At 33.5% G+C, this 135281-nt stretch overlaps 9 protein-coding genes, 2 long non-coding RNA genes and 1 pseudogene across 12 annotated transcripts; 6 read left to right on the forward strand and 6 right to left on the reverse strand.

The window, feature by feature from the left end:
* LOC107907834 (peter Pan-like protein) overlaps positions 1-64 on the reverse strand; it is a 3255-nt pseudogene extending 3191 nt beyond the window's left edge.
* A 4031-nt stretch (positions 65-4095) lies between these two features.
* LOC121214772 (uncharacterized) lies at positions 4096-5243 on the forward strand. Its single transcript, XR_005910516.1, has 2 exons — positions 4096-4419; positions 4590-5243. It is a non-coding gene; the product is annotated as an uncharacterized lncRNA (long non-coding RNA).
* Positions 5244-20777: 15534 nt separating this feature from the next.
* LOC107909549 (uncharacterized) lies at positions 20778-22453 on the forward strand. Its single transcript, XM_016837130.2, has 2 exons — positions 20778-21622; positions 22228-22453. Exons 1-2 carry the CDS (start codon positions 21286-21288, stop codon positions 22326-22328), a joined length of 438 nt encoding a protein of 145 aa, XP_016692619.1. The 5' UTR covers positions 20778-21285; the 3' UTR covers positions 22329-22453.
* A 13864-nt stretch (positions 22454-36317) lies between these two features.
* LOC107909548 (uncharacterized) lies at positions 36318-37860 on the reverse strand. Its single transcript, XM_016837128.2, has 3 exons — positions 37053-37860; positions 36912-36968; positions 36318-36827 (listed from the first exon to the last, which is right to left on the reverse strand). The coding sequence occupies exons 1-3, from the start codon at positions 37786-37788 to the stop codon at positions 36601-36603; spliced, it is 1020 nt and encodes a 339-aa protein (XP_016692617.2). The 5' UTR covers positions 37789-37860; the 3' UTR covers positions 36318-36600.
* A 14741-nt stretch (positions 37861-52601) lies between these two features.
* Positions 52602-54098, forward strand: LOC107907833 (uncharacterized). The gene is made up of 2 exons (XM_016835146.2): positions 52602-53242; positions 53963-54098. Exons 1-2 carry the CDS (start codon positions 52602-52604, stop codon positions 54096-54098), a joined length of 777 nt encoding a protein of 258 aa, XP_016690635.2.
* A 6924-nt stretch (positions 54099-61022) lies between these two features.
* LOC107909547 (glucose-6-phosphate 1-dehydrogenase, chloroplastic) lies at positions 61023-65051 on the forward strand. The gene is made up of 10 exons (XM_016837127.2): positions 61023-61448; positions 61701-61933; positions 62041-62135; positions 62257-62371; positions 63070-63275; positions 63349-63498; positions 63589-63709; positions 63803-64032; positions 64134-64334; positions 64508-65051. The coding sequence occupies exons 1-10, from the start codon at positions 61283-61285 to the stop codon at positions 64755-64757; spliced, it is 1767 nt and encodes a 588-aa protein (XP_016692616.2). The 5' UTR covers positions 61023-61282; the 3' UTR covers positions 64758-65051.
* Positions 65052-66154: 1103 nt separating this feature from the next.
* On the forward strand, positions 66155-69764 carry LOC107909546 (4-sulfomuconolactone hydrolase). The gene is made up of 10 exons (XM_016837125.2): positions 66155-66406; positions 66528-66599; positions 66693-66772; positions 67181-67280; positions 67371-67424; positions 68076-68153; positions 68396-68493; positions 68575-68632; positions 69030-69151; positions 69355-69764. Exons 1-10 carry the CDS (start codon positions 66200-66202, stop codon positions 69506-69508), a joined length of 1023 nt encoding a protein of 340 aa, XP_016692614.1. The 5' UTR covers positions 66155-66199; the 3' UTR covers positions 69509-69764.
* A 3-nt stretch (positions 69765-69767) lies between these two features.
* LOC107907832 (palmitoyl-acyl carrier protein thioesterase, chloroplastic-like) lies at positions 69768-75759 on the reverse strand. The gene is made up of 8 exons (XM_016835145.2): positions 75745-75759; positions 75582-75703; positions 71643-71931; positions 71408-71541; positions 71064-71177; positions 70816-70984; positions 70668-70736; positions 69768-70577 (listed from the first exon to the last, which is right to left on the reverse strand). Exons 1-8 carry the CDS (start codon positions 75757-75759, stop codon positions 70248-70250), a joined length of 1242 nt encoding a protein of 413 aa, XP_016690634.2. The 3' UTR covers positions 69768-70247.
* LOC107909545 (pentatricopeptide repeat-containing protein At1g22960, mitochondrial) lies at positions 75326-78812 on the reverse strand. The gene is made up of 2 exons (XM_016837124.2): positions 75849-78812; positions 75326-75703 (listed from the first exon to the last, which is right to left on the reverse strand). Exon 1 carries the CDS (start codon positions 78184-78186, stop codon positions 75976-75978), a length of 2211 nt encoding a protein of 736 aa, XP_016692613.2. The 5' UTR covers positions 78187-78812; the 3' UTR covers positions 75326-75703; positions 75849-75975.
* A 307-nt stretch (positions 78813-79119) lies between these two features.
* LOC121214773 (uncharacterized) lies at positions 79120-103500 on the forward strand. The gene is made up of 3 exons (XR_005910517.1): positions 79120-79328; positions 101895-101954; positions 102977-103500. It is a non-coding gene; the product is annotated as an uncharacterized lncRNA (long non-coding RNA).
* On the reverse strand, positions 90195-99279 carry LOC107909544 (protein DETOXIFICATION 12). Its single transcript, XM_041088988.1, has 8 exons — positions 98619-99279; positions 95952-96496; positions 95779-95865; positions 95582-95638; positions 95229-95467; positions 94931-95136; positions 94612-94666; positions 90195-91700 (listed from the first exon to the last, which is right to left on the reverse strand). The coding sequence occupies exons 1-7, from the start codon at positions 98847-98849 to the stop codon at positions 94625-94627; spliced, it is 1407 nt and encodes a 468-aa protein (XP_040944922.1). The 5' UTR covers positions 98850-99279; the 3' UTR covers positions 90195-91700; positions 94612-94624.
* A 900-nt stretch (positions 103501-104400) lies between the features above and the next one.
* On the reverse strand, positions 104401-108059 carry LOC107909543 (protein DETOXIFICATION 12). 2 transcript variants are annotated; one of them, XM_016837119.2, is made up of 7 exons: positions 107290-108059; positions 105752-106296; positions 105579-105668; positions 105385-105441; positions 105031-105269; positions 104729-104934; positions 104401-104571 (listed from the first exon to the last, which is right to left on the reverse strand). In XM_016837119.2, exons 1-7 carry the CDS (start codon positions 107560-107562, stop codon positions 104509-104511), a joined length of 1473 nt encoding a protein of 490 aa, XP_016692608.1. In that variant the 5' UTR covers positions 107563-108059; the 3' UTR covers positions 104401-104508. The 2 variants fall into 2 exon arrangements, with proteins under 2 accessions (XP_016692608.1, XP_016692609.1); XM_016837120.2 differs by having other exon boundaries at positions 105579-105665; positions 107290-107922.
* Positions 108060-135281: the final 27222 nt, after the last annotated feature.

A 135281-nucleotide genomic window follows, 5' to 3' on the forward strand; every position in this document is an offset into this window, starting at 1 on the left:
TGTAATCTTATTCCACAAAGTGAGATTATGTGTTGTGCTATATTTAGCCAACCAAATACACCATTAATTCAAAATCTAATTTAGTTTTATTTAAAAAAGAGTTTAAGTACTAAAAAGCCCTTCAAAAATAATTTTAAAAAATTTCAATTGAGCCCTTGGAATATGGTTTTCTGACGACGTCCCTGTCGAACTGTTAAGTATTGATGTGGCATGGTGGTTGATGTGGAAAAATGATAATGTGGTGACTAACGTGGCATTTGACGTGAAAGAATGTTGACATGAAAGGCTTAATTGATCTTTCATTATTTTGATTGGACTTAATTGATTTTTAATTATTTAATCCAATAAATTATTAAAATATCATGAAATTTGGAAAATATAAAAATAATAGAAAAACTATAAATATTATTAAATATTAAAAAATATAGAATATTATTAATATGTTATGAAAAATATAATAATATATAAATTTAGAAATTATAGAAAACAATTTAAAAATATAAAAAAGTTATAGAAATATATATAAATTTATAAAAATTATAAAAACTTATTAATAGTATTAAAAAGTTATATAAATTATAAATATATATAAGAAAAATATAGAAAAATTTTGTTATTTGAAAAGCTTGGATTTGGTTTTGACGGGTGATTGAAGAATACTGATGTGATCAGACTTGTACGGGGTGTCAAGTAAGGGGTTGATAGACAATAAATTTAGTGTTTGATGAGTAATGATTTTGATTAATGAGAGGTGGTACGGAAAAAGTTGATAATGATGGATCGAGATATAATATAAGGTAATGTGAGAGAGAAAGCAAAAATGAGTAGTATTTTTTATTAATTTTTTAAAAACTATTAGAAATTATTAAAATATTATAAAAATTATTAAATCTTATAAAAATTTTAAAATTACTGCTATTATAAATTTGATTCATTTTTAGCATTTTTTTTATCTTTTCTAGAATTCATTTTAGAATTTTTTATAATATCTCAAAACTAATTAAGCACTTTTAAAATAATTAAAAAAAATCAATCAAACCATTGTAAAATAATTTAAAATGAATTAAACCATTGTACTTTTTCTAAAGTTGTGGAGAGTTTCACTACAACCCGTCAATGGCTGATTCTTTCTAGTTTTTTTTTTTTTTGTTTTTTGGTGGCTAAAGATTAACACCTTTCCCAGGTTCGCTCTTTTGCATCTTCTAATTTGGCAGCATGGATACGCTATTTTTTATGGAAAATATATGTGGAATAAAAGTCTCTCCAATCTAGGTATAGAATGATGCTTGGAACGATTATATATTCAAAGTTTCTGGAAAACTGCAACACAATGGATACTTCAGGGAATTTGACTTGAAATGACCCCAAATGGAATCCTCCACTCCTTGGATCAATCAAGATGAATATGGATGCAGTTTGTGACAAACAAAGCCAAACAGCCAGATTTGTAGCTATGGCTCACGACTGCAATGAAAGTTGAGGGGAGTATGAGCAATGGCCACTACAATAATCATTGCAGGTTGGCAACTTTTTGGAACAAAATTGTTGAGCTGTAATGGCTGTTGCTATCTTGATAGTTCATTTTTCAACATCAATCCATTTAAAGCATTATATTTTGAAGATTAAGACATTTTGAACACTTATCTTTTATATCTCCACATTATCTTGGACTCTATTATTCTATTTTATATGTTATTTTAATTGCATTTTTATAGGGGAGATTAGTTATAATTTATATAGTATGTTAGCAAGATGAAATCATGTCGGGGAAATTTGTACCAGTTTCAACACTTATCTGTTCATTAAAGAACTAGTAATACGAGTGTATTCCTTGTTTTTTAGCCGAAGTTTTTAAGAGAAAAATATATAGAGCTTTAAGTATAAATGTAAAGTTGCTAAAACGAGGTGTATTAAAACTTAAATCACTTATCGTATGAATTTGGTAGATAGATTATCTCTCTAAAAAAGACCTCAACAGGCATAAAAAAAAATTAAATTGCGTAAGCTACTTCATTTTGTTGATTTTTATTTATCATAGTTACACTCTCGATCGACGCTCACTAGCTGTGCCACTGCTTATATCATTGCTCCCGTGTTCTTGCAATGGTAGTTTGATTGGCAACAAGGTTCTCTACCATTATCAATTGTTTCCTGGGAGGAGGGGAGTTTGCTATTGTTTCTAAAGAGTCCCTTTCGTCTTTTAATGAGAATTTTTGGGTGTCTTTTTCGTATGTTCTGCGAGCTTGTAAATGGACAGTCGACTGGGTTGCAAGAAAAACAAAGATGGGATTATGGCCATGTGATTGGTTTTACATTTTGCCTAGTCACCATGTTCCCTTCTTTCGATGAAATGATGAACTTCTAACCCCAAAACAAAAATAATTCATTAATGTTAATGTAAAAAAGTAATTCAAAAATCAGAATAATTATATAAATAGGAATAAATATCAAAATTATGACGAGTAATTTAATACATAAACTTTGATTAAACTATGGTTTTGATTCAATTATTTATGTATGTAATATGTAAATACAAAATGGTATTATCTCAATAAAAATGTTAGCAGTTTATGAAAATTAAATCAAATTAAAATATCATTTCAAAAGTTACACAAAATTAAATTTCGTATACAACAATGCACCCATAAATAATTTTGAGATTTACCCTAACAAATACTAAAAATTTTAAATTTTAAAACATCGTAACTTAAAAATATTTAAAGTGATTAGTAAGTCGTGATTGTAATTTTAGTCAAAATACTTAAAAGTGAAACTCAGCAAAATCATCACAAAATTAGTGAAAAATGCGGCTTTTTAAAAACAACCAAGTGATTTAAGTACTTTTTTTTTTACATTATTTTGGAAGTCAAAAGCTAACTTTGGCAAAAAGTGTGTCCCAACAAATATTTTATACTAGACATGTGTTTTTAACAATTTAACTTTTTTAGTTTGTTGGTTAAATGCTTGCATTTTTTACTCTTGAGTTTAAATTTGAATCTCCTCCAGGTTGGTTTGTTTTTTTTTAATTTTTAATTAATATTTTTAATTTATAAGTATATTATTTTGAAGTTTTTAATTAAAAAACATGTTTTTAAGTTTTTATTTTTAATCTTTTTAATTAAAAACTTCTTTATTTAGGTAGATGAAATAATAAATATGTAGTTATATAATGAAAATAAGTTATATATATCATTATATTAAATATATTTTATTATTTAAAAACATCAACTAATTTTTTAATATATTTTTATATATAATTTTATATGTTAAATATTTATTTTTTTCACGTACATTGTGGGCATGGTAAGCTCCAATGTTATAAATATAATTGTTTCAAATGTAATTATTTTTTCACCTATATTGTGGGTATAGTAAATTTAATATATAAAATTAATTAATTATTTTTAGTAAATATAATTTTTATATGTGAAATATTTATTTTTTTCATACATATCATGGGTGTGACAAATTTTAGCATCATATATTTTTGTATGTGTATTTTTAACAATTATTTGAAATATTTTACATATAAAAATAATGATATTTGAAATAATTACTTTTTTTAATATTAGAATTTACCATACCCACAATGTAGGTGAAAACATATTGATATTTGTAATAATTATTTAATTTTATAATATTAGAATCTATCATACCCACAATGAAGATGGAACAAAAATAAGTATTTCACATATAAAAAATTATATTATATTTGAAATGATTAATTAATTTTTATATTAGAATTTATCATGTCCACAATGTACATGAAAAAAAAATATTTGACATATAAAAATTATATATCAAAAAATTAATTTATGTTTTTTAAAAATAAAATATAATTAACAAAATGATACATATATTCATTATATTCATAATGTAAGTGAAAAATAATGATATTTGACATAAAAAATTATCAAAAAATTATTTGACACTTTTAATAAATAAAATATATTTAACATAATAATATATATACTTATTTTCATTATATAATTACGTATTTATTAATTAGAATAGAATAAAAAACTTAAAAACATGTTTCTATATACGCGTAGTTTTATTTTTGGAGGGTTCAGTCCACATACATGAGAACTAGGGCTTTCGTCAGCGTACAAAGGAAAAGCATAGGCGATTGGTATGAGCACCTATTTATAAGGTAGCTTAAAATGCCTAAGAGGCTCCCTGAAGAAAGGGCAAACAAAGGCTTAGGCCGGTGAAGATGGAAACGGAGAGAGAGTTACTGGAAATTTTTGGAAGTGGGGTGCGAGGAAAGATCATTTCTCTTCTCTCTTATATGTACACACACACACATACAAAGAGATCAAACCAGATCTTTCCTATGCCCCCCATTCCACTGATTTCTAGTTCTTCTTCTCCATTTTCTTTCTTCTTTCTTTCATTTCATGCCTGCACCTTCGCTTGGTAAGTTCAATCGGTAAATCTTATCTATTCTTCTCGTTCTTCGTTTCTATATTTAAACAGATCTGTTTGTTGATCTTTCAGCACACACTTCTTATATTTTGTTTTTTTGTTCTTTCTCTGATCTTTACTGTAAATATAAGTAATTTTCCATGGATTTCCTGTGAGTCCAGTTGAGAAATCGTTATTGTGACTCGGAGATGATATGCAGATGTATTTGACCCTTGATTTCAGATTCACTCTCCCCTTTTGAAGATCGGTTAATTTATAATTTTTGTTAGAAGACGAAATTTTGTCAAGATCCTTGAGTATGGTTTAAGAATCTTTTTTATATCTGAAATTTTAAGCTAACTATAGTAGCAATTTTTTTCTGGGAACGGTGGAAGCTTTGGATCTGTCGTTGCTTCAAAGTATTCCTTTGTTTCACTGTTTGACAGAGTGTGCTCTTATATAACTATACCACAAGCTATAATCAAAATAAACAGCTTTCCCTTGTCCCCAAACGAGAAATGGCAGGAGTTGAAACCATAGTTCTTGATAACGAAAGTTACTAGTAAGAGTTGAATCTATTGTAGTGGCTGAAGCCTTAGCCAAGGATTTTTTGTTCTGGGCGACCTCTGCTAAAAGGGATATCTTTTGTTTTGTGTTGATGCTTCTTTTGTCCACTGATAAAACGAGTGTTCCCGTTGATTGGGTCACTGGATGCACTAGGATAAGATGGATGATGGTTACTTCTAAATCAATGGATTTTTTTAAAAAAAAATTGATCGGGAAAAACAATGTTTCTAGTAATGTAAAGAAACTACTATGGTTTCACTACTTTTCAATTTAGGGCTACTTGAGATTGCCGATGGGGTTGAGAATGCTTATTACCGATGGGTTCAAAATACTTTTCGATTGATAAACTTATTTTAAAAAGTGCAATGAGAAAGCTGTCAAAAATTATAGTGTAAAGTTAAAATGTTAGATTTTAAATATGATATTAAAAATAAATTTAGATAATAATTAAGTATTCTAATATATATAAAATATATATTTTAAATGCTTTTTAATCATTAATAAATTACTTGTAAGTTTAATTGCACATGAAATATTTTAAAATTTAAATATAATAATAATTTAATATAATTATACATGAGATATAATTTAATCTAAAATCTTAAATATAATTTATATAGTTAATACAAATAAAGATATTTTGATAATTTGTACCTTCAAACTCAAAATCTAAGAATATTTATGGCACGTTTCGTTCACTGGAATTGCATAGAGTTGTAATTAAATAGAATTATAATAGAATAAAATTGTAATTAGTAATTTAATTGTTTGGTTGAATGGAATGAAATAGAACTGTAATAATATTCTTGTATTTGGTTGAATGAAATAGATGTTGTAATAGCATAAATAAAAAAATTAAAATGATTAGAGTACCTTTAATAGAATATTTTTTAAGTAGATGATTATTATTGTTATTAAATTTTAATAGGATTATTATTAAATATAATTTAATAACATTTTTAATATGATTATTTTAAATTATATTAAAATATTTTTTAGTTTTATATTAAATTATATTAAAATATTTCAAATATTTTTTTTATATTTTTATAATTTTATAATTTTTGAGTCCAAGTTTTAAAGGACTAATCTGGAAATTAATTTTGTTTTGTTATTCAATATTGTATGGAATAGTCATTCTTTGATTATTACGGGAATACAAGTAATAAGAAAGTAATTGTCATTCTATTAAACAAGTATTATGTTCAAGTAAACAAAAGAATAGTTTACTATTTAACGAATAAGGGAAATGTTATTACATTCCTCCAAACTAAACACAATGTTAAATCCTAACTTTTGCGTTTTTAAAATGTTTTTTTAAAGCACTTTTAGGGCATTTTACCAAAAAAAGCTTTTTTTTAAAAATTGCCGAAATAGGCCCATTATTTAATTATTTACAGGAATGATCCATTTTTCGCGAAATCGCGTTCACGTCAGCGCGATGTCAGAGTACGCGTCAGGAAATCGCGGCCACGAGGGCGCGATTTGTTGCCATGTCAGCAACTCACGCTGACGTGGCCGCGATTTCATGACGCCATGTAGCGCGTTCCGGGGGACGCGATTTTTCTATTTTTCCCACGTTAGGTTTTTTCGGCTTTTAGGGCTTAGGGTTTAGGCTTTTTAGGGTTTTTAGGTCCGGGAAGAAATAATTTTGAGTTGACGTTTCTGATCAAATAGTATAAAATCGCTTTTAACAAGATGCTATTTGAGAAGAATTTGTGAAATCGAGCCCTCGTGGACGCGCTTTTGCTACAATAGGTCATGGATGAAATAAAATTTTTTGACGTTTCTGAGCAAATAGTATAAAATCGCTTCTAGCAGGATGCTATTTGAGAAGAATTTTTTAAAACGCGCCCTCGTGGACGCGCTTTTGCTATAGTAGCATGTTTGGGCTGAGGCTATAAATTAGGCAGAAAATGTTCTCAGAATGCATAAGTCACAGCAGAAACAATTTAGAGAGGCTAAGAAGGTTAGAGTTTCAAATATGAGTGAACGTATTAGTGTTGTTATTTACTACGATGGTGAGGTTTGCCACATCGAGAATGGTGTTGTTTTTTTGTCGGAGAATACGTTGCGACTGGTTTTTAACCAGAACATAGATTTGATAGAACTTCGTAAAAGAATTAGGCGTAAAATTTTCGGAACGACGCCAATGAAAGTTCTATCTATCACATATCGATTTTGTTCTTCTGTTGATCCGGTGACATATGACTCGTTCGACATAAAAGGTGCTCGTAGCTTGGAGGCAATGGTGCAGACTCATCTTGCTAATGGAACACCTTATATTGAGTTATATATACAATTTACATCGCCAACTGATGTACTTGCGACCGGTGTTCGAGATATATACACGACCCCTGGCCGACACTCGGTTAGCGGGTTACAAAATATGGAATAACCTATGTTCGGTAGCGGTGTCGAATGCACATCCCCCGCAAGGCACTCTTTCGGTGGATGGGACATGTACGTTGGTGGCTCGACGTTTGATGCTGGAAATACGTACTGGGGAACGACATCAAGTTCTAGTGGGTGGCAATCTACATCCAATTGGGAACGTTATCAAATGCCCAGAAGAAGGGATGACATACTCCCTACGATGTCAATCGGTGAGGGGACCTCGTACGCTGCAGATGATTGTGGGTTAGAAGATGACTCCGATGTGGATCCACCTCGAGAGCCCAGGCCGGATGGTGCAGAAATTGGCTTATTTTCTGAACCGAAGCCTATTCCAACAGAACCTGAAGATGCTGGAAGGAGTTCAGATGAAGAAGAAAATCCACGATTTAGAGCATACTCACCTCCAGCCCACATACATAATGTCGATCTGTCTGCAGATGATGCGTTAGAGTTTCCAGATCTACCACACTGGTTGCGTGATCGTACAAGTTCAAGGGTAGATTCCGGTGAATTTGAAGTTGGTAATCAGTTTACCAACAAGGATAGTTTTATTGGTGCTTTGAAACAACATAGCATCAAAAACGGCGTTAACTACCACGTCGTTAAATCCAAATCTGATAAGTTTGAGGCGAAGTGTGCGGTCCAAGACGGCACATGTTCATGGAAAATCTACGCCTCGTTAAGGAAAAGGACAGGGTTATGGGAGATTAAAAAGTACAAAGGTCCACATACATGTGCTGTAGGTATAGTATTGACGGTTTCTGAACAATACTTTTATTATGCAATGTTGCATTATTTAATGTACTCGGTTTATAGGTGTTTCACAAGATCATCCCAAGATGGATTCAGCTATGTTAGCTAGCTTGATACTGCCCACGATAAAAGCAGATCCCAGGACTTCAGTGTCGGTGTTAATTGCCAATATCCGTAGCTAAATAGCGTACACGCCCTCTTACCGCAAGGCTTGGATAGCTAAGCAAAAGGCGTTGGAGAATATGCATAGTGGGTGGGACGCCTCATATAATGAAATATGTCAGTGGTGTCAAGTGCTAGAGAGATACATCTCAGGTTCCATCACAGACCTTGAAACAGAACATGCGTACTACAACGGCCGATTGCTACGTGGATGCCAAGTGTTCAAACGCCTGTTTTGGACATTTAAGCAATACCGAAACGCATTTCCATACAGCAAGCCGTTGGTACAAATTGACGGTACCTTTATGTTCGGGAGGTATACTCATCAGCTATTGCTTGCAGTGGCACAGGATGGCGGTGGGAGAATTCTTCCAATTGCATTTGCAATAACACCGGGGGAGTCGTCTGATGACTGAGATTTGTTTCTCTCTAGGTTAAGGAGGCATGTGTGCACCCAACCTGATATCTGTGTTATTTCAGATCGGGGCACCAGTATACTAGCTGCATTTGATCGATAGGGAAGCTTATGGCAGCGCACACACCATAGATATTGCCTAAGACACGTTGCTTCGAATTACTACAGGCAATATCCATCTAAGAGCGAACGACGACAAGTGACCAACATGGGTATTTAGTCTATATCTGTGTTATTTCGTTTGTCAATTTGAACTAGTTTTATTGGTAGAAATGGTATAAATTATTCGCTATGATCTTATATTGGCAGGGTATGAAATAAATAAAGATCGTTTTCACGAGATGTTGGCAATTTTACGTTCAATTAATGCAGAAGGGGCGAACTACCTTTGTAACATACGTTTCGAACAGTGGGCACAAGCATACGATGGCGGCCTACGATATGACCATATGACATCGAACCTGGCTGAATGCATAAATTATGTTCTTAAAGGAACGCGCCATCTACCGATAACATCGGTTGTGCGAGAGACATATTTTCGTTTGGCGGCGCTATTTCCAAAGCGAGCAGCAAGTTATGCAGGCCAGATGCAGGGAGGTCATGTATGGTGCAGTAAGGTAGTTCAAGAAATTAACAAGGTCAAGGCGAGGGCAAACACCATGGACACAGTGTGTCACGATCGAGACAATTTATGGTTTCGCGTGACAGAGTTTGACAGACCGCACCAAGGTGTTGTTGGCGGGCAATATCATGTACACTTGCGAAATAAGACTTGTGACTGTGGGATGTTTGATGCACTTCGTTATCCATGCGCTCATGTTATTGCAGCTTGTCAGAATCTCCGTCTGGATCCGATGAGTTATGTGGACGAAGTGTACAAATTAGAAAACATGTACAACGTCAGGAGACATGTTTTCCCACCAGTCCCAGATGAACGTAAGTGGCCGCCCGTATCTCTTGCTCCTTTTAAGCTGTTACCGGATAGAGAATTACGTCTCAAACCAAAGGGTCGACCTTGCTCGACTAGAATACGTAACAATATGGATATCCGAGAAACAACCAGTCAAACGAAGTTGTGCGGATGGTGTAAGAATCTAGGCCATATAAGTCGATCATGCCCTAATCGCAATAGTTGAATGTAATTGTAAAAAAATTAAGTTTGTGAAATTATTAATTGATAAATTGTATTAATGGTTAGTAAAAATTTCAATTTATATAAAATTATTATTTGTTAGTACCAGTGAAAACATTTTTCCAAATCTAACATTATGTGAATGTAAAATTATTATCCAATAAATTGTATTAATTGTTAGTAAAATTATCAAATTATATAAAATTATTAATTGATAGTACTAGGAAAAAACATTTTTCCAAATCTAACATTATGTGAATGTTAAGGGTTATGGTTTTTAAGGGTTTAGGGTTAGGGTTTTTAATTTAATTAGGTTAGGGTTTAAGGTTTAATTAGGTTAGGGTTTTCTTTTTAATTAGGTTAGGGTTTTTAATTTAATTAGGTTAAGGTTTTCAATTTAATTAGGTTATGGTTTTTAATTTAATTAGGTTAGGGTTTAGGGTTTAATTAGGTTAGTATTTTTAATTTAATTAGGTTAGGGTTTTTCAATTTAATTAGGTAAGGGTTTTCTTTTCAATTTAATCAGGTTAGGGTTTAGGGTTTAATTAGGTTAGAGTTTTTAATTTAATTAGGTTAGGGTTTAAGGTTTAATTAGGTTAGGGTTTTCAATTTAATTAGGTTAGGGTTTAAGGTTTAATTAGGTTAGGGTTTTTAATTTAATTAGGTTAGGGTTTTCAATTTAATTAGGTTAGGGTTTTCAATTTAATTAGGTTAGGGTTTAGGGTTTAATTAGGTTAGAATTTTTAGTTTAATTAGGTTAGGGTTTTTCAATTTAATTAGGTTAGGGTTTTCTTTTCAATTTAATTAGGTTAGGGTTTAGGGTTTAACTAGGTTAGGGTTTTTAATTTAATTAGGTTAGGGTTTAGGGTTTAATTAGGTTAGGGTTTTCAATTTAATTAGGTTAGGGTTTAATTAGGTTAGGGTTTTCAATTTAATTAGGAGTTTAGGGTTTAATTAGGTTAGGGTTTTTAATTTAATTAGGTTAGGGTTTTTCAATTCAATAAGGTTAGGGTTTTCTTTTCAATTTAATTAGGTTAGAGTTTAGGGTTTAATTAAGTTAGGGTTTTCATTTTAATTAGGTTAAGGTTTTTAATTTAATTAGGTTAGGGTTTTCAATTTAATTAGATTAGGGTTTTCTTTTCAATTTAATTAGGTTAGTAGAATTCTCAAATAATATCAAAATATTCAAAATATTCAAAAATTTCTATTTTATTACATCAAATAAACTTCTATTTTATTACATCAAATAAATTTCAAAATACTAAAAATATTTGTACAAATAATTTTAAATACGGCAATCAATGTCTATGCCCGGGGGATTCAGTGCTACATGGCGACCGTCGACGGTTACGTGCTGGATTCCTCCTTTCTCTAGCTTCTAGCGACGGTTGTTGTTCCTCTTGCGAGGATTTTGGTTCTTTCGGTACGGCATCTGGTTGTCGGACTTGGGACGATGATCCACCTTCAAAGAATAGTGTATGTGGAGGTATTTGCATCACGAAGGGCGACGGTGTTTGAAACCCATACGTTGTTGGGGATTGGTAAAAAGGAGAGCTCCCCGACGGCCCCTCTTGCGATCCCTCGTGTTCCACTTGGCATAACAGGAAATGGAGCTGAACCGGGCATTTGGCTCCAACCTGCCATAGGACTCAGAAAAGGATACATATAAGGGTTAGGATACATATAAGGGCTAGGAAACGCACCTGGCATCATCTGAAAAGGCGGTTGAGTGAGTATCATCGGTTGAACTGCTGTGTCAAGTGACTGTGTCGGTGCTCTCGTTGGGCCTGGTGATTGCATGGCTGCTGATGATGAGCCGGGTGAATGTCTAGGCCTCGTTGAGGGGCTACCTTCGTCGTCTTATCATCTTGGATTTAGAGGCCCGCGCATTTCCCTTTCGACACGTATTTGCCGCTGCCTCTCCTCTGGCGTCAGTAAATACGGCTTGCCATGGGTCCTAAACCATGGCATGTATTTTGGAACGCACGCTAACTCCGGAACGATGATTGGTTCCCGAGTAGGTATATATTCATGCCGATTTTCCCACATTTCCATATACTCAGACCAGTATCTAGTTCAATCCGTATTCAATAGTCGAAGGTCGATTTTGTGGTGATCGTCAAACACCTCAGGGTCTACGGAATCGATTGTCTACATCCAAACTGTCATAGCACTCTGTCTGTCTGGTGCGGCTCCACGGTTACGTAGTTGATCAACACGACTTTCACGTGCCAAGCGTTCGAATTTTGTAAAAACTCTTCCGGGATTACTGCCCGAATTGCCGGATCCTCGTATGGTGTCCATTAAAACTATATGAACATGATAGAAATATTAGTTATATACATAATACTAAACACTAAATACTAAATATCAATCGACTAACGAATATATGAAAATATTTATTTGCAATAATACTTACTTGTGCTTCCGACCGTTGGTCCAATAGAAGCCGTATATCTTCAAGAGAGGACGGTAATCCAGCATGACTTGTCGGATGGTTCCACCTAATTAAATAAATTTTTAGCATACTTTTATTTTTAAAAATCTACATAATAATTGTAAAATCTAATATAAAATTTACCTCGTTATGAGTGGAATGTATATGGGTGGTCCACTCGAGGACGTAGAAATGGAAAGCGAAACCGTGCCCATGATTGTAGTAGTGACAGGCAACCTCCGATTTTTGCTCTCCTCGGTCGCGTCGCCCCGCACATCTCCCAATATAACGTTTCCAAGACAACAGACCTCCAACTAAATTCACCGGCTGCTTTAAAATCAACAAGTTTTAGCAGCCATCTTAGATGTACACGGCTCCGTGACGTGTCGAGCATCAGATAACCTCCAATTAATTGAAGAATGTATGCCCGAGCATATCGGATTCTTTCAATTTCGGTTGAATCTTCATCCGGATCAGGGAATGTGTCACGTAACCAGCCCATCTCGACCTTACCTCCCTCCATTTTTTCCGGAATAACGCCCAAAAGTTTGTAGCACACCGCCTCTCAATCGCTAGATTGGGTAGACTCGGTGACTGGGTACCCGTCCACCGGTAATCCCAATTGCAGACTGACATCTTCTAGAATGATAGTGCACTCTCCACATGGAAGATGGAATGTGTGCGTCTTGGGTCTCCACCTCTCGATCAACGCACTGATTAGTTTCGGGTACAACTTGCATCCCCCGGCCTACCGTCGCCACGTGCCAAAAACCCGCTTCCCGCAGGTAGTTCTCTACCAACGGTGATGGAGGAGCATGCATATTCTGGATCTTGCATTCCAATACCCGATCTACAGACTTTTATAACAAATAATAAATTAATAATTATCTAAAAATGCATAAATAAAAAATTCTTAAATAATATTTAAAAATTAAATTTAACACTTACCATTTTCATTTGTTCCACCGATATGTGATGCTTATCAAGATGAGTCAATGATCCGGCCATTGCTGAAATCGTAGAAATTTTTACGATTTATAAAAATATAAAAAAAATAAAATTATTTTAACAAAGGAAATTGAGAGGAAATTGAAATTAAATATGAATTTGAGAGAATTTTAGAAGGAAATTGAGAGAATTTTGGAAAGAAATTGAGAGGAAATTGAGAGGAAATATGAGAGAGGATTAGTTTGTGAAAAAAATAAAAAAGGGGTGAGGGTATTTATAGTTTTTTTTTTACCGTTGGGGGGGCAACGGTCAAATTTTTGACCGTTGGAGCACTGTTCATGCGCGGGCTAAATCATCGCGCTTACGTGGACGTGATTTCCCGGAAAATAGACCATTCCGATAAATAATTAAATAATGGGCTCATTTTAGTAATTTTTTTAAAAAAAGGACTTTTCTATGTAAATTGCCCGCAATTTTAACCTCAAAAGCACAGTGCTAATCATTGCTCTTTGGTCACTTTTCTACTGCTAAACATATTGTCAAACTAGGCCTTAATAAATGAGTTCAACATGAATTCTACACATTTTATATTAATAAATGAAAAGGTAATAAAGTAAATCTCTATTCAAATTAAATATTAAAATATATTTAAAATCTTTATACTCCTAGTATATTTTAAATTTAATTTCATTATTTTTCTTTTAAGGAATGCTCTCAATAATTTTCTTTCGGAAATTTTGTCTTTTTAAGTTTTAAAAAATAAGTTTAATTATTAACAACGTTAAAATTCTTTTATTAAATTTGTTAATATGATATGGTGAAATTTTTAAGAAAAAATCAATTGGTAAATATTTAACAAAAAACGACAAGTCGATACTTGAATTTAACAATAATTTTATTAATATTGGTAATTTTTAAAATTTACGTTAATGTTTTATTAGAATAAAATATTAAATTAACTAATGACGTTAGTTTATGTCAAAATTCAAAGTATGGTTGAATGGAATGAAATAGAACTGTAATAATATTCTTGTATTTGGTTGAATGAAATAGATGTATATTTAAATACGTGTATCAATATTTTAACCAGAATGAAATATTTAAGGTCCTGTAAGGTAGTATGACATTATAAACTTTGAAATATTAAATCACGCTAAAAATTAAAATTTAGAGATTAAATTTTAAATTTAAGTATAAGATAGTAAACCAAACAATCGATTTAAAACCTTTAAAAAACTTGAAAAACCAAGAAAAAAAAATGGAAGAAACATATCTGAAAAGGAGCATAAGCAAGACAATGAGATGATCAAGTTTCCATCATGGAATTTTGATGATTGAGATGAGCCATGTCTAAAACTGTTGGAGCAAACAAAGTGAAAATCCTAAAAAAGAGAAATACGTGAATTTAAAGAAGTAAGTAGAAGTTGACAAACTATTAAACTACTTAGGTAATGACAATGTCGCTTCAACTATCAAATCTAGATGATGTCGAATATGGTCATAAATTAAAGGATATCTTTACCACTACCATTGTGAATTGTGATCGAGTCTTTTGTTCAATTGTTCTTTTAATTTATATTAATAGCTTAGTTAATTAGTAAGTTGAGGAAATAGCTGAAATCATTCGTAAATATTTTCCTATGGGTTTCATCCTAATGGATTTATTCTATTATAATGTACTTGTAGTTATCAAGGGGAATAGTGAACATAATTTTTAACTCGATTGGATATATCCTTTTAATGCGTGTACACTATTTCCGCATCGTCACTAATAATGTGGCCTAGCGAGTTAGGTCGATTCGAGGCATAAAGAAGTGGTTTTTTAAAGGCAAAACCTTGATGATGTTTTTCATCTCGAAAGTGTTGGAAATTTTTGGTTAAAAAAGGGTTTATTATAATAACGAAAGTTTAGAAACAGAGCTGGTTTGTCCGTTGTCCTCGTACCCTGAATTGGATCAGCTTTGGGTTCGCGCAACATGAACCAAACATAGAACAATGCGTGAGAAAACAATTTCTCTCTATATAAAACAAAAAAGTTTGTTATTCTGAAAAGTAAAATTTATGCTTAGGACTAAATTCTTCATATTTTTCATCACAATAACAATGTATGAATGAAGTATATTTTCCTCTACCAAATGTATCTATTTAGAGATAGAGATAAAGAGAATCTTGGTTGAATAAGAGTAGCACAAATAATATTCATTTAATAGAAAACACTGTCCTAGTCCAACTAAGGAGAAGGGGGGCACACCCTAGATAATAACATTAGGGTTGCTGCCATTCACATGTAATTGAAGGGGATTTGGGTCTCTCTTGTATTGGATCCAATTATATATGCTTCCTAAATTATATTTAATTTATATATTCAACGAATTCATAATGGCCAATTAATTTAATTTCATTTTTGAACTCCAATTATGTGATTATAATTAATTAAATAATAATTCAAACAACTTAAATTAATTCTCAAGTCATTTTCATACTCAGTAAGAAAACATAGTCTTTTGTGAATGCGACCCATTTCTCTAACTTCATTATTTTCATTCATTTTTGTTCATTTGATTCTTCAAGCAATTTATTTATGATTTTAACGAGTTAGTGGAGGGACCGACTGGACATATACAATTAGGACACAAATAATTTATAATCCATGTTCTAGATTCATGACTATCCTTTCTAATAGTATCATCTCCAAAATTAAAACTCACATATATATATTCTTTCTATCTATAGTACTAAATAATCACCATTAAAATTTCTCTTCCACTTAAAATGAGGCTATTTTACCAAATTAGTCCAAAAAATATTATATTTACAAAAATAACCCAGGTTTAAAACAATCACCAAAATAACTTAAAAGGAACAGTAAAATTGGGTTGTGGTCTGTCAATGGCCGGAACTCACTCGTATTTTGCACCCATGATTGCCTAATAATTATGTTAGACTTAAAAAAATTAATTTTTTGGGTTTTGGCCTGTCAATGGCCGGAACCCAGGTATTTTTTTAAAAAAATTGTATAATACTGATATACGAAAATAGGAAAAAAAAAACGAAAAAAAAAATTTGGGTGCTGGCCTGTCAATGGCCTGCACCCAGTACAATTTTTTTTAAAAAAATTTCTTTTTTTTGTGTCAGAATCAGATATAAATATACGAAAAAAATAAAAAAATTTGGGTGCTGGCCTGTTAATGGCCGGCACCCAGTACAATTTAAAAAATTTTTTTGTGTCAGAATCAGATATAAATATATGAAAAAAAAATTTTGGGTGCTGGCCTGTCAATGGCCGACACCTAGTACAATTTTTAAAAAAAAATTCTTTTTTTTCATGTCTGAATCAGATATAAATATACGAAAAAAATAAACATAATTATATATAAACAATAACACAACGGTAACATATAGAATTTATCAACGGTTATTAGCTCTCTATATAAACATTTTAATAGAACAATTTATGTAAGGTTAGATTAAATTAATGAAAATATGAAAAAGAAAATTTTGTTCTCAAGAAACATTACATGGAAATGTAACTTTTTTAATCTTTAAAATTGTATTGCTAAGTGGACATTAATCGAAGATGCAAGAATTAAAGAAATAAGATTTAAATTCTATCATAGAAATTCTGAAAAAAATTTAACCTTAATGTATCGAAAAATATGCGCTATTAATCGCGCTATTAATCACACAATTATCTAGAAATTGCAAACATTTAGATTTTGTTCACATATTAATTGCCTTTTTTTTTCTATTTCCTCCTATTTACTATTACAAAATTAAAATCCCCCAAGTCCTATATATTTTTTGTAAATTTAGAATTTAGTTTGTATATTTTTATTTTTAAGAATTTAGCCCTTATATTTTTAAATATTACGAAGTCATATATTCAAACAAATAATTATGTTAGATTCATTAAATAAATATTAAAAAAGAAAAAATGTAACAATAAAAGAAATATTTACATAATAAATTTTAAGAAAGTAAAAATTAACATAAAAATTTAAAATTGTCGCGATCCTGGGGACGTCCTCGGCGCTGGCGTGTAACGATCCGGATGCCCCCGTCGGTGATGCCGTGCACCTTGCTGAGGCGTTTGATAATTGCTCAGTCCAGAGTCTTGTGTCCCTTCCGGTGTAGTTAAAAAGGTGGAATAATTATATTCACCATAATCGAGACTTAATTGGTATTGCGTGACCGGAGGTGCCGATGGAAAAATATCCTCAGTGGTGGGTGTACGTGCTTCGGGGTGGAAGTCCGGGTGGTATGAGGATGACGATCCGGATCGTGTCAGATGTTGACGGTGGAGGTTGTCACCGAAAAAATCTTCAAATGATGGAGGAACTTCATGCACTGGATCCGGATCTATGAACTGTGATGATGAGTCGAATGCTTCATTTTCGGCCCCCAGTTCGGCCCCGAATGGCGGAACTCGGTTACTACGCAGTTGGGCGTTCCTTGCTTGCCATCGCGAAGAATCAGGTCACGCGTCTCTTTGGATCAGTATGTACTGATCCTGGAATATGAACGGTTTCCCATGTGCCATATACCATGCTGCGTACTCGAGCGTAGGAGAGAACCCTCCCTCTAAGACATACAAGGGAGGGCGCCTCAAATGTCGCTGATTCCACAGAAAGATATATGGTTCATGTTTCTGTGCCTAATTTAAAGAGTCCCGACCCGGTCCCTTTTTATCCATTCTGTGGACATCTAAGATGTCAACGGGAGGGTTCGGGATAGGCTGTGCGCAACCAAATTGCCTCAAAACCCGACCTCCATCGTGCCACTCCACCATATGAAAATTAATCAACGGCACATTAGACACGAACACGTGTTGCTGCTCGACCACCCATGACGATATGAGTGCCGCGAGATCTTCCTGAGTATATAGCATCCATATAAACAGCAAAATAAAGACAACACGTTACTCTGTATTTTTATTTATATTTAAAAAATTATATTTGGAATCGTAATTTACGCCATCGCCGGAATGAGTCTCTATCATCATACGGTACACAGGTAGCGACTGGGATTGTCCAATTCCCGGTACAGTTGCCCATCTAAAAAAAGGAAATTATCAAATTATTTTTCTCATGCAAAAAATAATGAATATTTATTATAGTATAAAAAAAATAAATGGCAAAATTTAACTACATATTTACCTATTAACAAATGGCCACACATAGGGTTGATGGCCCACTGATGCAAGAAATGGCATTCGGTATAATGCCCAAGACTGCAGTAGAAGGCAGCAACCGCCCATTGTTTTCGTAGTCAGCTTTGTCGCTCGACAAAGCTCACGGTATAAGCCTGCCAACACTGCCGAGCCCCAACTAAATCTTCCAGCATGCTCGAGATCCTCTAACAAGGGGAGATACATTATCGAGACTTTATTTTGATTGACCTCGGGCAAAAGTATCCCACCTATAAGTTGCAGAATGAACGCTCTTGCAGCGTACATAATGTCCATCTGCGTTGGATTGCTCGGAAGATGCTCGAAGTTTTCTTTCAACCAACTAAATTTAATATATGTTAAACGTTCATCCTCGTTGCTCGGGGGCACCCTTCCAAGTAACCGCTCGCAAGTGCCCCACAGATCACGTACTTTTCCAAGCCCGGTCACTGATGCTCCATTAATAGACAGCCCTAGTTGGACTGCTACGTCTTGCAGCGTAATGCTTATCTCCCCACATGGGAGGTGGAATGTATGTGTCTCTGGGCGCCATCTTTCAACTAATGCCGATATTAAATCGGCCCGTAACTCAGATGTTTGAATGTACACGGCAACCCCAAAACCCGCGACATTCAAATACGATATAACTCTTTGGTCGGGAAAATAACCGACCAAAAAAGAATTTTTTTTAATATTGTACTGGGTGCCGGCCATTGACAGGCCAGCACTCAAAATTTTTTTTATTTTTTTCGTATATTTATATATGATTCTGACACGAAAAAAAAAATTTAAAATTGTACTGGGTGCCGGCCATTGAAAGGCCAGCACCTAAATTTTTTTTTATTTTTTTGTATATTTATATCTTATTCTGACACAAAAAAAAAATTAAATTGTACTGGGTGCCGGCCATTGACAGACCAGCACCCAAATTTTTTTTATTTTTTTCGTATATTTATATCTGATTCTGACACAAAAAAAAGGAATTTTTTTTAAATTGTACTGGGTGCCGGCCATTGATAGGCCAGCACTCAAAAATTTTTTTATTTTTTTCGTATACTGATATCTGATTCTGACACGAAAAGAAAGAATTTTTTTTAATATTGTACTGGGTGCCAGCCATTGACAGGCCAACACTAAATTTATTTTTTATTTTTCGTATATTTATATCTGATTCTGACACGAAAAAAAAGATTTTTTTTTAAAATTGTATTGGGTGCCGGCCATTGACAAGCCAGCACCAAAATTTTTTTTTATTTTTTTCGTATATTTATATCTGATTATGACACAAAAAAAAAGAAAAAAAAATTTAAAAATTGTACTGGGTGCCAGCCATTGACAGGCCAGCACCCAAAAAATTTTTTTTTTGTTTTTCTTTTTTTCCTTTTTTCGTATATCAGTATTATACAATTTTTTAAAAAAAATACTTGGGTTCCGGCCATTGACAGGCCAAAACCCAAAAAATTTATTTTTTTAAGTCTGACACAATTATTAGACAATCATGGGTGCAAAATACGAGTGGATTCCAGCCATTGACAAGCCACAACCCAATTTTACTGTTCTTTTTAGGTTATTTTGGTAATTGTTTTTAAACCTGAGTTATTTTTGTAAATATAATATTTTTTTGGACTAGTTTGGTAAAATGGCCCTTAAAATGATTAATTAATTTAATAATTTGTGATTTAAACCAAATGATTATATAATTATATTTTATTTTTAAGATGACCTTTTATTTTGTTATTTGTTTGCCTTCAAACGATTTACAAATACGAGAAAAGGTACCACTTTATTTGCAAGGCGGACCACTTTGTCTGTTCTAAAACCTCGGGAATTGTGTAATTTACGTATCTTATTTATATCTTTATTCTAAAAACAATTACTTTTTAAAAATGCCATTAATTTGTTGGGTATACTACAGAATTGATCATCCAATTTTCATAAATTTTTATTTGGACTTAAAAATTTTAAAAATTGTAAAAAGAACATTTCCATTACAAATCGTTTTCATTTTGATCGCCTACCGTTAATTTGGGGTTAAACAGTGTTATTGTATACTCATTTTAATCACTCAATTTTAGTAAGTTTTCATAACTTACCCAAGTTTTTTCCTGTAATTTGATTAAATGTAAAAACATCGATTTCTCATATAAAAACACAAGTTTTTTTTCTGAAAAAACTAAATTATTTTGGAAAAATATGGGAAATTAAAAGACAATGTTTTTTTTAAAGATCAAAAGCTTTTCCTTATAAAAACTCAGACAATTTTTTTTAGAACCCCAAAATTTTCTCCCCTACGGGAAAGCATTAAAACTAATTCTTAAAAAGGAAAAAAGAAAGGAAAATAAACAGATAAAATGAATTTTTTATATAAAAACTCAAGTTTTTCTTTATAAAATCCAGGTTATTATTAAAGGAAATTAAAAAGATAAAATGAATAATAAAAATTTAAATTTACTAAAATCGAGTGAATAATAACATTATCTAACCCCAAATTAACTACGAATAACCAAAATGAAAATGATTTATAACGGAGGTGCCCTTTTTGCAATTTTTGTTACTTCCAATGTCAAAAATAAAATCCTGTGAAAATAAAATGATAATGGTAAATAAAGGCGAAAATGAAAAGCAAAGTGCGGTGGTGGGTGAGTTAATGGTCCATTACGTTGAAAAGTTTTCTCGCATTCAAAACTTCAGCTGCAAACAACCCTGCAGTGCCCCCCTTTTTCACTTTCATTTGCTTTTTCCACGTGACTTCAACCCAACGCGGTTTCTACGAAAAAGAAAGACAACCAATGTCTTTGCTTTTCTCCCCTTCTCGCTCCTTTTCTTCTCCCCCTTTATATATTCAGTGCCAAAGCCCTTGCTCACCAATCCGACGTGAGAGAGAGGGGTAGAGACGGGTGATGGAAGTTTTTGGAGATGGGTGGGTTGGCAAAACGCTCCCTTCCTCTTTCCCATCTATTGTATTTGTAATAATATATGCAATGAAGTTGATTTTGCCAGCTCCGCCCATTCCAAACATTTCCGCTGCTTCTCTCTGTCCCTTGTGTCTCTCAGCCAATAAATACTTGGGGTTGAGTGAAAATAAAAAGGAGGAAGAGGGAAAGGGAGAGAGTGGTGTTGGGAGTAATAGGTATGGGGGGTATGGGCAGGTTTGTGTTTTTTTAAGGCACAATTCTTCCCAACACCTCCCATACCCTTCATTTCCAACCGTTGCTCCCCTTCCCTACCCTTTTTCAGGTTTGCTTTTCCTTTTACTCTATCTTCTTATTCACATCTTATAATTATTATTTTGCATAATATCCAATTTAGCCTCAATATTTACATCTTTAATTATTTTGATATATATATTTTTATCTTTTAAGTTAAATTTGTCCAAAAATTTTAAAAAAAAAGAATTAAATCGTTTTTCTTATAAAAACTGTTGATTAAACAATTTTTTTTTTGTAACAATATTAATTTAACAACCTACATAATAATAATTCATGTATATTTTTATATTGACATAACACGTTAACAAATAATCTTAAAAAATATAATAAATTATAAATTATAAAAAAAAAGAGTTTATAAAAATTCAAAAAATTAGCATAAATAATTACATGTTAGATTGTCATTCGAGATGCATGCTTAAAAATTTAATATTTTTGTTAGTATTTTTGTTAAATAAAATAATAATTTAAATTTTTTTTATGGTCAATTTTTTTAAAAAATTAAGGATTAAATTTAATTTAAAAAAAGATAAAAACTAAATTGATAAAAATAATATAAAATTAAGAGCTAAATTTAAAAATTAAGGATTTTTTTATATGTAATTTATTGGAGTTGTATTAATTCTTGGACAGAGATGTCTCCATCAATTTCAAGATCTGTAATATTGGGTGTTTATTATTTTGTCGCTGTGTTCTCAAAGAAATCGACGGCTATAGATGCTTTCCATAAATAAGTAAAAAGAGCTACAGATGCCACATGTGATATGTTTGACGATAGGATAGATCAACGAAGTAGGATGCTTGTTAGTCAAATAAAATCAATGGGAATAAATTAGTATAAGGATGAGTATTCGGTCGAGTTGAATCGAGTTAAAAAATTTTGAGTTAGTTGAGTTGACAAATCTTATTTTAGTAATCGAACTCATTTTAAATTTTTTTCGAATCGAGTTAAAAAATTTTGAGTTGAGTCGAGTCGAATTAACGATTATTTTACTAGTAGATAAAGTACAAGTTTTTAAATTAAATTTGAGTAAAGGGAAAAAGGAGAGTGGGACAATTCGGGAAAGAAAGTAAGATTAATGGGTAAATATTTATCAAAACAACGTAGTTTTACCTTTTAACTTTAGAAAACGTAAATATTTATTAAAACGACTAGGTTTTGTATTTTCCTATTTGGATTTACGGATAACTTGAATTAGGAGTGAGCGTTGATGGAATTGAGTGAAATCGTTCGAGTTAAATTAGAAAAATTAATAATGTTAAATTAAAATATTGTACAATATAACTATTTTCATGTTAGAACACATAAATTTGAAACAATATATATTTGAAAAAAATTTAAAGCGAAAAAAGAAGAAGATATTTTAGTATGATAAACTTAAATCCTTAATCACTGATTTAGATTCCAAAATTATTATTTTATAAAATTTTTATATATTTTTTGATTTTTTATAAAAATTTATAATTTTTTTAAAATACAAATTTTATAATTTTTATAAATATTTTGAATTATAAAAATTATTTTCAAATTTTAAAAATTACTTTGATTTTTTTTAATTTTTGTTAAGAGAGAGACTAATTTGCTCATTTTCAAAATTGTCAATGACCAAAACGATATTTATACTAATCTGTTATTCGAATTATTCGAGTTATGCGAATTGTAAAAATTTAACTGACTCGAACTCGAAATCCAAAATTTCTTATTCGAGTTGACTCGAATAATTCGATTAACTCGAAATTTAAATTTTTTTCGATTTTTTCGAATCGAATCAAATTTTGCTCACCTATAAATTAGTACTTTTCTAAAATTAACTTTAACAAATTGCGGTAGAAAATGAAAGCGGATTTTTTTTTCCATGAATTTAAGATTAAGTTGGAGTTTTAGGGTATTTTTAGATGGACGAGCGTCTACTTAGAGTTAATGTAAAAACAACGATGAAGATGATATTAGGTATTGTAGTGATATTTTAATGTGAAACAAAAAGAAATCTAAACACACCGCATTGGAAGTAAACACCTATCTAAAGGGGCCTTTAGTTTCTATTTGGATGGGTGGTAAGATTAATTTTGGTAAGATTAAAAATAATGGTGATGATGATATTAAATATTGTAATAGTGAAATTAAAATCAATGATAGGATATATGTTTGAATCGTGGTAAGGTAAAAATAGAAAATGACATTTAAAGACATAATATTAAAATGAGTATATATATAATAGAAATATTAAATCATGTCTAATTTAAATAATAAAATTAAAATTAAAATTATATAATGTTAAATAATTGTTTAAAGTTACTAAAACTATATTCATATTAAAAGTAAAATATAAAAAAAATTCAATTATATTAATATTGATTAGTAAAATATATTAAAATTATTTTAATAATCGAGTTACTCGAGTTCGAACTCAATTAAGTTCATTTACCAATTTTTGTTCTCGAGCTCGGCTCGATAATTAAGCTTAGGGTTAATAATATATATTAAGGGTAACAGCGTAATTTAATAATATAAAAAATATGAAAAGCTTGATAAGGCTTGCAAGTTGTTCGAGTAAGTATAACTAAATTCAAATTCGACTCGATCGATAGCTAAAGTTCGACTCGATAATTATCAAATCGGGTTCAATTTTTCTGAGTTGAACTCGAGGAGCTTGCAAACACCAACATCTTACTTACACTCCTATTCTTGTTGAATTTGGGAGTGTGGTGAGTTCATATCGACTGGTGGCCTATCCAAACAGCTCTAGATGATACTATTGAGAGATAAAAAAAAAATTTAAAGGAAAATAATTCATTATTGTTTAGAGTGTTTTATTCAAAATGCAAAATGAATGAGAATATATGTGGTTATAAAAAAGATGGTTAGATTAGTATTTTATTTTGAAAAATTAGGTTTCGTTTGGTTTTAAGAAATAAAAGTCATTTTCATTTTTTTTACAAAATGAAAAGTATTTGGTTGAAAATTTTAAAAATGTGAAAATTTTGTTTTCACTAAAGATCATACTTTTATAAATACAATAATAAAATTTTCAACTGTTTTCAAATATTCAATTTGATATTTAGTTCATTAAAAACATTTTTTTATTTATATTTAACAAATGTGTTTTTCATTTTTTTTAAAGGATAAAGCCCAAGAATAGTCATCACTTATTTAGTTGGTTCTATTTTGAACCTCCAACTATAATTTCTTTTATGTAATCACTTAATTTTTTGAAATTTAATATTTTAGTCGCTCTTATCATTAACTTAGTTGTTCAATGCTTACACAATCTATCAATTTGATCCCAAATCTAAAAGAATTAAACAAATTTAACTTTCAATGCTTACAAAATTTTATAAAATATATTAAAATAATTTTATATTTACTTTTAAAAATTTTAAAATTTATATTTGCTTTCTTTTTGTATAACTTATATTTACTTTTTCTCATAAACAATGCTTATTTTCTCATCAACCAAACATACGAAAAACCTAAAAATTAAAGTTATTTTTTTATTTAATCTCTTTTGATTTAGTCCCCTTTTTATTTTGCTATATTATTTGTCTCAAATGTCTAATTAAAAACAAGAAAGATGCTTAAAATTAACAAATTTATAAACCCAAAAAAATGGTTGGGGTTGACGACATTAGCACTAATGGCCTTATTCTTTGCTACAGAGATAGTACCGGTTAGACTTTAGTGCTCTCGTGCCTTTATCATTTCTAGCTCAAACGTTGGAGAGAGATTGTAGGTCAAGGTTATAACATTTGATACTTCTAACTTCTTCAATTAAATGAAAGAAAGAACAAAGTGAAAGATAATCTGGAAAGTTGTTTTGGGTATAAATCTTAAAAATATTTTTAGATTTACTTTTTAAAAATTTTAAAAATTACATTTATTTTTAAAAAATTTTAAGATTTTTTTTATAACACTCCTAACCCTTATCCGTCACCGGAACAAGGTTATGGAGCATTATCGGGCTTTACGGATTAAATACGAATATTTCACAATATTTAATAAACATATCCGAAACCAATCATAAATTACTCACATTGTCCCTTTTATGAGCCTTTGAGGCCCAAAATATGCATTTGAAATAAATCAGGTGTAATACCCTGAAAATTACTACAGTAAGAAAGTAATGTATTATCCTTAATATAGTAAAGTAAGGAAATAAAGTGACAAAAAGGGAAATTTTGAGTTATGTCAACATTAGGAAGTATATTATGATATATTAATTCAAGAAATGACTAAATCGCAAAAGTAAGAAAAGTTTTGTGGCCCAAGAGTAAACACTCAAAATTTGAAGGGTTAAAGTGTAAATATGAAAAAGTTGAAGGACCAATAGTGCTAATATTTTAAGGGTGGAATGATCTAGAAACTAAGGAAAATGGATGAATTAAGACCAAATTGAATAGGTGAAAAATTATGAGGGACTAAATCATAATTTTACCAAATTAAGTGATGACTGAGGATAAAATTTTAAAAGATCATAAAGGACAAAATGGTCAATTAGAAAGAGAGAACTCTAAAAGGTAATGATGATGTTAGAGATATTTTGATGATATTTTATAATTATTTAATTAGATAAATATTATTTTATTAATATTTTAATAAAATATTTTATTAATATTTTATTTAGTATATAAGGAATGCACCCACGTTAGAAGAGAAGAGAAGAAAGAAAATTTCTTTTCTTTACAATTTGGTTCTTTTACCAAAAAAATCACCATTTTTACTTAGAAATCAAAAGAATTTCCATAGCTGCCAAGAGAGTAAAATAATAAGGAGACTATGGGGAGTTACAATATCAAGTTAGATTCAAGAAATAGAAGCTGGAGGAGAGAGAAAATCAAGTTAAAGATTGAAATCAATAGAATAAGGTAAGAACATCAAGATTTTAATATATTTTTAAGTTTGATATTATTGAAAAAGCATGAAAATGATTTTAAAGTAGAGTTTTATTATATAACGTTCTATATTCTTGATATGTTAGTGAAGGGAAATAAGAGGAAGTGATAGGAAATATTGTAGAGAAAGGAAATGAGGGTGTTATAAAGTTAGTTATCAACATTTTACACTAAAAAAGTTTTGGACAGTAGCAATAGTCTGACTTTGAAAATTTACCAAAAATTGTAGAAATTGAATTAGAGGTTAAGTAAAGTATTAAATTAAACCCTATTGAGTCTAGTTTTACATACAAGAAACGTTGTAAGCAAAAAAATTTCATATTATGAGATATATGAATTTTTGTGAGACAAGGTCAGATTGATTTTGGGTTCCCCTATTCCGACTTTAGAAAATCATAAAAAATTGTAAAAAAATAATTATAGGTTTAAATTTATATGTTTAAATTATTAATGAGTATATTTTCAAGAGAAACAAATAGAAACATCATCCAAATTTCGTACTAAGAGATAATTAATTTTTAGTAAAGAAAGGTCGAAGCTGCTAAACAACAGAACAGAGATAAATTTGAAAATTTTACTGTACTTATTGGCTAAATATTAAATTCTAAAATTTTTATGGTAAAAATATATTTGAGTCTAGTTTCAAAAACATCAAGCAGATCTTAATTTAGAATTCTGTAGCTCAAGATATAAATAATTTAGTGACTATGACTTAAGTGGACAACTTTGATATGAATATAAGTAAATAGTGGAATTATAGATAATATTACATATAAGCATGTTATATACATTAAGGATGTGGAATGGAAAGGAGGAGGAGGAAAATATATCAATATTCAGCTAGCATGGGTTTACATTAAAAATGGCTAATTTGCATGTTTTAGGCTCAGGGGCTAAATTGAATAAAAGTAAAATTTTAAGGGTAATTTTGCAAAAATGTAAAAAATGACCAAATTGTATGAAATGAATTATTTTATTGTCTAAATTAATATATATTGAAAGAAATTATTAATATCAAGTGGGTTTAGAGCTTTAATTTTGTTGTATGATGATATTATAAAGTGATTTTGTAAATATTAATGTTAGTATCAAGTTGTGAAAATAGTTAAAATATTAGGGTTTGGTATTAAATTTCTATTTTATTAAGGGTTGTATGATAGCCTAGAATATTTTGATAAATTATTAATTGAGAAAAATTAGTTGAGTTGATAGATTTACTAGTTAAGAGACTAAATTGTAAAAGTTGAAAAAGTTGGGGTAATTGTGTAAATTTGAAAAGTTGAAGGGTATAAAATGTGAAATAAATTGAAACTGAAATATATGCTAATGAATGAGTAATTTTATATTTTAGATTAAGATTCCGAAGTTACTTGTAAAAAAAGGAAAATAATGGAATAGTCATTGAACTCCTGCAATTATTACAATTCAATTCAGGTAAGTTCATATGTTTAAACTTTCATGATTATGTGTTAATTTAGGAATGGTATAATAAATTATTCCTATTTTGTTGTTGAAATTAAGATTATTGTAAAAGTATAAAAATTGAATTGAATGTTTAAAATGAGTAGAACGCAGGATTAAGTACGAGCGTTCCGTCGCAAAGAATGAATTGACGAATAAGACCATGGTTAGACCATGGAAATGTTTAAATGTAAGACCATGGTTGAGCTGTGACATTTTAATGAAAAGACCATAACTGGGTTATGACACTATGAACGTAAGACCATGGTTGGACCATGAGAGTGTTTATATGTAAGACCATAGCTGGGCTATGACATTCTGATGATAAGACCATAATTGGGCTATGGCACTATGAACGTAAGACCATGGTAGTTTTTATATGTAAGACCATAGCTAGGCTATATCATTCTGATGATAAGACCATAATTGGGTTATGGCACTACGAATGTAAAGGATGAATTGACGGAAAATGTAAAGGATGATATATGAAGAAACAGTAAAAGATGATATGTATCATGAAATGTGTATATATATTAATATATTGATATGTGATACATGAAAATTATGTAAGTTGAGACGAGTATAAATTCAAGTGTGACATGTTGAGATACTAAGTTTATCAATGTTGAATTTATATGAAATATGTTAAAGTATGCTAACAAATGTTGTTGTTGATACTTAGACAAGTTCCAAGCTACTGGTTAAATGGTAATATGTTTATTTATATGATGCGTTAAAACGGAAGTGCTCAAATGAAAATATGTTTGTACTCATGAAAGAGTGGTAAGTTTTAAGTTATGCAATTTCTTATGAAATGGTTTATCATGTGATTAATTTTAAAAAGGGCTATGTTCAAATGCATTAGCTTATGGTTATGGTGGTATGGCATGTTTATGACTGGTAAGTTATGCATATGGAATGAGTGGGGAAAGTAAAGAAATGCAAATGAAAATTTAGAAATTTAGAATAGTTAAAGTTGTTGAATATACTTTATGAATATTGGGGCATCAATATTGGATTATTATGGATATGTATAAATTTCTTATTTAAAATGAATTGATATGATTAAAGTTTATACGAGCCTACTAAGCACTCATTGCTCACGTAATTGTTTTCCTTTACTTTTTAGATTATCGAAAGCTCGATTAGGTTAGAAGCTTGTTGGAGATATATCACACTATCCATTGGTTCTATTGGTATTTTTGAATGTTTTAATTTTAGTCATAATGGTATGTATATGTATTTTGTTTAATGTTGGTTTATATGTAAATTGTTGACATTAGCCACTTATTTTAGCTTGTGTTGAATGCCATGTTATAGTTTGTAGATTTGTGAACTGGTGGGGCTAGGTTAGTAACAAATTGGGTGAGAAATATGGCTTGAAAATGATCTATTTTCGTCCACACGGGCAAAGACACGGCCGTGTGTCTCAACCGTGTGTGACACACGGCCAGGTGACACGCTCGTGTATCCCTTGTATCTTAAATTTGAACAAAACAGAACACCGACACGACCTGAGACACGGGCGTGTCTCCAAACCGTGTGAGTCACATGGCCTGGCCACACAGCCGTGTGACACCTGCAATGTTGAAAATTTTAAATATTTTTTGAAAATTTTTTTGAGTCTTCAATTTAGTCCCTATTTGTTTCTAATACATAATTTGGGCCTCGAGGGCTCGTTTAAAGGACAATATGTATGATTTTTATTGGTTTCTAATATGAACGTTAGATGAAATGAAATGTCTGATAATTAATTTGTAAACTCCGGTAATGCTCCGTAACCCTATTCCGGCGACAGATTCGGGTTAGGGGTGTTACATTGGGAATTAACCGGAAACTCAGAAAATTTATCCCAAAATTTCAAAATTTTCTTAGGAGCAAGGGACACATGCCCGTGTGAGTAGGAGACACACCTGTGTCGTAGGCCATGTGGGCATTCGATGTGAAGCACATGGTCGTGTCCATACCCGTGTAACTCTTTAACTTGGGTCACACAGCCAACCACATGCTCGTGTGCTAGGCTATGTGCAAAAACCTGGGCATTCTGTTTCAAAATTTTAAGATGCAGGGGACACACGGCCGGATCACTTGCCCATATGCAAGGCCGTGTGTCACACACAGCTGAGACACACACCCGTGTCTCTACTTGTGTGGACGAAAATAGGCCACTTTAAGGCCACTTTTCTCACCCATTTTGATATCAACCTATACACAACATTTTAATACCTCAATACATCCCAAACAAGCAATCAACACAAACGAAAATCATGTTTTAAGTATGATATAACATCAAAAATACTCAATTACTTAAAATTACCTATTCAGCCTATTTCATTGAATTATCAAAATCCACTACTAATCATATTCAAACATGTATCATTCACAACCACATTTCAAAATATATTTCATTGTTAATTCAACCCTATACATGCCATATAAACCAAAGTATACGTTGCAAAAGCTACTGGATTAAGTTGGATAGTGTGACTTGATGTGTTGATCCGATCTTCCGACCTCACGTTAATCTACAAGGACATTAAACAACACAAGTAAGCTTAGTAAGTTCAATAGTTTTAAACATAAATCTTACCGAACATTGAACATACTATAACCAAATCAAGTAAGTAAATCATTCAAATTACATTTCTTGCCAATCACAACTTCAATTTATGAATTCACTTATTTCACATCAATTCTATCAATAACTTTAAATCTTTTTATATCAATTTCATATGTCACTTACCATCCCTTACCAAATCGAAGAACGTCTTATGGATATGAGTACATCGTATACAGAAGCCCAAAGGCTGCACAGAAGCACATAATTGCTAAACAGAAACCCGTAAGGGTTGAACGAAAGCTCATAAGAGCTAAACGGAAACCCAATAGGGTTAAACAAAACTCATATGAGTTAACTGAAGCTCATAAGAGCTAAACGGAAAGCAAACACGAAAGTTCGTAACAAATGCTAAACCTCAATTTACTTGGGTAATTTGCCGTTAATTCCTCCTTTGCACAGAACGACTGTACTCAATCTCGCGTTCCACTTTACCTGGATACTCATTCCAATTCATAATACAACAATATTTCATTTTAATTCAATAATATATTAAGTACATAATAAATTTAAAAACATTCCATTTTCAATAATATATTAAATACGTAACATCATTTATCAATTTCCATATAATTATTAAACTTTAATCATACGAACTTACCCGAGGTAAATTTGTAAATTTGGTAGCAATTTAAGGACTATTCTGCCAATTTCCTTTTTTACGATTATTTATAGGCTCTTGATCTAAAATATAAAATTATTTATTCATTAGCACATATTTCAGTTTCAATTCACTTCACAATTAATACCCCTCAATTTTCAAAATTACACTATTACCCTAATTTTTACAACTTTTGCAATTTAGTTCCTTACTAATTTGTCCATCAAATGAACTACTTTTTTCTCAATTTATAATTTATCTAAATGTTATAAGCTATAATACAACCCTTGATCAATATAATTTAATACCAAACCCTAATATTTAATCTTTCCACAATTTGGTCTTAAAATCAATATCTATCAAAATCACTTGATAAAATCATCATACAACAAAATTAAAGCTCTAAATCTATGTTAATTCATAAAAACATCCAATATTCATTAATGGTAACTTTCAAGATTACCCATAAAATCAAAAACTAATGAAATAGATAATTGGACCTAATTGTAAAAGCCTCAAAAACATAAATTTACAAGAAATAAGCAAGAATTGAACTCACTTGAAGTAAAAATATGAAAAACCAGCTTAAGGAGCTCTACTATGGCTGTTTTTGGCTGAAGATTGATGAAGAAATGTCTAGATTTTCAATTTAGTCTTTGTTTTAATTTTTATCTTAATTCCCAAATGACCATTTTGCCCCTAAGTCATCAAATTTCAAGATTTTTTCCTGCACATGCCGTCTCAACCTTCTAATAAGTGTTTAATTTTCTTTTTGGTCCTCCCTTATTTAGCACTTAAACTATTTAATCACTACTTCTTTAATTAACAAGTTTTACACCTTTTTCAATTTAGTTCTTTTTATTTAATTAACTATCAAAACGTTAAAATTTTCTAACAAAATTTTAATACCACCTTAATGACACTCTTTAAATATTTATAAAAATATTTATAGCCCTGTTTATAAAATTGAGGTCTCGATACCTCATTTTTTAAATCATTTAACTTAATAATTTCTTATAACATACTAATTACTATTTCAAAAATTCTCCTAAAATCACATTTGGCTCGGAAGTACTAATAATAAAATTCACGAGCTTCCTCATCAGATTTGGTGGTCTCGAACCACTGTTTCCAACGCCACTGAAAATTGAGCTATTACATTTTTAATTTTTTATAAATTTATAATTAGGACTAAAATGACAAATCTTGTAAACATTGAGAGCTAAATTTGTTGATTTTTTTAGATTTAAGATTAAATTGATTGTATATGAAAGTATTAGAGGGAAAATTTATTATTAGGCTAATAAAACAAAGCTCACGTTAGAATTATGTTAGATAATTAATGGAAGAATGATTAAAATATTTAACTTTGAAAAGTTGAGTGATTGAAACAAAAAAAATAAAATAATAATTGAGTAACCAAAATAGAATGAATTAAATAATTGGATGACTATTCTTATACTTTATCCTATGGTGGCGATGGTTGAACCGTCATTTTCGTCACTTCTTATGTCATGGGTGAAGAGGTTGAGGTCTTTATCTCTTCCCTTAGAAGACATCTCCCCATCCCAAACAAGGGTAATGAAAACAATCGTGGTTTATTCCCTCACGACCTTATCACCCCTCACAACTATGTAGGTGACCTCAACTTGCATGATAGGATCCTCCACCTTATTTTTACTTGGATAGTGTCTCCTACCAACAAGCACTTCAGATTTCGTAATTCGGATGATTGGATGTGGCATTGATTTCGTACAAACCATCACCTTAACCTTGTCTCAATCATTTTCCTTAACATTGTCAAGATTGTCTGTCTTTCGGTGTCTAGCAACAAAACTCTCCTCTCTCGTATTTTCAAGCCCTTAAGTTAAACATTAATGTTGACCTCAGTCGAGCCATTTCTTCTTATCTCGATATGTCGGTCGCTCATAGTTGTGGTTGGATCAAATGCGATGATGAAAGAATTTGCAATCCTGAGCAGACTCATCAAGCTCAACAAGTAGCTGTTGGTCATCAGGGGAAAGATGCGCCACAAGAAGATGCTCCTCAACAAGCGGATATTCCTTCTTTGGCACCTCCTTCGTCCCCTTGTATCCCTGTTCTTCTTGATGCGATACATGAGCTATCTTTGTGTGTTGATGATTATTTTGATGCATTAACAACCCATGTTAATAATTGGTACAATCTTTTGGATGAGCACATCTCGGATCTTGCCTCTTGATTCCCTTTGCCTCCGAACGCCTAATTTATTTTATTGGCTTAAAACTGTCCTAGTTGTTTGATTGAGATATTTGCTACTTAACTTGCTTTTGTCTTCTTTTATTTATACTTTGGATGATATTTTTTTTATGTTTTTAATGTTTGAAACATGATCCTTTGGGTGCCTCTTATTTGCTAATATGCTTTGGTTGTGTCTTGTGTTTTTACTTCACTTATTTCTCATTTCATGTGCTTATTTGATTTATTTTATTATATTTTATATCCTTTTCTCATGGTCTATCTACTCTTTTAAATATCCCTTACTTTTTCAAATGTATAATTCTTTTTTATATTATGAAATAGGGAGAAGAAAAAGTAAAATTTGCAAGTGAAAATATCTTTATACAAGCTATATGGACTAAAACATAAAATAATAGTTTTTCAACTAATTCTAAAAAATTCTTTCACTATTAGAGTTGAAAATCAATTCAAAAATTTTGTAAAATGTTTTTCATCAAATATTTCTGAGGAATGTTTGAGTAAGGGGGAGTTAGCAAATTTTTTCAATGATTTTGTTATATCTGAAAAGGGAGGATTGTTAGTACTAGTTTTTCAAAAGTTTTGATATAATAAAGTCATGGTAAATTCTTCCTATTCAAATTTGCAATCAATTGTAATAAGCTTTTGTAAAATTATTTTTAAGTGTTTACAAAATCATCAAATGATAAAATTTATAAAATGCCTTTGAAAAATAATGGTTCAAGTCAAAATTTACAACTTTGGGACACTTCTACCGATAGAAGTGTATAGAAGTATCGGTAGAACCAAGTCAGAGAGCACCTCAAAAAATCATTTAGACTTCTACTGATACTTGGGGGCCCTTCTATTGTTGATACATCCCTAGTTGTGTCGATATCGAGGAGGAGTTCTACCAGTAGAAGTAAGTTAGAGAGCATTCCAAGCAAAGTCTCAGATTTACATTTGATACTTAGGGGGGCTTTTACCGATACAAATAAGTTAACAAGTAATTTTTAGGTTTCCCAACACCTTCTACCAATACAACTATCGATACAAGTCTGAACCCTTGAAACCCTCAAACTTTTACTGATACATTGGGCTCCAACAATCATAATTTTAAAGATTACTACCGGCACAAGTCCACTTGTATCGATACAAGTTGTCTACAATATGCAATTAATACTTGAATTAATTGTAACAATAGCTGTAATTGACTTTCAACATCTCCAAACGCCCCCAAGGTTGTTATAGAAGGCATAAATACAAGTCAATAACTCTATATGAAGTTAAGAAACAAGCTTGTAAAGTCAATTACACAAAAATTCAGTCTTTTCATTGATTTTCTCCTTATTCTTCATACACACGCTTGAGTAACCATCTCTCTTTTTTTTTTTTCAAGTGTTGTATTGTTATTGAGTGAGCTTAATCATTGTAATATCTTCCTTTGAGAGGAGTCTTTAATTCTTATTCTTATTTCTCATCTTTGTAAGTGATTGGTTAAGGGTTTTTTGGTAGAAAATCTTAAAGGAAGTGACTTTATCTCGCCTAGTGAGAGGATACTGTTTTGTAAATGTTAAACCTTTTTTCTTAAAAGGTTTCAAATATAGTGAATTAGAGAAATCCTTAGTTGTGTTAAGCTAAGGTAGTGAAGGTAGGCAATTGGGCCGAACCATTATAAACTCTTGAGTTTCCTTTGTTTGCCATATGTTTTTAAAGTTTTTTAAACATTGATTCACCCCCTCTTAGTGATTATCAAACTTAACATTTTCCTTGACCCATACAAAATTAGATTTGTCTTATGGAATCCTTAAATCAATTTGTGATTAAAAACATCAACATTTGAATGAGCTCCTTGCGAAACTCTTAAAAGGATTTCTAAAAACATCAATGGGGCTTTAAACTTGAAGACTTATAATTCCTTGAAAGACCTAAAGTAATAAATTCTAAAAATAAATAAGAGAGGAATCACTCAACTCTCAAATTAAACTTACTTCACGCAAAGTAAAAATAACACTTCAACTTTATTCAACCTATAAAATATGACTAGTCAGGAAGGTTGTTACATAATAATGTTTTTAAATATATATATATAAATTCTTAATAAAATAATATAAAATGTGACATTAACAATTTAATCTATAATCTAACTCTATTTAATAAATAAACAAAAAATTAAAAATTCTTAAAACTATTTAAATATTTTATTTTACAAATCTTGTGTAATTGAATCGAGTGACAGGTCTTAGGAGTAAGTAGAGTATCCTCGTAAGTATATATAAAAAGAATCCTCCCCATTCAAGTGGGAGTATGAAGCACTGAAATGCCCAACTTTTCTAACAATTCATGAAACCAATCATGCCAAGATAGCGTATTGGTTTTGTGAGGAAATGGAGCAAGTAATAAGTTGAATGTGTTGCCAAATAAAATGATAATCTATTTCAATGTGCCACAATATGAATGGCTATCTGATTGTCACAAAAGAAGGGAACCAAAGAAGTGCATCTTACTTTAAGATCATGTAAGAGCCTTAGGTGCCAAATGATCTCACTAGCAGTAGTTGCCATGGCTCGGTATTCAGCTCCACCAAAAGAATGAGAATGTAAAGATTGGTTCTTGCATTGCCAAGAAATGGGTGAATCACCAAGAAAAATAATATAGCCAATTGTAGATTTGAGTGTTATTAGACATCCTGCCCGACCTAGATGGCCATATGCACACAAAGATGCTGAAGCATTTGAGAGAAGCAAGATTCATTGTCCTACGGAAAACTGTGTAGTTAAAACGTAGCTTTAGAGGCTGGAGCTTCGAAGGTTTTTTTGCTTGGATTATAGCTATGGATAGGAAGACCAACTGAGCAAACGAAACAGCTAATGGTTTTTTGTTATTCTTAGAATTTCCTACTGTATGGTTAGAGACTGACTAGACAAAGAATCAATGTAATGACTGATAACTGCCTTCAGTTTGGAATTGGAAGTTTTCATGTTTATACATACAACAAAAACCAATGGAGCTTTCAGCTTTGGTTGCGCTCATAATTCTTACATTTCAAGTTTTTTAGAAACAGGGCATCTTCCGAGTCCAACCAAGACTGCCGTCATCCAGTCGGTCTTACGAGCAATCGCTTTTAATACCATATCCATATAATGACATTGTACCAAAATAAATGCATTCTAATGTCTTGCATGAGGGCTATCAAACCCCTTAAACTAGTGAAGAATTCTTACGCGCTTCTCTCTATTGACGCAGCTATTAGCACTTGTTTTGGAGAATCCGATGAAAGGTTCCTTGTATGACCTTGTGGAGAACATGGAATAGGCTTAGGAAGCATTTGTAAGTCACCAACATGTTCTGCATTACCAACCTTCTTTCGCGTAGTTAAGCATTTGTGGAGAAGGAAAACAAACACAACCAAGGGAGCTAAGATGAATCTGACGAGCAATGCCTTATCTACAAAGCCAGAATATTGAACAGAATTTTAGACCATATGCCAAAACAATTGAGATTTCAGCAAGGAACGAGTGGAATTTATACCAATCAGAGAGCATGAAACAAGATATGCAATGGCAGCCGTTAGTAGGGTTTTGTAATCTGCAAAAAGTACGTAAGGCAATATTAGGACCCGAAAGATAAATAAGCCAATTCAGAGATAGGCATACAATTACAATTACAAACCTTCTTCATACATCGTTTCGCACTGAAAGATTCTTGGATCGTTGTTAGACTCGTAGACACAGGAAAGACCAAATGTATGGCAATTCCTACACTCAACTGACCATCTAAGATCAAACCCTGTTGCAAGCAACTTCAAGGTGGTTTCATTGTAAGGGTAATTCATCTCGTTCTCCGAGCTCGTAGGAATCCTTGAAATGACCTTGCAATTCCTTGGAATCTCATAACCAAACAAGTTCCTGTTACTGAAATTGACATAAACATGAGAAGTATCTCCATTCAAACAAGGTACTTTGCTATCTGTCAGCTCAGGGATTGTGTTGGAACAGTTCACAAAATTGGCTTGCCAGAACGTAATTAATGAAGGGAATCGACCATCTTCGGTGGCTTCACTCATTGAAAGAGACTTGTAAGGAAGACCGCAGGTTCCATGGGCTAAGTTAACATCAACAACACGGATGGTACGCTTATCGTAAGAGATTCCTTTAACGTAGTACTTTCCTCCTCGAAAATTCAGGATGGCGGTGTTGTTCTGGCAAGATAGTTGAAAATCAACATCACCACAACCAGCGGGATCTCCCTGGAGACGAAAAGGGTAGCTGATATTTGTCAAATCTCCGCATGAAGAAGAGCATTGTTGCAGATTTCTTGCGTGGAAACCTGGAATAAAGAAGAGGAAGATGAATAGAGGAAACAGAGGTCTTGAACTTGTGAAAGCTGCTGAAGCTTCTATTCTCATATCTTGTTCTAGTACGAGAGAATTGTGTGGAAAAGATAAGACGAATTGAGCTTGTATTTTAAAGATAAAATGGTAATGGACGAAGGCCTATGATTATATAGGTCATAAGTCAATAAGCCGCGTGCTTGAAAATTCAACGTAGATGGGGCCAAGGCAAGGGGGAGACGCCTCGTCCCTTTCATAAATTGAAGGTGAGTCCAGGAAGGTACGTGGGAGTGGAGTAGTGGGGGTTCCAAAATTGATAATACTATTTATTATTTAAGCCACTTGTACTACCATGGGCAAACTAACTTTCTCGATAGTCATTCTCTTTTGTATTTGTAAAGACCAAAATATGGTCAGAGTTTTTGGCTACTAATAATTTTTGGGTCGAATTTGACTACTAATAGTTACTTTAGTGGGTAAGGAAATATTAGTGATACGTTTGCATCATGGTTGTTGGTACCGATATTTCCCCGGCTACATGTTAAATTAATATATAATAGTTGGAAAATTTTAGGGAAAGTTCACAGTAGGCTTCTCATAAGTTACTTTGTAATTACAAATGGGTTATGTTTATTTCTATTTCAAATCAACTTTGATTATGTATTGAATTAATTGTTTAAGTTTAAAAGTCTATTCGAAAAGTGAGAGAGTTTGAATAAAAATATAAACTTAAAAAATGGGCTTAGATAAAAAATAAGATCATTTTTTTAAATGAGTTGGACCTTGATAGATTTTTTGCCCAAGTCTAGCTTGGCCCGAATAAATTGATTTACTGTTGTTTTATTGTCATTTTGCTATTATATTATTAATATTTTGTTCCTATTGTTTGGATACTATATAGTTCTTGTTTTATTGTTAATTTTACTACTATTTTAGAGATATTTGCTTTCTAAGTTATAATTATCTTAATTTTATTTAAGTATAAAGACTTTTTTTAATTTATTTTCAATTTATTGGAAACATCTATTTTAATGTTTTTAGTGTATTTGATGTATTATATTTTTAAATTAGTTTTTTGTATAAAAAATCTAAAAAAAATAATGAGCGGGCCGGTTCAAGCTCAAATTTAGTATTTTTAATCTGGGCCAGGCTTGGAGCATAATTTTATACCCATTTTAAGGTCGAGCCAGGATAGACTTAAAAAACGAGCCTAAAATTTCACACCGACTCAGTCCAACTCATGATCAGATTTGCCCCTAGGCCAACTAAAATAATACAATCCCTTCATTTAATTTTAGCCATCTTTTAATTTTTGGATTCAGATTATTTATCAAATTAGTTTAAAATAATAACAAATTCTATTAAGTTTATTGATATGACATTGTAAATAACTGATTTTGCCCGGGCCTAAAAGGCTCGAATTACAAGCAGGCCTGTATGGCCTAATTAATAGGACAAAAATACATGGCCCAATAATGACCCAAATACAATGGCCCAAAACAAAGGAAGAAACCCTAGGGTTTCTATGGAGTTCATCAGCGCCGTAGCCCGTTCGCGCCGCAGCCAAGAGCCGAATCTTCACCTGCAAGGAAAAAAAGAAACAAACAGTATATGGAAAGCAAAATCGAAGATTTGCAAATCAAATCAATACAATCAGATTCGTTTCTTCATATATTTTGAGAATGGCTATAAAAAGCCATTAAACATATTGTAATAGGAAGAAAAGCAATAAAAAAACACGAGTATTTTCACAAACAACAGAATACCAAAAGTGCACAAAATCTATCAAGAAATCAAAAGGTTGATATTTTAACATCGTCCTCTTCTATATTTTCTTTTCTTTTTTATCTTTTACTTTGCTAAAATACAATAAAACAAAAAGGAAAGAACTTACTTTCGCTTACCTCCAGAACGCCGTTGGGACGGTTGAGGTTCGTTTCCGAGGACAGACGGTTAGAAGCCGAAAGGTTTCTAGGTTTTTTAAGGGTGCTTTTGTCGGTTTTTGGAAAATTTAAACCCAGATTTGGGCTCAGGGGCTTCGAAAGGTTTTAATAGGAGATTTTCTCCTTTTTCGACCACTGCAGACGGTGATGCCGGCGCCGGAGATCAGCGGTCGGCGCGATGGCCGGTGACCGGCAGATGACTGGACCCTGACCGGAGAACAGGAGGGCTGAGAGTTTTTTGAAAGGATTTTGGTTTTTTTTTAAAAAATGGTTTGAAGTGATTTTTTTTGGAAGAATAGGGGCTTATATAGGGTACCAAAACGGTACCGTTTTGGAGAGCCCCTAGACGCCCAAAACGGCTTCGTTTTGGGGAGGCCGACCCGACCCGGCCTAGGATCCGCATGTTTTTAAGTGGAGGGGTAAATTGCGCTTTTAGCCCCTCCGCCTTTTAATATTTTTGCAATTAAGTTTATTTTGTTTTTTTAAATTCGCTTTTAATTTATTTTAAATTTCAAATTGGTCCCTATTGAACGACGCCGTTTAGAGGGAAAGGGAAAATTTCCCTTCCAGTCCCTCCATGATTATATGCGCGTTCAATACAGTCCTTTGGGATTTATTTATTTGCGGATTTACCCCAGATTTGTCACCTACAGTTCAATTTAGTTTATTTTATTTTATTTTTTTAATTAATCTCAATAATGTAATTATTATTATTTTTATATGTAACTATTTTTTGATCCATATATATGTGTATTTATTTTTCTTTTATGTACATTTTTCACTTATATATATACGTATTTATTTTTTATTAATTTTGATTTTTTATATATTTGTATATATGTACATGTGTATATATTTATATTTTTTAACGAATGTTTTTTTTTTACATTTATATATATAAATGTGTATATTTATTCTTTTTTTTAAAAATGCTCAAATACATATATTTTTAACACATGTTTTATACGTTTATATTTTTCTTTGCATTATATATTTTGTTATATAATTTTTATAATCCAAAGTTTTATAAATCACATGTATATTTTAATCTTCATAATTTTTATGTGTATACTATATACCTTCTTTTCTTTATTTATTTGGCTTGCTTTCTTCATTCGCTATTTAATTGTGTTTACATTTATATTCTTTATTTATTTGATATTTTTGCATGTCATGGATTATTTTTTTTATATATTCATTTCATTTATTTATTTTATATGATTTATATGCCATTGCTGTACTTGTTATTGTGACATTCATACATACAATATAACATTACGTCATCTTTTTACTCGAATTTAAAAATAGAGTTTTTCAAAATAGAGATAATACTCGTATTTAGGATTTTCAAGAAAATTGAGCCATAACATATTGGGTTCCGATTTTCTTCGTAAAATCTAACAATCGAGGATTGCTCTTTAATCAAACAAAATAAAACTTGTCATCGGGAATTCAATATGTTGTGTCCTAACGTATTGGATGTGACACGTTGATTTCTCGAAACAAAGATTTTTTAAAAATAAAGGAAATATTGAATGTTTGGGATTTTAGGAAATTGTGCCCTAACGTATTGGGCTGCGATTTCTTCATAAATTTTAAACAATCAGATTTTCTTAAATTTTATTACACGAGTTTTTTTGACTAACTCATCTTGAAGAGAATAAAATGTTGTGCTCTAACGTATTGGGTGTGATGTTTTTCTTTTTTTAAATGAGAAAGTCTTAATAAATAATTTAATTTAATTAAGGATCACATTTTTTAACTCTCAACTTTAAGACATTAATTAATCAATTTGGTACCAATTTTTGGGCGTTACGAGGGTGCTAATCCTTCCTCGTACGTAACTGACTCCCGAATCCATTTTTCTAAAACTCGTAGACCAAAGTCGTTTTTTTAGGTGATCCAATCACACCTTAATAAAAGATTGATGGCGACTCCCAATTTTTGTTTTTTTAAAGTCGACAACTAAATTTTTGTTTTCAGAAAAATGGTTTCGACAGCTTGGCGACTCCGCTGGGGACTTTTTTTTAAAAAATAAGAGAGTCGAGCCACAAAGTTGATTAATTTTTGTCTTATGGTCGAGAAAATATTTTTTTTTAAAATCATAAGATTCTTTTTGCATTCATTGTTTTCTTGCTGAATTGATCTTTGCATTATACATTACATGAGTTGAATGATTTTACCCTTGTAAGTGGGAGTGAGAAACTGTTCCTTCGTGAGGTTTTCACCTCCGTATAGGATAGTGGATCGCTTTCGGAATACATCGGTACCTATGCCTTCGTGAGATTGTCATCTCCTTATAGTCATAGTGAAAATGTGTTCCTCTGAACCGGACTTGATCTATATGAGCTTATAATGGGTGAAGATCGAGGAATCTGCTGGTTCTAGTACATTTGCCCTAGAAGCCGAACCTCATATAGTGAACCTTAGGAATCCACCCTAGGTAAAGCTACACTAAACCCTAGTAGATACCTGAATAGGTGTTTTCACTATTTCTTGATTATATTCTATGGTTTTATATGATACTGACTTTTTGTGTTTTATTTTGATTGCATGACATGGCATTTCATTTCATCATAAAAGGCTTCGGTTCATATTCAGTTGCTAGATAGAAAGCTTATCATGGAAAAAAGGGTTTCTTGATAAAGTGGAGGATAATGCAGTTGCTCGAACTTGGTCTGAAACAACGCAGGAAGAGAAAAGTGATAGCTTGGCTGATGGATATGTACCGGAATTGTGGGACTTTACTCGCATCAGTGTAACTCAAAATAGTTTGGAAGAGTTGAAGGAAATCTAGGATGATAATTATAGGGATTTGCCTTTATTTGCTTGACGTGAAGGTAGACAAGCGTTTGTTCCGAGCCCTCGTCCAGTTTTGGAATCCTGCTTACAGTTACTTCACATTTGGGAAGGTCGATTTGGTGCCTTCGATAGAAGCATATGTGGCTTTACTCCGATGTTCAAAGTTTCAAGTGGACAGGGTTTACTCGAGAGCGATAAATGTGCCAACCTTTTCGAAGAAGCTGATGAGTATAACAGGGATGAGTGAGCAGTGGGTTGCTGCACGAATTAAGCAAAAGGGGGATAGTAAGTACGTTCATTGGAGGAGTTTGAAAGATGCAATTTTAACGCACCCAGACGTGAGGAAAAGGTTAGATGTCTTTGCGCTAAGTATATATGGCTTGTTTGTTTTCCCCAAAGCCTTAGGGCATGTTGATGAAGCAGTCACCGACTTATTCGACTGGCTTGATAAGAGGGTTACACCAATTCCGGCGATTTTGGCAGAAACTTTCAGGTCATTGAGTGCATGCCAAAAAGCGAGAGAGGGAAGATTCATTGGGTGAGCACAACTTCTACTCGCATGGTTTCACAGTCACTTTTGGAAGGTGGATAAGGTTTCGTATCGGGTTTTCTCTGAAAATTATTCACCACTAAAGGAGATAGTAGCTACGCCGAGGAGAGACGACATTTCGGAGGAGAAGTGGATGGCAATTCTTCAAAATCTTCAGGAGGAGGACGTTGAGTGGAGAGCTCCTTGGTTGCTTCCAGATGAGATCTTGTATAGGTGTGGTAGTTTTGATTGGGCTCATTGGTGTAAGAGTCCTTTTTGCCCGGGCCCACACAATAAAATAAACCAAATTAAAAAAAAGGGTCCAATGAAATAGCAGTCCAAATTACAAAAATAGTAGGCCCAACATGGCTCAAACCCAATTACACTTAGCCTAACCCTCCAGCCCCAATACATACTAAACCTAGCCCGGTTGCATAAGCCCAACACCCAATAGCCCACTATGTTTCAGGAAACAAAAACCCTAGGGTTTCTAACTCCCCTTCAGCCCCAGCCGCCGCAACAGAGCCAGGCCTCCCCCTCGCCCGTGTTGTGCCCGCGCGCGTGTAGCGCCTCCACGCCAAATCCATGTAAACCTCTACGTCCACTGCCCCGTATGCCCGTACTTGCATACAAACAACAAGCAAAAACGCAACAGAAACAGATAGTACCCAGGAAAAAAATAAGAACGAATAGCAAACAAAAGGCAATAGAAAAAGAAAAATAGAAAAAGGGCAGAAAAGAGATGTATTTCAGATTTATGTATTTTCTTTTTTTTCTTTTCTTTTTCGCTTTGGCTATAAAAAGCCAATACAAACAATGTAAAAGGGGTTACACATTCAATATACAGATTGAAATACAAAAAATACAAGAAACAAAAAAGATTCAAAAAGAAAACGACGGAAATAGTGTTTCGAGAGGTGATTTTCAAATGTTTCTTCATATTTTTCTGTTTTTTTTCTTTTGTTCATTAATTGTGAGAAGTAGAGGAGAAAGTTCAGAGTGAGAAATGTTTACCTGGTAGCCGAGTCTGTTCCCACTCCGTCGCGATCGAAATAGGTTAGAGAATTTAGTGGCTTTTGAACGGCTTGGGATTTGAAACGGTAGAGAGAAAAGGGGATCCTTTTTCTGTTTTTTAGAAGAGCTTAGGGTTTATTTCTTTTTATTTCTTTTTTCATTTATGCCTGAATGAATCTTATTTAGGGTTTATTTTTTTAGATTTATTTCGATATCAAAACGGCGCCGTTTGATAGTCCTCGACCCGCGCGGTGACCCGACCCGGGGAAGGATCCGCGCGTCATGGGTCTGATGGGCTTATTGCGCAACAAGTCCCTCTGCATTGGCTTTCATTTCAATACGGTTTCCTTTTAATTTTTTTAATTTGTTATCGCATTTTTATTTTGATTTCAATTTAATCCACAGTTATGCGGCGTCGTTTTCATTGTTTGAATGCCCAGACCCGTGCTTTTATTTGTTGTTTTGGTCCCTCGATGTTTTGTATAGCTTCAATTTGATTTTATTCTTTTAATTTGAACTGCATACTTGGTTTTAATTTCATTTAGATCCACATTTTCATTTATTGGATTTGGGCATCCAAATTCGTGCGTTTAATTGCTGTTTAAATCCCTCAACTTTGAATCAACTAACAATTTAGCTTTTCTTTCTTAATTTCGGTTGCAATTTATTTATTTTTATTTATTGATGATAAACACATTTAATTCTTATTTTGACATTGTTATTTCTAATATTTAAACATTACTTTAATATTTAGGTTTGTTATTATTGTTAAACTTGTTATTAGTATGATTTTAAAATATAAAATATATTATTTAAATTGTTAATTATATTATTTAAATGCATTATACATTAGTCTTTTTTATTCGTTATACATTTTCAAGAAAAATTTAATATATTATTACTTAATTTATCTCTTATTAATATGCATTTTTTTGTGAAGATTTGATAAAATTTATATATATTTTTTGATTTTTTTTTAACTTTACCTTTTTAATATTTTGTATATTTCAACTTTTACATATTATTATATAGATCATTATTTTTATAAAGTTTTTCAATCCCTATGCATTACTTATTTAAATCAATACATGTATATTATTACGTACCTTAATTTTCATAACATTTGTTTCAAAATTCATCTACATATTATTATTCATGTAGTAGATCTTTGAAATTGGTTAATGATTCGTTTAATCTTTGAATGTTGTACAATGTGGGATATGCAATTATCGCTGCTATGTATTGTATTGCTTACTTACTTGGTTATACTTCATACATTAGTGTATATTTAAAGTTACGAATTATCACTTCACGATGTACATTATTGCTCCATCATACTTTATTAGTTTAAAAAGTTATGTTTAATATCATTTGAGTATCAAAACCAATTTATTCAAAAGTCTTCAAAAATACTCGAAGTTTGGAATCCTCGAGAGAATTGAGCCCTAACGTATTGACTTCCAATTTTCCTCGTCGAATCTAAATAATTGAATATTTTTTTAAACATACAAATTTCAAATAAAAACCCATTCTCGGGAATTCAACACGTTGTGTCCTAACACATTGGATATGACATGTTATTTTCTCGAGACGAGGATTTTAATAAAATAAAGGCAATATTCGATATTTAGGAATATTGTGAAATCGAGCCCTAACTTACTGGGTCTTGATTTTCTCATTTAACCCAAATAATCGGATATTCTTCTCGAAATGCATAGGTTTTAAAAGTCAAGAGATAAATTTAATTTTGAGGATTTAAAATGTTGCACTCTAACTTACTAAGTGTGACGATTTATTTCTTTGAAATAAGTGAATCTCATCGTCTAATTCATTTTATTCAGAATAAAAGGATCGTATTTCAAAATCTCTTCAAAATTTAGACATTAAGATATTAAACAATCGATTCGGTACCAATTTTGGGCGTTACGAGGGTGCTAACCCTTCCTCGTGCGTAACCGACTCCCGAACCTATTTTCTCAAATTTTGCAAACCAAAATCATTTTCAAGGTGAACCGATCACACCAAAATAAAAGATCGGTGGCAACTCCCCATTTCTATTTTTAATAAGTCGATAATTAAATTTTTGTTTTTAAAAAAAAACGGTTTCGAAACTTGGTATTTGGGGAGCTGTTGGATATGGCCCATTATTGGTGATAAGGCAATATAGGTCAAGGCAATATATACCTGCGACCCAAGGGATAGCTGATTGTGAATTTTCGTATAGGGATGATGGTTATAGAAACAAGATTCAAGAAATGTCTAGTGCGTGGAAACAGACTCGCCGAATGAAGAGGTTCGCTGTGGGTCCGATGACAACTCCTGAGTATCATGGATGGTGGATTAGGAGGATTAACGATAATACACCTAAGTTAAATCAGGAAAACAGCCAGTCAATAGAGGAATCTTTGCGAGTCGTCCCTTTTGAGTTGGAAATTATAAGATAGGATTTTGAAAGAAGAAATGCGAATTTAGAAAAGAAGATAGAACAGATGGAGGAGGAAAAGATGAACTTGAGATTAGACATAGATGTTCAGAAGCTCGAAACTGAGAAATTAAGGAAAGAGAAAAACAAGGCTGAGGAGAAGTTGGGTAGTCTGAAGACGGATTATAAAAAGTTACGTCTGTCAATGAGAGCTGTCGGGCTGGGAAAAACTTCAGAACAATGGCGGGAAGAAATTCAAGAAGAAAAGGACAAAGCCGGTAGATGGGAACGAAAATTCCAATAGATGCAAATGCGAAACGAGGCTTTAGAAAGGATTTTGTCAGATAGCCAAAGAGAAAAATGGGAATTAAATGATAGGGTGACCGAGTTGGAAAGATCTCTTTATCAGTATCGAAATCGAAATTCTGCAATAGAGTTGAAAGCAAACTTGAGCAAGATTGAGGAAATGAAGAAAAGAATCGAAGAGCTAGAAACGACATTGTGAAATTGTGAAATCCAGATCAAATACTTGAAAGCAAATGAAAGTCATAATAATGAACAGCTCTACTACTTTCAGAGTCAAGTTAGGAGCAGAGATCATCTTATGGAGGAAGCTGTGGTCAAGATTCGAGGAGTAGCTGATCACATACAGACTTTAGCAGTACAAGCTGACATGCTGAGTGTGAAGTATGAATTAGAATCGGATTGGGGGCAAGAATTAGCTTTGTTACTTAGAAAGATTAGAGTTCTGGGTACTAGGGCAAAGTTTTATTTGTAATTCACTTTATGTAAAGAAATTTAATTTCTAGTAAAGTTTTCTTAAATGGAATTGAATTAAAATTGACGTCTTTTTGCATTCATTTCATGCATTACATTGCTTCATATGCATTAAAAATGTATTAAAAAAGATTCTAATTAATTTAAACCATTCCTCAGTTAATCTGGAAACCAACCAACCTACCAAACACCGCTACGGTACTCGATCAAAAACTAAAGACATGGACCAGAGGCTAGAACAATTCCAACAGGAAATGCAAGATCAGCTTCAACAACAAATGAATGAGCAGCTTGAGAAGATTCAACAAAAAATGATGGATAAAATAATGGAATCTCAGGGGAATATGATGGCTAAGTTGACTCAGTTGTTGACTGGATGAGTTGATAAAGGGAAAAGCTCTGTGCTTAATGTTGAAGAAGGAGATAGTGAGGGACTTGTCTATCCTCCAGGCTTTACCCCTCAGCAAGTTGAGGTATATCCGCACAAATCCTCTGTCACCATTAAGCCTCAGCAATTTCAGGCTGGCATTGCAACGCCAATGAATTTTCAGGCTGGATCAAGCTCTAACCCCAGAGACAACCTTGTTAATCCTGCTGTCCTTGATTTCGATGAAACAACTGAAAAGGAGAAAATGAATGATGAATTGCCAAAACAGCTAGAGAAAAAGTACAAGTGGCTGGAAGAGAAATTTAGAGCGATGGAATGTGCCGAGAACTACTATGGGATGGATACTAAAGAATTAAGCTTGGTTCCAGATTTAGTACTCCCTTACAAGTTCAAAATGCTAGAGTTTGAGAAGTACAACGGAACTAGTAGCCCCGAAGCTCATATTACTATGTTTTGTAGGCAAATGACTGGGCATGTTAATAACGACCCACTGCTGATACATTGCTTCCAAGACAGTCTCACAAGGGCAGTGTCTAAGTGGTACAATCAATTGAGCCGTGCCAAGATTAATTCATGGAGAGATTTAGCACAGGCATTCATAAAATAATATAGTCATGTGACTGACATGGTACCTGATAGAATCACTCTACAAAATATGGAGAAGAAACCCGGTGAGAGTTTTAGGCAATATGCACAGAGGTGGAGGGGGTTGCTGTCCAAGTTTAGCCGTCTCTTCTAGAAAGAGAGATGACAATGCTTTTTGTTAACACATTAAAGACCTCATTTATTACTCACATGTTGGGAAGTGCTACTAAAAGCTTTTCCGACATAATTATGAATGGTGAAATGATAGAAAATGCTATCAGAAGCAGAAAGATAGATGCGAGAGAAAGTAGTAGAAGGTCAGCCTCGAAGAAAAAGGAAAACGAGGTCAATAATGCCAGTTATTCAAAGACGATTACAGTGAATCAACCGAGAAAGGTGGCTATTGACAAACAAGGAGCCGACACAAGGCAAAACAAGGAAAAGCCACAGTTTACGCCCATTCCAATGTCGTATAAGGAGTTGTATCAAAAGTTATTCAATGCACACGTAGTTTCTCCCTTTTATTGAGAACCTCTACAGCCTCCGTACCCCAAGTGGTACGATGCAAACGCACAATGCGATTACCATGCGGGAATCGTGGGGCATTCCATAGAATATTGTACGGCGTTCAAAAAGCTGGTTGAAAGACTTATAAGCATGGACGTTGTTAAATTGAATGACTCGCCTAAGACAGATAATCCTTTACCTGATCATAATGGAGTGAACATGATAGGTGGGAGTATGGGTAGAAAAATCAAGGAAGATATTGCAGAAGTGAAAATTCCTTTAAGATGGGTCTGGAGGAAGATGGTAGAAAGAGGATTATTTGTTTCAGAGAGAAGCTTTGAAAGGGTGGAAAACTACTGTGAGTTCCATCATGATGAGGGACATGAGATTCAAGAATGTACAGAATTCAGAGCCTCGGTTCAAGGCATGATGGACAACAAGGAAATGGAGTTTTACGAAGAAGTTAAGGAGGAACGGAGTATCTACACATCCAAATCCACGAAGGTGCCAAGAGTAACGCAGCCGGTGGCTATCATTTCGCGACCAAAGAATAATGAAGTGAGAACACTAGTAATACCAAGGATCATAATAAAGAAACCTGCAACCTTTTCTTACCAAGATAGTAGGAGGGTTCCGTAGAACTATGAGTGCAATACAACTGTCTCTGGAAAGGAGACTGCAAAGGACCAAGGTGTGAGTGCCGATCCAGAACCTATGAAATGAAAGGCCATAGTAGTGGAACAAAAAAGGAAAGTAGTTGAGTCTGTGCTATCTATCAATTAGCCAGTGAAGGAGGAAGAAGCCGTGGAATTCTTCAAATTTTTGAAGCATAGTGAGTATAATGTGATCGAACAGTTGCATAAACAACCGGCTCGCACCTCCGTACTAGCATTGCTTTTGAATTTCGAAGTACACCGTAATGCGTTGATGAAGGTGTTGAACGAAACCTATGTAGCCAATGATATTTATGTCAATAAATTGGATCGGTTGGTCAATAATATCAGTGCTAATAACTTCATATTTTTCAACGATGATGAGATACCACTTGAGGGCATGAGATCTACTAAAGCTTTGCATATCACTACACAATGCAAGGGATATACTTTGCCAGGAATGTTGATTGACAATGGATCAGCTTTGAATGTGTTGCCATTATCCACACCTAACAGGCTTCTCATAGACAGCTCGCACATGAAAACATGCCAAAATATAGTGAGGGCATTTGATGGTACAGAAAGAAAAGTCATGGAAAGAATTGAGATACCTTTATTGATTGGCCCAACGGTTTATGAGGTTGATTTTCTTGTGATGGACATTAAACCCTCCTACAATTGCTTATTAATGAGACCATGGATACATTCGGCGGGGGCCGTACCGTCATCATTACATCAGAAATTAAAGGTAGTGTCAGAAGGTAGGCTAGTGACAATAAATGCCGAAGAGGATATTATAGAGCTATATCCAATGAGGTGCGGTATGTTGAGACCAATGACGAGTCGATAGAATGCTCTTTTCGATTTCTAGAGATTGTAAATGCAACATTTATTCCTGAATGGAGTAAAATTTTGGTGCCTAAAATATCCAAAACTACAGAGATGGGTTTGCGGCTATTGGTAGAAAATGGAGCTTCACCCAGAAGAGGATTACGGAGATATCTTCAAGGAAGAATTAAGACTCCAGTGCTAAAAGAGAAACAAGACAACTTTGGCTTAGGATACAAGCTAGATAGAGGACAGAGAAGGAATGAGCTAGAAAGAAGGCAAGAAAGAAGAAGAGCGCGTTTAAATGGGGAGGAAATCAAATGGGAGCCAATGATAATTCCCCACATATCTAAAACCTTCGTGTTTGGGGGTATTATTCACTTTGAGAGAAGGATATCAACTGAGGAAAGCATCGATGAGACACTGGAAAATGTGCACATCAATGCCATTTGTGATGGTACAAAAGAAGAAGGAAGTTTGTCAGACATTTGTCCTTATGAGCCTGGGAGTGTTCTAGATAATTAAACTGCGGAAAAAATACCTGAAGTCTTTAGAATTGTCTCAAAGTAATATTCAGAACAAACTCGTTGTTTTAGCCTAGAAATAATAAGCACTCTTTTGTGAAAAAGGCTTATGTTCAAGCATCGTTATTTTAATAAAACACATCTTTGCAATTCTTCGAGCAAATATTCTTTCCATACGAGTAAATATTATATAATTATTCTTTCATTTTATAATCATATTGCATAAATAATTGTACATAAATTCATACATTTTTTTGTAACCATATTAGGTCATTTTATATCAATGACGTGAATGACGCCGCTGCAAACTTAGAGTCTCCTTTTGAACAAAACATGTATTTAGAGGGATTGCATGACTTTGAAGGTGACATAGATTGTGGTTTATCCTTGGACTTGTTAAAGATGGTAGAACAGGAGGAAAAACAAATTCTACCTCACAAGGAAACAGTAGAAGTTGTGAGCCTGGAAGAAGGAAATGAAGTGAAAATTGGAACTGAAATCTCCCCAAAGACAAGACAAGACCTCATTGAATTACTCTAAGAATTCAAAGATGTCTTCGTATGGTCATATCAGGATATGCCCGGATTGAGCACTGACATTGTGGTACATCACTTGCTCATAAGGGAGGATTGCAAGCCAGTTCAGCAGAAGCTCAGAAGGATGAGGCCTGATATTGTGATTAAAATAAAAGAGGAAGTCAAGAAGCAATTTGATGTTGGGTTTTTACAAGAGGTCAAATATTCTGAATGGGTAGCCAACATCGTTCCAGTCCCTAAAAAAGATGGAAAAGTACGAATGTGCGTGGATTACAGAGATTTGAACAAGGCTAGCCCAAATGACAACTTCCCATTACCGCATATTGACACGTTGGTAGACAATACGGCAGGATATTCACTGTTTTCTTTCATAGATGGTTTCTCAAGATATAATCAGATAAAGATGCATCCTAAAGATGTGGGAAAGACCACGTTCATTGCTTTGTGGGGAACATTCTGTTATAAAGTGATGCCCTTTGGGTTAAAGAATGCAGGAGCAACATATCAAAGAGCCATCGTAGCCTTGTTCCATTACATGATGCACAAGGAGATTGAGGTTTATGTTGATGATATGATTGCCAAATCCAGAACAGAGGAGAAACATGTGCAGGTCCTGAGGAAGTTGTTTCTAAGACTAAGAAAATTTCAGCTCAAAATCAATCCAACAAAATGCACTTTTGGAGCCAGATCAGGAAAGTTGTTGGGCTTCGTGGTCAGTGAGAAAGGAATCGAGATTGACCCAGACAAAGTTAGGGCAATACGGGATTTACAGCTACTACGTACTCAGAAAGAGGTTCGAGGTTTTTTAGGACGTCTGAATTATATTGCTCGGTTCATTTCACAATTGACTGAGAAATGTGATCCCATATTTTGGCTTCTGAAGAAACATAATCCAGGTGTTTGGAATGAAGAATGCCAGGAAGCTTTTGAAAAGATAAAGCAATACCTATCCAATACTCCAGTGCTGTCACCGCCTAGCCTAGATAGACCATTAATTTTGTATTTAACGGTGTTCAAAAATTCTGTGGGATGTGTGTTGGGTCAACATGATGTGATTGGAAAGAAAGAAAAGGTGATATATATCTCAATAACAAATTCACTGATTGTGAAATGAGATATTCGTCTATCGAAAAATTGTGTCGTGTTTTGATTTGGACGACGAAGAGATTGAGGCAATACTTACTTTATCATACGACTTGGCTGATTTCAAATTTAGACCCTTTAAAGTATATGATGGAGTTAACGGCGTTGAATGGAATAATGGCTAGATGGAAAATCTTGCTCTTCGAGTTCGATATAGTATATATAAGTTAGAAGGCCATAAAAGGGAGTGCGATAGCAAATTTCTTGGCTAGCAGAGCTTTAGAAGGTTATGAACCTATGGACTTTGATTTCCCGAATGAAGACTTGATGTATGTGGCAAATGCTGAAGAGAATCCCCAAGAAAATCATTCTTGGAGATTAAACTTTGATGGAGCTTTGAATGTGTTAGGTAATGGGATTGGGGCAGTCCTGGTATCTCCAAATGGAGATTATCATCCTTTCACCAGCAAATTGGACTTTGATTATACTAATAACATGGCTGAGTACGAAGCTTGCATCATGGGTATCCGGGTAGCCATAGAGCAGAAAATTAAGACACTAGGAGTATACGGAAATTCAGCATTGGTAGTATACCAACTAAGAGGGGAATGGGAGACAAGAGACCCTAAGTTGATTTGTTATCGAAGATTGATTCTGGATTTGATTGAAGAGTTTGACAATATGACTTTTCACTATCTCCCACAGGAAGAAAATCAGATGGCTGATGCTCTTGCTACTTTAGCCTCCATGATTGAAGTGAATAAATTAGAGAATATGAAGCCCATTCAAATTAGTATTTATGAAATCCCGGCTCACTGCTACAGTATCGAAGAAGTGGAGAATGATAATCGCCCCTGGTACCAAGATATATTACTATATGTGAAGAATTACGAATATCCTGATCAGGCAACGAAAAATGATAAGAGGACATTGAGGAGGTTAGCTATTGATTATGTCCTAGATGGAGAGATTCTATATAAAAAGGGAAAAGATCGAGTACTATTGAGATGCGTGGATGCTGTAGAGGCTAAGAAAATTTTAGAAGAAGTCCATAAGGGTGTTTGTGGAACGCGTGCCAAAGGATTCACCATGGCTAGGTAGATCATAAGATTTGAATATTACTGGTCCATCATGGAAAGAGATTGCATCAATCATGCCAAGAAATGCCATAAATGCCAAATTTATGGGGATAAAATGCATGCGCCTCATTCACCTCTTCATGTTATGACTTCTCCATGGCCTTTCTCCATGTGGGGTATGGACGTCATTGGACCAATATCACTGAAGGCTTCTAATAGACATCGTTTTATTTTTGTGGTTATTGACTATTTCACTAAGTGGGTAGAAGCAGCCTCATATGCTAATGTCACGAAGTCAGTAGTTAGTAAGTTTTTGAAGAAAGATATCATATGTCAATATGGAATGCCTGAAAGAATCATATCTGATAATGCGCTGAATCTGAATAATAGCACAATAGCGGAGGTCTACAGTCAGTTCAATATTAGACACCATAATTCATCGCCATACCGACCAAAAATGAATGGTGCAGTGGAGGCGACCAAAAATATTAAGAAAATTATGGCGAAAATGGCTGAAACTTTCAAGGATTGGCATGAGAAGTTACCATTCGCTCTTCTTGCTTACCGAACATCTATTAGGACTTCTACTGGAGCAATACCTTTTTCTTTGGTTTATGGGATCGAAGCAGTCCTACCCATTGAAGTCGAAATTCCTTCTCTCCGAGTATTGGCTGAATTAAAATTCGATGAGGCTGAATGGCTCCAATCCCATTGAAGTCGAAATTCTTTCTCTCTGGGTATTGGCTGAATTAAAATTCGATGAGGCTGAATGGCTCCAATCTCGGTATGATCAATTGAACCTGATAGAAGAGAAAAGACTGAAAGTTATTCGTCATGGGCAAATGTATCAGAAGTGAATGATGCGAGCTTATAACAAAAAGGTTCGTCCTAGAGAATTTTATGAGTAGGACTTGGTGTTGAAAAAGATCCTCCCTTTACAAAAGGATTTCAGAGGGAAATGAATGCCAAACTGGGAAAGACCTTATGTTGTAAAAAAGGCTTTTTCTAGAGGTGCTTTGATTTTGGGTGAAATGGATTGTAAAAACTTACCGAATCCTGTAAATTCAGATTCAGTCAAGAAATATTTCACTTGAAGGAAAAGAAGTAATCAAAGTGAAAACTCGCAAAAGGTGCTTGGAATAAAAAAATGGAGAGAAGGTGAAAACCCGCAAAGGGCGCCTTGAGACCAAAGGGGATTTGAGTTGAAAACCCAAAAAGGGTAGCTCAAACATTGATCAGATTAGGGCATGTGGTGATCTTGCTATACCTAAATCAATAGGGAAAGGGTATGCGACATCTTAGGGCATCGGCAATGTACTGTAGATATTCTAAACACATGTTAAATTCAAAATGGTCCTTAGTTTGTACGGAGAAGTTCAAGCTGTGATATCCAAGGCACCTAGCCTTCATATTACTTGTACCGAATTTGTTTGTTCTTGTAATACTTCATTCTTTGTTCTTCTTGAATATCTTTTTCTTTTCAAGACACTAGCTTTCAATAAATTCTTTTTCTTTTATTCATATTTGATAATTCATTTCTGGGTCAGTATTATCTTGATGCGAGCATGTTGCGTTAGAATAATGATTAATGAACTAATAAACTTTCACAAAGGAAGTTTTGAATATTACTCTGGAAGATTCTAAATAATACAGTAACTTGAAACAGGACTATTGTTTAGAACACGTCAAGTTTAAAATTTTGTCGAGATATTTTGTTGGTGACAAAGTTTTAATCACCAAGGATAAGAAGAAATTCCCTTTAAGAAAGAAAATTTTTCGTTTATGCAAAAGAATTGGGTATGACACCCTGGGAATGGTGTAAAAGACCAAAAGAAATTTCGCATGCTGTATCATTGAATTGTGATAGCAGAGGATTGAGAAAAGGGACAGATCTTTTTACCCTTGAGTTACAACGAAAGAAAAATGGTACCAATTTTGTATCCCAGTGGATCGAACCTCGAGGTTTATAGTGGGGGCAATATGACTAAGTGTTTCTTTGAAAACACCAGCTGAATAGGAAGGCGTGGTAGCACGTCAGTGATAAAGCCTTAATAAAATTCGAACAATGATAGCCTAAGTGATAAAGAAGGAACATTCTCACAAAAAAATAAGCATTCTACACTCATGCAAACACCATTCACACATGTCTGATTAAGAGCATTTGATGCATTTTGATCATGCCATATCCTCATCTTAGGCATAATTGGGTTCATGATAATAGTCATGATTCACAGATAGCAGATCCTGTCTTCCTATATTGGTAGCGAAGTGGACCGAAGATGCAGATCTTGTCTTCCCATACTAGTGGCAAAGTAGAACGAAGAAAGCAGATCTTGTCTTCATGTATTGGCGTGAAGTAGATCGAAGATAACAGATCTTGTCTTCCTATATTGGTAGCGAAGTGGATCGAAGATGCAGATATTGTCTTCCCATACTGGTGGTGAAGTAGATCGAAGAAAGTAGATCTTGTCTTCATGTATTGGCGTGAAGTAGATCGAAGATAACAGATCCTGTCTTTCTATATTGGTAGCGAAGTGGATCGAAGATGCAGATCTGGTCTTCCCATACTGGTGGCGAAGTGGATCGAAGAAAGCAGATCTTGTCTTCATGTATTGGCGTGAAGTAGATCGAAGATAACAGATTCTGTCTTCCTATATTGGTAGTGAAGTGGATCGAAGATGCAGATCTTGTCTTCCCATACTAGTGGCAAAGTAGAACGAAGAAAGCAGATCTTGTCTTCATGTATTGGCGTGAAGTAGATCGAAGATAACAGATCTTGTCTTCCTATATTGGTAGCGAAGTGGATCGAAGATGCAGATATTGTCTTCCCATACTGGTGGTGAAGTAGATCAAAGAAAGCAGATCTTGTCTTCATGTATTGGCGTGAAGTAGATCGAAGATAACAGATCCTGTCTTTCTATATTGGTAGTGAAGTGGATCGAAGATGCAGATCTGGTCTTCCCATACTGGTGGCGAAGTGGATCGAAGAAAGCAGATCTTGTCTTCCCATACTAGTGGCAAAGTAGATCGAAGAAAGCAGATCTTGTCTTCATGTATTGGCGTGAAGTGGATCGAAGATAACAGATCTTGTCTTCCTATATTGGTAGCGAAGTGGATCGAAGATGCAGATCTTATCTTCCCATATTGGTGGCGAAGTAGATCGAAGAAAGTAGATCTTGTCTTCATGTATTGGCGTAAAGTGGATCGAAAATAGCAGATCCTGTCTTCTTATATTGGCAGTGACGCAGACTGAGTAAGAAAGTCTTATCCCTCTGAAGTTACAGTGGGGCAAATTAAATAAACAAATCCTATCTTCCTAAACTTGTAGTGGAGTGGATTAGAATGATGGATCTTGTCTCTCCAAAATTACAGTGGAGCAGATCGCATCAAATTCATCTTTAGGTTGCAACAAGTTGAAGCTATAAGTCTTATCTCCCTGAAGTTGCAGTGGAGCAGATAAAAGATAGCAAATCTTGTTCTCTTGAGAAACTACGATGTACAAATTCTATCTCTCTAGCATTGTAGTGGAGTAGATTGAAGCACTAGTTCCTACACATCTGAAGATGCAGTAGGAAGGAATGAGGCTACTTGAAGAAGAAGAGTTCCAAGGTCCAGCATGACCGGGCAAAATTGGGCATTTTTAAAATCTTTGCTCTGTTCCTGTTACACAATAACGAGCAAAGAGGGGCAGCTGTAAATACCCGATTTTGCCCGGGTCTAAAAGGTCTAAATTACAAGCTGGCCTGTATGGCCTAATTAATAAGACAAAAATACATGGCCCAATAATGACCCAAATACAGTGGCCCAAAACAAAGGAAGAAACCCTAGGGTTTCTATGGAGTTCATCAGCGCCGTAGCCCATTCGCGCAGCAACCAAGAGCTGAATCTTCACCTGCAAGGAAAAAAAGAAATAAACAATATATGGAAAGCAAAATCGAAGATTTGCAAATCAAATCAATACAAGCAGATTCGTTTCTTCATATATTTTGAGAATGGCTATAAAAAGCCATTAAACATATTGTAATAAGAAGAAAAGCAATAAAAAAACACGAGTATTTTCACAAACAACAAAATACCAAGAGTGCATAAAATCTATCAAGAAATCAAAAGGTTGATATTTTAGCATCGTCCTCTTCTATATTTTCTTTTCTTTGTTTATTTTTTACTTTGCTAAAATACAATAAAACAAAAAGGAAAGAACTTACTTTCGCTTACCTCCAGAACATCGTTGGGACAGTCGAGGTTCGTCTCTGAGGACAGACGGTTAAAAGCCGAAAGGTTTCTAGGTTTTTTTAGGGTGCTTTTATCGGTTTTTGGAAAATTTAAACCCAGATTTGGGCTCAGAGGCTTCGAAAGGTTTTAATAGGAGATTTTCTCCTTTTTCGGCCACCACAGACGGTGGTGCCGGCGTCGGAGATCGGCGGCCGGCACGGTGGCCGGTGACCGGTCGATGACCGGGCCCTGGCCGGAGAACAGGGGGCTGTGAGTTTTTTGAAAGGATTTTGGTTTTTTTTTAAAAAATGGTTTGAAGTGATTTTTTTTGAAAGAATAGGGGCTTATATAGAGTACCAAAATGGTACCGTTTTGGAGAGCCCCCAGACGCCCAAAACGGCGTCGTTTTGGGAAGGCCGACCCAAATCCGACCCGACCCAGCCTAGGATCCGCGTGTTTTTGAGCGGAGGGGTAAATTGCGCTTTTAGCCCTTTCGCCTTTTAATTTTTTTACAATTAAGTTTATTTTATTTTTTTAAATTCGCTTTTAATTTATTGTAAATTTCAAATTGGTCCCTATTGAACGATGCCGTTTAGAGGGAAAGGGAAAATTTCCATTCCAGTCCCTCCATGATTATATGCGCGTTCAATACAGTCCTTTGGGATTTATTTATTTGCGGATTTACCCCAGATTTGTCACCTACAGTTCAATTTAGTTTTTTTTATTTCATTTTTTAATTAATCTCAATAATTTAATTATTATTATTTTTATATGTAATTATTTTTTGATCCATATATATGTGTATTTATTTTTCTTTTATGTACATTTTTCTCTTATATATATACGTATTTATTTTTTATTAATTTCGATTTTTTTATATATTTGTATATATGTATGTGTGTATATATTTATATTTTTTAACTAATGTTTTTTTTACATTTATATATATAAATGTGTATATTTATTCTTTTTTTTTAAAATGCTCAAATACATATATTTTTAACACATGTTTTATACGTTTATATTTTTCTTTGCATTATATATTTTGTTATATAATTTTTATAATCCAAAGTTTTATAAATCACATGTATATTTTAATCTTCATAATTTTTATGTGTATACTATATACCTTCTTTTCTTTATTTATTTTGCTTGCTTTCTTCATTCGCTATTTAATTGTGTTTACATTTATATTCTTTATTTATTTGATATTTTTGCATGTCATGGATTATTTTTTTATATATTCATTTCGTTTATTTATTTTATATTATTTATATGCCATTGTTGTACTTGTTATTGTGACATTCATACATACAATATAACATTACGTAATCTTTTTACTTGAATTTAAAAATAGAGTTTTTCAAAATAGAGATAATACTCGTATTTAGGATTTTCAAGAAAATTGAGCCCTAACGTATTGGGTTCTGATTTTCTTCGTAAAATCTAACAATCGATGATTGCTCTTTAATCAAACAAAATAAAACTTGTCATCGGGAATTCAATATGTTGTGTCCTAACGTATTGGATGTGACACGTTGATTTCTCGAGACAAAGATTTTTTAAAAAATAAAGGAAATATTAAATGTTTTGGATTTTAGGAAATTGTGCCCTAACGTATTGGGCTGCGATTTCTTCATAAATTTTAAACAATTAGATTTTCTTAAATTTTATTACACGAATTTTTTGGACTAACTCATCTTGAAGAGAATAAAATGTTGTGCCCTAACGCATTGGGTGTGATGTTTTTCTTTTTTTAAATGAGAAAGTCTTAATAAATAATTTAATTTAATTTAATTAAGGATCACATTTTTTTAAACTCTTGACTTTAAGACATTAATTAATCAATTTGGTACCAATTTTTGGGCGTTACGAGGGTGCTAATTCTTCCTCATACGTAACTGACTCCTGAATCCGTTTTTTTGAAACTCGTAGACTGAAGTCGTTTTTTTAGGTGATTCAATCACACCTTAATAAAAGATTGGTGGCGACTCCCAATTTTTGTTTTTTTAAAGTCGACAACTAAATTTTTGTTTTCAGAAAAATAGTTTCGACAGACATCATATGAAAATTTATTATATATCATTAGCAATAAATTAATTTTTTAAAATATAAAAAATAATCCACTCTAAGTTATTAAAATGTTTATGTAATCAAAATAATGCGTTGGTAAACACAACCCAACCAAAGTTAAATGAAATTAAAAAGAAAAAGAATAAATCAAATTGCAAAGGAAAAATTAGACTAGTAATCACTAAATTTTTATTAAAATGATATTTCAGTTATTAAATTTATAAAAAGTGATAAATCAGTCATTAACGTTTATGAAAAGTGACAAAGCAATCATTCGAACCCATTTTCCGTAACAGACCTAACGGGATAGCTGACATGGCTTGTTAGGGTGTCACGTTGACATGGCCGAATATCCATTTAATGGTAATCAATTTCCACTGTGTGACCTAAAAAAAAAATTAACTTAATGTGCTAAAAAAACCCAATTAAAACATGAGAAGAAACTGGAGAGCATAAAACAAGTTGGTTTATGCTTATATTTTGAAACAACTTACCTTCTTAGCATATACTACAAGTCATATAGGATGATATTGTTTTTTTGTAAACAATTGGACCTTAATTAATAAATGAATTACAATGTTTTATGCTTATATTTCATCTGTATAAAATATCTTTGCTATTTTTAGTCTATCCCATAAAGCAAAATCAAAGATCCCATAAATTAAACTTTCCAACATCTATTACATAAAACAAATTATAGGTAACATACTTTTAACTCAAATTATAAACCTTTTTACATTTAACACTGCCTCCACCAATGTCCCTCGTACCATTGATAAAAAAAATAAAATCATAAGTTGGTTTTTCATTTCAACAACCATAACAAAATTACAAATAACAACACCATTACCCATATTTTTCTCTCCCTCCTTCTTGCATCCTCCATTGTCCTTACTTCTTTCAAAACACTCAACAACACAATTCGTGAACTTTCACGGGATTGTCATTGGACCCAACAACTTCATTGGTGGATCAAATCAGGTAAAAATATAACATGCATTTTGAAATTCACTCCCATTCTTCTTAAACCCCAAAAACCTCTTACCTGGGCTCTCATTGGATAAAAAATCCTTAAATTGGCTAGGTTCCAAAGTAGCACAACAAAATCACAATAGGTATCTCTATTTTTTTTATCTCTTTTCTTCTTTCTTCTTTTTCTTCTTCTAGTTAGAATTCTTCTATTTAGCCAATAATCCTTATAAATTGATAAAATAATCTGATATAGACATTCCATCATGTCCAACTTGACGCCCTAATAAGCAAAAATTTACTCGGATAATCAATTTATTACTTTTTCATATATTTTTAAAAATTTATTTATTCAAATATTATTTTAATCAAAATTTAGTGACAGCCGGCAAATTGTCTCACTTGTCTTGGTGTGAGACTCACTCAGGGGAGAAGTATTAGGCAAAATGGAAAGTACCCTTTCGGAGATCTCAAGGGTCTGACCCTTCGATGTTTCCGAAGCTGTCTTAACCTCTCTGTTTCTTTTCTTCTTCAAGCACCCTACTCCTCCCCTTTCTCCTTTTACATAAATTCTCATTCTTTCGCTGTCGTTTTGGTTTTCCTTGATTCAACAGAGGAAAGAGCTTTTAACTTTTTAATAGAGAGATGGCAGCCTTTTCCGCAACGCATTGCCGTTCATATTCATACTCTCATTCTTCATCGATAAATGGAGGCCAAAATCAACGCTTTTCTTTCTCTTCTTTTTCGAGATTGTCTGTTCCAGCTAAAGCTATAAGAAATTCCCATCAAACTGTTGTTCTCATGCAAGATGGTTAGTTTTTGTTTGTTTATTTATTATTTCTAATTTCTCAGTTCTTTTAGTTTCTGTTCATTTTCAGTTTGTTGTTTTTTTCTTGTTGCAAGGGAATACAAGCAAAGATATTGGAGAAAAGAATTTTCAATTATGGAAAATCTTTATTCTGTTTGGAATTGGGAAAAATCCTTGACTATCAATTTGCTTAATACAAATACATGGTTGATATATAAACATATTTATAATTTATGAATGGTTTTTGATGCATAGGTGTAGTGGCCACAAAAGTGACCCCTGTGGAAAAAGAAACACCTAAGGAGAAATTGAAAGATGAGTTGTTGTCAGTTACATCTACAAAGGAATGGGATGAGAAAGCAGGCTTTGATAGCAACGAAAATGAGTCAACTGTCAGTATCACAGTGGTCGGAGCTTCTGGGGACCTTGCCAAAAAGAAGATATTTCCTGCACTTTTTGCACTTTATTATGAAGATTGTCTTCCTAAGGTTTAGATTTTTCTTTGAAAGTTTCACTTTACTATTGCCTTCTAAACTGCTTGCAACCTAATCTGGTTAATCATTAATGTCTGAGTGTGCATTTATATTTGTTTTAGCACTTTACTATCTATGGTTATGCGAGGAGTAAGATGACCGATGCAGAACTAAGGAATATGGTAAGCAAGACCCTTACCTGCAGAATTGATAAAAGGTGAACTATTTTTTTTTTTTTTATCTTCTGTTTGTCATTTGAAGCTTGAATGCAGCCACAAGTGGATTGGATTGTGGCTTTTAATTGCTTCAACTTAAGGTTGTGTGATATGCAAATCCAGGGAGAACTGCAGTGAAAAAATGGATCAATTTCTTAAAAGATGTTTTTACCACTCTGGCCAGTATGATTCCGAGGAAAATTTTGCTCAGCTAGACAAGAAGCTTAAGAGGCATGAGGTATTGAGTTTGTGATTTGTGATCCATTTTATTAGAATTTCCTACCATTTTTAGGGGTGGCTAGGGTGGGGCTGGTGAGTAATTTGTGGCTGCTTGTTTGTGATCTTTGCTCGGCTGAATGTGTTGCTGAGATATTGCTAGTTTTGACCAAAATTTTTTATGCATTGGAGATTGGACACAATCTTCACCTATTTCTCCATATTTATACAGACGAGTTGGATTTGTGGCAAAGCAATCAACACTTTCTCAAATTTAAGTTTATTTTGTGAATTGAATGATTTAAGGATTGTATGTTTACATAAGTCGGTATCCATGTTTGATTAATAACTATTCATGATCTATCACTAATCTTTATCTGGGAATCAATGACCGGAGAATCATTATCTTATCTAGGCTTGTGAAAATGGTGTCATTGTAAGATTATCACCAGAGACTATTTAGTTAACGCACTCCAAACATGGAATCACGTAAACCCTTTTACATGTTTCATTTATTTATTTTTTTCTTCTTTAAGATCTTGTAGTGTGGAAGGATCTTCTTGTACCTTAGTGTACTTTTACTTTTGGTGGATAGAATTCCCTTAACAGTTCTCATAAATTGAGAATTCATTTGTGTTTGATGGTGGATAGAATTCCCTTTAACTTTTCTCATAAATTGAGAATTCACTTGTGTTTGATGATATGAAATTGCTCATGCAGGGTGGGAGGGTTTCTAATCACCTCTTTTATCTGTCTATCCCTCCAAATATTTTTGTTGAGGCTGTCAAATGTGCCAGCTCATCAGCTTCATCTGGTAATGGCTGGACCAGGGTCATTGTTGAGAAACCTTTTGGTCGAGATTCAGAATCTTCGGCTGTGCTGACAAAATCTCTGAAGCAGTACCTAACTGAGGATCAAATATTCAGGTGGAGTTTTGCCGCTCATGTTGGTACTTGTGTTTGTGAACTGCAATCTGATCAGATGATATTCTTTCTACAGGATAGATCACTATCTGGGAAAGGAACTTGTGGAAAATCTTTCTGTTCTTCGGTTTGCCAATCTTATTTTTGAACCCTTGTGGACAAGACAGTATATTAGAAATGTACAGATAATATTCTCTGAAGATTTTGGAACTGAAGGACGTGGAGGGTAATTTTCCTTCTTTTATGGTTTGTTAGTATTTAGCTAAAACTCTGTGTAACACTTACAACTTTTTGCTTCTGTTTTTTGACTATCTAGGTATTTTGACAATTATGGAATAATTAGAGATATAATGCAGAATCATCTACTTCAAATACTTGCTCTCTTTGCTATGGAAACACCTGTAAGTTTGGATGCCGAGGATATAAGGAATGAGAAGGTAAAGTGGTAAACTGATGTTGGCTATTTTAGGATGCTTTAGTATGATCTTGTATATGTGCTTGTATAGACTAAACTGCTTTCTGTGTGCCAGGTTAAAGTATTGCGGTCAATGAGGCCATTGCGACTTGAAGATGTAGTTATAGGACAGTACAAGAGCCACAGTAAAGGAGGGGTTACTTACCCCTCCTACACTGATGACAAGACTGTGCCCAAAGATAGCTTGACCCCAACTTTTGCAGCTGCTGCATTGTTCATAGACAATGCAAGATGGGATGGGGTGCCTTTTCTAATGAAAGCAGGAAAAGCATTACATAATAAGGGGTAAATGAAATCTATAAAGAAATTTGAATTCATATAGTAAATTTATATAGCGTTGGTTATTTAATAAATGCATGCCGCTATAATCTCTTTCACCTTTCCAGGGCAGAGATAAGGGTGCAGTTCAGGCATGTGCCTGGCAATTTATATAACCGAAATTTTGGGACTGATCTTGATCGTGCTACAAATGAGTTTGTCATTCGAGTGCAGCCAGATGAAGCTATTTTTTTGAAGATCAATAACAAGGTTCCTGGATTGGGTATGAGGTTGGACCGCAGCAATCTAAACCTTCATTATGCTGCTAGGTAAACTTTAAAATGAACCATGTTTTCACTGTTTCTGAAGTTGGTCTTTACTGTTTAAAGATGTTTGTACATTTCTTATTATTTAATTTGACAACACAATTTTAGCAAAACCAAACTGTCCTTACATCAATAGATTTAGTTCCAAACTGAACTTATCGGGATGTTGGTTGTAGATATTCAAAAGAGATCCCAGATGCATATGAGAGGCTACTGCTGGATGCGATCGAGGGTGAGAGGAGGCTGTTTATCCGAAGTGATGAGCTGGATGCGGCGTGGGCACTCTTCACTCCAGTATTGAAGGAGCTGGAAGAGAAAAAAATTATACCCGAAAGCTACCCTTATGGAAGCCGTGGCCCTGTCAGTGCTCATTATCTTGCAGCGAGATACAGTGTTCGGTGGGGTGACCTTGATATAGAGCAGTAAGGGTTTTACATCTCTAACGTTGCTATTTCCAAGCAAGAGTGCTGACCATTTTTTGGATCTTTACGAGGCATATATATTGTATCAAATAGGGTGGCTGAATTAGCATTGCTGTTTGTATGGAAATCAAATGTAATCAAGAGATGGATTTTGGCTGTGAGAAGCATTCGAGTTAAGCCATAGGTTTACTAAATAATTACTTTTGAAGTTCAAAATAGCTTTATGTTTATAGTTAGCCATTTCTTGTCTTCTCCTTTTAGGTAGAACGTGAAATAAGAATAAGAATGTTTCGTTTTATACATTTTATTTTTAGTTTTTAACAAAATGCCCTATATTATGAGTGTCTCCAAATTTAATCTGATTACAATTTTTAATCAGAACTATTATTGTATTTTCAATTATTTTTAGAAAAATAAAGTTCAAATCATGTGCATCGGTGTATATTTTGGTATAGTATTTACCAAAGTAAGATAATATAATTATTTTTTGGACCAAGCCAATTAATCTCCATAACTTTATACAATATGTACCATTTTGTAATTGTTAGTATATATATCCTATTCACTCAAAGATATGGAAAAAATGTTGATGACACTTTATTTTTAAATGATGTGTTAAACATTTTGGGTTAATTTAGGATTCATACTTGACTATGTAAAAAAAGTTCAAACATTTACTTATTACTTATTTTTTACTTTCTATTTTTTTTTTAATTTCAATTAAATTTGAAGTTAAATCAGATCAAACTTGAAAAATAATCCTCTGACAAAGTCCATCACACAAGAGAATAAAATATGAAACACAATTTTACTTTGATACCTTTTATTTTTTTATTTTAACATTTTTTATAGCACAATAAAGTGTAAATATTTTAAAGCACGTATATAAATAACATTTAAAATGCATTTGTAGCAAGTAATTTATAGAGAGAAAAAACAATTATTGTAAATTTAATTTTTATAGTTAACAAAAATAATTTATCTTAATATTTTTTTATAAGAGACTATCTTAGTATTAGTATTAATATTATTACACCTCAAAATAAAAAAAATTAATAAAAAGTTGGAATTTAAAGAAATTTAATTTTAAATTATTTTTTATTTTATATAAAATTAAAAAAGTTAAAACCTGCCATAAGTGGCTGTAATTTTAATATATTTAAAATTTAGTGATTCTACTTTTATTTTAAAGAATTTAATTTGTCTACTTTTTAGATTTAGATTAGTAGTATTGTAAATATATTTGATTAGATTTAGGTTTATTACAACATTACTTTTTAGCTACAAGTAAAATTTTGTTTTATTTCAAAATTTCACAAATTTTAAATTTAAAAAAAATAAAAAAATGAAAATTAAATTCCAAGATTATAAGTAAATATCACATATTTTAACCTTTTGGTGGGCTTTCTTCTGGTTTGTCCAATCCCATTATCTTTTAATTTAGTGATGGCATTGCCAGTGAGGTCAGTGATATCAGGTTCCATCTTCTTAGGGAATTGCTGCCACGCTCGACTATACTCCTTCGCTGCCCCCTCTGTCCCATACAGGAGAACACAATACAAAGCTTCTACAACAAAAATGGCGTCAGCTAATGCCCAAGGCAGACCCAAGACTATCGATTCACATTTGCACATATGGGCATCCCCTCTAGAGGTAAAATCCTCTCTTCCTTGCACCACTGTTTCTTTGCAAAACCAAGTTTAGAGGATGGGATTGGACAAACAGTAACACAAATCACGCCTTTTCCTTTTCCTTTTTGTGTTTGGGTGTACAGGCTGCTGATAAATATCCTTACTTTCCTGGCCAAGAACCTACTTTGCCTGGACACTTAGATTTCTTGCTCCAGGTAAGATGTAGCCTCAGAGAGAGATAGAGAGAGACTATGCTTTTGCTTATTTATTCTCTGATAAACTATTCTTGATTTTTTTTCTCCCCGCAGTGTATGGAAGAAGCAAGTGTAGAAGGTGCACTCATTGTCCAGCCCATCAATCACAAGTTTGATCATTCATTGGTGACCAGGTCTGCTTCGAGTTTGAGGATAAATTACTAACATTTGCCAATTTCTGATCATTTCTGTAACTATCATTTTGTGAATTAAGCTATAAAACCATATGAAAGTATTGGTGTGAAATGGATAAATCATTCAGGGTGTTGACTAGTATTTTGGTTAAGAAGTTACCATTTTGGTTATATATACATAAAACTATAAATTCTCTTAGATAGAGAAGCTGATGATTGAGAAATTTTAGCATTTAATTACACCTTTTTAGCTGAGTTCCTTATAAGAACTGGCCCTCATATCATGGTAGAAATGAATGGATGATCCAATTGCTATCGAAGGTTCATGTACTTTCTGTACTACCTAATTTCTTGAACAAATCAGGAAAGCATTGCATGCTGAATACTAATATTTTGAATGATTGATAGTGTCCTAAAGAAACACCCCACCAAATTTGTTGGTTGCTGCCTTGCAAATCCTGCAGAAAATGGAACTGGAGTTAAGCAGCTTGAAGATCTCATTTTGAAGGTTTTTGATTTATTTTCTTTTATTAGATAACTCTATTTTTGTTCTATTTTATTGGGAGAACCATGCTTACGATCTGATTTTTCATGCTAGGATGGTTATCGAGCTGTTCGCTTTAATCCTTATCTATGGCCTTCTGGCCAACAGGTATCAATCGCAAAATCTTTTTCAGCTATTAGGCCACAAGATGTCTCTTCTATTTGAATTATTAAAATCTAAGCTGTGTTCATTAAAAATTCAATCCATATATGTGGTTTAAATTGGAGTAACTGTTCTGTCCGTAGAATAAAGCCAGGTAAACAACTGATTGAAGAAACAGAGCTTTCACCGAATTAGCTGAGAAAATTCTTTACATCAAACCCCTTCTTAAAGTATTTACTGAAAATGTTAGGAAAGGTTTGTTAAGATATGTAAATAGAATAATATAGTTGATTATTAGGGATTTGATTTTATTTACTTTCCTGAGAGAGTAGACTCATACTTGTATATATATATATGTATTGTTTGATGATGAATGATAAATAGAATTTCATTCTCTCTTTCTTCTTTTGCCTCGTTAATTATTCTTTCAGTATTTCGTTCATAAATGGTAGTGACACTTCAAGGGGAATTATCTTAGGTGGACTGTCCATATGAACTAAATATCTTATCATAAATAGACATGTAAACTTCAGACATGAATCATATATTCCTATAAAGCGGTGGGTTTTTACTTCTTTTTTTCTTTGATGTGAATCATATATTCCTAATATTTACCCTTCTTATGCTGACACTTCTATTATTTTTAATGATACCCAGATGACAAATGAAGTTGGAAAGGCAATGTTTTCTAGGGCAGGAGAGCTTGGAGTACCAGTGGGTTTCATGTGCATGAAGGTATTGCTGTTCCCCTAGGCTCTCAAACAGAAATGAAGAAGCTCTTGTAGTTTTTATTTTATCTGAATAGGGGTATACGGTCTTTCTTTCTAAAGGAAGGATTGTTCTACTCTGAAACTGAAAATTGTACTAGATAATTTCCATAATCTATTTTGTTCCAGTGGCGAAGTGCTATTCTGAAGTCTGAGTCTATATTTGGTTGATAAGGATTACATCATCTTCATGAAATTGGACTTTTTCAGGGTCTCAATCTTCATATTTCAGAGATTACGGAACTATGCGCAGAATTTCCTTCAACAGCAGTTTTGCTTGATCATTTGGCTTTCTGCAAACCACCATTGTAGCCTTTGTGAAATATTTCAATCATTAGCTGGGTAATACCATGTTTATTATTTAATATTATTTTCAATTTAACTTGCAGAAATGATGAGGAAAAGCTTGCCTTCTCTGAGCTCTTAAAGCTTTCCAGATTCCCTCAGGTATAAAGAGCTATGCATAACATAACCATCAATATTTACTCAATTCATAATGATATTCCTTTTCTTTTTAGCAATTCTGGCATCATGAAGATGCAATGGCTATTGCAAAGATTTTTTAGTCTAAACAATGGTGGAGAGAGCATCAGATTTCCTCAATTTCCAAAAATATGACCTTGCTGCTTTTCAGCTCCTTTACCCTTGTTTCAAAAGTTTTTTTAATCATCTGCACTTATATGGTGGATGATTGTTCCCTTTGGTATTTGAGATTTCTAGGAATTGAACAATGGTCACTACAAGTAAAAGCCCTACATTCTTCAATAGATCACAAGGTTGTTAGCCACCCCAATTTAAAGTATGATTTACTATGATTTATTCAGATGTAACTTTAAATGTACAGGTATATGTCAAATTCAGTGCATTGTTCAGGGTTTCAAGAATGTCATCCCCGTACCTGGATTTAGTTCCACTTCTAGCTGAAGTTGTCTCAAACTTTGGAGCAAATCGTGTCATGTGGGGAAGGTAACTGTCAATCTATCATTGTTTTTATTTCATACTTCCAAGTTTCAGCCTAAAGTTTAAGCATTCAAAGGGTTCATCTTTGACACATTCTCACTAGAAGTGGAGTTTTGTAACTCTGCAAGAATGGTTAAAAGAGTGGTGGAGGATGGTTTGTTGATTGGAGTGGGGTATAGATAATGGAGATTTTGAATGTATGATTGCAGCGATTTCCCATATGTGGTTCCCGAAAGTGGTTATAAAGGAGCAAAAGAAGCCGCGTGTCTTATTGCCAGTCAGGCATCTTTGTCATCTTCTGAGGTAGAATGGATCATGGGGAAGACAGTAATGCAACTCTTTCAAGGTCAATGGCTTCCTTAGGCAGGTTATGCTCATCTCTAGTAATGAGTCCTTTTATCTTGGCCCATTACCACTTTATTTTTTTTTTTGGGGTACTATTAATCTATTATATGTTTAGGATCTGAACTTAAGTCACTGAAGTGAGAGAACACAGTACAATCCACTATATTAACCTACTTTCAAAAGCGTACATGCTGTTGTAAAATAAGAGCTTAATAGCAAATAAGAGCTATTGTGAATACAATTATCCTACAATAGATTTAAATTCTTTCCTCAAGTGTTATGATCTTTTAGGCAAAATTGTAATAAAATACAGTTTTATGATTTCACAAGGCTTATTAGTCATCGCGCAACTTCATTTTCAATACAAATGCAAACTATATGATTTCGAACCTTTGTACTGTATACAAACTATATCATTCACAACCCTTCTAAAAATTCTCTGGTACTGTATACAACACCTTCCCCAGGGCTTGATGCCTTCCAGTCGTCTCTCAGTTTTGCATGTATTCAATATATACCATGTCAGTGCTCCTGACATGTTATTAACATGGTCTACATTCAAATTCCCAAATCCCATGATCACATTGCCGCAACAATCAAACATCTAGGATATAGGACAGCAAATCCAAGTGTTATGCCTTTTTACTCAATTATTTTCCTTAATGGCAGCATGTGCAGGTATTATTTCTGGTTGTTTTCACTTATGTTCAAAGAGGATCTGCTTGTTCAATCCCTTGTGCTTGTCAAATACATGTTACTAAGAGGAATATGGCAATGTAGAAAGCTTTTTCCTCCATCTGGTCCTTCCTCGAACTATCTCTTCATTTTTACTATCCCCTTTGATTTGGAGGAGATGAGTATATCCGTATGACTTCACATCCAGGGGGCCTAGGTATCCATTTCCTTCCATGATTCCAGGAGTCAAAATCATATTTTTAAGTAGACTTTGTTCCACTCCATTTGTTAAAGTTTCATCTTCATCTGGTTGGCAAAGTGATTGAACTCTATCTGAACTCCCACATTCCCTTCTATATTCTAGTACAATACCAGATAGCTGATGAGACTCCAAAAATTTGTCAGGGATTGTCTGCAGGAAAAAAGAAGTGGTGATGATTTTAAGGTTGATATGGAATTTGAGAGAGTTAATATAGATTGATGGCAGAGCTTTGATTTTCACCTCAAGCATCCACCTTACATACTTGACATTATTCACATGGTGGTTCATATCCAAATCACTCCTCTTTGGCTACAAGGTAAATCGGAGATTAGTTTGTCTGTGCTGTTTCAGCCATCAATTCCATTATCTAGCTGTTATAACATAGTACCTTCAAGTCAGAGTTGACATATCTTGCGTTATCGTCCAACTTGACGATCTTTTCGGGAACATCTTCATTGATTGCTCGTTTGTCTATAAACCAAGGAGAAATCTCATCTCTCACTTCCTCCGGCATTTTTGACAGTCGCCTTGTTTTCTCATTCATCATTACCCAAGTGCTGTTTCATGCATGATTCATTAACTGAGAAATATATGATACAAACTTAAACAGAAGGGATGGTGTTCATAATACAATACCTAGTTGCACGTGCGTAAGTGATGCCTGTGGCTTGGCTCCGGATTAGCCAGTCTCGTCTCATCCCATTCTTCCCTGATGCTCCAACCCATGTGTCGATTTCCAGTACCTCGCCCCTGCAATCAGCTGCAACTCATGTCATGTATGTGTAGACTGTAGACTGTGGAGTGTAGGCCAAGGGCCTAAGACGTAATGACACTTGGATTCTCCGATATGTTGATCAGATCATTAAGATGCTTAGAGATACTATGCAATTGAAAAAACCTTGAAGCGGATGGTTATTTGATTGTTAAAATTGTCTGATGATAAGCTAATAGGCTTTATATTTGAAGAGATCGAGACTGACCATATGGGATAGTGATCCACTTGGACTTGCATTCTTGAGACGACCCATATGAGATTGTTCCTCACCATTCCATGTGTGGCTCCAAATCCATTGCTTAAAAGTCCTGACATCCATACATGATTTAATGCTGTTTCCTACATGGTCATGAGTAGTTCAACATTACAAACTTGTCTGCATATATGTGACAAACTAATTATTCCCAAGAATTACACTGAAAGAGGCTAAGCTTTATAACCTGGAAAAGATTAAGGAGGCTTTCCAGGGTTGCTGTTTTATAAGGGCCAACTTCATAGGAGCGGACCACAACCGTCTGTCTATAGCCAACTCCCCTTTCGATGATGAGACCTTGACGGTAAGGATCAACTAGCTGCTTCTTCGTGGGGATCCTCTGACGAATCTGCTCTTGGCTTAAGTGGCCGATTTCAGTGGAAGTAGCAAGTGAAGAGGAACCTTTTCCAGCTCCAGCAATTTCATTCAACGTCTTTACCTTAGTAGAACTAGTGGCATTGATTTTGATCTTGATTCTGCCATGATATCGATTTCCATTATAAGAAAATGTAGAGGGAAGAAAGACTGGACAGGAGAAAGCAGCTGCCATTGCTTTCTCTAGTCTAGTCTAGTCTAGTCTAGTCTAGTCTAGTCTAGTCTAGTCTTGTCTAGTGTAGGTCTGGAAATTTTGGAACAGAGTAAGTATCATTGGTATTTTTTATAGCGATTTCATGGCGGACCTGTCCAAGACAGTTAATTCCTTGCAGTGGACAATATCGAGGAAGCTTTGTTATAGTGACTTTCATTACAAACCAACCTTTGTCTCTCTCTGTTGATCACATGGGGCGGTTTAGGTACAACAAAATTATATAACCAATGCATCCTAGAATGGCTCGATAGGAGAAAATGTTGGAATTGTTTTTTGGAGTGATACACACTATACTTGGCATGCCATTCTATGCTCTTATGCTACTAACTAAAAAAAAAAAAAAGGCTGTACCGTTGTTTTCGAGTACGCCAAGTATTGTGGTTCTGGTTTGTGACGAGGGAGCAAATAATGCCAAGCAACACTCTGATGCCATTATTGCTAAGTAGACAATAAACAACAAATGAGGGGAACTTTCGACTACGAGACCAATGATACTCGTTCTCAGCAATTATCAACAGCACCAAATGTTTGACATTTTCTATGCAACTTGTGAGGGACTTGTTACTTATTGGTATACCTATTTGGCTTTCATTAATAGGTGGGTATTCCAAAATTATTTCTATCAATTCTAGGAATATAATCGGAGAATATTTTGATTATCCATTGATTTGGTTATATAGTTTTAAAACAAATTTAATTGAATTCCTCAATATTTCTAATTATATTTTTCAATCAGTAATTCAATTACTCCATATATAACTAGAAATGGCATACTGGTGAAAATAAAAAAAAATATTTATTAAAAATACTTAGAAAAGGAAAAAGCTATAGCTAGTGGTTAACGAGGTAAGTGGTTAAAGTATAGGTAGTTTTTATTTAAAGAATTATTTTCAATTTTCTTTTTAAAATAACTAACATTAAACTTAATCAAAATTTAAATAAGATTATTAAAAATTGTACATTATGATATACATTCACTTATAAAAAAAATCTTAATTTACTCGTAAGAGAACAACTGAATCAATCCAAAAATTTTTATCCTTTAAGATTTTCTTATGACAGCTAAGGCCGGTTAATAGGGGAAAAAAAAGAACAATTGAGCGAGGATAAATTGAAAATCCAAAACACATTCAATTTACATTGTACAAAGGCTTTGTTGAGAGTTACTGATCTCCCTCAATGATACACTTGGGTGAGGAAGAGCGAAATGTGAGCAACCTTGCAAGCAATTTATGGTGCATGTGGCTCCAGCGAAACAAAGTTTGTTCTAACGGAGTGGCAAATCCCCTTTGCGACGGTCCTTCAAAGAGGATAAACTGGAACTGAAGGCAGCAACAATCCACAAATTGTACGGTGCGGGTGAAAGGGGATAGCAGATATGGATTGGCTTCCTGTATAAACAACGGTGACAATGAATGCTTGTGCTCGCTCCTACACTAACAACTCGGAAACTGATGACAGCGACCTAGCTATGCTGCCTCCACTTGCTGCTAAGGGAAAATGATAACTAAGTTCTAAAATGATTCAGTTAAAAAGAAGGGGAGGAGAGAAGGGAAGGTTAGTGGATCTTCTAAGTTCCACTACAAGCAACTTGCAAAAGCAAAGGGCAATGCCAAGGCTCCACGTTGTTCTTTAAAGAAAGAAAGGTAGACTTTTTTCTGGAATTAATAATTTCTCTATTCACATATAGGCAACAGCTTTCACAAAACTGCATTAAGGGGGAAACTTAGCAACTATCCTACCATTTTTCCAGCTAATCTGTATATGGATCCTATACCCATGACTCCGCCCTTCACCAGCATAAACATCACCACAAAGCTTAGTATAGATGTATATCTTTCACAATCTGAAACTTCAACGCTGCATGAATCTAGTAGCTGGATTTGGCAGTCCATTCTACTGCAAGAATGGAATCTGCGTCACATCCAAATATCAAAACTATCATAACATTGGTGAATGGGGACAGATTTTCAGCTGCAGTCACCATTCAGAAGGTGGTCCCATTATTGACAATGCTAGTATATTAGATACATACAATTGAAGCTACTGTAACTGTGCTCTGCTCTTGTAAAGATTAGGAAATGGCGAGGTCAACGAATAAAATGCTGGTTTTAGAGCCACCACCGAAGCATATGAGCTGAGAACATCTTCCAAAAATATGGTTTGACTGTAATGCTAGGAGGTTTCCATTAGAAGACTTCTCATATGATCAATTTTATGAAATGAGAGCTAGGGATGTCTTTATTTATTTTTACATATGATATTGGCCTAACAATGAGAGACCAGCTTCCACCATTCCATAAATCTGAGTTTCGTAAGATGAATCAGACTGTAGATCAACATGATTAAGTCTTTCAGCTCTAACTATTAATGCTGTTAATGACGGAAGGTGCACTTATATGCTAATGTAAAATGCAACGTGTATACCCTTATCTTACGTGTCTATACATAAAAAAAAGGAAAAAGAAAGCTTAAGATATATAACTATGATAATAAACTTAAAGATCGATCCAATTTAAACATGCAAACCTTTTCCTTGAATTTCAATCAGGCAACCTTGTTTTGCAGCTTTCACCTTAAGGATAACACACTTACGCACCCCAAACCTGTGCCTAATCAAATACAACTCAGCCCGAAGAAAGAAAGAAAAAAACTGAAGCGCTTTTTCCGTCTTGCACTAGGCACATGCATTGACAATACTTCTAATTAATACGTTATCCTTCTAGGGTCTGGATCTTGTGATAGATGGCTAGAAATATGGTAGGAAATATAAACTAAATTTGAAACAAAACAACACAAACTAACAGTTAGTATCGAAGATTCCTGTTGAATAAAAACACATTAAATTAACAAAGATGAAAGTCAAACCAACTTATTTCCATGCAACCTATTAACAGAAACTCGTAAGGGTTTCCTAGAATACTACTGTAAAGTGTCATTCCGTTTAAATTGGAATGCAATGCTAGTCAGACTCAGCACATCATGACTGGATGCCAGAATTCAGAACAGGGGATACCTTGGTGGCCTCAGCGGAGAAGCTCCAGATTGAACATGAAAAGGGCTCCACTAGGGGCTCCCGGTAATCAATCAATGCAAACAGAAGTGAGACGCACTACATGGATGGTTACACAGGTGGAAAGTGGAAACAGGTTTGCATAAATATTGCTGTCATCATTACTTTCTTGTTATTTATTTTATAAGAATTTTGATTATTTTTAGTATCTGTTCCTCAACCCGACCCTGTTCATCCCGCTTTTACCTATCAAACAATGGAAGTTGTATAATATAAAGGCTATGTAGAAACTTCTTATTAATGATTCATAACCGTAGAAAATTTGGGGCAAAAAAGTTACTACTAAAATTTGACCCGAACATATATAATAACCATCACAATATTACAGAAAAAAGAGCCCCCCACCCCAAATTTCCAATCACACTTTTCTCCTATCTCAAAAATGTTGAAAGAATGAATAAATACATTTAGTCAGAGATTTTATTTGAAACAACTTGATACAGTACCAAATTTCATCTGTATACCTGTTGTTGACTCTGTGTAATATTAGATCCAAAGACTGGTCCAAGCATTCGCAAGAAGAGGATAGCAAGGAGATCTGTATACTCAGCTGACTGACAAGACGTAGCTCTTCTCCATAATCCACCTATAAACATAGTAAAATTGTAAATTTAATAATAACTCAGCAAATGTCCATGGCATATCATATGCCGACAACCAACCCCCCCCCCCAAAACAAAAAAAAAAATCACAACAATTATAATAATGAGAGAGAAGCAAATGAAGCTTACTGTCCAATGGTATTTAGATTATGATCATTTGGAGTCGCTTTAATTTGAATGTGACAATTCTCCAAAACCAAGTATGTGTCAATCTCACTATCTACATGGGAAATCCAAAACTCCCTTGAAGGCTATATCAAGTCTCAGCACCGCAAGATTCTTTACATTCTAGAATTAAAGTCTCTAGCTGACGAACTGCATTCAAATTACAGTCATTGTTCAGTTGCTTCAAGAGTGCATTGTGTGTACAAGAATCAGGCAGAATTTCTCTATCTAGCATTTCTTGGTACAATCTCAAGGACTCTTCCCAATTCCCCACGTCGCAGTTCTCATTTATTAAAATGGTGTAGCTATACTTATTAGGAAGTATTCCTTTTGCTTCCATCTCAGCAAAAAACTTGTAAGCTTGACCTATTCTCCTCACTTTGCAAAGACCATTTATCATAGCATTGTAGGTAATAACATTTGGCTGAACACCTTTCTCCTGCATCTCTGAGAAATACATAAATGCCAATGATAGAAACCCCTTAGCTGCATGTCCATGAACTAATATAGTGTAAGTTACCACTGATGGGGATAAGCCTTTGCTCAGCATCTCGTGGAACATTTCTCTAGCTTTCCTCAGATGTCCATTTTCCAGGTAAGCATGAATGATGGTGGTGTACGTTACATGATCTGGAATAAGACCAATGCTAATCATCTTGTGCAACAAATTACATGCTTCTTTGAAATCACGCAATTTAGAATGCCAAAGAACAAAAACATTATAGATGATCAAATCAGGAGGTAATTCCTTTGCTACCATTTGTTCTTCCATACTAAATGCTCTTGCAGGATCACCATGCTTCAATTCACCTACTACTTGAGTTGCATATGTAAAACCATCAGGCTCCAAACCATTATGCAACATCTCATCGAAAAGATCCCTTGCTGCAGATAGATTGCCCAACTTGTAGGATCCATTTACCAAAATCGTATAGGTATAAACATCAGGGAAAATTCCCTGAGTGATCATGGTATCCTTAAGATACCGAGCAAGGTCCAGGTCCCCCACTCTGCATAGACCATCAATGAGAGCATTATACGTGACAACAGTAGGAACAAGGCGTCGACATCTTAACTCATTGAACAAGAGAAAAGCCTCCGAAATGTTCCCTATCCTACAATACCTATATATTAGAGTATTATACGAAACAATATCTGGTATCATATTCCTCTTCAGCATATCATTAAACTGCTGTCTGGCATCATCCAATCTCCCCCACCTGCAAAGGCCATACATGAATGTATTATATGTTGCCACCGTATGAACAACTCCATTACTTACCATCTGTTCCCCAAGGTTTAAGGCCTCAACAAGCAACCCTTTCTTGAAATACCCACAAATCAAAGGATTATATGTGTATGCAGAAACTTTAATCCCCAATTTCAACATCTCCCTAATAAGTCCCTCGGCTTGCTCTAATTTGCAATTCTTTGTTAAACCATTAATTAAAACATTATAGGTCACATCATTTGGAAAACAGCGCATTTCCCATAAGAGTTCAATAGCTTGTTGTACTTCCCCTTCCTTGCAAAAAGAATCCAACATGGTGTTATAGGTAACAATAGTTGGCTTAATCCCAAATTCCTTCATCATCCTATACACTTGGCTTGCTTTAGCTACAAGAGATTTATCCCTAAGCATAGTAAGAATCCTATTACAGTTCTTCACATCCGGCAACAACCCCGTCCGGACCATTTTATCAAATATCCACAAACAATGATCAACCATCAATTTCTTAGAACAAACCAACAATAAAAGATCAAGCAACTTAACTGAAACCTCAAATTTCAGGTAGCCACAAATCAACACATCGACTATACCATGCATATGAAACGTAATCACCCTTTCCATGACCCAATAAGCTGATCTCAGCAAATTATTCTCAACCAAAATATCGAGCATAACGGAAAACACAAGCTCGGATCTTTTAACACCAGGTTGCATCTCAACCCACCTAAAAAACCTCAAAGCAATTCTGGGTCTTTCTCTCATCAAATTAAGAACTTTGATAAACAAATGAGGATCAACAATGATAGCATGGAATTTATTGGAAACCCACTTGTTGTTACAAAAGGCCCAGGGCTTTTCATCAATGGTGTTAAAGATGAGTTGTTTGTAATGGGTTTCGTCGGAGGAGGAGGAGGAGGAAGAAGAAGAGTCGGGTTCAGGGGGAGAGGAAGGGGAAGGTAAACTGTGGAGAAGAGAGAAAGAGGAAGGAAAGAGGAAGCGTACCTTGCAAGTGAGAGAGAGAGGGGCGATGGTGGCCAAAGATTTTGAAGCTCTTTTTATGCAAAGGGTCATCGAGGATACATAAGGTGATTGTTGTATCGCAAGACTACCAATCCTCTCTCTCTCTCTCTGTGTCTTTCAATCTAAGAAGTGGTTGACAGCAATAGAAGTAAAGGAAGCGGTGGTGTTATTGATACAGCGAAGGGGAACACGGAAAGGGGAAGTGGGTTTTGGGTTTAGACAAATTGCCATTGGCGGCGTAGGCTAGATTGGTTCTCACCTCTCGCTCTTGGGTTGGTTGGCTAATCTAAGGCCTCACGTGAAGCTTTTTTTTTTTTTTTTTCCCTCCTTTATTTTAGAGATTACTCATGAGTTGAACCTATTGGATCCGGCTAGTTTTAAGATTTGAATGAATTCAAATTTTATTATTTAAGAAAAAAAATCAAAATTTTATTTTATATAAATATTTATATGGGTTTTTATTTAAATTATAAATAAATTAGTTCTTAAGAATTATTTATCAAAATAATACGAAATAAATAGTGTGGTTGAATGTCTAACACAAAAATTACCATTGCAAATGAAGTTTTTCTCTTTTTAGTCGAAAAGAGAACTAACTTCTTTAAAGGAAATTGAAGCATGGTTCGATACATAAATTTCTCCTAGGCATCATCCAACAACAAGGGGGTTTAAACAACTAGAAAGAGTAGAACAAATATAAAAATAAGTCTTAAAAATTACTAACATCCGAGGGAGGAAGAGATTGAAAATTGCTCCTAATCATGCTAAAGCATCAGCCTATTTGTTTCCTTCCTAAAAAATATGAACTCATGCGCTTGTCAATCAAAGGAGATAAAATGTGATTAGTGTTGGACGTGCATGGTTCGTGGGTTGTTCTCACGTTTCCTCTTTTTGTTGCCAACCACTTCCATGTTGTTTGTGTGATAGTGGGGCATAAATTGGTGATTTTTTTCATGGGAAACCACCATTATAAACATCCTCAAGCATAAAATCCCTAAGCATTAAAAACAAATTCTGAAAACAATTCCATCTAGTGAGGTTTTCGAGTGCTTAGAAGACTTGGCAATTTTTTTTATTTTTAATTTTCGTGTTTTGTATAGCTAAACTCAACACCCTCATCTATTCTTCGACGTGCTCAATCAATGGTGTTACAACGTCAAGATTTTGACATTTGATTCAGACAATGACCGAAGGTATTTATGTTCGATCTTTTCCATTGCATATTAACGTTTAAACCTTTATTTTTGCTATCAATTATAAGTATTAACATTAAACATAACATGGATAAAAATGGTAGCACCAACTCCAATCTCAAGGTTCTCTATGTTTAAATCTCTAGCCATAAAAAATTCGTCCCTTAAGAGCCCATAGCTCAATTTCCACACTAGTTGCTCTCGTGCCCTTGGATGAAAGCTCTTGCCCTCACTTTCCTTGAATTACCTATAGACTATCCATCCATATTGAGCTTAAACCAATCTCTCATGGGTGGTTTCCAGGCTATAGCGACAAATGAAATAAGAGTTCTCCCTTTTACAAAGGGGAAAGAGTAACAAGTTCTCCTGCAACTGAGAGAACTCTTTCTACAAACTTCTCATTTAGTTGAACCTTACCAAATATCAATGAGTTTCGACATAGCCATATCTCTCATAAAGTAAAATAAAAAAACACGTCAAGGTAGTTTGGGACTATTAGATTGAAGTTTATAAGAGAGATTTGAGAAAACCTACTCTTCCTAACTAATAAAAGCCCAATAACATACACTGAGATATGAAGTGCATACTACCCTAGAAATGTTTCACGAATTAGCATTCCTAAAAAATATGTTGAATATATTTTTCTGGGAGTTTGAACAAAATAGGCCCGCATCCACTACATTTAGTCATTTGTTTCTTAAAAGGTAACTCGTAAGGAGGGCCTTTGTTCTTTATTGGGGCATGTGTTGGAAATTTTAGTTTAGAAAATAGTTTTGTTGCATAATGGAAAGTCAAAAAAATTAAAACAAACAAACAAATTATTGTGATATTTATAATAATAATTTTTTTACAAAATTTTGTACCTGTGTTTTGGAATAGGCGGTCTAACTCATTTCTTGATTTTCTACCAACATGATCTTCTTCACTATTCTTGAACCTCGGCTCGCTTAGAGTGTGGGTTCTAATTTAGAAATAAATGAAAACTTGATTGATATTCTAGTGGGGAAAATTAATATCTTTCTTTGCTAGAAACCAAAAAGAAACTCTTTCAACAGTTAGAATTTATTTGAAGAATAAATTTCACTAAATTTTGACATAATGTCGACGCTCAGTGCCGTCTGTATTTGACCGAGTCTATGGTCTCTATTTATAGAGAAAATCACAAGAATCTTGATTGAACAAGAAAAAGCCAAAAATAATATTTTTATAGAAAAAATACACATAATTCCTTATTGGAAATATGTATGGGCGACGACACCCTTTCTCCGAGAGCTAAAATTGCCAAGGGTTTTCAAGTCTGTCTCATGTATTGGGTACAATTATATGTGTTATCTGAAATTTTAACCAACTCATATAATTTAACCAACCCAATAAATAATTTTCTATTTCCTAAAATATTATTTATTTAAAATAATTTTCATTGATTTTCCTAATTAAATTATTTTCTCAACCCCATTCTAATTCTATTAAACTTATGATGACTTTTGCAAAATTACATCTAAATTTATAGGAATTGGCAAAATTACTTTATTATATAAATAATAAAATAATAACATACATTCATTTACATACATATCCTTAAACATGTTGATAATTACAAGAATATCATATCTTATCAAAAAAGTAATCACACATGAAGAAGATAGAAAATTTTGACATTAGTTTATACTATAAAACATAACACAACTTAACTCTAATACAAATTGTTGAAAAAAAAAAGTAGTTCAAAAATGGTTTTCTTACATAGCGAAAAATTAAAATTTTGAAAATTGAGTTAGTTTGTGATATTTATAGTAATAATTTTATTCCAGAAATCGCACTTGCATTTTGGGCTAGACAGATCCTAGACATTCTCGACTTTCAACTCAACTATCTTCTCCGCTATTCTCGTATCATGAATTGTTTCAAGTGTGGGCTCGAACACTTTTAAATCAAACACAAAATCATGAATTATTTTTTTACTTTTAGTGGGAAAGTAAAACTTTCTCTAAAATAGAAATAGGTAGAGTTGTAATTCCCAAAAAATAAAATTTATTCTATAAAATAAATTTCCACTACTTTCTAGCAGAATAACAAAATTGAAAACTTATGAGAGACTTGTGTTTCTCTCTTTTTTGAGATGTGTTTTGAAACCTATTAGTGTCATCTATTTATAGTGAGTTGGGAGAATCTTGATTCTAAATAATATTTATTTAATAGAAAAAACCTTAACTCCCTAATATTTACGAGAGAGGGGTGGCAACTCTAGGTAAAAATACTAGGGTTTGTTGTCCCCTTATTTTCATCAAGAGGGAATTGAGTCTTTCCATTACTAGGTCTAATTATATGTGTTTCTTAAACTTTTAACCCAAAATTTTATAATTTAATCCAACCCGAGTACATGACTTTTCTATTTCCTTAAATAAATATTATTTTCACAATTAAATAATTTTCTCGGCCTAATTCTAGTCTTGTTAAAATCATGAAACTTTTATCGTAAAAGAATCTATAAGAAAATATATTTAATTTTTCTACATTCAGTAAATTCAAAATGACCAATTAATTTAAATTCATTTTCAAACTTCAATTAATTAATTAATTAATAATTCAAAAAACTATAAATTAATTCTAAAGTCATTTTTATAATTAGTGAGAAAAACAACTTTCATTTTCGAATGTAACCCAAATGTGGTGCCCCAAACCTGACTAAGATGGTGTGACACCCTTAACCCGTATCTATTGCCAGAATAGGATTATAGAGCATTACCGGAGTTTACAAATTAATTCACAGACATTTCATTTCATCAAGCATTCATATTTAAAATCAATCGAAATCAAAACATTAATGAGCTAACGTTGGCTAATTTAACTTATACATGCAATTCAATGCATTATTCCCCAAACATTAATGAGCTCATCAATACCATGATTTCCATTCCCTTGTTATTTTCCATATTTATCCTGTTGAATTTCTTGGAATTTCGATGGATTTTCAGGGGTACACCTAAGTGTACAAATCCGGGTCCGTCAATTCATATTCATGTGCGCACATTTCCATTTCAGAGAGTACACTCCCGCGAACCCCATCCTTACAGCGGGATTACCAGTCCAGGCTAAATCCCCTGTAATATAAACTCATAGAGTATTGTCGGGATTACCAGTCCAGGCTAAATCCTCTGCAATGACAATTACTCTAATGAGTTTGGATCTGAATTACCAGTCCAGGCTAAATTCAGACCCTAATTCGAATTACCTATCCTGGTTAAATCCATTTTTCACATATTCTTCGGGAGGATTATATCAGGATAGGATCACTCGTCCGGGCTAGATCTTTTTTACCGTCAATTTCTTTTCAAAGATCCATCGAATTTTCCTTCCATTCAACCGAGATTTCTTCCCCTTTTTATTAAATATATCAATGTTTCATCAATTTTCATACAATGAGTATTTAAATCATATTCACATCAATAACATATATTTTAAACATTTAAGAAGATAATTTAAGTTACACGAACTTATCAGGCTAAATTACAAAAATACCAGAATTCAATGACATTTTGATAATTTTCTATTTTCCTCGAATTTTCACCCAATCTTGATCTAAATTAATATTTCATTCAATTTATTAATTTAAATAATAAAACAATTCATTTCATACAATTTGGTCACTTTTTGACATTTTTACAAATTTACCCTTAAAATATTACTTTCATTCAATTTAGTCCCTGAACCTAAAACATGCAAATTAGCCATTTTTAATGAAAACTCATGCTAGTTGAATAATCATATATTTTCCTCCTCCTCTCCATTCCACATCCTTAATGTATATAACATGCTTATATGTAACATTATCTATAATTTCACTATTTATTTATTTGTTCATTCAAAGCTGTCCACTTGAGTCATTGTCACAAATTTATTTATATCTTAAGCTACATAACTCCGAATTGAGATCCGTTAATTTTCTTTGAAACTAGACTCACATATCTTATTACTATAAAATTTTCAGAATTTTTGGTTTAACCAATAAGTACAGTTCAGTCTTTAAAGTTTCCCCTATTTCACTATTTGACAGTTCTGACCCCTCTTCACTAAAAATTAATTATCTCTTTGTACAGAATTCAGATGATGTCCTCGTTTGTTTCTATTGAAAATAGGCTCATTAAGGATTTTAAAAATATAAATTATAACCCATAATTATTTTTTTACAATTTTTAATGATTTTTCCAATTCAAAACAGAGGAACCCGAATTCATTTTGACCTTGTCTCACAAAATTTATTATATCTCATGATTTAAAATTTCATTACTTACACCGTTTCTTCTATGAGAAACTAGACTAAATAATATTTAATTTGATATTTTATTCATACTCTAATTCATACTCTGTCCAAAACTGTTTTAGTGCAAAATGTTGATTACTAACTTATTCGCTTTCTCTATAATATTTCGCATCACTTTCTCTTATTTTGCTTCACTAATATATCAAAAAAAAAGACATTATATAAGAGAACTCTACTATAACATCATTTCCATACTTTTTCAATAATATCACACTTAAAAATATGTTGAAATCTTGATATTCTTACTTTGTCCTATTGTTTTCAACCTTTAACTTGATTTTCTCTCTTCTCCAACATCTATTACTTGAATCTAACTTGATATTCTAGCTCCCCATAGTCTTCTTGTTATCTTTCTCTCTTGATGGCTATGGAAATTATTTTGATTTCTAGGTGAAAATGGTAAAATTTTGGTGGAATGACCAAATTGTAAAGAAAGTAAAACTTTCTTTCTTCTCTTTTCTTCTAACGTGAAATGCATGAGAAAGATGATGATTTCTCTTCATCTTTCCTCCCTTTTATATTAATCATTTAATAATAAAATAATACTAAAAATCTTAATAAAATATTAACTAAATAACATTTATCTAATTAATTAATTAAAAAATATCACCAACATCATCATTACCTTCAAGAATTCTCTCTCTCTAATTGACCATTTTACCATTTATAATCTTTTAAAATTCCATCTTTGAGTCATCACTTAATTTGGTAAAATTGTAATTTAGTCCCTCAAAATTCTTCACACTTTCAATCTGGTCCTAATTCATCCATTTTCCTTAGTTTCTAGATTATTCCACCCTTAAAATATTTACACTATTGGTCCTTTAACTTTTTTTATATTTACACTTTATCCCCTCAAATTTTAAGTATTTACTCTTGGGCAACAAAACTTTTCTCACTTTTGTGATTTAATCATTTCTTGAATTAATATGTCATAATATACTTCCCAATGTTGACATAACTCAAAATTACCCTTTTTATCACTTTATTTCCTTATTTTACTATATTAGGAATATTATCTTACTTTCTTACTGTAGTAATTTTTGGGGTATTACAAATGGTCTGACCCGAATCTAAAACGTCACATTAGCCACTTACGTGACTCTCCATATCGACCATCAAAACACACCACAAAATCCACCATTCACACCATATAGATACATGTTTAATCATCAACCAACAATTGAAATTAAACAATCAAGCCCTAGAATCATGCTCTTCTAGCAAAATCATCAAAATAACATTCAAGGGTAAAAATGTCATTTTACATATGATACTTGAAACATTAAAAAAACAAATTTAAACATGCATACATGCTATGACATACTATTTAAAACATTAATTGGAAGAAAATACTAAAACCGATAAGTAAAACTCATTTAATTTTAAAAATGAAGGTTAAGGACTAAATCGTAATTTTGGAAAAATATCTTTTTATAAAATTGACAGTAAAATTATGAAATTAATCTTATAAAACTTGGCCATGCAAATTTTCAAAACATTTTATGATTTTTAAGGCTTCAATTGCATAGTATAAAAGTCAGGACTAAGTCGTCATGACCACAAAACATGCCAAATTTCCTTAATCTAACATATTATATAACATACATATAACACACAAAACATGCTTACAATCATTAAAACATAAAACAACATGATTCAACACTTCATTCAATTATCTATACTAGCATGCATTTACAAGTCCACAACCGATTTACCTAGCATACCATCCATTAACATGCATACTCGTTCAAGCATTTTAAGCGAGATTCTAAAACAACCCAAAGTCCCAAAAACTAAATAAACAATCCATGATGTCCAATTACAATCCAAACAAAACAAAGTCTAATTCCCTCTATGGATGAGTCCCACATTGCCTTTATTATTTGCAAAATCAAACCAAGTCACCTACTCAAAAGATTGCTTTGCCTTGGATCATCACCACTTGCACACATTCCCCTCCTTACACAAGCTATTTTTCTGCAAAATAAACATAATGGAGTGTTAGCTTTTTCAAGCTCAGTGGGTGCACAAGGAATTGCCACAATTAAGCATAAAATCTGTAGTTGAAAGAAAACATACTAAATCATGCAACCATGGCATAACATCAAACATATCACAAGGCAAACACAATGATATATTGGTATAATGTGACATGGAAACATAAATATAATTAGCAATGCACTGGATAAGCGGATATTCAAACACTCCAAATGACTCAAAGAGTCCTGCGCTATCTCCGTATAAGTGTAGCACGAATGTTAACACTCTCCAAACACTCCACGCTATCTTCAATGAATGGAGTTATGCTCTACATTCCTTTATTCCTCCATCGCTATCTTTGAGCCAAAACACCCCATCATAAACAATAAAGGTGAGTACTCACTATCTTATGGTATGCCAATGATATCCAATGGTTCCAAGCATTCACAATGCCAACATATCCACTCAAACACACATTTACATACTGTTTTATGCACATATTCACTTGTTAAAAACACTTTTACAACTCATTATATGCACTTTCAAGTGCTAACATGCTTGTTTAAAAGAGCCATAATCACTCTAAAACATGATAGTGAATAAATTTAGCAGTTCACTTAACAAACACTGTCATATTCACATATCACTCACTTAAACATTTCACATGATTTTTCACAACCTCACATACAAGCATCATATGTAATAAGATATAGTTATAATTACTTACTCTCGGACTTAGATTAGGTGTTTAGACCAACCTAAACCCTCATTCAACCTTAGGTCATGCTTAAGAGCTATAATTCCAACCACTCACCTAGCCGACGCCTTTCGTACACCGATTTCAAACAAGCTTTTCTTTCTCTTTTGCTTTGCTCGTAAAAGTTTTCATACATATTAAATAAAATGTAACATCATTACTAATAGCTTTAAAGTCAAACAAACATTAAGAAAATCACCACTCTAAGCTCACTTTTCTCATACTGAAAATCAACTTGTTTTGCCAAAAGATGAGGTTTCCACACTCGATTTTTGTCTCTAAACCTTAATTAAGTTTCTAAACATCTTATTTAACCTATTATTACAAATATAAACATTTAATTTTACCTAATCTCACGAATTTAAAATTTTCGAAAAATTAAGCTTGTATGAACATAAAAAGGGGGGAAACTCAAAATTCATTAAAATTGGATAACGATCTATCAAATTGAGTTTAAATACCTTCTATTTAGTTCAAAATAGATTGGAAATCAATAAAAACAATAGAATTACTCATTATTTCAAATTTCAACATTGGAACCAAAATTTGATTAAAAAGCTTTAAAGCTTAAAAGCTTTCAACATACTCGATTAAATTTCGAATTAGAAAAACAACAACCTTAATCTAACCATAATAAGTTAAGATATTATCTCAATTTGAAGAAAACAACAAGTTTTGAAGCTAATTCAAAGATGAACGTGAGAAGGTATTTGACGAATTTGATAAAGAAATCATATTCTTTCTTTGAAATTGAAGTTTATTTTGGTGTTTAAGAGGTTAATAAATGTAGAAGGATGAGTTAATTTTGAGAGTATTTATCAGATTTGGGTTTGGGAAGTTTTTGAATGTGAAGTTAAAATGAGAGGGAAGGGGACGGTTGGGGGTTTAAATAGCCAACCATATTTTAAAAATTGGGCTATTGCCCCTTTGACCCCTTCCTATTTCTTCCCTTTTCCAAATCAACCTTAATTCAATTTAAAACCCATTATTTTCAAATTTGACCTCGTATTTAAATTTCATTTTACATTAATTAATAACCAAACGTTAAATTTTAATTTCCCTACTTAATATATATTTAAAAAATCTCGATCATTATTATTTTAATATTTTAATTAATTATTTACAACACTAACTTCTCTATTTGATTCAAATTATCAGCTTGTTAACTTGATTCCCCTAACCTGATTTTTGGGATGTTATAATTCTCTCATTCTATCATGTAATGTTAGTGAGAGGATATCATTTATCCATGTCTTGAGCCATGAATTCCAATATTTTGAATAGTGTTAGATATTGCAGAAGTCTTATACCCAATGTACTAACTTTTGGTTCCTTATCTATTTGAATTGAGGCTTTTACTTACATCAAAGTATACAAGTCACACATATATAGTCCACCCTCCACTCTGGATAAAGGTATACGACACTATAAACGTCACAAGTGAATAAATTCATAAACAGATTCATGATTTATTTTTCTTAGGTCTAGTCGATGTATTGTCAGTCCAATCAGTCACATCTATGTATTTATCTTCTGAGAGTCATTTGTTCCGATGCCCGAGACAAAACATCTCCCCAATTGGACTTCATAGACGGTATATTAATCTTTCGATCAATTTGTTCATTTCTGATTAGACTAAGGACATATTTAGGTTCGTCTACTAATATAAGTTGTCTTTTCATATTACGATTCGATAACGTAATACCACTTAATATTAGCTAAACATTAGACAACTAGTGAGCTAATATTTTCTTCTACTTTACTTTACATGCAAAAACCACATAATGACATTATACAAAGGATATTAATATAATTCATGAATACTTTTATTAACCAAATTGTTCAAAAAAATTATAAGTGTACAAATGAATAAACTATACTTAGGACACGAGATCCAACAACTTTACCATACTAGAATTTGAGTAAAAAATTTAATTATATTGTTCAATAAAACTACAAAATGAATAATTAATTTAATTTCTAATTCAAAATTCAATTATTTAATTACAATCAATTAAATAATAATCCAAAGAAATTAATTTTATCTTTAAGTCATCTATTGCTCATAATTAGAAAACGTATTCATTGCGAATAATGATGCATGTGATCTATTTCTCTAATTCATTGCTTTCATGTATTTACTTCATCGATTCAAATGCAAAGCATCAAGGTTGTATTAAGCTAGCGGAGAAACTGATTAGACATATATAATTAGATTTCAAATAATTTTTAATTAAGATCTGACGTTTCGTCTATTAATTACAACATTATTTAGTCATGCAATCATTTCAATAAAGTACCATAATTGAGCTCTCCCTATTATATACCATTAAGAAAGCTACTTATCAAGTGTTCGTCCAATGACATTATCATAAGTCTGTTACCCTCATAGGATATTATGAATCTTTTTGGGCTAAATCTGTTCACCCAACATGACCCTATTTTATCTCATGGAAACTATTACATCTTCCTTCATGAAAATGTCAATTACTAATACATAGTAATTAAATTATTCATCCCATGCAAATAGCTCGTGGCCACGTTACTTTTTCATCTATCATGTAATACCAAAGAGAGGATATCATTTATCTTTTATCGGGATATAAATTCCATTATTATAAGTGAAACTATGTCATGCAGAAGTTGTATACCCAACTTCCAACTTTATTACCAATTGAGCTTAGACTTTCAATACATCAAAGTATGCGAGTCATGCACATGTAGTCTTTCACTTAATCAAGATTAAGGTAAGTCACACTATGCACGTCACAAGAGAATAAATCCGCTAGGACTTATTCTACTTGGGTCATTTCTGATATATTATCAGTCCATAAAATCAAATCTGTCTTTATCTTTTGGAAGTCATCTGCTCCGATACTCAAGATAAGGTATCTCCTTAATTAAACTTGATCAACGACGTACTAGTCCTTTAACCGATTTTCCCAATTCCAATTAAATTATGGACCATTTAAATTACCTACTAATATAAGTTATCTTCTCGCATTATGATCCAACCACATAATGCAACTTAATATTAGTTAAACATTAGGTAATTAGTGAGCCAATATTTTCTTGTTCATTTTGCTTTATGTGCAAAAATCGTTGAGGAAAAATGCAAACGATATTAATGTTTATGATGGAATTTTATTAAACCAAATTGTTTGAAAATTTACAAGTATGTATGATAGAAAACTACACTAAAGGCACTAGATCCCAACGGCCTCCCATTTTTCTAGTGAAGTAGATGAGTCATATTTCGTATACCCATCCCCTCTACATATTTCTAAAAACTCCTAGCCACCAAAGTTTTGGTAAACGAATTTGTAAGGTTGTCCAAAAACTAAATTCTTAAAAATAAAAGGTTGAATTCCAAATTTTTGAAGAGTATAATGACTTATAACATATTTTGACCTAATTTTAAAAACTAACTTGATAGAGTTTGTAATCCCTGTAAAAAATATTGGTTGAAATGATAAGTGAATGATTACGATGGGGAGTTACAAGGATGTTGTAACTTTCTTCTCACGTAAAGTTTATTATGATCAATTTAAGGAACTTATCAAGAAAGTTATCAAAAATTAATTATTTTATATATGTCAACTCATACTTTTAACGGATTGATTGTTTAAAGATGTTTGAAAATTAACAACCCAAAATTATAACAATTCGATGCTAAGGAAAATCTAAATCAACATGTTTGCATAATTTATATGAACCTATAACATTGTTTATACAAATTTGGATCCATGGTAAATTAGTTTTATTCGATCACTAAAAAGCATTACTTTGATTGGTAAGTCAATCTTGAGATTAAGGTAATTCACAATTGGGAACAACTTAAGAGCGGATTCTTTAATAGATTCTACAACATGTGTCGCATTGTGACACCCCATACATGATCCGATCACCGAGTCCGAGTATGAGACACCACATTCTTTGGCAGAGCAACTTGAACTAACTTCCAATTTAATTTCATTAAGAACAACCAAGCATTAACAATTCATATTAACACCTTCACATTGATTAAGAGAATTTTATGTCATTTAAAATAATTTAGAAACATTTTAAAAGGAGTTCTAAGTGTTCAGGGGTGGTAAGGACCAAATGGGTACTTAATGTCGATTGTACTGATGCATTTGGCTAGTATTGTTTATTTTTGGCTATTAACTTACTTGTATCGATATATTTGACCCCTTATATTGAAAGAAGTTTGTCAAGACCCAAAAATAACCCCTAAAGTTACCTAGTTTGGCTTGAAACATTACCTTTTCATTTCTAAACATCATGGGGCATTAAAAACATGTTCTAAACATCATTCAAGCATATTTAAACACATCCATATGTCACGGGGCTAGAACTTTAGTCTCGCAATCCGTGCGACCTTAGATGATTTCTTTGTTTCAAATCCACCTAAGTCAACCTAGCTCTTACAAAGTGAGAATTCTTGATAGAAATTCTCTAAGTCACCAAAAATAAAGCGGAAGCAACTCAAAGACAAAGAAGCAACGAGAGAACATAAAAAACCACAAGAAAATAATGCTCACAAGATGTTTGAGTAAATGCTTTCAATAGTATTCAATTACTATAGAATAAGGTGATTACAAATGAGGGGGAATGCCTCCATTTATAGTTGAGCTCCCCAAGATCCAACGGTACAATTTAATTTGCACCAACGGTCGAGATCGAAGCCAATTTACAATTGAGATTCTTAAGGGATTTACACAATCCTCTAAGAATACAAAATCAAATCTTCTAAGATTAGCTTCCATATTTACCAAAATAACCCTAATTTCTCTTAAGTGCTTCACTAGACCTTCAAGGCTTCAAGTAGATGAGCTTCTTCACATGTTCCTCAAATTGGGCCAATTCAAGTTGGTCGAATAAACCTCATTTAATCAATTGACCTCCATGGGACATTCTGTGCATATATTTCACAGGCTTTGATTCCCGACCCATGACATGCACATGGTTATTAATATGATCACAATATTTCCAATTTCCAACATCAAGTTCACTAACTTGACATGCAAGCATCACTTGAATCATAGCATAAACATTGCTTAAAGTTCATGCATACTAGCATATCCATAGAATAACATATTTACACACCAGTATGCATATATAACCACACTTCAATTTCAAGTCTCTAGTAGCATAGTAGATACCAAAACATCAAAATTGACTCCCAAAACTAAGTTATGACACTAGGTACATGCCAACTTGCTACAAAGTGCATATAAGCTATACAAACTCTATTGAGCCAAAAATTAAGTCTCAGATGTTGTTGACCATCTCAAAACCTAAACGTCACCTGCGCAAGAAAACAAATAAATTTGCACGCTGAGTAAAAGAGCTCAGTGGTGCTAACATAAATTGAAAGCAATGCAAAAAAAAAAACACATTAATTAGTCATCCAAATCATTTATAAAAATGCTCATATTATTTATTATATGTCTCTTTATCATTTCATTATCACTTCATTTGATTCATCATTCAATTTAGGTTCCAAATGCTAACTTATCAATGTGCCTTCAAGGCTTTACATTTGGTATTTAGTATCTATACATGAAATCAAATCATAATATCAATGTTATCTTAATATCTTTTATAAACATATGACATTCTCATATCACTATCCATATCTTAATTTCACCAATTGAGCAGTTCAACTCATTTTTGAAGCATCATCTACCATCAGGGCTCATATTACAAATTTCACATAATCTTTCAAATGCTATCTTTCAATATCGTATGCAATTACTCAAATCAACATGAAATATTCAATATCCAATATCGATTAACATATCTAATCATATACTACATAGTTTACAATCCTTTAAATCGAACATAGGCTCAAGACGAATACACAAATTTAAACCCTTAACACTCTATAATAATCACCAAAGTGCTTATCAGACCTATATAAACTAATTCCCCTAACACTATACATATCAATCGCACCGAAGTGTCAGTATCAATCATACCGAAGTGACAATATGCTCCCATCAACAAACTACACGAATCATATAGCATGCTAACTATACCCAACTCTATCCGATATCATTTAACAAGGTATTCATCATTTCAATGGATACAAGATTTACTTATCAATTACAATTTACATGTCATTTTCATATTATTTGTAATACATTAACAAGCCCTTGTATATCATTCATATATTATATTACACTTCCATTTAACATACTTTACATTTAACCAATTCTCAAATAAATTACATCAAACATTCTTTTCATACAATTATTCAATCATATTATCAAATAACATTTATTTGATTCATGTAATTATCATAGTTTTTTCATTATTACATAGCATGTACTCAGTCACATGCATGATCATAACAATTCATCAAGTCTCAATTTCATCAAATATTAAGTCATAGGTGAAACTTACCTTTTATGAGACAAAGCACCAACTATTACCTTACTCAATTTAATACTTACTTAAGCTATGAATTGAGGTCAAGTCATGAAAGCACAAAACAAAAAGAAGCTACTCGTCTACAACCTTCACCTTTCATTTATCCTTCGACGTCCTAACATCGTCGTTAACTATGTACGATGAATCCATTTATGCAAATGACATTAGTTTCACTTATAACACATAGAAACACAGTAATAAATATGCAATTTATTCATTTTAGTCCTTCTAAGCCCAAATATCTAAAAACTCTGTATCTTTCAATATTCTCTATCGAACCAAAATTCAACTTCTTATTTATTCGCTAGAGACCTCAAGCTTTCAATTCATAGCATAATTTTACAAAAAAAAACTTTTATTCTATTAAATTTTGTCCCTAATGTCATAAAATTAACTATAAGGCTTAACTTAAATTTAAGCTTAATTCATTATTTCTTACTATGTACTAACATGCTATTAACATAATCTAAAGTTAACATTTCTAATTTATCACTTCCAAGCTTCAATTTCTTCAAATATCAATAATGACAACTTGAATTTAATACAAAAATTTTTGAAAAATCTAAAACATAGGTTTGTCATTCTAAGCTTGAGAGATCATAAATCTATAAAAATTATCAAAGAAATCCTTATTACCTTGGTAGATTTAAGGACCACAATGGCTAAAAATTTACAAAGTTTTCTGTCTCTTTTTTCTCTGGCATGGATGACACACTTGAAGAAGAAGAAAGAAATTTCATTCTATTTCCACCCACTTAGTATATATACAAGTAATTACTATTTGATTAAGCTTAACTAAACTTAATTAACCTTTAACAAAATGACCATGATCTAATATTAATTGAATAATTGGAAGTGGATGGATGAGATCATTCTTTCCCACTAGTTCATGAGCTAAATATGGCAGAATAGCTTTTTAGTCATTGGTCCAATTACATTATTGGGCCTCATGCATTTCTTTAATCAATTCTCACTTAAGTCAACACTTTGCAATTTAACCCCTATACTACAATTAACTACTTTTTTTATTTAATTACTCGATAATCCAATATTATAATTTCATAATAAAAATGCAAATCCTTTAATTAATAAACCTACTGACTCAATTTATGAAATTCAACTTCGAAACTACATTTTTCAACATTGATAAAAAAATCGAGTTGTTACACCCATGCCAGCATTATTTGAAAACTCTGTCATTGACACGTGCATAGAATGCATAAATTATAGTTTATGTAACATTTGTCAAGGCATTATTCTAAAAACCTTTGAAGAATTAGCTACTCATTATCATGACTTGAAGTCTAATATGACAACCATTGGAAATCATAAACCTCATTGCAAGAACTAAAGGAAAAAAAAGGAAACTTTTTTTTGCCTATAATGAAGAAATGAATCAATCCATGTTTTTGAATATTAAACTTCCTAAGATATTTTCAAAGCCGAAATAATCTCAAGAGGCAAGAAAAAAGCAATGATGGATCTTGGAATTAAGTTTTTTCTATCGGGTGGTAAAATTTTTAAAAATTTTAAGAGTTTAATGAGGATTTGTTTAAAGAAAAATTGGGGGTCTAATTAAAATTTTTGAGAGATTAATGAGAATTTTCAAAAATTTTAAGAGATCTTAATTAATTTTTTTTAAATGTATAATGAGAATATTCAAAAATTTAAGGGGCCTAACTGAAATTTTCTAAAACTTCGAAGGAAAAAATTATTGAGGGACCTAATTAATTTTTTTTTAATTCAAGGGAAAAATCAAATTTCTCGAAATTGTGTTTTCTTACATGTTTCTATACTCTATTGAAGTCCTTGGAATAGCCTTTCCCTTGCTTTACTTGCCTGCAGTTTTGGAACAACCCAGGGGAAAAAAATATAAGAGAGAAGAAGACTAAACCAAGCAAGTGAAATTGGAGAGTCTCTCAAGGTATTTTAGTGTTAACAATTTATTAGAAGGTAAAATTACCATTATACAAATGAAGATTAGTTGAAATTTTTAAGATTAATCCAACCAATGTTGTTTTTCTTGTCAAACCTTTGGCAAGAGCATAAACAACCACAGCTAAGTTGCAATATTATACAAGATTTTGAGAATGGATGACAAACCTGTTTCTCCCAATTTATGCAACTTGTAACAATGGCGAGCAGAATTGTTTGGGTGAAAGCACCGAACTGTATACCAATCCATAAGCCAATCCCTCTCAAGTGTAACCAGAAGGCAAGGGTGGCTGCGACAGGGATTCCAACAAGATAAAACGCTGCCAAGTTGACATACGCTCCTATATGCTGCCATCCACACCCTCTTGCAATACCTATTTTATGCATGTAACCATTTGTAAGACTACTATAATATTCATCTCTTAGAAAAATATTAATTGCTCACCAAAAGGATAATGAGTTTAACCTGAAAGAACCCCCTGTAAGCTGTCAAGAATAACAGACACACAAACCAAGGGAGCCATGGTTGTCACATAATCCACCACTTCCTTCTCGTTGCTATAAACATAACCGAAAACATGTCGGCTTGTGAATAGGGTTCCAGTAACTATAAGGGTCTCCAAAACTGCAAAAGCCATAGCAGCATACACCGCTACATGTGCTGCTTGGGGTTTCCCTGCCCCTAGTTCATTCGAAACTCTAGTACTATATATACAAATTGAAAATGGTTCTTAGCTAAATTAATCTGGTTTGAAAAAGTTGTAACTTCAATTAGTAAAGAATTACAAAATAAGTATATGCATGCATATCAGGGCAGACCTTGCTGCAGCACCAATTCCATGTGGTATGGCATAAAGTGTAGTAATGGTGTTGAGACTGATTGGGAAAGTTGAAAAACTTGTTAGTACAATAATTACAATATGATGCACTTGGAAAAAATCACAAAATTACAATATCCAATTAAGATTTTTATGATACAAGATGCATCGACCCAAAACAATAACAAATGAACATACCACACAGATAGGACGGATGTTTCTAGCTTTGGATTTGGTAAAAACCCAGACAGCATGATAAGTAGCTCAAATGACCACCATTCAAGGCTGTATTGTTTAAATAAAGAAGACATTAAGGATCTTCAACAGCTTAGATATATATATTCAGGTGGGGAGAAGAGGAGAAAACATACCAAACCATAACAGCAGAAGGGATAGCAAAATGAAAAAACTCTCCAAATCCTTGGAATAATTCCGTTGTAATAGGGACACGAGTTTTTGTACAGGTGGGAGAGTACCACATGTAAAGTGAAAGGAATATAGCATTTAACCAGTTTGAGATACTAATTGCTAATGCTCCTCCTATACTTTCTGACCCAGACTTGAATACCAGAAACCAACATAGAGGTATATGTACTATAAGACTGGCACAAGAGCATATGAGCATGGGAGTGATCAAACTTTGTGTTTGAAAGTAGCGAATAAGTGGTTGAAATGTAGCATAACCAAAGAGTGCTGGGATAAGCCACGAAATGAAATTACCAGCTTCATGTGAAATTAAGGGATCTTGACCAATGAACACAAGTAGCCTCCCCATGTTTAACCATAGGACCGACAGAGGGATGCATACTAAGATCAAACAAAATATAGCAGTGTAGGTATGGATTCCAAATTTTCGGTATTGTTGAGCTCCATAAGCTTGTCCACATAGTGTTTCCAATGCACATGCCATTCCTAGCTGTAATCACATGCAAATTACAAAATTTAGGAAATTATCTAAGTTTAGATAGTGGTGACATTTACTGTAACCCAAACACAGTTCATCAATTGATCTAGACTCAGCAGCAAACCAAACTTTCAATTATCGGATTTCTTTCTTTTATTTGTTAAATTAGTAGTGATTGAATAGCTATGTTATTGAACTACTTAAGAATCAACTAGTTTTTTGACGACATGTTGCTCATCTTGCTGGATGTTCTCCATATATTATACAAACTAGAAATTCATTAGCTTGTCCAAGTCTTGCTATTGTAGATTTAGTCGTATGTTCATTGCACAATGCTAAAAGTTCAACGGTGCCATGTTACTTTTTAAGTTAAAATGTATTTCCTTTGAGATCTATCCAAAGGTCGAGTAGCTCGCCCGATCCAGTAGACTCGACCTAGACTGGACCGATCTTGAGTAAGAATTTTTATTACGGCCCAAACCAAATTCAATTTAAATTTAATTATAAAAATATATAAAATATCGACTAGAAATATATTTTTAATATTTTGTTAATTTTTAAATAGTGAAACAGGTTTTTTGAGCGGGTCTAAGCTTAAAATTATTTTTAAATTTAGACCTCAATCCAACCCAACTTATGAACACCTTTACTAAACAATAAGCATCACTGCAAATTAAGTTTTCCATACCAACATTATCGATAGCCTAACACACTAAATATAACTCAAAAGCACAAAGCAAGTTATTTCTGCCCAAGGAATTAACTGAACAATAAAGAATTCTCAAGTCAACACAAACAATTAACAAATAATAAGGCTGATTTGATCATATAGAAGCTTGTTTTTGTTAGAAGCTGAACAATAAAAAAGGACTTCTTTAAAATAATTTCTTTTTCGTTCAATCCTCTTAACACTTTTGTTGTCCACTAGTTCCTTAACGAGCCCAAAAGATCCAAAAGCATTAAGTGAATGCTTATAAATATAAAAGAGATGGAGGGAGAGCAAGTGGTTGGGAGTCAAAAGATCCAACACAAAGATGTAATTTGATGGCAATTGTTATGAAATTAATTTCCAGGACTAAAATCATTGGTACAATTCACATAGAGCATGTTTAAGTCTATATGGCCGGATATAATCATCTGGGAATTTAATTTTTTAGTAAAATTCCTCTACTGTACTTTCTTAAACTTAATTTTTGCGTTGAGCAGCCACCCAAAACAGTAGGAAATGTGGAAAATTTTGAACAACTTTAGTCGGTAGGTAATTAGAACTCTTGTTACACCAATTTGAAAATTGGTGCGCATGATTCTACTCAGGGAACTGTAGCAGTTTAGTTTAACAATCCAATTAGCATATATTTTATTCCTTGTACATGTCTCACTCATTGTGCCTAATGTTAAATAGCACACTTATGTTACCTTGTCAGATCATAAACCTCATTCATGTATAGTGTGCTTATGGAACATCTCTTATTAGCATCGTTAAGTCTCCTCTATGCATGAACAATTCGTGAGAGTTCATCTGGTTCACTCAAGTCTAATTGATACATGGTCACTAAACCCATCAATCTAATTGCCATCTGGCTAAGAGACTATCTTTCACCTAAGGGGTTTATCGAGACATGACCCTTACAAACACGTGTTAATGCTTGAGGATATGTAGCTAGCGACCAACCATGCCTTATAGACGCCCTCCTCCACCATCGGAACCAAGACCCTTTTTGGATGCTAAAACTCTGTCCAATTGTCTCCTACAAGTTCGATTCTCTGCACAGCTACTTTCTCTCTATTGTGTGAAATATTATTATAAAATTATTGAGCAAAATAAACTATTCACAAACTTTAGAATTTATTTACTGAGAGTTAGGTATTTATATAAATGCAAAATATATATGTTTAAGTTTTAAAAAAAAAAATCATTCCCATGAAGAAAATTGCTTATGTAAAATGATGTGTCAAACAATTCGAGATTTATGTTTCCAGTATCGAAACAATCCACGTTGGATGTAATAGTAGTTTAGAAGCAATTCTAGAATAAGATAAGATACAATAAGAGACAACACCATGGCGTATATAATATTAATATTAGTGTTCTAATAAGTTTATTTAAGAAGAAGAAAAATGCAAATTGGCTTACAAGAAGACTGAAACCGGTGACTGTAGCGAGAGATATGGCAATGGCAGAGCTAGCGAGAGGAAGCACACCCAGATGACCCACCATCATCGTTGATATAACTTGCAATAGGTACTGTGATAAGGTGACAACAACCATAGGCCCCGCAAGGTAACCCACCCTTTTTGTTTCTTCAACGAAAGCGGCCCAAGTTAGCCACCGATTGTCTAATTTGGGTATCAAACTCTCTTCCATGCTGTTCTTGTGTGTGACTAGTTTTAATAGCTTCTCTCACTTACTGAAATGGGAGGCAAAATAGAAAGATGAAAGACTTTCGTATTTGTTTGAATTTATAAGTAAAAGACAAACATATTGGCGTACGAAAGCAAGACATGCAAGGGTGAACGCCACATACATTTATTATTGTAAACGATAGATCTAAGGACCCATACGACATGACAAACAAACTGGGCAGGTAGAGAGTCGTCGGACACGCCTAATTTTCTTTAAAGTAAACTAGTAACAAACCCCGCGGTTACGCCGGGCTCCATATTAACTTCACCACTGAAATAATAGAGAATTCAAAATTAGATTATACTAACTTATCAAATCATGCATTGAGTTATATTCTTTTTCCAAAACCAAAATAAGTTATTTCTTTATTTTATATGTTAATTTTTTTCCAATAATGCATGTCAGCTTTATTCTTACAATGAAAGGAAATTAAAATTTAAAATTGAGAATCAAAAGAAAATAAATATTTTTTTTGAAAGATTGAGAGTGAAGGAAAGGGAAGTGGGGGAGGAAAAGGGAAGAGAGATGAAAGATTATATTGAGTGGAAAAACTATTTATTTGGTTTTTATTTTCTAATATCGTAGTCTTTTAGTTGTAATCTGAAAAGGTATTCATACGTTTAAAAAATAACTTATGATATATGGTTCAATTAGTTGAATCGATCTAATTGTAAATTGGTGATCTAATCTATTTAATTATCGGTTTGGTCTTGAAAAGATTAATTGTAAGTTTTGAAAATATGACTAGAGAAACATGGTTGTTCAGAGTTAGATGCAGTAGTGAAGTGACTTCCACACACTAGTTTGGTAGGTTTGATCCCTCTAAACTTCCTCTTTATTTGGTAATGGCAACAATCACTTCCTTTTTGCCTACTATTGTCCTGTCTTCTTGCCATCAAGATGGTAGGTGTTTGGTGTTGCATTTGTGACTATGACTATTTCAGACTTAGATTTATTTCACTATTCATTTTAATTGCAATATTTAAAAATTTGAAAACAATAAGAAATGTCATTTATTGATGTACATCGTGTTAAAATACTTGATGAAGAATATCTTGTCTACTTTATGAAAAGAAGATTGGACATTGTTGAGTTCTTACGAAGATCAATAAGTGTAATAGTCCAATTTTCAGTAGTGTCGGAAACAGTGGTTCGAGACCACTAAATCCAACAAGTGAGCTCGTAAATTTTATTATATAGTATTTATGAGTTGATTGTGAATTGAGGAATGCTTATGAATTAGTGAATTATGCTTTAGAAATATTTGTTTGATTAATTGATTTTGAAAACAAGGTATCATGACCTCGATTTTATAAACCAAGCTGTAAATATTTTTATAAATGTTTACGGAGTGTCATTAAGGTAGTAGTCAAGTTTCATTAGAAAATTTTAACGTTTCGATAGTTAATTTACTAAAAAGGACTAAATTGAAAAAGGTGCAAAACTTGCTAATTAACGAAATAGTGATTAAATGGCTTAATTAATGAACAAAGGAGGACTTAAGGAGGAATTATGCCTAAAATAAAGGCATGAGGCGACATAAGCAGAAAAAAAAACAAAAATCATGTGATTAGAGGGCAAAATTGTAAATTTTTTGAAATTAACTTAAATAAAATGAGTTCTAAACTTTTCTAGGCTATTCTTTTTCAATTTATCAGCCAAAAACGCCATAGGAGAAGGTTTTAAGCTGGTTTTTATTTATTTTACTTCATGTAAGTTCAATTCTTGCTTTTTCCTTGAATTTTTTGTGTTTTTAAGACTTTTACAATAATGTCCAACTACTTATTTCATTAGTTTTTGATTTCATGGATAATTTTGAAAGTTACCATTGATCAGTGCTGAATTTTTATGATGAATTCACATGTAATTGAAGCTATAATTTTTTTATATGATGATTTTATCAAGTAATTTCAATAGAAATTGATTTTAGGACTAAATTGTAAAAAATATTAAATCTTAGGGTTTTGTATTAAATTATATTTATAAAAGGTTGTGTAATAGCTTATAATATTTATTTAAAATGTTAATTGAGAAAATTTAGCTTATTTGATGGGCTAATTGGTGAGGGACTAAATTGCAAAAACTATAAAAGTTGGGGTAATTGTGCAATTTTGAAAATTGAGGGGTATAAATTGTAAAGTGAATTAGGATTGAAATATATACTGATGAATGAATAATTTTATATTTTAGATCAATAGCCCGTAGATCAACGAGAAAAAAGGAAATTAGCAAAGTAGTCATTAACTATTACAAACTTATAGTTTAGTCCAAGTAAGTTCGTATGGTTAAATTTTAATGTTATTTGTTAAATAATAAATGGTATTTTGTATTTATTTGTAACATTTGTTAAAAATAAAATTATTATTAAATTTATGAAATTGAATCAAATGTTCGAAGTGAATGGAACGCAGGATTGAGTGCAGCCGTTCAGTGTAAAGAGGAATTGACGGTAAATTTCTCAAGTAAACTGGAGTTTAGCAATTGTTGAGAACTCTCGTGTTTGCTTTCCGTTTAGCTCTCATGAGCTTTAGTTAACTCGTATGAGTTTCAGATTAACCCTTCTGGGTTTCAGATTAACCCTTCTGGGTTTCAGTTCAGCTCTTTTGAGCTTCAGTTTAGCTCTTCTGAGCTTTAGATTAACCCTTATGGGTTTCCATTCAGCTCCTATGAGCTTCCGTTCAACCCTTATGGATTTTCGTTTAGCACTTATGTGCTTTTGTGCAGCCTTCGGGCTTCTGTTTACGATGTACTCAAATCCGTAAGACGTTATTTGGTTTGATAAGGATTGGTAAGTGTTACATGCAATAAATGTGGAAGAATTTAAGTTATTATTGATATTGAGCTCAAATAAATGAATTCATCAATTGAGTTGTGATTGGCAGGAAATGTTTATGAAATGAATTACCTAAATGAATTATTATAGTATGTTCAGTAATATTTATGTTAAAGCCAACTAACTTACTAAGCTTCATTAAGCTTACTTGTGTCGTTTAATGTTCTTTGTAGATTTTCAAGAAGTTTAGAGGATCGGATCAACACGTCGGGTCACACTATCCAGCTGCTCCGGTAAATTTTTTTATACGCTTTATGGTTTATATGGCATGTCTAGGGCTGGATTGGAAAAGAGCTAAATTTGAAGTATGGTTGTGAATTTTATATATATGTTTGTATGCATGTGTTTAGTAGTAGGTTTTGGTAAATCAATTAATGGAGTTATTTTGGTAGATTTAGGTAATTGAGTTTTGTGTTGATATATTATTTAAAAAATGATTTTTGGTTTGTGTTGAATGTTTGATTGTGGGTATTTGATGTATTAAAATGTTGTGTATAGGTTTATATCAAAAAGGGTTAGAAAAATGGCCTTAAAATGGCCTATTTTTTTCCACACGGGCAGAGACACGGGCGTGTGTCTCAGCCATGTGTGACACACGGCCTGGCACATGGGCGTGTAGTCTGGTTGTATATCCCCTGCACCTTACACACAACCTAGCACATGGGCATGTGGTTGGCCGTGTGATTCAAGTCAGAGAGTTACACGGGTATGGACATGGGCTGGGACAAGGCCGTGTGCCCCACATCGAATGCCCACACAGCCTAAGACACGGGCGTGCCTCCTGGCCGTGTGAGCCACATGGCCGGCCACATGGGCATGTGCCCCCTACTCTTAGGAAAATTTTTAAAATTTTGGGAAAAATTCTCTGAGTTTTCGGTTTGGTCCAGATTTATTTCTAACACTTATTTTGGGCCTCGAGGACCCATATAAGCCATATAAGGGACAATATGAGTGTTTATGATTGGTTCTTGATATGTATGTTAAATGTTATGAAATGTTCGCGTTTAACCCATAAAGTCTGGTAATGCTTCGTAACCCTGCTCCGGCGACGAATAAGAGTTAAGGGTGTTACAATAAGAATACCTATAAGATTGAATTAGCCCCCTAATCCTCGTATTCATTCAACATTCAATGTCTATGAATTTCACGAGGATTTATTTATTAGTAGTGTCTTTAATTATTGCATATTATTATTTCTACATTTATCTATTGTTTTAGTTCTTGACTAATTTATTTATTTATTTTGCATTTGAAGGCAATTTAGATCAGTACTTAGTGATAATCCCTAACTGGTCTTTTTTACGGAGACAAAACTAGATGGTAGACGAATGGAAATAGTGAGGAGGAGATGCGATTTCTCAAATGGGATAGAGATATCAACTAATGGATCACAAGGGGGCTTGTCTCTAGCCTAGAAGAAGGCTCTTACTATAATTTTGCTTAGTTTCTCCACAAACCATATTGATGTGTTGGTTAAAGGGAGTGTGGAGGAGAAGGATTGGAGGTTTACTGTTTTTTATGGAACCCCATTTGCGAGAAATAGAAGTGATTCGTGGAATGTTCTAAGGAATCTGGGGATTACTTAGGAATTCCCGTGGCTGGCTGGTGTTAATTATCAAATTATTATTGCAACTGATTTTCAATCTAAGGAAAGATTAATTGTTTGAAGTTGTTTTTCAATTGCTATAATTGACTTGTCATTGAATAGAAAAAATTATATAATTAATTATTAATCTCGATACTAAAAATGACCTTGCTCTTGAAGCTAGAGTTTTATTATATTGGTTCCTTTTTATTTTGAATTTTTATTATTTTACATTCAATTTTCTCTTATTATATTTATTTCATTATATTTAGAAGCTCGCGTATTTATATTTATATTCATATTTATTATTCTTAGAATAATTAAAAACTCTCTTTTATTTGTTTTTCTCGCAACTTTTTTAATTATCTGCATCACATATATAATAAGAATAATTATGTATTATTATTTATTATCATAATCATAAAAAGTTAGTCCAAATTAAATTAAAATTAATTTAATTTAGTTAAGACTTACTCTAGTAACTAATTTCTAATTGATGATGAGTTAATTAGAAATTAAAGTTAATGTGAAAAAGTTATATATTAATGTTATAATCTCCAAATTAGACATACCTTTTACTCTCTTTTTTTGACATCCTATCTTCAGTAAAGAGAGAGACATCTTTTCTAAATACTTGTATGTTAATTAGGAAATCGAAATCACAAGATTTAAAGATTTCAAGATGTCGATGGATTTAGATATTCTTACGTATATAATTTGATAATTTGACATGATAAATCTTGATATATCAAGTTTTATATAAAATCTAACATAGTAAATTTTAATTCTTTTTTTCATCTCATTTTTGTGGAATTCGACGCTAATACCTAAGTTTATTTTACTTTAAAAAGTGAGAAACTAAATTTTGTAGATTCGACATGTTGGACATGAGATTTTTGGAGTTGGAATTCTAAAATAGCGGGACTTAAACCATACGTTTGTTTTACACTTGCATGCAGCTCCATCCCTTTAATCATCAGTGAAACTTGCAGAATGGGTTAACGTTAGATAACTGGTATCCCAATCCTCTATTCTAATGACAAAATGAAGTCATGGTTCAATTTCCATTCTTACTTTCAAGGAGAGCGTGAGGATGGTGGAAAACCAATTTTATTCAATCCCTATTTTCTATTACCGCATTAATACACACATTGTAATAAAATTTCTCTATTTCAAAACTATATCTCATTAGTTTTGTTTTCTTACATCGTTCCATACTCTATTGAAGAGCTTCCTTGGAATACCCTTTCTCTCGCTTTAATTGCCTGCAGTAGTGTCACAGCCCAAAAATAAACTAGAAGAGATGAAGAAGAATAAACCAAGCAAGCAAAATTGAAGTGTTCCAGTGTTAACAATCTATTAAAAGGTGCAACTACAACTAAGTTGTAGTATTATAGAAGATTTTGAGAATGGACGACAAACCTGTTTTTCCCAATTTATGCAACTTGTAACAATGGCGAGCAGAATTGTTTGTGTGAAAGCCCCAGACTGTATACCGATCCACAGGCCAACCCCTCTCAACTGTAACCAGAAGGCAAGGGTGGCAGCGACAGGGATTCCAACAAGATAAAAAGCTCCCAGGTTGACATAAGCTCCTATATGCTGCCATCCGCATCCCCTTGCAATACCTGATCCAAGCATGTAAACCATTTGTATGACTACTACTCCAACATTCATCTCATGGTAATATATTAATTATTCACCATAACGATAACGAGTTTAACCTGAAAGAACCCCCTGTAAGCTATCAAGAACAACAGACACACAAACCAAGGGAGCCATGGTTGTCACATAATCCACCACTTCCTTCTCATTGCTATAAATATAACCAAAAACACGTCGGCTTGCAAACAGGGCTCCAGTAACTATAAGGGTCTCTAAAACTGCAATAGCCATAGCAGCATACACCGCCACACGTGCTGCTTGAGGTTTCCCTGCGCCTAGTTCATTTGAAACTCTAGTACTATATTTACAAATCGAAAATGATTCTTAGTTAAATTCATATAGTTTGAAAAACTTGAAACATTAATCAGTAAAGAAATAAAAAAATAAGTGTGTGCACGCATATCAGGGCAGACCTTGCTGCAGCACCAAGTCCATATGGTATGGCATAAAGTGTTGAAATGGTGTTGAGACTGCTTGGGAAAGTTGAAAAATTATTAGTAGAATAATTACAATATGATGTAATCGAAAAATCATAAATTTATAACATCCAATTAAGCTTTGGATGATACAAGATGCATTGATCCAAAACAATAGCAAAAGAACATACCACACAGACAATACAGATGTTTCCAGCTCTGGATTTGGTAAAAGCCCAGACAGCAGGATGAGTAGCTCATATGACCACCATTCAAGGCTGCTATTGTTTGAATAAAGAAACACCAAGGATCTTTAACAGCTCACACATACATATTTGAGTGAGGAAAAGAGGAGATAACATACCAGATCATAACAGCAGAAGGAATAGCAAAGCGGAAAAACTCTCTAATTCCTTGGAGTAATTCCATTGTAATGGGGGCACGAGTTTTTGTACAGGTGGGAGAGTACCGCATGTAAAGTGCAAGGAAAATCACATTTAACCAGTTTGAGATACTAATTGCTATTGCTCCCCCTATACTTTCTAATCCAGACTTGAATACCAGAGCCCAACATAGAGGTATATGTACCACAAGACTAGCACAAGAGCATATGAGCATGGGAGTGATCAAACTTTGTGTTTGAAAGTAGCGAACAAGTGGTTGAAAAGTAGCATAGGCAAAGAGTGATGGGATAAGCCACAGAATGAATTTACCGGCTTCTTGTGAAATATAGGGATCTTGACCAATGAATACAAGTAGCCTTCCCATGTATAACCATAGGACCGACAGAGGGATGCATACTAAGATCAAACAAAATATAGCAGTGTAGGTATGGATTCCCAGTTTTCGGTATTGTTGAGCTCCATAGGCTTGTCCACACAGTGTTTCCAATGCACAAGCCATTCCTAGCTGATAATCGCATGCAAATTACAAATTTTAGGAAATTATATAAGTTGACATTTACTGTATCCCAAACACAGGTCATCAGCTGATCTAGACTCACTCAGCAGCAAACCAATCATTCAATTATTGGATTTCTTTTTCTTATTATTCGTTAAACTAATAGTGATTGAATAACTATGTTATTGAACTGCAAGAATTAACTATTTTTTGTCAACGTGTAGCTCACCTTGATGGATGTTTTCCAAATATTATACAAACCAGAAATTCATTAGCTTGTCCAACTCATCCTATGGCAGATTTAGTCATATGTTAATTGCGCAAAGCTAAAAGTGTAACCGGGTCATGTTACTTTTAAGTTAAATGTTAGATGGTTTCCTTCCTAAACAGTAAGCCCAACTGCAAAGCTTTTCCATACCAACATTATCGATCACCTAGAACACACTAAATATAACACAAAAGCATAAAGCAAGTACTTGCTGCCCAAGTCAACTTAAGCAACAGATAGTAAAGCTCATCTTGATCACAGAGAGTTGCTCTGCAAGAAGCCTACAACAAAAAAACAAGAGTTTACTCTTTTTCGTAAATAATTTCTTTTTGTTCATTCCTCGTTACATAATTTGCTGTCCACTAGTTAATTAATGTAAGCCCGAAAAGTCCAAAACCATTAAATAAAGGCTTATAAATATAAAAAGAGAAGACAGAAAGCATGTGGTTAGGAGTCAACAGATCCAATCACAAAGAGAATCTGATTAGGTTGGCATCACTTTCCAGATGACTAAACACTATTGGAAGTATTGGAATTTGTCAAGAAATTCAGTTGATGTTCAGACTCAGTTTCAGAATAAGAGAAGATACAAACAAAGAGACGTAAAATTTGAGAATAAGATTAGTTAGAACGTCACTATCAACACAATAAGGGACAACACCGTGTTAATATAATATCAATATCATGGTTCCAATAAGTTTATTTAAGTAGAAGAAAAATGAAAATTGACTTACAAGAAAACTGAAGCCGGTGACCCCTGCGAGAGATATGGCAATGGCAGAACTAGAGAGAGCAAGCTCACCCAGATGACCCACCATCATCGTTGATATAACTTGCAATAGGTACTGTGATAAGGTGACAGCTACCATAGGCCCCGCAAGGTAACCCGCCCTTTTTATTTCTTCAACAAAAGCAGCCCAACTTAGCCACCGAGTGCTTTTCTCCTCGTTCTCTAACTTGGGAATCAAACTCTCTTCCATGATGTTCTTCTTCAGCGAGTCTACCATGATGCCCTTCTCTCCTTAACCTTGAACAGCGTCGTTCACTTACGAAAATGCGGGAGACAATAGAAAGATGAAAGAGTTGAGTGTGTGATTGTTTGGATTTATTATTGCAAACAAACAAATTAGGCACATAGACTCACTGCAAACTTCAACCCAGCGTTTCGCTACAACTGAGTTGGACGGCCCTAACTTGCTTTAAACTAAACTAGTAGTAATAATCCCGGCGGTCACGCCGAGGTTTGTAATCTTTTTTATGATTAAATCAAATTGAATTCTGAAGTTGATAACTTTCTGATATGAAGTAAGAAAATTTGGATCTAACCCCACTTGGCTGAATACCAAAAAAGTATTTTATCAAAATAGATAATGATTGTAATAATATGTTATTAACTCATCATTGTTCTTAAAAAATACCCCAAAATGCTATTTTTAATTAATATTAGATAATCATTGATAATATAATTAGGCTAAGTGTACACCAAAAAGTAAAATATCACCTTAGTTTGTATTTCATTAACGATGGACAAAAAGAGCAAACTTTATATGAGCACAACAGATAATTTTAAAAATCAAATAAATATTTTATATTTTTTAATAACTGTTGTAGTATTAATAATGATTAGTGTGCAAATGAAAAAAAATGGGTTTTAGAATTTTTCTCATACATTTTTAACTATTTTTTTTATAATTTTATGCTTTTATGATATTTTGCAAATTTTATTATTTTTATTAATATTTTTTTGTTATTTTAAATGTTTTTCATCATTTTTACAATTTTTTATTCTTCATAATTTGTATATTTTAAATATTTTTTGTTATTTTAATATTTTTCAATTTTAAAATAATTTTTATAATTTTAAATATAAAATATTAATTTTCATCAACTCAATTCAGTAAAAAAATTATAAAAACTTTTTTTTTAGAAAAGTACATATGCTTTAAAAACTCTTTAACCATTAAATAATAATAATAATCGAATTTGACATAATTCCCATACAATATGTTTATTTGTGCATCTAATAAGCGTTGCGAAATTCTAATGGTACGTTTGGTTCACTGTAATGGAATAGAGCTGTAAATGAATAGAGCTGTAATGGAATAAAGTTGTAATCAGTAATTCAATTTTTTGGTTGAATGGAATTGAATTGAACTATAATAGTATTATTGTGTTTGGTTGAATGGAATGATGTTGTAATAACATAAGGAAAAAAAACTAAAATGACTAGAATACCCTTAGCAAAATTTCTTTTAGGTAGATGATTATTGTTATTGTTATTGTTATTAAATTTTAATAAGATTATTGTTGAAACCGTTTTTTAAAAAAACAAAAATTTAGTTTTCGACTTTAAAAACAAAACTGGAGTCGCCACCGATCCTTTATTAAGGTGTGATCGGCTCACCTTAAAAATTATGTTGGTCTACGAATTTTGAGAAAACGAGTTCGGAAGTCAGTTACGCACGAGGAAGGGTTAGCACCCTCGTAACGCCCAAAATCGGTACCAAATTGATCATTTAATGTCTTAGTGTTGAAGGTTAAAAAGATTTTAAAATCAGCTCAAATGATGGAATTTGAAAAAGGATAATCAATTGTTCAAGTCATGTAAAGAAATCGAGTCCCAATACGTTAGGGTACAATTCCTCATAATCCCCGAACTTTGAATATCACTTTTATTTTATGCGAAAATTTTCATTTCGAGAAAGTAACAGGCCACACCCAATACGTTAGGGCACGACAAGTTAAGTTCCCAAAAATGATTTTTATGCTCATGCATTTTGAATAAAGAATATTCTCGGTCATTTAAGACTGACAAAAAAAAATCAAAAACCAATACGTCAGGGCTCAATTTCCCTCGAAAATCCCAAACTTCCAATAATGCTTTTATTAAAAAAAACCTTTGAATCAAGAAAATAACATTGATGAATGGTTAAAACTAAAATATATTTTTAAAAGGGTATGTTAAAAAGTTAATGTTCAATATGGTACAGATACTTTAATTTACAACATATACAAATAAATATTTGTAAATATATATATATACAAATACAATATAACAGTAAAATTGCAAACATATGTATACATATATCAAACACACATACCAACATCCATGTAAAAAGAGGGAATGGGATATATCAAATAAAACAAATAAAAATGCATGTGTTGAAAACAAAATGAAAGTATAAAAATACGCATATGTATATATTTACAAAAAAAATGTATAAGTGTATATATAATATAAAGTATATAAAAGAGGAAAGTAAAATAAAAAACATAAAGAGTATGTATATATGTAATATATGCGTAGAAAACCTAGAAAATATATTAAAACATGCATATATATTATACAGAGAGCATGCACATGTATGTAGGCATAATAATAATATATAATATTATAGTAATAAATAAAATAAAACAAAATAATAGTATGGCGTGATTGTGATAAAAACTAAAAAAAGGGTTAAATTGAATTAAAAACGAAAAATGGGGGGATTTAAAAGAAATTAAAAAAAGGACCAACTTGAGTGCGCGCGTAACAGTAGAGGACCAAAGGGGAAATTATTCCCTCCTTCCGAAACACTGCGCAACAAGGGCCAAATTAAAACAAAAACGAAAAATGCGGTTTAATTTCAAAAATAGCAAAATGGGCTTGATTGAAGCGTGTCGCAACTAAGGGGGGCCAATTGAAAAATTTACCCCTTAAAAGCCAAACGCGCGGATTCTCCCCTTTGGGTCGGGTCACCGCGCGGGTCGAGGCCTGGACTAAACGGCGCCGTTTTGATCTGTTATTTAAAACAAAATTTTTCCTTTCAAAATCAATTACAACCGAAGAGAGAAAAAAAAACAAAGGCCCCCCTGTTTGCTCTGCTAGGGTTTGGAACCCTAGCGTCCTTGCGCCGCCGCTCATCCCATGCTGGTGCCCCGATCACGACGGATACGGCAACGGTCCGGCGCCTTCGACGAAAGAGGTAAGATCCCTCCCCCTTTTTTTATACTTTGAGCGAAAAATAAATAAAAAAATAGAGAAAATAATATATATATATATATGTATAAATGAAAAATAAAAGAATGGTAATCTTCAATGAGGTAAAACAGAGAGGAAAAAAAACCTTTGTATTTCGAAAAGAAAATTTTTCTATTTGCCTTTTAATTTCTTTCGGTCCCTTTTCAATGTACAGATTTAGGCTTTTTATAGCCTAAGAAAATACATTAGTTTTACAATATTTTTCTTTGTGGACTCTTAGTCTGTTTTTGCAGGTGCGCATGAAGAGTACGGCGCGCGTGGAGACCGAGACGTACAGCGATCGGGCGTGGGGCACGACGTGCAGGGGCTGATAGGGCTTGCGGTGCTGGACATGCGGCTAGGGTTTGGGTGTTTTGGGGTCTGATTTAGTTGTTTGGGCTTAGGTTAGTTTTGGGCCTGTAATTGTTGGACTGTTTTTTTAATTTTGTTTGGACCTGGGTCGATTAGGCCCTATTACAGCTGCCCCTCTTTGCTCATTGTCGTGTAACGGGAATAGAGCAAAGACTACAAGGCCCAATTGTGCCCGGTCTTATTGAGCCTCAACTTCTTTAATGCTTCTCTTCTTTAAGTAGCCTCGTTGCTTCCTACTGCATCTTCAGAGGTATAGGAACTGGTGCCCTAATGTATTCAACTGGGATGTCGGGGAGATAGGATTCATACGTTGTAGCTTCTCAAAAGCACAAAATCTGCTATCTTTAATCTGCTCCACTGCAACTTCAGGGAGATAAGACTTATAGCTTCAATTTGTTCTGCTACAACTTAAAGATAAGTCTGATGCGATCTGCTCTACTGCAACTTTAGAGAGATGAGATCTGCGGTTTTAATCCACTCTATTGCAACTTCAAGGAGATAGGAATAACTGGCTTCAATGTACTCCACTGTAATCTCAGGGAGGTAAAATCCGCCATCTTCGATATGCTTCGCCACCAGTATGGGAAGATAAGATTTGTAATCTTCAATCTATTCCACTGTTGCCCATGGAGATAGAATTATTGGCTTCAATGTACTTCACTGTAACCTCAGGGAGGTAAACTTCGCCATCATTGATCTGCTCCACTACTGCTTAGGGAGATAAGATCTGTAATCTTTGATCTATCCCACTGCTGCCCAGGGGGATAGAACAGATATAATTTGTTCTCTGCGACTTCAGAGTAATGAGATCTGCTATGCTTGATCTATTTCATGCCAATACATGAAGACAAGGTCTGTTTTTTCGATCTGTTTCGCAACCAGTATAGGAAGACAAGATCTGTTATCTTTGATCTACTTCACGCCAGTACATGAAGACAAGATCTGTTTTCTTCGATCTACTTCGCCACCAATATGGGAAGACAAGATCTGGTATCGTTGATCTACTTCACGCCAGTACATGAAAACAAGATCTGTTTTCTTCGATCTACTTCGCCATCAGTATGGTAAGACAAGATCTGTTATCTTTGATCTACTCCACGCCAGTACATGAAGACAAGATCTACTTTCTTCGATTTACTTCGCCACCAGTATGGGAAAACAAGATCTGGTATCTTTGATCTACTTTACGCCAGTACATGAAGACAAGATCTGCTTTTTTCAATCTACTTCGCCACCAGTATGGGAAGATAAGATCTGTTATCTTTGATCTACTTCACGCCAGTACATGAAGACAAAATCTGGTATCTTTGATCTACTTCATGCCAGTACATAAAGACAAGATCTGCTTTCTTTGATCTACTTCACCACCAGTATAGGAAGATAAGATCTGTTATCTTTGATCTACTTCACGTCAGTACATGAAGACAAGATCTGCTTTATTTGATCTACTTCGCCACCAGTATGGGAAGATAAGATTTGTTATTTTTGATCTACTTCACGCCAGTACATGAAGACAATATCTGATTTCTTCGATCTGATTCGCCACCAGTATGGGAAGGCAAGATCTGGTATCTCTAATCTACTTCACGCTAGTACATGAAGACAAGATCTGCTTTCTTCGATCTGTTTCGTCACCAGTATGGGAAGACAAGATCTGTTATTTTTTATCTACTCCACGCCAGTACATGAAGACAAGATCTGGTATCTTTGATCTACTTCACGCCAGTACATGGAGACAAGATTTGCTTTCTTCGATCTACTTCACCACTAGTATGGGAAGACAAGATCTGGTATCTTTGATCTACTTTACGCCAGTACATGAAGACAAGATCTGCTTTCTTCGATCTACTTCACCACCAGTATAGGAAGACAAGATCTGTTATCTTTGATCTATTTCACGCCAGTACATGAAGACAAAATCTGGTATCTTTGATCTACTTCACGCCAGTACATGAAGACAAGATCTGCTTTCTTCGATCTACTTCGCCGCCAATATAAAGACAAGATCTGCTTTCTTCGATCTGCTTCGCCACCAGTATGGGAAGGCAAGATCTGGTATCTCTGATCTACTTCACACCAGTACATGAAGACAAGATCTGCTTTCTTCGATCTGTTTCGTCACCAGTATGGGAAGACAAGATCTGTTATCTTTGATCTACTTCACGCCAGTACATGAAGACAAGTCTACTGTCTTTGATCTACTTCACCACCAGTATGGGAAGGCAAGATTTGGTTTCTCTGATCTACCTCACGCCAGTACATGAAGACAAGATTTGTTATCTTTCAACCTGTTCCACTGCTACTCAGGGAGATAGGGCTTTATGATTCCACCGACCTGTTCTCTGTAGATCATGACCTGTATGATGAACCTAATTATGCCTAGTGATTAGAATATCATGATTGGAATGAATCACATGCTCCTAACTAGGCGTGTATGAATGACATCTAAATGCTATGTCATGAAAATGATTCATTAATGCTAAACATTGAAGTCGTTATTACTTATTAAGGCTTCCTTTGTGATAACAGCGCTTCGACAAAAACTTAAAAATTCTTGATCCGACTTTTTACTCCTATATATCTTCGACCTTTTAACCTGGTGAAGTCTAAACAATAGTCCTGCTTCAGGTTCTTGTATTATTTAGAAATTTCTAAAGTAATATGAAAAACTTCCCTTGTGAAAGTTTTATTAGTCCCTTAATCGTTATTCTAATACAACATGCTTTCGAAAAGATCATAACGATGGATAAAACGAAATTGACTTAAGATCATAACTTGCAATAAATTATAAATGAAAACAAGTAAAAAAAGAAATTGACTAAAACACTTATATTGAAAAAGAATGAAGTGTTTTAGAAACACAAATTACGGATAAGTGCCCCAGATATCTTTGCTTGAATTGCTCTATACAACTTTCTGAGGACCCTTCTGAATTCAACACGTGTTTAGAAGATTCATAGTATTTTGTTGATGCCCCAAGATGTCATCTATTCCTTCCTGCCGATTTAGGTACAACAAGACTACCACGTGCTTCAATCAGACTTTGAGTCGCCCTTGTCAGGTTTTTAACTTAAACCCCTTTGGTCTTAAGATGCCATTTGCGGGTTTTTACCTTAGCCTCTCCATTTTTTTTTGGAATCAAAGCGCCCTTTGCGGGTTTTCACCTTGGTTCCTTCCCTTCTTCAAGTAAAGTATCTCTTGACCGAATCTAAATTTACTGGATTAGGCAAGTTTCTTCCATCCATTTCAGCCAGGATCAGGGCTCCTCCAGAAAAAGGTCTTTTTTACAACATAAGGACCCTCCCAATTCGGCATCCATTTCCCCCTAAAATCTTTTTGTAGAGGAAGAATTTTTCTAAACACCAAGTTCCCCTCGTGAAATTCTTTGGTTCGGACCTTTTTGTTGTAGGCTTGCATCATTCTTTTCTGGTATATCTGACCATGCTGAATAGTCTTCAGCCTTTTTCCCTCTATCAAGTTCAACTGATCATATCGAGATTGAACCCATTCTGCTTCATCCAATTGTAGCTCAGTCAAAACCTGGAGAGAATGGATTTCAACTTCAATGGGCAAGACTGTCTCCATACCATAAATTAGGGAGAAAGGCGTTGCCCCGGTAGAGGTCCTGATTGACGTTCGATAAGCCAGAAGGGCAAATGATAATTTTTCGTGCCAGTCCCTGTAAGTCTCAGTCATCTTCCCAATAATCTTTTTTACATTTTTATTAGCCGCTTCCACTGCACCATTCATTTTTGGGCAATACGGCAATGAATTGTGATGTCTGATCTTGAATTGACTGCAGACTTCTGCTATTGAGTTGTTGTTCAAGTTCAACGTATTATCGGATATGATTCTTTCAGGAATTCCATACCGACATATGATCTCCCTTTTCAAGAACTTACTGACCAATGACTTTGTAACGTTAGCATATGAAGCAGCTTCTACCCATTTGGTGAAGTAGTCAATAACCACAAATATGAAATGATGCCCATTTGAAGCATTCGGCGATATTGGTCCGATAACATCCATACCCCACATGGAAAATGGCCACGGAGAAGTCATGACATGTAGAGGCGAAGGAGGTGCATGCATTTTATCACCATAGATTTGACATTTATGGCACTTTTTGGAATAATTGATGCAATCCCCTTCCATGGTGGACCAGTAATACCCGAATCTCATAATCTGTCGAGCCATTGTGAACCCACTGGCATGCGTTCCACAAATGCCCTTATGGACTTCCTCCAGGATTTTCTTTGCTTCCATGGCGTCCACACATCTTAGCAGTACCTGATCTTTTCCCCTCCTGTATAAGATCTCCTAATCTAAAACGTAATCAATGGCTAGTCTTCTCAGATTTCTCTTTTCATTCTCCGTTGCCTGGCCAGGATACTCACGATTTTTTACATATCGTAGTATATCTTGATACCAAGTACTATCATTGATTTCTCCTTCTTCAATATTGTAACAATGAGCCGGGTCTTCATAGATACTCATTTGGATAGGCTTTATATCCTCATGTCTATTCACCTTGATCATGGAGGCTAAAGTAGCTAGTGCATCAGCCATCTGGTTCTCATCTCGTGGGAGATAGCAAAAAGTGATGTCCTCAAACTCCTTAATCAATTCGAGGACCAACTTTCGATAACTGATTAATTTGGGATCTCTCGTTTCCCATTCACCCCTGAGCTGATATATCACTAATGCTGAATCTCCATAGACCTCTAGCACTTTGATTCTTCGCTCTATAGCTGCACGAATACCCATGATGCATGCTTCGTATTCTGCCATGTCGTTTGTACAATCAAAATCCAATTTGCAAGTGAAAGGATAATGATCACCATTCGGGGACACTAGGACTGCCCTAATTCCATTGCCCACAGCATTCGAGGCTCCAACAAAGTTTAGCTTACAATTGTGACCTTCTTGGGGATTTTCTTCAATAGCGGCTACATACAACAAGTCCTCATTCGGAAAATCAAAAATTAACTGTTAGTAATCTTCCAGCCTTGCTAGCCAGAAAGTCAGCTATTGGGCTCCCTTTTACAGCTTTTTGACTCACATAGACTACATCGAATTCAGACAGTAAAATCTGCCACCGGGCCATCCTCCCATTCAAAGCAGTTGACTCCATCATATACTTTAACGGGTCTAACTTTAAAATTAGCCAAGTTGTATGGTATAACATGTACTGCCTTAATCTTCGGGTTGTCCAAATCAGGACACAACACAACTTCTCAATGGGCAAATATCTCATTTCACAGTCAGTGAATTTCTTACTGAAATAATATATTGCCCTTTCTTTTCTCCCCGTTTCATCATGCTGGCCTAGCACACACCCCATGGAATTATCAAATACTGTCAAATACAATATCAGCGGCCCATCCGGGCTAGGTGGTGACAGCACTGAAGTATTAGACAAATACTGCTTCACCTTGTTAAAAGCTTCTTCGCATTCTTCATCCCAAGTACCAGGATTATGTTTCTTCAGAAGACGAAATATAGGATCACATTTCTCAGTTAGTTGTGAAATGAACCTAGCGATGTAATTCAGTCTTCCAAGGAAACCACAAACTTCTTTCTGAGTGCGAGGTGGAGGTAAGTCTCGTATTGCCTTGACTTTGTCTGGGTCAATCTCGATTCCCTTTTCACTGACTATAAAGCCTAGCAATTTTCCTGACCTGGCCCCAAAAGTGCACTTTACTAGATTAAGCTTGAGCTGGAACTTTCTCAATCTTAAGAATAACTTTCTCAAGACCTGCACATGTTTCTCCTCCATTCTAGATTTCGCAATCATATCGTCAAAATAAACCTCGATCTCCTTATGTCGCGATCATATTGTCAACAAGGCTACCATGGCTCTTTGGTATGTCGCACCCGCATTCTTTAATCCAAACGGCATCACTTTATAACAAAACGTCCCCATAACGTAATGAACGTAGTCTTTCTCATGTCCTCGGGATACATCTTTATCTGATTATACCCAGAAAAACCATCCATGAAGAAAAACAATGAAAAGCTCGCCGTATTGTCTACCAATATGTCGATGTGAGGTAATGGCAAATTATCTTTTGGACTAGCCCTGTTCAAATCCCTGTAATCCACACATATTCGTACTTTCCCATCTTTCTTTAGAACTGGTACGATGTTGGCCACCCACTCAGAATACTTGACTTCTTGCAGAAATCCGGCATCAAACTGCTTCTGGACCTCTTCTTTTATCTTCAACCCAATATCAGGTCTCATCATTCTGAGCTTTTGCTGCACTGGCTTGCAATATTCTTTTATAGGAAGGCGATGGATTACAATGTCAGTACTTAACCCAGGCATATCTTGGTATGACCATGCAAAGACATCCTTGAATTCTTAGAGTAGTCTGGTGAGGTCTTGTCTTGTCTTTGCAGAAATATCGGATCCGATCTTCACCTCTTTTCCTTCCTCCAAGCTCACAATTTCTATTGATTCCCTGTGAGGTAGGATTTGTTTCTCGACCCTTTCTACCATCTTCAACAAGTCAGGAGACAAACCACAGTCTTCATCATCTTCAAAATCATACGATCCTTCTAAACACATGTTTCGTTCAAAAGGATACTCTAAATTTGTAAGAGTGACATTCGTATCATTGATATCGTAGGACCTGTTATGAAAAACAATATAGATTCAGGAATTTGTTTGGTGCAATATGGTCATGGATGAAATGCAAGTGTAGTTTGAGAGAAATTCAAAATAACTGCTCTTATGGAAAGAAATATTTGCTCCAAAAATGACTGCAAAAATGAACTTTATTAAAATAACGATTTTTTGGACATGAGCCTATTTCACAAAGGAATCCTTATCACTTATAGACTAAAAGCAATAAGGGTGTTCTAGACATTACTCTGAGGAAATCCTAAAAACTACAGGTATTTCTTCTGCAGTCCAGTTGTTTAGCACACTTCCCGGTCCGTAAGGTTAAATATCATGCAATGTTCCTCCTCTCGTCGCTTCTTCATACACGGCATGAATACTTTCTAACTCTGTGTTAATACTTCCGACTCCTAGCATTCCTTGATAGATGAATCCTCCCGATACAAAAGTCTTGGATAGGTGAGGAAAGGTCATGGGCTCCCATTTGACTTCATCACCTGTCAAACGAGCCCTTCTTCTCTCTCGCTTCTTTTCTTTCTCTATCCTCTTCTGCCTAGCATCTGGCTTGTATCCTAAGCCAAAACAGTCCTGCTTGTCTTTTAACACTGGAGCCTCAACTCGGCCCTGAAGATATTTCCCCAATCCTTTTCTCGGCAAAGCTTCTTTTCCAACTGTCAATTACAGACCCATCTTTGTGGTCTTTGATATTCTCGACATCGGGATCTTGTTTCCCTCAAGTATGAATGTTGCATTTACGAACTCCAAGAAATGAAAAGAGCACTCAATTGCATCATCATTTTTTTCCAAATAAGGCACATCATTGGTCACAGATGCAATGATATCTTCTTCAGCATTTATCGTCACTAGCCGACCTTCTGACACCAGCTTCAGTTTTTGATGTAACGATGACGATACTGCTCCTGTTGAATGAATCCATGGCCTTCCTAATAGGAAACTGTAAGAAGGCTTGATGTCCATAACCAAGAAGTCTACCTCATAGATAGTTGGGCCAATTAACAAGGGTATGTCAATTCTTCCCATGACTTTCCTCTCGGTGCCATCAAATGCTCTCACCACATTCTGGCACGACTTTATATGTGAACTATCTATAGGTAGTTTGTTGAGCGTGGACAGAGGCAATACATTCAGTGCCGACCCGTTGTCTACCAGAACTCCTGGTAATATGCACCCTTTACACCTTGTAGTGATGTGTAAAGCTCTAGTAGATCCCACACCCCCAGGTGGTATTTCATCATCGCTAAAGGAGATGAAGTTATCAGCGCTTATATTGCCGACCAGTCGATCCAACTTGTTAACAGAGATATCGTCGGCAACATAAGTTTCATTTAGCACCTTCAGTAGTGCATTTCGATTTCCCTCTGAGTTCAGGAGTAAAGCTAGCACAGATATGCGAGCTGGTTATTGGTGCAGTTGTTCCACAACGCTGTACTCGCTATGCTTTAGGACCTTCAAGAACTCTCTAGCTTCCTCATCTTTGATTGATTCATTGACCAATAATTCAGGTTCGACCGAATTCTTTTTCTCTTATTAGCCCTTCTCGAGCTTTCATATGTTCGTAGTGCCTTCCTTCATCCTGATCCTCTTTACTGATTATATCCTCCTTCCCCGGGATTATCATATTACAATCGTAATTCTAAGGAACCCTCCTGTTATCCTTATATGCAAACATAGCTGGTTTTTGAATGATTACTTTTGGTGTTATACGTGCCCCAACCTCACTGTTCTGAGGTCGTGAAATGATGACCACATGATGGTTAGCCTTCGGAACTCCCAATGCCAACTCTGACGCGCATACATGACTCTCCTCTTAAACTCCTTCATAGAGTTCCATCTCCCTATTATCCATCATACCTTGTATCATGGCTCTAAACTCCGTACACTCTTGGATTTCATGCCCCACTTCATGGTGGAACTCACAGTAGTTCCCCCTCTTTTCACAACTTCCTTCTGAGACAATTAGTCCCCTTTTCACCATCTCCTTCCAGACACATCTCAAAGGAGTTTTCACATCCGCAATGTCTGCCTTGATTCTTCTATCTTCGCCTATCATATTTACCCCACCATCAGTGTGGTTTGGTAATGGGTTTTCTGCCTTGGTCGAGTCATTAAATTTAACGACACCCATACCAATGAGCCTTTCAACCAACCTCTTAAAGGTCGTACAGTTTTCTATAGAATGTCCTGTTGTTCCCGCATGATAGTCGCACTGTGCATTCGCATCATACCATTTGGGATACGGGGGTTGCAAGGGCTTCAAATAGAAAGGGGAAACTACGTGTGCGTCAAATAAATTTCGGTATAGTTCCCTGTACGACATGGCAATTGGCGTGAATTGGGGGCTCTCAGTATTTCGCCTTGTATCGACCTCCTGTCTCGACGAGCTTTGCTGATTCGCAGCCACCTTTCCTGGCTGACTCACTGTTACTGACTTCGAGTAACCCTTGCTGTATATGCTCGAGTTGTTCACCTCGTTTTCCTTGCTGATCTTCTGTTACTCTCTCCCGCATCAATCTTTCCACTCCTGATGGCATTCTCAATCATCTCACCATTCATGACAATGTCAGGAAAGCTTTTTGTGGCACTTCCTAACATATGTGTAATGAGTGGTGCCTTCAGGGTGTTAATGAACAACATGGTCATTTCTTTTTCCAGGAGCGGTGGCTGAACTTGGACCACGACCTCCCTCCATCTCTGTGCGTACTGCCTGAAGCTTTCACTCGGCTTCTTCTCCATGTTTTGAAGGGTGATTCTATCAGGAGCCATGTCTGTCACATGACTATATTATTTCATGAACGATTGTGCCAAGTCCCTCCATGAACCAATTGTGGCACGACTCAACTGATTGTACCATTTGGATGCTGCCCCTGCAAGGCTGTCTTGGAAACAATGTATCAAGAGTTGGTCGTTGCTAACATATCCCACCATTCGTCTGCAGAACATGGTGATATGAGCTTCTGGGCAACTTGTCCCATTTTACTTTTCGAACTCCGGCATCTTAAACTTATGAGGGAGCACCAAGTCTGGAACTAAGCTCAGCTCTTTGGCATCAGTGCCTCGATAACTTTCAGCAACCTCCATTGCCTTGAACTTCTCCTTGAGCCACTTGCATCTTTCCTCTAACTGTTTCAGTAACTCCTCATTCACTCTTTCCTTCTCAACCACTTCATCAAAGTCAGGAATGGCTGAGTTAATAGGATTATTTTTGGGGTTCGATCCCGGTCCAGCTTGAAAGCTCGAAACACCAGCCCGAAACTGCTGCGGCATAATGGTGACAGTAGATTTGCACAGGTATTCAGCTTGAGTTCGCACATGTGGAGGGGTGAAACCTGGAGGATAGAGAGGTTCATCATCATTTCCCTCATCGACATTTGTCATGGGGCCCTTTCTTTTATCACTTCCCCTAGTTATCAGTTGGGTTAACTTTGCCACTATATCTTCTTGAGATTCTCGTATCTTCTCAGACATCTCTTGTTTCATCTTATCTAACCGCTCCTGCACCTATAGCTGAAGTCGATCTTGGATCTCCTTCTGACATTGTTCGAGTTTTTCCAATCTCTGATCCATATCTTTTGTCTTTGCTCGAGTGCCGTATCGGTGTTGGGTTGGTTGGTTGGTTTCCAGGTTAACTGAGCAGTGATTTTGACTTATTAGGATTAAGTAAAGATCTTTAATGTATATAATGCGGTGCTAATGCATATGATGCGATGCATGAGATGAATGCAAAAAATGCGTTAATTATAATTCAATTACATTCAGAAAACTTTACTAGAGAAAAAATTTCTTTACATAAAATGGCTATAAATAGGGTTTTGCCTAACACTTAGAACTTTAATCTCCTTAAGTAATGATGCCAACTTCTGCCTCTGATCTGATTCTGACTCGTACTTCACACTTTGTATATCAGCTTGTATTGCTAAAGTCTGCAGGTGCTCAGCTACCCCTTGAATTTGTACCACGGCTTCTCCTATAATGTGATCCCTTCTTGCAACTTAATCTTGGAGATAGTGAAGTTGTTCACTTTGATGATCTTCATTTGCTTCCAGATGTTCAATCCTGGCTTCACAGTTCTGTAATGCCACCTCTAATCCTTCTACTGTTCTCTTCATCTGCTCGATCCTGCTCAAGCTTGCTTACAACTCCATCACAACATTGCGATTTTGATATTGATGAATAGTTTCCTCCAGTTTGGCCACCCTAGCTTTTAATTCATCCTTTTCATTCTGGCTTTCTGACAAACTCCTCTCAAAGGACTTATTTTGCTTTTGAGCCTCCTAAAATCTCTTTTCCCACCTATCAGCCTTGACCTTTTCTTCTTGAACTTCTTGACCCCACTGCTCTGAGGTTTTTCCCAACCCAGCAGTTCTCACTGACATACGTAGTCTCTTATAATCTGTCTTCAAGCTATTCAAATCTTCATCGGCTTTGCGCTTTTCTTTTCTCAGGCCTTCGGTTTCCAGCTTCTGAACATCTATGTCCAACTTTAAATTCATCTTCTCCTCTTCTATCTGTTCTATCTTCCTTTCGAGCTCTGAGTTTCTTCTTTCAAAATCTTGATTTATAATTTCTAGCTCAGAAGGGACCACATGTACATGTTTTTCTACTAATTGATTGTCTCCTTGACCTGGTGCAGATATATTATCATTAACCCTCTTACCTAGCCACTTGATATATTCAGGAGTCGTCGATGGACCTACTGCCAATCTCTTCATTCGTCGAGTCTGCCTCCAAGCATTTGTCATTTCTCGAATCTTCTTCTTGTAACCATCATACTTATACGAGAATTCACTTTGAGCTAATCCTTGAGTTGTAAGTACGAACTGTCTCAATCTATACTATCTCAATACCAGTAACGGTGCATAGCCGATAGCTCCCTAAATCCCAAGTAGAGGGACCCGATCGAAATCTCCACACCTATACAAGATCTCATCTGGCAGCATCCAAGGAGCTCTCCAGTCGATGTTCTCCTCTTGAAGATTCTGAAGAATTGCAATCCATCTTTCTTCTAAAACAACATCTTGCCTCGGTATCGCCACTATTTCTTTCAAAGGTGAATAAGTTTCAGAAAAAACTCGATAGGAAAATTTATCAGCCTTCCAAAAGTGACTGTGAAACCATGCCAAGAAAAGCTGCGCACATCCAATAAATCTTCCTTCACCTACTCTTCAGCATTCGTTCAGTGACCTGAAAGTTTCTGCTAAAATTGCTGGAACCGGTGTGACTCCTTTACCAAGTCGATCGAAAAGATCAGTGACTGCTTCATCAACATGTCCCAAGGCTTTGTAAAAGATAACTAAATTGTAAATACCCAAGGCAAAGACATCAACCCTCTTCCTCGTATCCGGGTGTGCTAGAATTAAATCCTTCAAGCTCTTCCAAGGAATGCATTTACTATCTCCCTTTTGTTTGATTCGTGCTGCGACCCATTGCTCACTCATCCCCGTAATATTCATCAATTTCTTCAAAAAGGTTGGAACATTAGCAGCTCTCGAGTAGGCTTTATCTACTTGGATCTTCGAACAACGAAGCAAGGCCGTATATTCCTCCACCGTAGGTACTAAGTCAACTTTTCCAAAGGTAAAGCAGCTATAAGCAGGATTCCAAAATTGGGCTAAGGCACGAAATAAGTGCTTATCCACCTTTAAGTCGAGCAAGTAAGGTAGGTCTCCATAGCTAGAGTAGAAGAGCTGTTTAACCTCATCATTCCACCTTTCCCAAGTTTCCTTTAGTTCATGTAGGCTATTCTGAGTCACACTAACATGAGTGAAGTCCCACAACTCTGACACATATCCATTGGCCAAACTATCACCTTTCTCTTGTTGTGTTGTCTCTGACCAAGTTTGGACAGTCGCATTATCTTCCACTTTATCAAGAAACCCTTTTTTCACGATAAGCTTTCTATCTAGCAACCGAATATGAACTAACGCTCTTTTAGGATGAAATGCTATGTAATCATGATGTTATGCAATCAAAACAAAAGAAACCCAAGTCAGTATCACATATAGAGATATAATCCAATACAAATATGAAATAGCAAGAAACACTTAATCTGGAATCCACTAGGGTTTTGGGATAATTCTACCTAGGTCAAGTTCCTAAAGCTCACTATATGAGGTTTAGTTTCTAGAGTAAGGGTACCCGAACCAGCAGATTCCTCGATCCTCACCCATTATAGGCTCATATGGATCGATTTTAGTTCAAGGGGATACATTTCCCTATGGCTGTACGGAGATGAAAATCTCACGAAGACATAGGTACGGATGTATCCCGGAAGCGGTCCACTACCCTGCACGGAGGTGAAAACCTCACGAAGGACTAGTTTCCTGCTCCCACCTAAAGGGTACAATGCAAAATGCAAATGCAAAGTTACCAACATACCAAGATGAAAAAAAAGAAATCAATGAATGCAAAAAGGACTCATGAAATTTTCTAAAAACTTTTGATTTTCGACACAAAGACAAATACAATTAGTTTATGGCTCAACTCTCAAAGTCCCCAGCGGAGTCGCCAAGCTGTCGAAACCGTTTTTTAAAAAAACAAAAATTTAGTTTTCGACTTTAAAAACAAAACTGGAGTCACCACCGATCCTTTATTAAGGTGTGATCGGCTCATCTTAAAAATTATGTTGGTCTACGAATTTTGAGAAAACGAGTTTGGAAGTCAGTTACGCACGATGAAGGGTTAGCACCCTCGTAACGCCCAAAATCGGTACCAAATTGATCATTTAATGTCTTAGTGTCGAAGGTTAAAAAGATTTTAAAATCAGCTCAAATGATGGAATTTGAAAAAGGATAATAAATTGTTCAAGTCATGTAAAGAAATCGAGTCCCAATACGTTAGGGTACAATTCCTCATAATCCCCGAACTTTGAATATCACTTTTATTTTATGCAAAAATTTTCATTTCGAGAAAGTAACAGGTCACACCCAATACGTTAGGGCACGACAAGTAAAGTTCCCAAAAATAATTTTTATGCTCATGCATTTTGAATAAAGAATATTCTCGGTCATTTAAGACTGACAAAAAAAATCAGAACCCAATACGTTAGGGCTCAATTTCCCTCAAAAATCCCAAACTACCAATAATGCTTTTATTCAAAAAAAAACCTTTGAATCAAGAAAATAACCTTGATGAATGGTTAAAACTAAAATATATTTTTAAAAGGGTATGTTAAAAAGTTAATGTTCAATATGGTACAGATACTTTAATTTACAACATATACGAATAAATATTTGCAAATATATATATACAAATACAATATAACAGTAAAGTTGCAAACATATGTATACATATATCAAACACACATACCAACATCCATGTAAAAAGAGGGAATGGGATATATCAAATAAAACAAATAAAAATGCATGTGTTGAAAACAAAATGAAAGTATAAAAATACGCATATGTATATATTTACAAAAAAAAATGTATAAATGTATATATAATATAAAGTATATAAAAGAGGAAAGTAAAATAAAAAACATAAAGAGTATGTATATATGTAATATATGCGTAGAAAACCTAGAAAATATATTAAAACATGCATATATATTATACAGAGAGCATGCACATGTATGTAGGCATAATAATATATAATATTATAGTAATAAATAAAATAAAACAAAATAATAGTATGGCGTGATTGTGATAAAAACTAAAAAAAGGGTTAAATTGAATTAAAAACGAAAAATAGGGGGATTTAAAAGAAATTAAAAAAAGGACCAACTTGAGTGCGCGCGTAACAGTAGAGGACCAAAGGGGAAATTATTCCCTCCTTCCGAAACACTGCGCAACAAGGGCCAAATTAAAACAAAAACGAAAAATGCGGCTTAATTTAAAAAATAGCAAAATGGGCTTGATTGAAGCGTGTCGCAACTAAGGGGGGCCAATTGCGAAATTTACCCCTTAAAAGCCAAACGCGCGGATCCTCCCCTTCGGGTCGGGTCACCGCGCGGGTCGAGGCCTGGACTAAACGGTGCCGTTTTGATCTGTTATTTAAAACAAAATTTTTCCTTTCAAAATCAATTACAACCGAAGAGAGAAAAAAAAACAAAGGCCCCCCTGTTTGCTCTGCTAGGGTTTGGAACCCTAGCGTCCTTGCGCCGCCGCTCATCCCATGCTGGTGCCCCGATCGCGACGGATACGGCAACGGTCCGGCGCCTTCGACGAAAGAGGTAAGATCCCTCCCCTTTTTTTATACTTTGAGCGAAAAATAAATAAAAATAGAGAAAATAATATATATATATGTATAAATGAAAAATAAAAGAATGATAATCTTCAATGAGGTAAAACTGAAAGGAAAAAAAACCTTTGTATTTCGAAAAGAAAATTTTTCTATTTGCCTTTTAATTTCTTTCGGTCCCTTTTCAATGTACAGATTTAGGCTTTTTATAGCCTAAGAAAAGACATTAGTTTTACAATATTTTTCTTTGTGGACTCTTAGTCCGTTTTTGCAGGTGCGCATGAAGAGTATGGCGCGCGTGGAGACCGAGACGTACAGCGATCGAACGTGTGGCACGACGTGCAGGGGCTGATAGGGCTTGCGGTGCTGGACATGCGGCTAGGGTTTGGGTGTTTTGGGGTCTGGTTTAGTTGTTTGGGCTTAGGTTAGTTTTGGGCCTGTAATTGTTGGACTGTTTTTTTAATTTTGTTTGGACCTGGGTCGATTGGGCCCTATTACAATTATTATTAAAAATAATTTAATAATATATAATTTAATAACATTTTAACATAATTATTTTTTTATTTTTGTAAAATATTAAAAAAAACCAAAATATATCCTTTAATTTAGTGATCATTTTGTAATTTTTTAAAATTAAATGACCAAAATATAAACTTACTAATAATTTAATTACTTGAGTGCAATTTACCCATAAAACCCACTAAATACCAAAGCCCACTCACCAAAATCCCAAACTACACCTGCCGTCAGCACTTTCTTCTCCCCATTATTTTTTCCCTTTCACCCAAATTTTCCATCAACAAGAACAAACTAAAGCCCAGCAACCCAATCCAGAAGAAAGATCTAGAAGCCACCGATGCTTCAACCAATGAAACAAAAGAAGTAAACTCTCCTATAAAGCAACAATCAGTAATTAATTTCTTTCGGTTACCTAAATAGTCCCCTTCTCAACCTTCTTCAACCTTTCATTTCCTGCAAAAAAGCCCTTTCCAGATCCTACATCTACCCAAGACCCCCCTCCCTTGAATCATAAAACATATGCTCAAAGCAGTAAACATGTGCCCTTCTCTGGCAAAATCAGGAACTCCATCTCGCAGGCATTGATGTATCCCTCGTTTTAATCCTTCAACAGCCAACAGATGGGCAACAACATTCCAACATTTTTATTTTATCTAAAATGATAAAATATTTATCCTTCCATTCTTATCTACTTATTATGCTTAAAAATTTTGGATCCCAAAATTCCCAAAGAGCAACCAGCCAGGGCTTTCTTTTCTGCCTTAAAGACCAAACAGTAACAAAGATGAATTAACATGTAAGCTATTTACTTAAAAAATTTAAGTAGATTCGGTTCTTTTAGGTGTTCCTGTAGATGGGTTGTTGTTCTTTTCTTTGTAATTTGTTTGAGTGTTTGAGATTGAGATGATTGAGTCTCTTTTTATCTAACATGCAAAAGAGAACATAATTAACGATTATATATATAGCATTGTTTATCTAATTAATTTTTTTAATAATTTTATTATAAGCTTTAATCCTATCTGATTTTTTTAATACAATGTCTATAACTATCCATAGTTCTTCCTCAACCTATAGATAGGAGGATAATGCATTTCAACGCACTTAAACATACGTCCTCCTTAATTGACAATAATATTCAATCTTAATCAAATTAAAACTCGAACGGCATGTTTATTTAACATTTGAATGCATGTGATATAATATTAATGCTATGTTTATATGAGTATTATTTATTCATTATATTTTAGTATATGAGTCAGTAATAAATTAATTTTAATTGATAATTTTCTGTTATTTACATAATTTCTTTTTGGAAAAAGAAGGAAATTATTTTTTGCTTATTTTAAAGAGATCTTATTTTTTTTTCTAGAGTTTACTCATCTTTTTAGTTTTAAGTTTAAATTTGTATTATTATTCTTTATTTTTTTATCTAACTATTGTATTTCATATATAATAAATAAGTTTTTTTCCTCGTGTAATTACACTAGCAACCAAATGAGACATAATATATTTATTTTTTACTAGATTATGACACATCCATGATGTTGGTGAAAAAGAAATTATGTGACAAATATATTTGTAAAAAGTTTATATAAATAATAAATGAAGTTTTAGTAGAATGGTAAAGTACAAATATGAAAAATTTGTGAGGTATGACTTCAAATCCTAGTATATGTTTATATTTTCCTATTTATATAATAAATATAAAAAAGGTAAAAACACCTCTAAAATAATAAAATTTACTTTGAAAAGTAAAAAAAAAAATCATCTTTTTTTCAACTGAATTAATACTCGGTTAACTTATGATATCAACTCACTCAATAATTTTATAATAATGTTAGATTTAAATTAATTAAAAGAGTCAAAAGTATAGTAAACTATAAGGACTAAACAATTGACTACAAGTGGCCAAAAAATGTATTTAAAGTTAATTGAGTGCCTATAAAGCATGAGCACGAACACGTAGTACAAATATAGCATTATACGAACTCAACAACATATCCATTTTTGGAAATTTCATACAGTCTTGTGAATTACAAGATTTGGGGTTCATAGGTCCATCCTTTACTTGGTAAAGATGTGGTACTTTTGAGAGACTGGACCGGACGTTAGCTAATGATGAATGGATTTCAGCTTTCCCGCAGTGCTCAGTTTCTCATCCTCCCCGTATCAAGTCTGATCACAGACCTATTCTATTGAGAACGAAATAGGACCTCAATTTGGCAAGAGGAAGACTTTTTTGATTCCTTGCTAGATGGACAAGTGACCAAAAATTGTATTTAAAGTTAATTTAGTGCCTATAAAGCATGAGCACAAACACGTAGTACAGATATAACATTATACAGACAAAACAACATATCCGTTTAAAAAAAATCAAAATATGGTATGTAATTAAATTTCACATTCTTTAATAATAAATAAATTTAATTAAAAAATGTATACTTATAATAACATTTGTTAATTGTTATTGTTCTGATGTGATCGTTAATTGTTGTTGAGTTAATTGTTATGACGTTAACATGGTAATCTGTATAAGGAATTGTTGATGATGTGGCAAAAATTATTAAATAATTAAGTCTAGAATGAACTTGAGAAAGAAAAATCAAGTTCATTTGAATCTTGACATTGTAGGTGTGTGGGTATATAATAAACTTATGAGAAATTAATAATGACTTCAAAGTGTGTATCAATGTCACTTTCTTTGAGGTACTATATTATGGTGTGCAAATGAGTTACTGGCAAATAAACCTTGAGGATACAATGTAGCCCAATGATTGTCTACGTTTTGCATTGATGAAAACAATTCACTGAGTATTGAGCGGAGCATAGTAAGGATTCAATTTCTATAAAGAATTTTTACAGTAATTCTTTATAAAACAATCTACGAATATAAAATATGGTGGGAGAATAGAAAGAAATTTTGTTTTTATGTTTTTTGGTTTGTCATACAAACGGAATTCCATTCCCACTTATAGGAGGTCTTATGTCTTTTCATAGAAACATAACTATCAAAATGGATATTTATATATTTAGCAATAAACATAATTATTGTATAGATATATACTTAAATAATTATGACTATTTGTTAATAATCAAGTAACATAACTTTTGAATTTAATAGACATAATGCATCATTATAAATAGTGACTGTTGACACCATTTTTGTGATGAAAACGGGGTCGACTTGTGTTTTAACGAAAACGAAAAAAACAGGAGTCACCACCAATTCTTTTTAATGAGGTGTGGTTGGATCACCTCGAAAACTGGTTGTTTTAATAAACGGTTTGATTTTATTAAAACAACGATTTTGGTCCACGAAATTCAGAAAACGGGTTCGGGAGTCGGTTACGTACGAGGAAGGATTAGCACCGTCGTAACGCCCAAAATTGGTACCTAATTGATTAGTTAATGTCTTAATGTCAAAAATTGATAACTTTAAAGAATTTTAAAAAATACGATCATTGTATTAAAATGTTAAAAATTTTGAAAAAAGAAGTATATTTTACGTTAATCGAAAAAAACATCATATCCAGTAAGTTAGGACACAATGTCTCGAATTCCCGATACACGAATAAATGTCAAAAATTTACTTATTTAAAAGATTTTTAGCTATCTCGGATTTTAAAAAAGGATCACGACCAGTAAGTTAGGACACGATCTTTTATAAATCCCGAGATCATTTAAAACTTGAGGAAAAAAATATGCCCAGTAAGTTAGGACACGATCTCTTTTTAATTCCCAAGATCGTTGAAAATTTGAGTTTGAAAAGATTCACGTATTTAAATTTATTGTGAAAATCGAAACCCAATAAGTTAAGGTATGACTTTCTCAGATCTAAACACGAAATTTTGTTTATTCGGAAGTCATGATTCATACATTGAATGAAATAATTTAACACGAAATAGTAGAAATAAGATACGATGTTAATATGCGTAACTAAACAAAGATGAATATAATAATGTAAAAATAATACGAGTAATAGCAATGAAAATAAGATAAATAAAAAAGTACAAATCAATAACATACGAAATAGCAATGTATACAAGCAAATAAAATTAAAGCATTCCTTCAAATCAATGATGAAAATGAAATAAATAAATAAATGAATAAAATTATAAAAAAAAAGAATATATATGTAAGCATACATCAAAATTTGAAAATAAAAAATAAATGTACAAGTAAATAATGATAATTTATATATAGGTTTAAAATATATTATAATATGGATGTAAATATGTATATACAAATTAAAAAATATAAAAATAAATATAAGTATGTACATATAAATATATATATATATACTTATAAAAATTTAGAAAATATGTATATAGCTATGAATATATGAATATATATATATAAATTATAATATATAAAAATAAGTATATATATATGAATCAAAGATATGTATGTATATATACTTTAAGTTTATAAAATACAAGAGTATGTAAGTATATATATATGTATATATAATAATAAAGCTAAAATAATAAATATATTAATGCAATAGTAACGAATATATAAGAGGAAAATAAAACTAATAATAATAAATAGTAATAATAGTAATAATAATAACAATAATAATAATAATAAATGTAATGATAATAACATTCAAATAATTAACTAAACAATAAAATTGCTAAAAAAAGGACTAAATCGAAATAAAAATGAAAATACTGGGCGAATTCAAAATAAAAAGGATTAAATTGCAACACGAGCCAAAAGGGAAGGGACCCAAAACAGTAAATACCCCGCCTCCAAAACGCATCACTTTGCGCAGGACTAAAATGTAACAAACTTAAAATTATACGGCTAAATTAAAATAAAAGAAATGAAAGAAAAAGGACCAAATTGCAAAACGTTGCAAAAGCGGAAGGACCGCGCACGGAAATACCCCCTTCTTAGAAAACACGCGGATCCTTGGCGGAGCGGGTCGGGTGGGCCCGATCCAGGGTCAAAACGACGTCGTTTTGGGGCTTAAGGTCGCCGACCAAAACGACGTCGTTTTGTTTGGCTATAAAATCCAATATTTTTTTTAAAATTTTCATTTTCTCTTTTCCTCTGAAAAAAAACCAAAAAACTCTCTCAAAAGCCTCTCCTCTTCCAAAAATCTGGCCAAGGGTCCGGTCATCTCCCGTCGCGCCGTCCGCCGGTCGCCGACGCCGGTGCCGCCGTGCACGATGGCGAGGAGACCAAAAGTCTACATTTTTTCCCTCCGGCGCAGCCCTCTGACTTCGAGCACTCTGACGACGACGAAAAGGTACGAAAAGACCTTCCCTTTGTTTTTATTTTGAATTTCGAAATAAAAAATAAAAAAACAATAAAAACGAAACAAAAATAAAAAAAGTGACCTTTTATTGCTTTTTAATCTTTTTTCTTCCTTTTTTTGAATAGATTTTTTTTTCGAAGAACCCCCCATTTTTACAAATTGATTCTGGCTTTTATAGCCATATTACATAGTTTATTTTTGTTTTACTTTCCTGTTTCTGCTTGCGTGTTTCCTTTCCTTTTGCAGGTAGAGCAGGTGCAAGTCGAGGGCGGCGACATGAACGTGGTGGTGCTGGCATGGCAGAGGCTAGGGCGGCGGTGGCAGAAGAAGACCCTAGGTGCGCCGCACCTAGGGTTTGAAAATTTTTTTGTTTTTTTTTTTGTTATGGGTTTTGGGCTAGGGTTTTTTAGGTTTTGGGCTGATTGGGTTTGTTGGTTATTTGGGTTTGTAATGGGTTTGGGTTTTTGTTTTTGGGTATAGGCCAGGTTTGGTTTTGGTGTGGGCCCTTTGTAATTTTTTTTGGGTTTGCCTGGGCAAAATTGGGCTATACAGTGACAACTTTTGATTAATAACAAAATGACATGACTTTTGGTTATTTATAATTTTTTATTTGCAACTATTGGAATACTATATATATTTTGAAAATATTTCAACATGTATCCACCTGTCCAAGTTTAGTAAGGATGTAATTTTTATAATTATAAAAATTTAAAAGAGAGATAAATTGTGGACCTTACTTTTCTTGGTATCCTAGGGGAGATAAAAAATTATTTTTCTATAAGATTCTAAAGTTATTGTTGTTGGTTCTTTTTTATCTAATTTGCTAACTGTGGTATTGGTGTCGAAACCATTTTTATTTTGAAAAACGAGGTCGACTTTTAAAACGAAAATGGAGTCGCCACCAATCTTTTTTCAAGGTGTGATCGGGTCACCTTGAGATTAATAAAACATTTTGATTTATTAAAATAATTATTTTGGTCTACAAAATTCGAGAAAACGGGCTTGGGAGTCGGTTACGCACGAGAAAAGATTAGCACTCTCATAACGCTCAAAAATTGGTACCTAATTGATTAATTAACGTCCTAATGTCAAAATTTGAAATGATTTTAAAATACGATCCTCTTTAAAAACCTGAATAAATCGAATTTGATGTTAAGACCTCCTTGTCCCGAAGTAATAAGATGTCACATCCAATAAGTTAGGATACTACATTTTAACCCTCAAAACTAAGCTTGTCTCATGCATTAAAGTTTAAAAATGATATTCAGTTATTTGGATAAAAAAATCGAAACCCAGTAAGTTAAGGCACGATTTTTTCAAAACTCCAAAGTACCAAATATTGCCTTATTTTTAAAAGTTTTCTTTTTTAAAATTGGGAAAAATTGACGCAATATTAAAACGATGAGTAAAAACTTTGATAAAAAACGGCAATATGAAAATACAAATAAACAATTTATAAAACATGAATTTGAAAATGAATTTAAAAAAAATATAAAATGTAAACAAAGAGTATAAAATAAAAAAAATATAAGGTAAAATAAAATGTAAACAAATTTAAAAATAATGAATTTGAAAATGAATAATAAGGGAAAATGAAATTTGAAATCAACAATATACAAATCAATAAATAAATTATATATATAAAAAAGTAGGTAATATATGTATAAGTTTGGAATAAATAATATATAAAAAATGAAAATAGGTAATATATAAAGTAATAATATATAAATGAGTTTAAAAATAAATATTGTGTAATAAGGAATTTAGAACAAATTATACACAAAACATCTTAAAAATAAATGGTATATAAAATAAATAGTATAAAAAAATTTGCAATTGATAATATATGGAAAAAAATTTAAAGCAAATAATCAAACAATTTAAAATAGATGATTTATAACACGAGTTTTTAAAAAATAAACAACATGTGTGACATAATATTAAAAACAAATAAAGTATATAATTACTGGAAGAAAATAAAAGAATGATAATAATGGTTAAATGAATGAACAATATATAAATAAGAAAGTTGATGGATAAATAAACGAATAAAAGGAAAAGAATAATTAATGATTAAACAATTAAATGGATAAATAAAAAAATGTTAAAAAAATGCTTAAATCAGCCTAACTCTCACAATATGAAGATTCAACGAAATTCCTCCACTAAAATCTAACTCAAATGAAAGCAACTTAAAAAGGAACGAAGAACAAAATAAGAATAAGCCACAGAAAATAAGAACGCAAAAGAGGGAGAAATTTAAGTGAATGCTCTTAAGAATTATTATTGCTCCAAACTCCAGTCTTTTACAATGAAGGGAGAGGCCTCTATTTATAGTTGAGTCTCCCCAAATTCAACGGTACAGATCAATTACATCAACGGCTAAGATTAAAGGGTATCTACAAATTAAATCTCTAATATTACAAAATCATATCTTCTAAGATTGCATATCATATCTAAGATTATATATCCTTGAAAATTATATTTTCATATGCATCAAGCTTGTAGACAGACCTTCAACCTTTTCAAGTAATGGGTCATTCTGGTTGGGCCAAATAATATAATTTTGGACTGGACTTGAATTTTGTTTTATTATTTTGGATTTTTTTTTATGAGCCTGGGCTAAATTAGCCTATTACAAAATTAGCCTATTACAATTGGTGTTTCATATATTTTAAGGTTATTTTCTTGTTCAACCTTTAACTTCGATGCAATATGAAATGTTGAAAAATACACTTACTATTATGTTTAAACATGTGCATGAAATAAATAAAAAATAAGATTTGTAATAATAAATTTGTTTAGCAAATTTGTTTAGCATAGATGATAGAGTCTTCAACCTTTGTTACCGCATTCTAAATTTTATTAGCTTTTATGAAAATCCAATTTATTTTGGTTTGCAACCGCACAATCTAAGAACCATCATTATTTCTTCTTCTTCTTTTTATATATATATATTTAAAATTTTTAATTTTTTTTTGTAATTCAAAAAATTGCATCCAAAATTAACCTTAACAAATGGGTTTTAAGATTTAGATGAATTAGGACGATGGTTTGTCCAAGTTCATTATAGACTTGAATTTTTAACATTTTTTTATAGTTTTTATTTTTATTTTTTTTGTTGATATGATAGTACCACGTTAGCATCAGGATAGCTGATATAGCAGTCATTAACACTCATATCAATATAGTAATTGTCAAGATGAAAATTGTTAGTCAATAAATTTAATTGATATATTTTAAAATTTAAATATTTAATAGAATGGGTTAATCAATAAAAAATTTGAAGGTTTTTAACCCTTAAAAACTTTTTTTTCAACGCTTAATGTTTCCAATAGCAATTGTTCAATGTCTCGCGTTTCTTGATAACCATTTCCACATTTCCTTATTTCACATACTCATTTCCCACATCTTTCCTTCTTTTTTCCCCATCATCTTCACTTCTTTTCCCTAATCGCCTTTCTTTTTCCCATTCTAATTTTTGAGCCTTTTCGTTTTTGAAGAGTAATTCAGGTAAAAAAAATTATTTTTCTTATATTCAACCATGTCTTCCTTGTGACGCACTTATTTTAACCGTGTCCAGACTATGTCTGGTTTGAAAGAAAAAAAAATAATGTATTGAGATATGTGCATTGCATATCCAACCATATCAATAGTGTGTCTCTGTCAAACACCAATATGACACAGTTAAGAGGAAATTTTTCCGTGTCGGTGCTTCATGATCGGAGGTGCTATAAGAA

The sequence above is a fragment of the Gossypium hirsutum genome, chromosome D02, assembly GCF_007990345.1.
Source record: "Gossypium hirsutum isolate 1008001.06 chromosome D02, Gossypium_hirsutum_v2.1, whole genome shotgun sequence".
Classification (NCBI taxonomy): Eukaryota; Viridiplantae; Streptophyta; class Magnoliopsida; order Malvales; family Malvaceae; genus Gossypium; species Gossypium hirsutum.

Bases quoted from the DNA above. Each gene is read 5' to 3' on its own strand.
- LOC107909549 (XM_016837130.2), top strand. From the start codon at position 21,286: ATGGAAGTTTTTGGAGATGGGTGGGTTGGCAAAACGCTCCCTTCCTCT. The intron at 21,623-22,227 runs GTTTGCTTTTCC...ATTCTTGGACAG, and splicing joins CCTTCCCTACCCTTTTTCAG to AGATGTCTCCATCAATTTCA.
- LOC107909548 (XM_016837128.2), bottom strand. From the start codon at position 37,788: ATGAGAATAGAAGCTTCAGCAGCTTTCACAAGTTCAAGACCTCTGTTT. The intron at 36,969-37,052 runs GTTTGTAATTGT...TACTTTTTGCAG, and splicing joins CGAAACGATGTATGAAGAAG to ATTACAAAACCCTACTAACG. The intron at 36,828-36,911 runs GTATAAATTCCA...CTGGCTTTGTAG, and splicing joins TGTTTCATGCTCTCTGATTG to ATAAGGCATTGCTCGTCAGA.
- LOC107907833 (XM_016835146.2), top strand. From the start codon at position 52,602: ATGGACTTTGATTTCCCGAATGAAGACTTGATGTATGTGGCAAATGCT. The intron at 53,243-53,962 runs GTTAGCTATTGA...AACATCTATTAG, and splicing joins GATAAGAGGACATTGAGGAG to GACTTCTACTGGAGCAATAC.
- LOC107909547 (XM_016837127.2), top strand. From the start codon at position 61,283: ATGGCAGCCTTTTCCGCAACGCATTGCCGTTCATATTCATACTCTCAT. The intron at 62,372-63,069 runs GTATTGAGTTTG...TTGCTCATGCAG, and splicing joins AGAAGCTTAAGAGGCATGAG to GGTGGGAGGGTTTCTAATCA. The intron at 64,033-64,133 runs GTAAATGAAATC...TCACCTTTCCAG, and splicing joins AAAGCATTACATAATAAGGG to GGCAGAGATAAGGGTGCAGT.
- LOC107909546 (XM_016837125.2), top strand. From the start codon at position 66,200: ATGGCATTGCCAGTGAGGTCAGTGATATCAGGTTCCATCTTCTTAGGG. The intron at 66,773-67,180 runs GTCTGCTTCGAG...AATGATTGATAG, and splicing joins GATCATTCATTGGTGACCAG to TGTCCTAAAGAAACACCCCA. The intron at 68,494-68,574 runs GTAGCCTTTGTG...TTTAACTTGCAG, and splicing joins GCTTTCTGCAAACCACCATT to AAATGATGAGGAAAAGCTTG.
- LOC107907832 (XM_016835145.2), bottom strand. The intron at 71,178-71,407 runs GTCAGTCTCGAT...AGCTGATTGCAG, and splicing joins GTGGATCACTATCCCATATG to GGGCGAGGTACTGGAAATCG. The intron at 70,985-71,063 runs GTATTGTATTAT...TGCATGAAACAG, and splicing joins ACTTACGCACGTGCAACTAG to CACTTGGGTAATGATGAATG.
- LOC107909545 (XM_016837124.2), bottom strand. From the start codon at position 78,186: ATGACCCTTTGCATAAAAAGAGCTTCAAAATCTTTGGCCACCATCGCC.
- LOC107909544 (XM_041088988.1), bottom strand. From the start codon at position 98,849: ATGGAAGAGAGTTTGATACCCAAATTAGACAATCGGTGGCTAACTTGG. The intron at 96,497-98,618 runs GTAAGCCAATTT...ATGTGATTACAG, and splicing joins TCACCGGTTTCAGTCTTCTT to CTAGGAATGGCATGTGCATT. The intron at 95,866-95,951 runs GTATGTTTTCTC...TAAACAATACAG, and splicing joins CCTTCTGCTGTTATGGTTTG to CCTTGAATGGTGGTCATTTG.
- LOC107909543 (XM_016837119.2), bottom strand. From the start codon at position 107,562: ATGGTAGACTCGCTGAAGAAGAACATCATGGAAGAGAGTTTGATTCCC. The intron at 105,669-105,751 runs GTATGTTATCTC...TTCAAACAATAG, and splicing joins CCTTCTGCTGTTATGATCTG to CAGCCTTGAATGGTGGTCAT. The intron at 104,572-104,728 runs GTTTGTCGTCCA...ACACTACTGCAG, and splicing joins GCATAAATTGGGAAAAACAG to GCAATTAAAGCGAGAGAAAG.